At 37.1% G+C, this 144,179-nt stretch overlaps 8 protein-coding genes, 2 long non-coding RNA genes and 1 other non-coding gene across 16 annotated transcripts in view; 4 read left to right on the top strand and 7 right to left on the bottom strand.

Moving 5' to 3' along the window:
* Positions 1-8,055, bottom strand: part of LOC119075505 — a 14,241-nt gene extending 6,186 nt beyond the window's left edge. The window contains exons 1-2 of the long non-coding RNA XR_005087408.1: positions 7,404-8,055; positions 3,055-3,060 (exon numbers count right to left, since the gene is read on the bottom strand). This is a non-coding gene — a long non-coding RNA (uncharacterized LOC119075505). The remainder of the gene's footprint in view (positions 1-3,054; positions 3,061-7,403) is intronic.
* A 2,299-nt stretch (positions 8,056-10,354) lies between these two features.
* Positions 10,355-23,605, bottom strand: LOC119075528. Its single transcript, XR_005087413.1, has 3 exons — positions 23,484-23,605; positions 12,426-12,431; positions 10,355-10,365 (listed from the first exon to the last, which is right to left on the bottom strand). It is a non-coding gene; the product is annotated as an uncharacterized LOC119075528 (long non-coding RNA).
* Positions 19,261-60,515, top strand: LOC119075526 (low-density lipoprotein receptor-related protein 6). Of its 2 annotated transcripts, XR_005087412.1 has the most exons (8): positions 19,261-19,891; positions 53,979-54,382; positions 54,441-56,157; positions 56,222-57,042; positions 57,108-57,283; positions 57,345-57,614; positions 57,675-59,583; positions 59,864-60,515. XR_005087412.1 is itself a non-coding variant. In XM_037181997.1 (7 exons), exons 1-7 carry the CDS (start codon positions 19,795-19,797, stop codon positions 59,077-59,079), a joined length of 4,890 nt encoding a protein of 1,629 aa, XP_037037892.1. In that variant the 5' UTR covers positions 19,261-19,794; the 3' UTR covers positions 59,080-60,515. The 2 variants fall into 2 exon arrangements, 1 of the variants encoding a protein (XP_037037892.1); XM_037181997.1 differs by having other exon boundaries at positions 57,675-60,515.
* Positions 60,516-68,942: 8,427 nt separating this feature from the next.
* On the bottom strand, positions 68,943-69,930 carry LOC119075504. Its single transcript, XM_037181971.1, has 3 exons — positions 69,684-69,930; positions 69,532-69,618; positions 68,943-69,466 (listed from the first exon to the last, which is right to left on the bottom strand). Exons 1-3 carry the CDS (start codon positions 69,827-69,829, stop codon positions 69,199-69,201), a joined length of 501 nt encoding a protein of 166 aa, XP_037037866.1. The 5' UTR covers positions 69,830-69,930; the 3' UTR covers positions 68,943-69,198.
* A 1,660-nt stretch (positions 69,931-71,590) lies between these two features.
* On the bottom strand, positions 71,591-73,080 carry LOC119075502 (putative ankyrin repeat protein RF_0381). 2 transcript variants are annotated; one of them, XM_037181968.1, is made up of 5 exons: positions 72,935-73,080; positions 72,814-72,864; positions 72,278-72,376; positions 72,018-72,215; positions 71,591-71,880 (listed from the first exon to the last, which is right to left on the bottom strand). In XM_037181968.1, the coding sequence occupies exons 1-5, from the start codon at positions 73,002-73,004 to the stop codon at positions 71,678-71,680; spliced, it is 621 nt and encodes a 206-aa protein (XP_037037863.1). In that variant the 5' UTR covers positions 73,005-73,080; the 3' UTR covers positions 71,591-71,677. The 2 variants fall into 2 exon arrangements, with proteins under 2 accessions (XP_037037863.1, XP_037037864.1); XM_037181969.1 differs by having other exon boundaries at positions 72,950-73,072.
* A 1,614-nt stretch (positions 73,081-74,694) lies between these two features.
* Positions 74,695-76,249, top strand: LOC119075503 (putative ankyrin repeat protein RF_0381). The gene is made up of 5 exons (XM_037181970.1): positions 74,695-74,847; positions 75,143-75,187; positions 75,510-75,608; positions 75,671-75,868; positions 76,014-76,249. Exons 1-5 carry the CDS (start codon positions 74,793-74,795, stop codon positions 76,214-76,216), a joined length of 600 nt encoding a protein of 199 aa, XP_037037865.1. The 5' UTR covers positions 74,695-74,792; the 3' UTR covers positions 76,217-76,249.
* A 2,545-nt stretch (positions 76,250-78,794) lies between these two features.
* On the bottom strand, positions 78,795-82,233 carry LOC119075530 (spondin-1). Its single transcript, XM_037182004.1, has 10 exons — positions 82,080-82,233; positions 81,577-81,757; positions 81,098-81,495; positions 80,576-81,037; positions 80,283-80,508; positions 79,995-80,166; positions 79,735-79,937; positions 79,417-79,671; positions 79,188-79,358; positions 78,795-79,124 (listed from the first exon to the last, which is right to left on the bottom strand). The coding sequence occupies exons 2-10, from the start codon at positions 81,755-81,757 to the stop codon at positions 78,892-78,894; spliced, it is 2,301 nt and encodes a 766-aa protein (XP_037037899.1). The 5' UTR covers positions 82,080-82,233; the 3' UTR covers positions 78,795-78,891.
* A 2,514-nt stretch (positions 82,234-84,747) lies between these two features.
* Positions 84,748-94,978, bottom strand: LOC119075523 (uncharacterized protein KIAA0930 homolog). Of its 2 annotated transcripts, XM_037181991.1 has the most exons (8): positions 94,580-94,956; positions 93,732-93,898; positions 93,238-93,660; positions 92,997-93,175; positions 91,718-91,962; positions 87,022-87,918; positions 85,269-85,418; positions 84,748-85,132 (listed from the first exon to the last, which is right to left on the bottom strand). In XM_037181991.1, the coding sequence occupies exons 1-8, from the start codon at positions 94,686-94,688 to the stop codon at positions 85,092-85,094; spliced, it is 2,211 nt and encodes a 736-aa protein (XP_037037886.1). In that variant the 5' UTR covers positions 94,689-94,956; the 3' UTR covers positions 84,748-85,091. The 2 variants fall into 2 exon arrangements, with proteins under 2 accessions (XP_037037886.1, XP_037037887.1); XM_037181992.1 differs by lacking the exon at positions 87,022-87,918 and having other exon boundaries at positions 94,580-94,978.
* Trnar-ccu lies at positions 91,385-91,457 on the top strand. The gene has a single exon. It is a non-coding gene; the product is annotated as a tRNA-Arg (tRNA).
* Positions 94,979-99,326: 4,348 nt separating the features above from the next.
* On the top strand, positions 99,327-100,209 carry LOC119075525 (coiled-coil and C2 domain-containing protein 1-like). Of its 2 annotated transcripts, none has more exons than XM_037181995.1 (2): positions 99,327-99,532; positions 99,634-100,209. In XM_037181995.1, exons 1-2 carry the CDS (start codon positions 99,488-99,490, stop codon positions 100,087-100,089), a joined length of 501 nt encoding a protein of 166 aa, XP_037037890.1. In that variant the 5' UTR covers positions 99,327-99,487; the 3' UTR covers positions 100,090-100,209. The 2 variants fall into 2 exon arrangements, with proteins under 2 accessions (XP_037037890.1, XP_037037891.1); XM_037181996.1 differs by having other exon boundaries at positions 99,329-99,532; positions 99,637-100,209.
* A 4,270-nt stretch (positions 100,210-104,479) lies between these two features.
* LOC119075524 (vascular endothelial growth factor receptor 1) overlaps positions 104,480-144,179 on the bottom strand; it is a 46,663-nt gene continuing 6,963 nt past the window's right edge. The window contains exons 2-17 of one of the 2 annotated variants that reach the window (XM_037181994.1): positions 126,179-126,221; positions 126,008-126,094; positions 118,812-118,894; positions 117,985-118,126; positions 117,771-117,924; positions 117,525-117,706; positions 111,631-111,659; positions 111,400-111,512; positions 111,276-111,330; positions 109,502-109,637; positions 109,247-109,401; positions 109,039-109,175; positions 108,902-108,972; positions 108,688-108,835; positions 108,249-108,460; positions 104,480-106,353 (exon numbers count right to left, since the gene is read on the bottom strand). In XM_037181994.1, coding sequence (XP_037037889.1) covers positions 106,064-106,353; positions 108,249-108,460; positions 108,688-108,835; positions 108,902-108,972; positions 109,039-109,175; positions 109,247-109,401; positions 109,502-109,637; positions 111,276-111,330; positions 111,400-111,512; positions 111,631-111,659; positions 117,525-117,706; positions 117,771-117,924; positions 117,985-118,126; positions 118,812-118,894; positions 126,008-126,094; positions 126,179-126,221 — 2,037 coding nt within the window. In that variant the 3' untranslated portion in view covers positions 104,480-106,063. Of the gene's footprint in view, positions 106,354-108,248; positions 108,461-108,687; positions 108,836-108,901; positions 108,973-109,038; positions 109,176-109,246; positions 109,402-109,501; positions 109,638-111,275; positions 111,331-111,399; positions 111,513-111,582; positions 111,660-117,524; positions 117,707-117,770; positions 117,925-117,984; positions 118,127-118,811; positions 118,895-126,007; positions 126,095-126,178; positions 126,222-144,179 lie in introns of both variants that reach the window. The other variant, XM_037181993.1, reaches the window with a different exon arrangement.

Raw genomic sequence — 144,179 nt, forward strand, 5'->3', positions numbered from 1 at the left:
GGACGGACGGACGGATGGACGGACGGACGGACATTTTTTTTTATTGCGGATTCGTCATCTATGAACACAACCAAATGCTTTGCCCTTACTGTCTGCTTCCAATTCGACGTGTTACAAACGGCATATTAATCTTATAAGCCCCCAGTACTTCGTACGGGGCTAAAAACACTTAGGGCCGAGTAACGACCTTTGAGCCCTCCCAACAAGCTCGCGTTGCATCCTACACAAAAACAGTGTTCAGCAACTTTGTTCTACTCGTCAATACCTTTCATTTGATATATCACAAGCAGCTATTACGTGCGTATTTCGGTAGATATCGTCGAAAGACTGAAAAACACCTATAGGGCCCTAGCTCTGGAAGGGCCGACCCTACCATGCCCATTTTCGAACTTGACCTTACTTTTGTCGATACCAATCGGGGAAAAAAAGAATTTTGAAAAAAGGTTGTGATTTGCTCAAGCTAGAGGGGTCACGGACGGACGGACGGACGGACGGACATTTTTTTTATTGCGGATTCGTCATCTATGAACATAACCAAAAGCTTTGCCCTTACTGTCTGCTTCCAATTCGACGTGTTACAAACGGCATATTAATCTTATAAGCCCCCAGTACTTCGTACGGGGCTAAAAATGTCCGTCCGTCCGTCCGTGACCCCTCTAGCTTGAGTAAATCACAACCTTTTTTCAAAATTCTTTTTTTCCCCGATTGGTATCGACAAAAGTAAGGTCAAGTTCGAAAATGGGCGTGGTAGGGTCGGCCCCTCCAGAGCTAGGGCCCTATAGGTGTTTTTCAGTCTTTCGACGATATCTATCGAAATGCGCACGCAATAGCTGCTTGTGATATATCAAATGAAAGGTATTGACGAGTAGAACAAAGTTGCTGAACATTGTTTTTGGGTAAGATGCAACGTGGGCTTGTTGGGAGGGCTCAAAGGTCGTTACTCGGCCCTAAGTGTTTTTTGCACATAAATCGAGTAAATCTCATCCGATTTTGCTAGTTTTTGTTTCATTTGAGAGATAATTGAATGCCGAATAGAATGATGGCGAAAAAAGTTTCAAATTTGGGCCCTTGGACTAAGGCCGCTACTCGGCCCTAAGTGTTTTTTGCACATAAATCGAGTAAATCTCATCCGATTTTGCTAGATTTAGTTTTTTATGGAAGGTAATTGAACACTGAAAAGAACGTGGCGAAAAAAGTTTCAAATTTGGGCCCTTGGACTAAGGCCGCTACTCGGCCCTAAGTGTTTTTTGCACATAAATCGAGTAAATCTCATCCGATTTTGCTAGTTTTTGTTTCATTTGAGAGGTAATTGAATACCCAATGGAAAGTTGGCAAAAAATTTTGGGTTTCTAAAATAATGTCGTAAATTGTTGGTTTTATTTAAAAGGTACTTCGTACGGGCTTTCGTAATTGCGCTATGCGCAATTTTAAAAATGAACAGTTTCAGTAAATTTGAAAATGCCCAACTTGACTTGCATTTTGGTAACAGACGCATTAGAGGGTTGTAGACGTATTAGGGTTCCGGGCTTATTAGGGCTACGGACGTATTATGGTTGCGGACGAAATAGGATTACGGGTTATACGGGGCTAAGTCGTAGCAAACGCTCCGACTGTTCTGATGCCTTGTTTAGAGTAAAATGTGTAATGATTACACACTCGTAGACTGAAGAGTGTATTACACATTTAACGCAGCTCCAAATTTACTCCTTACTATGTACTTGAAATCACAAATTCAGCGTCGAACGTGGCTTCGCTTTTATCTTTCGTTGCTTTTCACAAAAGGAGCACTCACACAATGCGCTAAGAATCTGTTTGCGAATTGGAACGGCTTGTTCCACTTTTTCGTCTTCGGATGATGATGATTTCTTCGATGTATTGAGCGTCTGGATACTTATTTACTCTTAGATCTACCCAATTGTTCAATTTTCTCTTTATTCTTTCGAAAAGACTTGCAGTAATGTACAGAAAATATTAAAAGAGCGAAGTAAGGTTTGAGTGTCTCATTTGAAATTAAAAAATATTAATTATCAGTTAAATGGATTAAGCTCATAAAGCTTCGTTTGGAATGAAGCCTCAGTTTTTTTTGGCAATAAGTCGATTTTTTACATTTTTTATTAGGCATAGTGTGTAATTTTACACACTTTTACTACTAACAAAAAAGTGTGTAAAATACACACTTTCAAAAAGTTTTTACACACAATGTGTAAAATACACGCTTAAAAAAGCCCGTGGGTGTAGGGTATAGTCGAATATAATCAAATAGTCGAATATACTCGAATATAGTCGAATATACTTCAAAATTTCCTTTTTTTATTCCCTTTGAAAACTGATTACTTCTGCAATCGATAAAAAATTCATCAATCATTATGAGCGATGATATTTTCGTCGATGAAGATGAAAATTATCAATGCTTTCTATTTTCATTGATAATTATTTGTCGACAATTTTAGATGGTATTTTTTCCGGAGTTATTTTGTCGGTGTTATTTTGACCAGGGTTACTTTGTCCAGTGGTTTTTCTGTCCGGAGTTATTTCGTCCAAAGTTATTTTATCCGTGCACCATTTATTTGCTTGCATGCATTTAGATAATTTTATTGCATTGGCGTGAATATATCAACATTAAATGCTATTTTTCGAGGTATTATACCCAACATTATTCCTAGTAGTTAAGCACCTAGGTTAATAATTTTATTATGACCTCTAGGGTAGTAATGAAAATCATCGAATTTTCAGATATAAAAACTCAACCTGACACTCACGATATTTGAACCGGGGAATTCTTGCGTACATCCAAACTACGCTACTAGCTTCTCCATTCAGTCATAATAATGAACAAACGTGCTGCAAAGCATACCCCAAAAAAACCGCTCTTCAGCTCAACTCTTCCGTTCGGTCTTAAAAAGCGACGAGTCACTTTATTATTAGAAATTGTTTGTAATCTTTACAAAATTTTCTAAACAGTCTCAAATTTTCTTCCATGCGAATGCTGAGTTTAATCAAAAAGGTTGCCTACCATATGCTGAAGACATTCGCAGAACGAATATCTCCAAGCACAGACCACTGTTTCGATCCTGGAAGACTTAGTGCAATGCAAATGCTAACGGAGTACAAAAATTGTCAATATTCGCCACGTCCCACCAGGCAGTGGTAAATGTGCATACAATTTTATACGGAATATACATTCTTGTCAACGGAAAGATTTAGAGAATCATTAAAAATATGTTGTCACACATAAAATTGTAACAAAATACAAAAAATGAACACCAGAGAAAAAATGAAATGGAAAATGTTACTTCATGTAACTTCTTCTTTTCTCTGGTGTTCATTTTTTGTATTTTCACATTATGCTTACTGAAAAGCGGTTAGACACTTTTACCTTTCTTACCAGTCTCCTTGACATTAGAATGTTTGTAAATGGGTCATCCTTCGCGTATAAGAACTTTTTTTTGTTCAATCCATAATATTAATAAAACTTAAGATTAATTAATTTTTTGGGCGAAAATCTGACCTTTCCCACCCGCTATTTTCTAGTTTTACCGAATGGTTTCTAAATTACGGATTTTTGGTGTTATACAAAAAAAAATGTTTTACGCGGAAAATGCCCCAATTCCTGTGAAAGAAATAAAAAACATTTTTAATTTTAGTGTAAAACGACAACATGAAAAACATTAAATGCGTGCTTTTGTTGTTGGTCGTTGTTGTCCTGAGTGAGGTCAATGCAAAATCTTTTATTGATGTTTTACATAGAGAAAAGCGTGATAATGCGTGTGGTAGGTTAATGAATTCAAATTTAGAATTGCACAAATTTTTCATTTTGATCCTTTTTGTTTTTGTGTTGGGAAAATAGGTGTCGCGGGTGTGATATGTTCAAATATGCATTGTAGTAAGTACAGCAATTTTTGTTACATTCAAGCGACTGTATTTTATGATTTGTTAGCTCAAGGATTTGGTACATTGATGTGCTCCTCCCCTTCGGGTTCGGGTTGTGTTGCAAACGCTAACTTTAGTTATTGTGGAAAACAATGTGGTAATTTCAATCTTCTGTCTTCACTTTTTCTTTCATTCAATCATAAAATAACATTATTTTCTCTCACTTCAAGCTTGCAATGAACATGGATGCTTTTGTGGTGACAAATGCCGTAAATTACATTAAAATGATAAATAAAAATTACGAAAATACCGACATTTTTATTTTAACAGATTGCGGTTCCAGCGGATGTGCCTGCAATAAATGATCATCAACAAATGGCTATTGGTACCACTTCGCAATGAAAATGCAGCATATTTAGCATTTCGATTGGATTTCAGTACCCAAGTTAAATTGTAGGGTGGATGTACCCATCCTCGGACGATTAACTTTTTTTTCGACTTCAATTTAGTACTATAAAGGCTCAAGCTATTGTTTTGGAAAGATTGTATTTTCCAACAGTCACAAATTTAATTAAGATTCGTTTTATGTACACTAATTAAATCATTTATTTCCGAATTATTTTTAATTAACAATTTCATTCGGCCGAACATGAAAACACAATTGTCGGACACTTTTTTCCGATGCTCGGACACCTCTTCTTCAATGCTCGGACGCTAATTGAATTAAATAATTTCATGGAATTTTTTCAATAAAATAAGAAAAGTCAATTGTTAATCATTCAACTACACTAAAAATGAAGTGAAAACATTAAATTGAATAAATAAAACGATTTAAATTACAATTTACAAAGCATTTTTGAGTCACACTATTTTTGTACCATTTTCGGTGTATTTAACATGGCATATGTTGAATTTGACACTTCATATGTTTTCCATATAGTCCGACTACTGAATCAAGACCAAATATCATGTTTGTATCAACCGGACACCCAAAAAATAGTAGAAATAATTGTTTATAATCGTGTTGGACTGAAAATAATATTATTTTGAACATTAATTAATCTCAAAAACAAAGCCACTGTACAATATAAGTAATTTTCAACTAGAAAAAAGAAGTGTTTTGATCACCTCACAAACTATTTTTCAGGTAGAAAAATAAACTTTTCAGTATGTGGTGCCACTGTTTCAATGATTAAAATTACACAGTGTTCCTAGTGAAACCAATTTTACGATCAATCGATAGTGAAAACTACAAATTACAACTGAAGGATAGTCATCCACAATATTTTCGAGCTAGAAGTAAATTATTTTACACGGAAAAAAAATAAATATTCAATACCAATTTAATGTAAAAAATTGGTATCGAATATATTTATAATTGTGGCAAATGAAAATATATTTGCTACAAATATTTTATCAGAATTAATTCGTCACAAATATATTAAATTATTTGCTACAACTTATTAGCTGTTAATGCAAAATATTGGTTCTTTAGTATTATGTGATTCAAACAGGGATTGCATAATTATTTATAATCACCATGATCATTAACATTGTCCGATGTAATGTAATACAAATTATTCCAAAGGACAAAATATGTAGACCATTTTCGTTGCTTACTGCCAAAGAAAACATGAAGTGTATCTTAGAATCCAATTTTTTTTTTTTAATTCATCGTTATAAATTTACCGTGACTTAATTGTTGTAGGAAATATGTTTTTTTTTATATTACTTGTCAGTTTATATAAAAAATAATTATCTTCGAGTAATACAGAGTACGCATGAAAGTGAGTATCAAACCCTATAGTATCAATATCCTGACAGCAAGAATAAATTTCATTTTCATTGACATACAAAATCTCTACAATTAACGCAAAAATTGGCATATCATCTTTCTTTTTAGCTATGTGAAGTACAGAATTAACGCGTATTGGTTTTTCGTCGATTTCAACCCATTTAGTTGTAGAAACATTATCGAAACTAACTGACAAATTATATTTCAGAAAGTAAGTTAGCTTAGTTTCCTTTTTGATGCCACATTTAATAATTGGCGTTGGTATTTGGTAATTAATTACAAAGTGTGCAAACTGGTATTCCAATTTCTTAGCAAATGTGGTTAATAGATTCTTACGGCATGTTTTTGAATTGGCAACATTTTTAAATTTCTTTCCAACTTTATTACAAATTCGAGCGTAGTGGACCATTATATGATGTTTAGGCTTTAGAGTATCATCGGGAAAACATTGCAAGTAAAGTTCGTGATGTTCTTGGACAAGTATGTTGAGTAATTCAGAAGAACAAATATTAATAGATTTTGACGATAAAACAACAAACATTTCGCGAAGCAAATGTAAAGCAACCATTCTGGTGTGTTGCGGTGCACTTTATGGCCAATAATTGTAGAAAAATGCATTAAAAAAACTTTCATTTCTTCAGCGGAACATCTTATTTTCCGAGCTTTTAAATTTTCTAATGTTATGGAATCAAGGCTTTTATTTTTAACGTAAGGTCCATAATCATGTGAAATAATTAATTTATTTAACTCATCAAGTGTTATATATTGTTTACGAATAAGATTTTCAATAATACCGCAAAGGTCATAATGACAAATTCCTTCCAAAAAGTCGTGCATAACACAAACACTGAAGTTTCTACAAACGTGAAACGATTTTAACTCATGAAAGGCGGATGGCTCCGCTATACCTGTTTGTGTTTGGTTTTCAATGCATACGTCCTCACGATAATTTGTTTCATTTCGGAGGGTTTTGATATTTTCTTGTAGTTGTGTGTGTATTATACTTTTTGCAGTTTTGCAAAAGCGACAGAAGTAGGTCCCATTGAAAGACTTCACAAAACCTAAGATTTTTTTTTTTTTTTTTTTTTTTTTTTTCCTGAATCTGATTTTTCATTTTTGACATAAAAAGCGTTTATAAAATTAAAATTAAACGTCGTTTGATAAAATATAAAAAATTTCATCCAATTGCTTATCGTATTCAAATGTTCCCATGATACGGGCAGCATTTGTCCTTTGTATAGCGAGGCTTATGCGTTGCGTCAAGTATTGCTTTGATCGTGGTTCTCCTGTTGACATTTTAAGAAGATTTCCCAACTTTCCAACGAACTCCAAAGCCTCCGCGCACCATGGTCCCAGTGTTTCACATGCAAAAGGTAAAAAGATGTAGTTGTCTTCAACAATTTTTTTGTAGTCATTACATTTATCTGTTGCTCCTCGTTGCGCCACACTGCCAGTTCTTAACGATGATGAATGTATGTATGAAGGTGCGAGTGTATCTCTTATCGTAGCATCCCATACAAGCATTTTACCATTGTACCATGGGACCAATGTAACGCCATCTGCTCTTTTTCCGCTGTCTCTGAAAATTTGCGGTTCGAGTCTTGCTGGGATATTGGCTGACCGAAGACCTCTGCACAAAATATTGTTCATGTCGCTGTGGCAGGCGTGTCTTCCAGCACTATATTTACAGGACAGATCGTGAATTCCATTCTTGTTCACTTGGGCTCCACATTTGCACCTGTGTGGTATACAAATATCACATCCTAAACGTAATGCAACAGAGATACGAAAAGTATTATTGTCGAGTAAGCTTCCAATTTGTCGTGATGGTAATACAGTTAACCAGGCACTAGATTCCTTTGCAATTGAAGCGTTGTATCGTGCTTTTTGTTCTTCGGTTGATAGCGTTAATGAATTTACGATTTTTTCAATGGAGATGATGTCCCATGTTTTTTGGATCGTTTTGTTTTCTGGCAATTTGTTGTCATATATCGCAGACCACAAGTGTAAGCTGTCCATGTAACTTGCAATGACCGACTCATCCGAAATTTGTGGAAACATCATGTTGACGAGTTCGGCCACCGAATTGACGGAAGCTAGAAATGCTGGTAGTGCGATATCTTTGATTTTTCTGATTCCAAGGCCTCCATTTTGTATTGGAAGAGTTGCAATTGTCCACTGTTCATTATTTAGGCAAGAATTTATTGTTTTTTCCAAAGCGAGCTTAATCATGTTGTCCATGTCATAAAGATGTTCTTCAAAATTGAAACAGCAGCTGGTTCTCAGTAAGTATGTTAGTTTCGGTATCGTGAAGCAGTGTTTCAGGATATAGAAAGCGACGTGATGTTTCAAATTACTGAGACGTTCAATCAATGTCGACAACTCAATTTTCTTTTTCCCCAGGATTCTTTTCGTTGCAGTTTCTGTCAGAGGTGCTCCAAGTAATTCCAGATCTTCAGTTATGATTTTTATTCCTGGTGTTACTTCGTTGAAATTCGCTATTATGGAGTCCTCCGGTGTCGAACAGAAGAACAGTTCGCATTTTGATGGATTCACATTCAGGCCGATTTTTTTGCATTCAATTATGAGTTTTCTGAGGTCTGATAAAACCACTTCTGGTTCTCCACATAAAGTGCCGTCGTCCAGATACCATAAATTCAACTCTGAAGCCATTCCTTCGATGATTGGTTGTATACTCAAACTAAATGCCAACGGACCGCACGGATCTCCTTGCTGAGCGCCTACTTGTGATGTAATGATATCGCTTCCGAAGAACAAGAACGAAGGTTTCGAGTAGCACTGCCACATAAAAGGGTAAATGCTTGGTGTGTGCTTTTTGATTTCATTGAGCATTACGTCTCTTTCTACGGAATTAAAAGCGTTTTCAAAATCGATTTTCAATAAAATCTTACTTGAATTCCTGTTCAATAGCAAATACGTTCTGGTCGCATGTACTGCTGCTTCGCATCCGCCATGAGTATTGACTCCTATTTGTATTGGTCGGAGATAGTCACCACTTTCATTTCGAACAAATTTGCATGCTAATTTCGCAGCCAGTCTACGATAGGCAGATCCAACAGCGATCGGTCTCAGTCCACCACACTTCTTCGATAGTGCACATAATGTTGCTCCGTAAATGATTGGACAAATCGATGAAATAACTTTTCCCGATAGCATCAGATTTTCCAGGTTCGTTATTGATTGTAACAACTTAGGAGCAGCGTCACTGTTGGATGTTGCAACCAAATCTTTCAAATGTTGAGGTCGTATTCCATCTATTCCAGATGCTGAGCCATTTGCAAAAGATTGTATGGAGTCATAAACTTCTATCGTTGTCGTACTTGCTGTTGCAGTGAACGATGTGTCGGGGGGTTCTGGGAAATTTAATTGTCTGCTTGGTGCAGGATGTTTTGCTTGTAGTTGGTGTAAGGTGGAAATGTTTTGTTTTACTAATCCTTCCGTTGATACCAGAAGTTTGACGGCACCTCGAACGTCTCCTTCCGAAATTTTCGACTCGATTCGTTTGGTCAAATCAGCTTGTTTCGTACCATTGGACGCTTGTACTTTGGGCATCTGGAGATCGTTTATATTTTTCTTTACTATCCTGACCAACGAATTCGATTTCAATTTCTTTTCAGGTATTTGAAACGCTGCGTAAGAGAAAAACAAAAGGTCACACCAACTCTTAATGTCGTTATTTTGAACACATTTATCGATGATTTTGGATAAATTATACGCAGCAACAACTCTAGCTCCTTTTGGTATTCGTTTCAAAACCTTAACGTTCTTCTTCATGTAAACGAGCTTATCTATAGCCGACTCGATTGTTATTTCAGATTCGTCATTGTTGATGATACTTGGTGTTGATTTGTCTGGATGGATCTTCGCGCAATGGATTCTCAGACCATTTGGCAGTTTGTATAGTTTTTTCGACAGTTTCGGTGGACAATATGGGCATGAGCCTGTTTGCATTTCAGCTTGGTGTTCCTTTCCATTGCCTTTCGTAAATTCGTATCCTTCAGAGACGAGTCCTAGCTTTTCTGTGTTCTTCGTTTTATCTTGTACAACACTCTCAGCCCTTTCATTAAATTCTGGATAATCAGTTTCAACTATCTTCAAAAATTCAATTAAATCATCCGGTGTACGTTCTGTCTCTGATTTCCCATTCATCGATTTGTTCTTACATTTTCTTGTAAGTCTTTGTCTTGTCCGTTTGCCTGTACTATCTCTAAGACTCGTTTCGTGATCAGTAACATTTCTTTCATTTGGGTTTACGTCTTTACAGAAATAAGAAAAAAAACCTTTCTTGTCGGTTTTCGGTACGTTCGGATGATCTTTAGCTATGTGCCTGTTGCATTGGATTTTCGTTTTCGATAGTACGAGGCAAAATGGACAAGGCCACCTGTCATCATTTGGACATGTATCTTTGTGTCTGTCTTTTAGTTCGTTGAGCAAAACATTTAATTCTGTGATAACAGGGGGATCGGCTAGTTCTTGTGACGAGACATTCATATCCATTCGGCCAATTTATGGCAGTTTTTATTGTATATTTGTATTTTTTTCGGCGGATCAAATTATTTTTGCGACTGTTTCTTTTGAAGCCTAAGATTGTATTGAGACCTAAATTATCTCCAATTACAAGTACCACTATGAATTTGACTGTTTTATAACGTGAATGTGTGACTGATATGCCCTGATTACTTAATTCATTAAGAGCAGCTATAATAGGTGAGAATGTAGCTTTATTGTCACAGTCATCCCTATCACCCGAAAAAAACAATGCCAGGGGTAAGATGTACTGCAATTTTGATACGATATTCTCTGGTAAAAAAGGAAGACCTATATAATTGCCACCTATTTTATACGCCCCTGAATGGGATCCAATTACATTTAAGGGCTCGAAATCGTCAAAATAATAAAGTATTGGCAAAAATAGGATTTTATCATCATGACCTTCGGTTTTTAAAATAGATGTCCACAGTTTACCTTGCATAATATTGGAAATTTCATCTTTGCGACCTTGAAATTGATCAATGTAGTTGAGAATTGATGGTAGCATATCTGGAAGATTTAGTAGTTTTTCTAACATATCTCGAATGCAGAATATTTTTATTACTCGTTTGTCATTTGCATCGTTAAGTGCATTTATAGGCACATCTCTTGATTCAAAATACAATTTTGATTTGATTAATGTTTGTCGCAACTTGTGCTCCGTTTGAATAGAAGAAGTGTCGATTGAAGTAAATATTTAAACGCGTTGGAGTAAAGTATAAAACTTTTTCTTAAAATTTCAAACGATTTTTTTCTTGCAATATTTTCATCCGCTAAAAGTTCTAGAGCATGGTGCAACAAATCAACTTTTAATTTGTTTACGATTTCTGGACATGTAGTGCTCCTCGCAACATCATTTGGCTCTACGTTATAAGTTTGAATACTATTAACAAAATGGTCTTTTGTTGGTACATTAGGCAATGAAAAGTGATCTCTTAATAGATGTTGTCGTAATGAATGTTGAGAAGAATAAAATCTTTTGCAATCTTCGTAAGGACAATAGGGGGGTCCAGAATCGTATGGGAAAATAAAAGTTTCGAGGAAGTTGGCGGACCCCGGGGAAAACGAACCCATATGACCCACTGATAAAAAATATATATGGGGCCGATGCGATCCGAGTTGGTTTATGGGTCGCGCAATGACGAAATATGTGAAAAACCACGAAAATGAGGGTTAAAGAAAAATTGAACGTAACTAACAGATGCTGAGGTCACTTCTTAAGGTGAGTTGGCTTATTTCACTTCAGTATAATTCAAAGAAACCGATTTGATGATTTGTAAGTGCATTCGCAGCTCCCAAGTCAGTCAAAGATTCCCAATCTGTTCACTCAGTCTTTGGGTTCTTCCAAAACATTTATGGGATGTGCATCGGATATATTTATGTCTAACGAGAGCTTATGGCATAAGCTTTCATTGCAAAAAGAAATTTTTTCGAAAACAATTTTTTGAAGCTATATAGAAATTGATTTTGGTGCAAAAATGTCAGGGTCGTGAACTCAGGCAATTTTCAAATGACTGTTACGTCATGACACCAACTTGAAACTTATTGTGTGTGGGCTCGTTAGAAAGCCACTGTCATTACCTTTACAACGACACCTAACACTTAATTTAAAGAGTGACCTCGCCTGACTTTGTATTACTTGGAAATTATCTGTCGATTTTTGTCTATATCAATATTGTTAGGTGTGTCCAGACGATATAAAAATTCCAAAAAAATGAAACCAACGCATTTTTGTTGCTTTTGCATCTAACCTAAGTTGCCTGGACCAAAAAAGTTTCATATTGTCGTTAAAAAAAATTTCTCATACAAAGTAATGGAACAAATGTATGGAAAATTTCAGTGTTTTTTCACACATTTCGTCCTTGAGCGACCCATAAACCAACTCGGATCGCATCGGCCCCATATACAATTTTTATCAGGAGGCCATAAAGGTTTATTTTCCCCGGGGTCCGCCAACTTCCTCGACACTTTTATTTTTTGGACCCCCCTAAAGGACAATAGACGTTATTTGTTGATAAATGCTTATAATCAAGATGAGGAAATAGATCATACGGCGATTCTAAGCCGTCTTTGCACATTTTACAGATTAACATTATGTGCTTGTTATAAATGATAGAAATAAAGAATTCAAATATTGTAAATAACAAAAAAATGAAAATAAGAAAATACTAGGCCCCATCTTTTGGATGGGGCAGATCCCTTGACTGACTGATTACTTTTCTCAAGAAGATTTTTGTAATCCGAGCAAAAAAAATCACTCTAAAAGTATATAAAAGTATACCAGGGTATGCGTACCCTACTTTCGATACAAAACACGTATATGAGAAATTCCAGCACTTGACCATATACTGGCTCATACGTATTTTCAGTACTTAAGAGGCATCGATGATTTGCTGAAAAGTATACATTTGGGTGATTTTTAAATACTGTCTTTTGGTGATATATTTCCACCAAAATTATCATTTTTCAAGTATGTACGACCGCAATAACGACCACGAATATGTACAACATAAAATAGATTTGGTTGTAGCAGTTTGACCAACCCTGAGAAAACTGAGCAGTTTATGAAAATTTCGGTACACTAATCACTTTTTTCAGAACTGGTCAAGTGACTACAACCAAATCTACTTTCTGTTGAAAGCTAATACATTCGTGGTCGTTATTCACGCCGGTAGTGCGGTCGAAATTCAAAATGGAAAGTGCGGAGGTCTTTCTAACGTAGCGTCATTTTCATACAATGAAGCGTTGAAATGTATTTTTCGGTTCACTTTTTCATCGAATCGTTCACTTAAAATTCAAATTTTAGGCACACTTACGGCGTGAATTGCGGTCGTGTGTTTTGAAAAAAGGATTCTGATGAAAAGATACCATCAAAAAGGCAGCACGAGATACAGACCCTGGAAAGAGGCGAATTTCTTGCTTACATATTGAATAAAAATGAAACTCGTGTGATTACTCGAGTTCACACTCGTCCAAACTTTAATTTTTTTCTTATCATCGATATAAAGATATTACACACACAAAATTTTGGAATGAATCCTAGAATATTACTCCAGTATATTCCATTAACGAGCTTAACCCAAAAATGTCTTTCTTAGTGGGATAATTGTCTTTTGTGGACCATTAAGAATTACTCAACTAATAACACGATAATATCACGGGACGATACAAAAATTCTTTTAGGAATATCTCTGAGATCCCCCGACCGTCATAGCCCAACTTTGAACTTATCCTCGGGAATGGAATTCCCCGTTGAATAAAAAAAGTTTTTGAAATCCGTTGAGGATTACGTCAAGCTATCGTGTTATCTCGGAACGAGACAAAAATTCTTTTGGGAATATCTCTAAGATCACCAGCCCGTTACGACCCATCTTCGAACGTAGCCTTCGTAATTTTATTCCCTGTCGATTAAAAAAAAGTTTTTGGAAATCCGTTGAGGATTACGTCAAGTTATCGTGTTATTAAGGAACGAGACAAAAATTCTTTTGGGAATATCTCTAAGATCACCAGCCCGTTACGACCCATCTTCAAACGCAGCCTCAGCAATTTAATTCCCCGTCGATTAAAAAAAAGTTTTTGGAAATTCGTCGAAAACTACTCGAGTTATCGTGGAATCAAGCGACCAGACAAAAATTCTCCTGAGAATATCTCTAAGATCACCCGTCCGTTATAACCCATCTTCGAACTTAACCTGAGGAATTTAATTCCCCGTCAAATAAAAAAAAGTTTTTGGAAATCCGTCGAAAACTACTCGAGTTATCGTGGAATCAAGGGACGAGACAAAAATTCTTTTGGGAATATCTCTAAGAACACCCGACCGTAATAGCCCATCTTCGAACTTAACCTGAGGAATTTAATTCCCCGTCGATTAAAAAAAAGTTTTTGAAAATCCGTTGAAAATTACTCAAGTTATCGTGTTATCAACGAATCATCAAAGTGTGACAAACATTTTCTGTATTTAAGGTTTTTGGTCATACATTCATGCATTTTCAATCATAGTAGTGATCATTGTGTGACAAACATTTTAGGGTGTTTATCATCCGTAAGACCCATGACTTTCAGTCAAGGGAATAAATTGTACGAAAGGCGAATACTGTTGTGTAGAAGATTTATGGAGTTATTTTCTCAATGTCTTGGATAAAGGAAGTGATGGTGGCAATACGTCTGCCATTTATACGAATGTTGAAGACTGTCTCACAAATGAATCTCCAAATATGGGCTGAGTCTGCCGGAAAATTTTGGTTGAAACTCAAAAAAGCTTGCAACAAAACCTCGAAGCCTCGAATTGGATTTGGAATGTGGTACACTTTATCGACAATGCTCAGGAACGCCTCAGGATGAACAAGGTCACCAATCCAACTCAATGTTATGAGGTGTTTTGATGTGATATTCTGTTCGTTCAAATTCTCCTCTTCAGCAGCAGTCTGCAAGGATTGTCGAGAAGAAAGTTGATAACTGTTTCAAAATTCAGCAGATTTTGTTACAAACCTTGTAGTATGGGATGAAACTTTGTGCAACTTCTGATTTGCTTCTTTTTGAGTGTGGATTGGGCATTACATGTGGCAACAGCTTCAATGCAGTCAACTGTTGAAATACTGGGACACTATTCTCGTCCAATATATCTTTTGTTCGCTCGAACTCAGCTAACAGCGACTTTATGGCCAAAGACGGCGCCTTCATCCGCTGAGCGAAAATGAAATTTTTTTTCGATACGTCGGGAAGATACGATGCGAACTTTCCGTGAATTTCGATAGCGTCCAGCACTAACTGGAATAATTGTCGGAATTGAAATTTAAATTAAACAAATTCATCTACAGGTTCAATAATTACCAATTCGTAGCCTATGGGAAGACTTAACATGGAATACTTGCGAAAATATTTGTCGACAGAAAAGTCCACAACTTCCTTTCGTCTTTTAGCACAACTGGACTTCCAAAATGTCACAATTGATTCGAAATTATCGCCAAGATTGATGGTGGGATCTTCTTCATCCGTCTCAGTTTCGCCATCAACTTCTTTTTGAAGAAATTCTAAAATTTTTATTTTGAGTTTCCGTTCAATAAACCAGAAAACAAAACTTACTTCCACTTGGTCGCCCTCTCTTTTTTTTTTCAACCAAATCCGTCGCTCTTAGTTGTGTTTGGTAGTTTGTATACGCGGAGTACAATTTTCCTTGAGCTGGGTGACCGTGACAAGCAGCAGTAAAGTAAGTTCCTTTGACCTCGTTTTTAAAAACTTGGACGATCAGTTCAGCAAGCTTCTCAAAATTACGTTTAGTTAATCTAAAACATTTTTTGAAATTGAAAAATAATTCCGAAAAATTCCGCTATCAGTTTTAATACTCTAAGGATGGAATTCGATGGGCAGAATCTTCTTACATTTGTAAAAAATAATTTGTTATCAACAGTTTTTAAGTGTTTATATATGAAAAGAGCTTCAAATTTTTGTTGATCAACGAGAGAAAATATATTTAAAAGAAAACAGAAATGTAAAATTGACTCATAATTTTGATTGAATTGTGGTAAAATTCTTGAGGTAAAATTCTTACGTTCGTTGCACGTTATTGGTTAACAAGAGTGGCCAATGATTTCTTTTCCAATCACAACGCGATCAATAATATCCATAGGCTTTCCTTGAGTGACGCATTTTGCAATAAAAATTTTTAATTCCAAAGACTTTATATCCAAAATATCCTATAAAACGAACAAACTGACTTCTATAATACACTGGTGAACAAAGTACCATTTTTCCTTAATTGTTTTTTATTTACCTCAGCACTTTTCAAATCAATTTCTTCGTCATCAATCTTCTCAGTTTGGGTGGAAATTTCTGAGAAGGTTGGCAATTCAATGATGGTGCCTAACAACTCGTCCTGAGACGGTTCTAACTGCTGCTCCGAATTATGATTAGTTGGGTCAGTTGAAAAAATGCAATTTTTATCGTTGACGTCTTTCAAAAACTGACGATAAAGATTTTCAAATTGAATTCTCTTGACCAACTGTGGAATCGCTTCTATAATATGGCGATCTTGTAGTGTGAGGAATGTATTGAAGTCAATGCCTAAAACGCGAACGATTGACACAAACTATAGCATAGTGACATAAAATTCAAGAATAGTAATTTGCGTGTCTGTCTTGGCCTGTGGGCCAGAGTATTACAAGAGAAAATGCCTAAAAGCTGACGGCCAAAACAGATGTGCACATTGTTTTTCATATAAAGAGCCGAAAACCCAAGTAAATTTCTGCAAGACCACCGTTTTCGGCCCTCATACATGAAAATAGATACTGTGTAGCATCATCTGCCATTTTGTTTTGCAATGATTGAAAAATTATATTCTTTGCACTTATATGTAGTCTAATCAGAATTTTGAAATTTTATGCTTTTTAAATAATGTTTAATGCTTACCTGCAAAACAATTCATAAACTCTTCACCAAAATAACTCTTTAGATCCATTTTTACGTTTTCACAATTTTTCTTAAAACACAAAACGGCAAATTCGGATTTTAAAGACGAACGCAACCGTGGCTGAAAACGAAATGGCAAATTCGGATTTTAAAGGCGACTATTGAACCCGATTCTATTTAGCGTGATTCCAATTGGTAAATTGAATCACATGATACTAATAAGTTGTAGCAAATAATTTAATATATTTGTGACAAATGAATTCTGATAAAATATTTGTGGCAAATAATTTAATATATTTGTGACAAATGAATTCTGATAAAATATTTGTAGCAAATATATATTAATTTGTCACAGCTATAAATATATTTCTAGCAAACAATTGTTACAAAATTATTTTTTTTCGTGTACTTTTAATGTCAAAGTGTCCGAGCATTGGGTCGTGTCAGAGGACTGGTACGCCTACCCTACTCGTAAATTGAATAAATAATTTAACACGAAAGTACCACGTTCTCAGTTCTCTATTTACTCTGACAATTGAGTTCCAAACAATTTTTTTTTAAATTTTTTATCGATGGAGAACCTTATTACAAGACACTTTGTCTCGTATAATATACCAAAAAAAGTTAAAACTTTTTTTATAAATCATTTTGAAAGTCACTGAAAACACGAAAATTCGAATCGAAATACAAAAATTTTTGATGACATACTGTATTTCTATTCGAATTTTCGTGTTTTCAGTGACTTTCAAAATGATTTATAAAAAAAGCTTTAACTTTTTTTTGTATATTATACGAGACAAAGTGCCTTTTAATAAGGTTCCCATTGATAAAAAAAAAATGTTTGGAAATTGGATTTTTTCCACGTTCTGTAAACTGTAAACTATTTTACGTGTTACGGCATGTTTCATTTTCATTTACATTGCCTAATCACGTAAAGCATTGTACTTACGAGGTTCCAAGTTGTTATTTGACAAGTGGGGAATACAGCCCACTTATCAAATACACAACTTGGAACCTCGGAAGTAATATATATGACTTATGACTTATATTAAAATAAAGTTCCCTGAGGTGTAATGCGCGATGCGGAGGACATGACCGTTGAAATGATTAGAGCTACTCCGCTCTTTAAAATAATTTTGATCCATTTTGCAAATTTTTGAACCATTCCGCCACATCACACTGACAATTGGGACATTTGCCTAGGGCGCAGCGATTTGGCGGTGTAAAATTTTAAAAGAAAAAAAGTTTGGAAGGGAAAAATTTTCGATGGGAATATAAAAGTGTACAACGAACGAAAAATTTATTTATAAAATTTCGCTCACTTCGCTCGCTAGTGAAAGTACTAAAATTTTGATCAGATGGATTTCGGTTAATTTTTTCTTCGATTTCCAATGGAAATTTTCCTACTGAGGCCTTTCTGTTGATTTTTCTTAGATTTCCAATCGAAATTTTCCTACTCCTACTACCTTTCTCTTAATTTTTCCGATTTCCAATCGAAATTTTTCTATTGAGGACTCGCGTCTCAGTATGCAGCCTAGTATACATCATTTATAAATGAGACTACTTATTATTCGATCAGCAAATTTCACACAAAAAGTGCATTTTCACCATTTGTTCTATTGCCAAGTAAGGTGGTAAAGTAAACTTTAACTCACGTTTTTGAGTAATAGTATGTTACGTCACTGTTTGTAAATATTTGTTTAGGCAAGTGTGAGGTTTGCGGAACACGTGCCTAAACAAGCATTTATAAGCAGCGACGTAACACATTTTACATGTTTGTGGATGGTAAGTGCATTTTACCGTGCATAAGCATGTAAACTATGTTTACTCACCAATGCCCCCAGGAAATCATGAAGTCATTACTTCATTGATGTGAGCGTTAAAACTTTTTTCCTAGAGGCTTAGTGATTACAATAGCTTACACAATGTTTCGGAACTTTGTATTTTGTCTTGTGTGCCGTACTATCCTTTTTCAACTGACTTCAATAGCTGTCATTGAGTGTTACATCAAAGATGCCATTGCAGAAATTCGACTTATACTAGGCGATCATTTAAATCCATATCCATGTTTCGATTAATGTAACGTTTAACACACAAGTTTTTTGATCAGTCGTAATCATGACAATCTGATCAAAATCATTCCATCAAATAGGTAATTTCAGCTGTAAAAGCTTTGGGGAAGTCACGCAAATACAGACACGCGGGTGGCGCACTTAAAATGGTGCATTTCATGGGATGTCTCGGGTGTAAACGCATGTGCGTGGTAGTGGTAAAACCATATGAAGACAGTTTATGGTTTGCATGAAACAATCAGCTGAAAAACAGCTGATGCAAATTTAAGTCTAACTTTCATCAACTGTAAAAACTGCGCCAACATTTCTTCATAACCATTGATACTGATGATACTAAGGTAATGACTTTATCTTTGGTAAGTCTTAAACTACGATCAAAATTCACACTTGATAACAAACTTTAAATTATTCGCGCCACCAACTGTTTACCGCCGGTATTTTTCCAGACACTTCCCGCCATCTGTACGAACTGTCAAATGTCAATCCATGGAGCGCACTCATTTCATGAGCACTTTACGCATGTTACCAATAGCACTGGTATTTTAACATTATTTTGTTGTTGATTCGCCATTCAGTCGGTGTAGTGACATTTTCAATCAGATTTTTATCGGGACAAGACGCGTTTCGAAATGTGCCTGCAGTGTTTTATGAACGCGTTAATTCGGTTCGATTCGATTCATAGTTTCAAGTGATTTCTTTGATTTTATTAATTAAAATATTGTTGTCGAGTATCGTGTGTTTGTGTGTGACTGTTCGGCTCGTAACATTTATCCTGTTTTCCCAGAGTTCCATCATTTCGTTGCGTGTTTTTTTTTGTTCCGCTGATTTGTCAGGGTAAATACGGTGAATATCTGTGTAATCAACAAATGTGCGTGAATTTACACAAAAAATAAATTGTGCTCAGGAACGACAACACATTACATTTCCTTGTGGTGCATCTGTGTTTAACTTGTCGGTGTTTACATATTTTTTTTGTCCTAACAAAGCACGGTGAACGATTCCAATTATGTAGAAGTGATTGTGTGTGAACAGGCAATCTTTTGTGATTGAAAAATGAATGAACGCAAAATGATGCAGTTCCTTTAGAAATATTCGCACGAAATGGCCTCAGGGGCTTGTTTTAAGGACATTAAATTTACGGCTGGATATTTGGGATTAATCTGTTTGCTGGTACTACTACAACTGCAGAACGTTTCGTGTAAGTTGACGATTTTTTTTAAACAAAATTTTTCAAAATAAATTTTAACTGGCTGGGTGTCGATTTGAGAGTAGGAAGTTTAGGGATCTACGTCTTTTTTCGTGTGCGTCTTCCAATATTTCTATTTGAATCATGACCGTCCCCAATACTCTCTCCCCATTCTTACAAAATCGTTTAAACTCTTCCTAGTGAGACTTTCCGACTATCCTAAGGTTAACTTGAAAGGTTCGTCGTCCTTAATTTGTTTACCTCCCTCGCAGGACTCGACGACAGATTGTTTCTCGATGCAAAGAAACCTGAAGTCCTCAGCCTGCGAAAGCTCTGAAAACTAAGAAATTGATTTTAGCTTTGCTTTCCATTTGCTAATCTGAACATTGATTTCAGGTGTAGCTTCCGATTTCATGGAAGACTTCCATCATTCGTAGAATTCAGTCAGTTTATCAGTCAGCAAGAAAATATTTCCAATTTACACACATTTCTCGCGTTCAATTATTAATTTTTGGTGTTGCAATCATCACATTGCTGTCAAATGAAACGCTTTCAGGCAAACACACCTTGTTGCAAAGCAATCATTTGAATCATTTATAGGAAAACTAATGAAATTATCATAAACCTGGCCCGTGTAAATTCGTGTGTGAATGAAATACAATTTTCTATTTATTTTTCAATCATACAGCACCAAACCATTCCCTTCAATACCAATTTACTGTCGACATTATATGCGATTAGATTGAAATCACAAGACATGATATCAATAAACCGAACGAATTTCGTTGTTGTTGTTGTTGTTTCAAACGTTGACGAATGTAATCAAAAAAAAAACTATACCTAGCTAGGCTATGTGGTGCGAATTGTAGGTAATATCGAAGATATTGATAAAATTGAACGAAGAAAATTGAGGGTAAATCAGTTTACAACCTTAACTCTCGTCATTTTGTCAATAAAATCGAATGAGATCGTAGCAAATTGCGGCGATTAGACCCGCACGACGTCCTAGGTAAACCTTATGAACCTAGTGTGATTACATATATTCTTAGAGCGAAACGTTTACCCAGATGCGAAATACCTACTGGCGTAACATCTATCCTATAATATCGCGTAACGCTGCTCGACACCTCGCTACTCATAACTCACGTGTAAGTTATGAACCTGAGAACTTTTTAGGTAGACTTTCATCTTCATTGCAAATCCCGAAAAAAACGTCAGTTTAAATATGAGTTACATTGGTGCGAGTAAGACGAAAATATTTGTATCGCTTGCACCAACGTTTAACTCATTTAACGGGAAAAGCTCATGATTCGGACGTCCTAGAATTTTATTTCTCCTTGATATACAATCAGGACGAAAAAGTACCGATGTGTTTTCGAAGTCGCGGCTGATACATAAAAAGACCCAGTCTGAGGTGGAAGGCCGTATCAATTACGATTAAAAATCATATTTTTGTCTGTTAAAATCTCAAAAGGGAGATAGAACTCTAGTAGTCCGAGTCTATGGCCGAGCCTAGTAGCAGGCCTAATCTACACACAATGTGCATTATGTCTTTCTCATGATCCCCGTAAATTGATTCTTGTGTTTCCCTGTTTCAACGTGTAAATTCCATTACATAACTCGGGATAGAAATGAAAAGTCTCGTTTTCGTGCGTTTTTTGACTTTGGCTTCACCTCTCATCAACAAAATTCTTTTTGTCCTAGTGACGTAATATTCATTCTCCTAATTAATGTTAAAATATCGCGACTTCAGTTATTTCCCACGTCGTTCAGGAAAAACGTTCCTTCACATAAATAGGGATAAAAGGTTGAAAACTCGAGTTTTCGCGTGAATTTTGTTGATCCGAGGCGATGTCTAACAATACACGAAAGTGTGATTTTTCACGCATATTCCGAGTTATGTAACGTATTTTATGGAAAGTACGATTTTCGACACATGTACCGCGTAAATGCCTGTGAACTACACTTTTTCGACCACGTACAGTCCGACGTTTTTGACGACATTCTATCGATTCAACCTAAACACCATATTTTTTCGTGGATCTCGTCTCTTTCGTGTCTATTGGCATAGGTGAACCCTTTTCCGTTTTTCTCCACTAGAAGAACAGCATCTGTTCCACAAAACGTAACATTAGGCCTAATAGCCCACAGTACTTTGTACAGGACTAAAAAATTAGGTGAGATACATACATAGACACTCAAATGTACGTACAAGTGTTCTGTACGCAAAACTGTAAAAAATAACATGAACTGCTGTATCATTTAGCGAGGCGTATATGCATTACCAGAGGTTGTTCTACCTACAGTGGTGCTGCAAAGTCACAATAGACGCTTCGTGTTAAAGACTTTGAATTTTTTTTAGTGATCTTATTAAAAAACCGCAAAAACATGAAGAAATTCCATTTAGGGTATCAAGGGTATTAAGTAAAACTACCGTACTTGTAGCGATTTCATTACTAGTTACTAATTGCGTCAGTATCAGTTGGCGTTTAATCTCATTCGTAGTTTCGAGGATGTACCAACCCACCCATTGGGGAATTACTGAAAATTGCTGAAACTTACCAAAAAAAGTCTTTCGATAAATTTCAGTAAATTTTCCGTAAATTTTCGCAATTTTTCTTCCTGAAAGTCCTGATGTATACATTGACGTTTGGAAATTATTGTCTTGAGTGGTATGCCTCCGACTCGGACCATATGCTACCAATAAAAAAAGAAATACGAGACAACAACTCATATACATTATACGTAACATACGTAGCATACAAAAAAGTTCCCATAATATCAGGTCGATACGAAAATGTTTAATTTGTAGAGGCTATCATAAAACAAACTCGTCCCAATTGAAACAACTAACCGATTCAAAATAATAGTTTTAGCTGTTGTTGATTTAACAACAAAACCTTTTAGAACCATTTTTCGCTGAAGAAACAACAAGATAAAACAACAAGTAGGATTAGTCTCAGAAATTAATGTAGGTAACATGGTTTCATGTTAAAAAAAAAAAAAATCCTCTGAACACGCAGATAATCTCATGTGCGATAAAAAATGTTTTAAAAAAAAATCTGGTAAAATAGATGAACCCTATTTTAGCAACGAATCATCAATGTTTGCGTTACAAGAGTGTAAATAACCGAAGGAGAAAAAAATCTGTTTCATGTGTACGATGTGAATAACTTTATTATCTCTACTCTGAATGTCTTGACATTTGTTTACAGAGTGAAGAAAATACGAAATTCCAACAAGAACAAAGTTTTTCGGCGACAGCGGAGCGAGGACCACGATTCGCTAGAGTTGAAATTTCGTGTATTATTTCAGAGGTGAACAGAAAATTATTAACCGATTTTCTCCACGAAAGAAACGTCACTTTGTTACACCGTTTTTTCAAAACAAAAATAAGGGTGACAGTTCGGTGTAGAAAATGTATATTGTCTATCCTATCAAAACAACAGGGTAGAAAATAGACATCTTCTGACCGGAACTGTCATCAGACAAAGTGTTAAAAATAGTTGTTTATGTACGTGATTCGATGTTTGTGTGGCTAATGTGACGATATGATGAAAAACCGAAAGCATGCACTTTTCTTTTGTAAATCGTTCCAGATAACTCTAGGGATAACTTGACTTGGACAGATTTATTTTCGTAATCGTTTTATCGCGTATTAGACTATGACAAGACACTTTGCCCTTATTGTCTTCTTAAAGGATTTGTTTTCAGCTAAATTAGTCTGTGAGTGAGTTCTACTTTTGCATTTAGTCCGTTGCCAATTTGTAACGTAAAAAATACAATATGCATGTCAGTTTCACGGAAATTAGCAAGAAGTTGTATCAGCATTTTGTCCTTGATATAGTGTTTCTGTTCAAGGTGTATTTTTAGAATTATCTTTCTGCGTGAAAGATCAATCGGAGAAAGGACTATCGGGGAAGATGTGGGCAGTTTAAAATAGGGGACACGATGAGTGTACCTTTGAAGTGTAAATGTGAAAGTAGGTTTATTTACTCACAGATCTATACAAACCCGGAAAATGTTGTTATCCAAAAATTTATTTTCTGGATTTTGATATCAACAAACACAGCTTTGAAATATCTTATTTTCTTCGCTCGGTAAACAAATAATGCCTTTCATATCGAGTGCCTTCTTAACCATTGATTGTTCTTCATATTTAACTGAACGAATATGTAAATTGTTTGCCGCAGAAATTTATTATGTGCTGCATTGTTAATGGTTAATGGAATTTAATAAAGCCAAACCCAGTTAACGAAATCATCACGAATATTTATAAAACTCGAAATGTAAATTGCACAAAAAAACCATTAAGGAAAGAAGTGCAGAGAAATTGTTTTTTTTTTTTCCTTCTCATCTCGTTAGCAATGCTCGTTATTGAGAGAGATCTTCGAATAGGTATATGATGGGATATACACCAACGCCGGTGTGTATTATATTGACCTTTTGTTACGTATAGAGGAAGAATAATAATAAAAAAAAAATGAAAATAAATTCAACACAGTCCACAACTTATCTGATATGAATTCTCTTTAACACCAGATTTTGTTTTCATTTTACGTTTGTATATACGTAATGCGCTTATTCAAAAATACCAAGACACTCTACCAACACGACCAACACATACGATTACCTGAGGTTTTTTTTTTCTTCACTTTATTTATTAATCTAGAAACTAACCATACCATAAAAAAAGTGTATTCTAACGTCGACGTGTAGCCCAAAAGAAGATTTTATCCAGTTTATATACAGACCATATACTACCTCACCTGTACATAAATGAATACATTTTTGTGAGTAGTTTTTTCTTGGTCTTTTTATTCTTCGATTTTTTTCCCTACTTCTTTTCCTTTGCCATACGATAATTCGTTTTGATATTTCGTTCTTCTTATTTGGAATGAAATTCTAAAAAAAATAAAATTTCTGGGTCTTTGTTTTCAAACGTCTGTATTTTGAATCGTTCGTATACACTGCATGTAATAACGTACATAAATCGATACATCGCTCTGTGTATTGATTCTGGATATATTCCCGAGAATATAAAACGAAAAATTTGTTTAAATGTTTTATGTACACCACATGCCATGCCTATAGGTACACTTTTACACAAGTGATTTCCAAAAATGAAATCCTCTTTTTAACAATAACAAGGCAGTGATTATCATACAACAACAGCAACAACGAAATAGTTTTTTTTTTCATTTCTGAATTGTTAAAAAGGTTCTGCTCTCGTTGAGACAGTTGAACAGAACTTATTGAATAAGATCCGTCGTAATCCCCCCGTTGCGATTTTCTTCCAGTGGTGAACAGTTAGTGACTTTCGAATTGTCGTTTGATTTTTTGTGGTCATAAAAGCTTGTTTTGTTTGGATCGAATATGAATATGGTCCATTTACTGAGACGGTCTCTGCTGTTTAATTGGAATTAATTTTCCTTCATTGATTTGTTGATAGTATACTTACAACAGGAGACTTACTAGAGCAGTTTCTCTCTCAAGTTGAGTCAAGCAGTAACAAAATTTTTCGGAACTTCCATTTGATTCTGCATGTAGCATCAAAAATTTACAACGTTCTCTGACAGACCTTTATTTAAGAGAAAATTCTTGATAAATCTTAAAATTCTCGAAATGAATTTGGGCCAATTTTCAGGAATTTTCCCAAAAAGACTGACTGCTACCGTGTCACCAAATTCTACATTCAACGGAAAGGGGTGGTTCAATGGTTACGCTACTAACCTTCCACCAAAATGATCCGGGTTCGATTCCCGTGTCAGACAATTGCACATCGAACTTTTCTAGCGATTAAATCGCATTGATAACGCCGTAAAATTCACTCAAGCTTCGTAATTTGGGTAGTTGCATTGTGTTTGGTGCAAATTTTGCACACTGAATGACTCGTATGGCGTTTAACCCACACAGAGAAAAAAGTCGGATTAAATGTTTAATCTTTGGAAAGATTACGAACATTTTAAATTTCTCTAAAGATTTCATTTCAATCTTTTTTCAAAGATTACAAAAATTAAATCTTTCAATAGATTACGTTTTGGGTTAAAATGGCTAAAATTGATAGTAGCAGTGAGAAGTGAAGTTAAATATAGAAATTTTTGCCACGAAATTTTTTTTTTCAAAGAACGTTGTTATGGTACCTAGAGTTTATGATTAGAATCTAGTAGATGGTAAATGTGTAATTTTTTGTCATATGTTAGCGATTCAAAGTAAAACTAAAAACTAGAAATGTTTGAGACTTTTTTTTGCTTTTCTTTAGGAATATTGATTTTTGAGTTGAATCGTTGAAAAATTAAATAAATTCTTCCATGCAAATTGGTCCGTTATACTTCTTAATCAATTGTACAATTAAATATGGGGCGCAAAATATCGTTTTATTATAATATTTTCCTACTTTTCAATACTTTTTCCAGGCCCAACTTCCTTATCGTTGATTATCCAGATTTATGAAATATAATAATTATTTATTAAATAATTAAAAAAATGAAGAAAAAAAAATGTTGCCTTCGATTAGGATTTGAACTCGTTTACTATGATGGTTACCTCAGTTGGTACAAAGGTTTCGTTCAGAAGATTATTTTTTAATCTTTGAAAGATTAAAATCTCCGTAACAACGGTTCGAAATTAATCTTGCTAAGATTAAGAACCCAATAGCTCAATGGTAAAGTACAGGACTGGAGATACGGAGGTACCGAGGTGAAAGAGTTCAAATCCTGATCAAAGTAAGTAAAAAAAAAAACATTTAATTTCAACTAAACAAATAAAATTCCCAATTTCAGAATAAATAAAACAAGTAAATCTGATTCAATATTCAAATAAATGTTGAAAACAAATTTTTAATTTCAAAATAAAAAAAAATTGTAATCTCTTAGAAGATTTCGATCGAATCCATTGACAGATTATTTTCGAAAGATTAAATGCAAGTAATCTTTCGAAAAATTAGATTTCAATCCAAAAATAAATTTGGTCCTATATGTAATCCGAAAAAGTTTTAAATCTAATCCAGGATTTCTCTCTGTGCAAATACGACGAATTTCTGTGCATATGTCTAGCCTACATTTAGGCGAGATATCAAATAAACACCTAACTTTTCTCATAGATTTTCTAGAGAAACGCTACATTCCGCGACGAATTCTTCTTTTTAATTTTCAGCTTCGAATTGGATTTGAAATAAAAATTTTGATGTGCACGGGTGAGACACGAACTTACAACCTTCAACTTGCCGGGCTGATGCTCTAACCCATTGCGCTACCGTAGCTAATCTCATAGATTGTTTGCATATTTCGAGGCGTGATACAGAAGTCACGTAAGGCCTTGCGTTAGACCGATGTACCAGACTGCACTTAGAACTGTGCGCCGGCCACGCCAGCCGATTTTAGGCTCAGCCGGTAGCCGCCGCCGATACATTCTCAGCCGCCATTAGCCGACGTTTGGTCGGCGGCTATATCGGCTGAAATCCTCATCAAAGTTTGTTGAAGAAATGGTCGAAAAACATTCAGGTCATTCAGCCAGACAGACGTAGATCAGAAAATGAGGGCGACCGTGATATTCACTATATCACTTGCTGGTAATTTAAAGGTCGACAATATCCGATTTTTTGGAAGAACTATGCTAAGGAAATGCCGACACTTTTAATGTTGGCAAAAAGAATACTGTCTAATCCGATGACTAGTATCATTGCTGGATTAGTAGAAAGTCGAGCCTTTTGCTAAGCAATGTAAGAAAATCGCTTAAAAAATCCGTTATACGTGCCGGTACCACATCAGTGAACTTATCCACTGTGAAATAGTGAAATCTCCAAACAGGTCAAGTTCAGGTTCGAAGCTGAATTCCATTTAGGTCTAAACATTCCCTTCTACATCACTAAGATGTACAACAAAGAGCAACCTTCTTCTACAAACTACACTTTCTTTGAAATTTCTTTCGACGAACTTCAATAAATTGAGTTTTTGAAAATTTTTGGATCTTTAATTCAGTTATATCGATTTAGCCGCCGCCGCCGAATTTTTTGACGTAGCCGGTTGCCGATACCCACCGGTGTCAAATTAGCCGCCGCTCATCGGCTGAGACCGGCGCATAGTTCTAACTGCACTTGTTATTTGTCCTGAAAAGGCTTTTAGTGAGGTCTCTAAACGAACGAACAAATCAAAATCAATTCAAAAGAAAAAATCAAAAGAAACTTGGGTATCTCAGCAATGCTAGGATAACATTTTGGTTTTTTCTATTTTGATACACTTTCTGTGGTTCGGCACTAAATTTTTGGCGAGCAATTTTATGTCCATTTGTTTGGGAGGCCATTAAAATTGTTCGGCGAAAACTTGCAAGATTTCTGACACATGCATTCCCCGTTGAATGATGTTTTAAAATCATTGATTTCACCATATTACTTTACTTTTCAGGACTGCCGGTTTATGAAAATCTCCTTCTAAGACTTTATTGGGAAATGAAACTACGGGATGTCTCTCAACAGTCACTTTGCTTCTTACCGGAAAACTTCCATTGAGAAAAACCAATTCACAACACTACTGAAATGGGGGACCTTTAGTCTTCAAGTGACTCTAATTATCGTTTGTGTAACCTCTTCAATTCGATTAAAATTTAGATCTACAGCTCAGGACTTATTGACGTCAATTACATTTGGATAAAGCCGAGGATAAAGCTCAGATGATCGATGTCGTTTCACATTGTCAGTACTGGAAAGTAGTAGAGTGGTACAGGCTTCCCCATTAAAGATTCCTTGTTCATCGATATTAACATGAAGGACATACCGCAACTAGTAGTTGCATTTCGTTGCAGCTCAGGACGAACTACATTTGAATATAGTATTTATTCGATATACCTTTCCATTTCCACACATTTCCTGTTAATTTACTACCAATAATTTTAATTGAAAACCACGGCCCAATTCGTATCAACTCGAAATTCTTTTTTGTACTCAACGTTCTCGACTCCACAAACAGAATAACAAACCCACAACATTAAAAACGATTTTTTTTTCTTTCTTTCTCTTTGACTTTGATGTTTTCGGATTTTATTTCATTACATCGAATGGTATAAACTACAACTCGAGATATTTCGACTTTAAGAAGATTTATTGTATGCTTGCCTCTGGCATTTTCTGTGCTCAGTGTTCGACTTTATAGACAAAATATTTTTTTCAAAGAGAGTTTAAAAATAGATTTAATCGTACATCGGGCTCGGGTATACCATAAAATCGTATTTTGTTTAAAATTGCTCGAGCATATTATTACCGTTTATCAATCAAAATATCTAGCAAAAATAATATTCAACAGAAAAACGAAGTTTTTTTTTTGTAAATAGATTAGGTACCGAGCGCGTGAAGTAATTTTTCTTCGTAAATAATGATTGAGTAGCAATCGGACTTTCTCTGAAATAACATCAAAGTGGATGATTTCATTAACTAATTTTACTGCATCGCAAATCTATTACTTCTGTCGATTGAACTATTTCGTGTGTTGGACAAAAAATCTATCTCTTCTGGCTCCGTTGATAAAATCAGCAGCATTTTGCAATAACCATGTTTAAAGACATTTTTTAAATGGTAGAAACTTGGATATTACAAAATGATGGCCAAATTTAGTATTTCATGCATGAGGAGTGATACCAGATGGTGGACTCGTAAGAAGCAATGAATGTACGGCCGATTTTTCTTAAGAGTCATATCGCCAAGACATCAGGCGATTGGGGAACAAGCGGTCTTCGAATTTAATGAGTGACAGCTCGTTTTATTCGTTTTCGAAAAGCGTTCAAAAGTAAAGACATGTCATAACTCAAAAAAAAATTTTTTTAAATTGTTGTAATGTTGTACGAATGTCGGCCTTGGAAAGACCTACAGGTAGAGTATATACACTGCTTGATGGGAGTACATCCACAAGAGTTATGACTAAAAATATAGAGAATGTTCGGAGAGTTCGCCTTCCCTGCAGCTTCGAAGTTTCACGGAACTGAGTATATGGTATTGTAGCTGGCCTCACCCACTAATAGTGGGCCACTATCGTTCCACATATAAATGAGCCCAGTAATTTTGTGCTGTAAGCCTACAGAAGTCTTAGAAAAAAAGTTGGTGCCAAAATGTAGATTTTTTCCTTCTTCTGGCGGCCCAACTGTTGGAACAGCGTCTGGAACGGTGTATCGACAGTCATTTTTTATCGTCTCCTATTTTACCTTATCAATAGAAAAACGCTTCAGAATCACCTGATATGACTCTTAAACGTATTCATTCTTTATGTCAAAATAATATGAAAATGAGTGCATTTGAATCCGTTCTTAAAATAGTTATGTGTAAGGTTATGAGAGAACAGGTTCAGACTAAGGTCAAGGTAGATCACGAAGGTGGTGACATCAAAATTTCTCTGTGGGCCAACTAGGTTTGACAATGTCTGCATGACATTTATTTCTGCTAATTGACTTTTCAGACAATTTGTAATGAGTGCGTTTCACAAATTTTGATTTTGGACTTTGGTTATATGTTCGATCACTATTTGGGGGAGAAGGGATGGAAAACATTTTATTGGGTGTTAGGAAGGAATGCAAACAATCGTCCCATGTGAACGAGCCGAAAGAAGGAGCTTACTGGAAATTTTTATTTTGACAAGTTTGACATTTGCGGAAAACAACCCCGCGGAAATGAGTCTTCGCCGAGTGGCAAATATTCATAGAAAATCCTTTGCAGTCAAAAGTTCTTAATCCTTAAAAAATCTTTCAAAATTTTACCAAAGAAAATCCTCAAATTTATAGAAAATTCTTTAAAAGGCACAAGAGAATCAAATCAAAAGAACAAAATCCTTTGAAAATCCATCCAGAATAAGATAGGGAAATCCTTTACAATCCTCAGAAATCATCAGAGAATTGTCTTTTTGAAAATACTTTAAGAGGTTCCGAGCGTAGGCTGAAATTGTAGCCTACATTTGTGCGTTTCGAAATTTTTGATCGCTGATATCTTTTTACGAGAGCCCTTTTTGAAAAATGTACGACCACATTTTCGAGTAAAAATATGTCAGCTTTGAATAAAAAATAAAATTGTCTGTGAAAGTTTCATGTGCGTTGTGAAAACTGTACCGATGCCCCAAATTTGCATCAAAGGTACACTTTTCTCAAAACACATGGAACTTTCACAGACAATTTTATTTTTTATTCAAAGCTGACATATTTTTACTCGAAAATGTGGTCGTACATTTTTCAAAAAGGGCTCTCGTAAAAAGATATCAGCGATCAAAAATTTCGAAACGCACAAATGTAGGCTACAATTTCAGCCTACGCTCGGAAGCTCTTAACGAAATTTACAAATATCTGCTCCTCGGTTTTAACTTTAGTGTCATTGAAGGAAAATGACTTTCCAAGGGGTGCAGCAAGTAATAGAATATAGTGTGGTGTGTGTCCCGTGTCCAGGGTAATAGGGTAAGCTTACTCTTTGCATTGTATTGGTGAAACTAGATGCTTAACACTCAGATTATCCAAAATTCAAATTGCTAACGTATTCAACTCTGATTCTCTGACTATACTCACACTACAACTGGAGGTAGTGCCTCATGGAAATTCTCGAAATTCTAAGACTTTCTTAAAATTCCCGAAATTCTTGAAAATTCTCTCTTTCGCTCTAGACCGTCACGACAAAGTAAATTTGTACAGCCAATTAACTTCGTCGATTTGACAAATTTGAAGTTTCAATTTGACTACACACACAGGCGATTTAACAACACTATTTCCAGCAGCAGCACCACCATTCGATGCTTAACAAAAAAAAAAAAAAAGATTTTCAATCAAAATTCGAATGCATCAGACGTGTACCATCATTGCCTTAAATATTTACATTTCATACAAACTGACGACAGGAAAGATGTATCAGGTTTCCATTCGTAAACGAAAATACAAGAAAAATTTGTCTTATAGGTACACACAGTGCCATATTAACATGAGATCTTGCACACATTACGGTCTTCCTATTTAAATTTGTGGAATACAGAGAAGACGAAAAAAAAATGCGCTCAATTATACACATCAACCATAAAACGTCTATATAAATGCGTGTTTTCAATGTTTCCATTCCTAACGAGGTACCTACATCATATTTTTTTTATACTACCAAAGTGCTGTATGCTTCAAGTCCAGCCCAAGATTTCAGATTTGTTTGTGTGTTGACTCATTTTTTTGTGTATTTTTTTATGTCTTATGTTTATAGTTTTTCGTGTTTACAGTCAGAAGCTAAATTCGTATTTAAATAATGTGTTTGTGTAGAATGGTACGTACATGTACTACCGAAACGTTGAATGTCAATTTCTTGTTGTATGCAACTCTGTGGTGCATTAAATATTTAGTTTAGAACACGAGTTGAACTCTTGTCTTGGAGCAATGCATTTTACTTTCTGGATAGGATGTGGGGCATTGATTTGAAAAGATTTGGGTAATTCGAACGCAGCCGAAATAAATGCTAGAAATATTGCGTTGCAGTTGAAATGATTAGGCTGATTAGCTTAGTTCCCTTGACTGAAAGTCAGGGTCTAACGGTCGAAAATGGGTAAAAATGAGGGTCCGTAACCCAAAAAACATTTTTTGAAAAAATGAAAATGAGGGTCCGTATGAGGGTATTGTGATGCCTTCCAACTTCCTTTTATTAGTGAAAATTATCATTTTGGTTTCATTTGGATTAATGCTTAACTCGTTTTTATCACACCAGCTAGAGATTTTATTAAGAACCGATTGGAGAACATCGCAGAGCGTAGGAAGAAATTTGCCTTTAAGAACTGTGGCAAGGTCATCTAAAAAACCTTCGGTTCGAACATCACCCTGTGGACTGCCTTTCGTTACCGTAATCAGGATGGTCGATGATCCATACTGAACACGCACTATTCTCCTTCGTAACATGAAGTAGATCCATTCCGCAACACCTAAGTCAATACCAAATTTGTGGCAGGCATCGCAGGCATTTAGAATAGCTCTGAACGTGACATGGTTGAAAGCGCCTGACACGTCTATAAAACAGCCAATAGCAAACTCCTTGTACCGGAGAGCATCCTCGGCACTAGAGACTACGTTATGAAGTGCATTTTCCCAGGATTTGCCTGGTTGATATGCATGTTGTTTGGCATGAATAGGTTTTAAGATGAGCGGTCCATCTCTGACGTATCTATCGATCAGCTTTTCTAACGTTTTGAGACAAAACAATGTTAGGTTGATTGGCCTAAAACTACTAGCTTTAGAATAATCAATTGTACCGGGTTTAGGGGTAAATGCTACCCTAACTCCTCTCCAATTCTTAGTAATATACTTTAGGCTAAGCGAGGCTATGAAAATGACGCGTAGTTTGTTAATAATTAGGGGAATCGCTTTTTGCAGTAGCGCTGGAAATATTCCGTCTGGTCCAGGAGATTTAAATGGCGCAAAAGAATTGATGGCCCAGTTAATTCTGTCGTTCGTTGTAATGCTATTAATAAGGAGCTCATCAATAGGAGCGTCTGTGATTCCGACGTCTAGAGTTGGACTACTATCACCATGAACGATGCAATCTGGGAAGTGGGTAGTAATAAGGTGCTTATATGTCTTATCAAGTGATTCAGTGAAATTGCCTGATGGAAGTTGTAAGGAACCGACTAATTGGGTTGGATCCTTAGAGAGGATTTTATACATTTTTGCCGAGTCTCTTAAGCCGTCAATAGATGAACACTGTTTCTTCCAACCAATTCTATTCTTCTTCTTCAATACGGATTTATACTTCCTTTGAAGGTCATACAAAAAAATTTGGAAGGCAAAAATTATGCTTTTTCATATTGAATGGGCGACTGAAGTTTTGACAAGTTATTTTTAATCGACATAAAACATTATTCCAAACAAAAAATTGTTTCACGGTATGTCTCTAAAATGCACTGATCTTTTTATAAGTTCGTCTAAACTTTAAAACGTACAGAAAATTACAAATTGGCGGCCCTATATTTTTGATTTTACACTGTTTTTAGATATTCTTTTGATCAGAATTCTCGATACCCATGTAAATCTTGCTGCAGAACACTTTCCACATACTTATTTTCATCGAGACTGGAAACGGCTTCCGGGACATTTTAGGCAGCTGACAAAATTGGGTCGATTTTGGGTCGTACTTTGTAAACAAAATTAATTTAATAAAAAAATCTGTGCATTTTAGTGGCATACCGTAGAACAATTTTTTGCTTAGAATAACGTTCTGCGTCGAATTGGTCAAAACTTCAATCCCCCATTCCTCAAAGTAATTTAAAATTATCAAAAATTCTACCGTTTCTAACGTTCCTCCGTACAGCTTTGAACTTAATATGGACATACAAGCAAAAATATTCCTGCACTTTGAAAGATCTTGAAAGACTGCACCGGAGCCCACCAAAAAAATTCGAAAAAATTGGTCTAGGTCCCTAGGTTCACTCACTGAAAATTGCAAAAATTTTTATGTAAGAGAAGAGCCTCAAAGTTCAGTGAGTGGACGCCTAGGACCTTTACTTTTTGTCGTCAATGGTGAACTTTGCTGCACTTTTTCAAAATTTCAAAAATTGACCTCGATTTTGGCCCCGAAGCATTTCTCTCACCTAGACAGCAAACTTGAAGTACTGAAGGTTGAATTTGAGAGGTACCGGACTCAGTACAAAGAGTGTTATTACGAAGACTTGTTCAGGGAATGCGATGATTCCAGGCGCATGTGGAAGAATATAAACGGTCTATTGGGTAGATCGAAACGTAAAAAGCAAACGGTTTCTCTGAGGAGTAATGGATCGGCCATTAGTGAAAGCTTGGTATCTCGATATTTTAACGAGTTTTTCGCGAAGGTGGGTGAAGATTTAGCCGATAGTATTCCGGCGACTGATCAAGATGATCTAAATGAGTTTAACACTTTGACGGATAATCCGTTGTCCATTTTTTTGACCCTGTGACTGACGATGAAATCGTGGCGATTATTGCCAAGATGGAAGTAGACAAGGCTCCAGGACACGATGGGATATCGGTTGGTTCCTTAAAGTGTTGTTCGTCCGCGATTGCACCATTTTTGTGCGATATATTCAATCTCTGTTTATTCTATGGCAAGTATCCTGACGGGCTTAAGGTTGCCTTGGTCGTGCCTGCTTATAAAAAGGGTTTGGAAGATGAAGTAGGAAACTATCGACCAATTTCGCTGCTACCAGCGGTTAATAAGATTTTAGAAATTGTCATTCAACGCGCTCTCACTCGCTTCCTCAAGAGTTGCAACTTTTTCAATGTACGCCAGTATGGATTTAGGGATGGGAGCGGTACGCACACTGCTTTGTTTGAGCTGATCAATGTGATTAATAAGGACATTGATGATAAGAAGGTGGTCTCTGGACTGTTTATAGACCTGTCCAAAGCGTTAGACACAGTTTTCCACAAGCTGCTTCTCATCAAGTTAGAGCGTGCTGGGGTGAGGGGTGTTGCACACGATTTGATCAGAAGCTATCTGACCGATAGAAAGCAGTGCACGGTGTGTAATGGAGTCACTAGTCCGTTGGTTGATGTGACGATCGGTGTTCCGCAAGGTGGCGTCCTGTCACCATTGCTTTTTGTAGTGTTCATTAACGATTTTTTCAAGCTGCCGATCCATTCCACTCCCTTCGGATTTGCCGACGATACGAATATGTTCGTCTCTTCTGCAGTCGTCGCTCAAAACGTTTCCGATCTATCCGAAGACTTGCGGGTTGTTGCTGAGTATTTCCGTTTGAACAAGCTTACTCTCAACCTGAATAAGACGAAGCTGGTTCACTTTCGCAAGCCTCATGTGAAGGTTGACGGTCAGCCAGTTTTAACCTTTAACGGCGTTGAGATTAATGTTTTTTCCTCGGTCAAATGTGTCGGCTTGACTCTTGATCAGTTTGTGAGTTGGGACGATCACATTTCCAATTTGTGTTCGATTGTGTCCAAGCGAATTGGAGTACTTAAGCGTCTTCGCTTCTTGCCTAAAAAGATCCTTCGCCTGATATACTTTTCTACTGTTCATTGCCATTTGACGTATTGTGTTGGCGTGTGGGGTTCTGCCAAAAAGTCATTGATTGAAAGGCTTCACGGTTTGCACAAGAGAGCGCTAAAAGCCACCCACCGATTGCCATTGAGGTACCCAACTGAGCGTCTTTTTGGCGAGCAATTTCCGAATGTATTAACGGTACAGCGTATGTACGAATACGCGGTCTGCAAATTCGTTTTTTGTTGCATCAATGATCTGAAACATCACTCGCTGCAGTTCTCGGACAATCTTAATTGCTACCAAACAAGGTATTCATACTTGCTGAAGAAACCTAAGATTTCGTCGAACTATGGTAAACGTTGCCTGCTTTATTCTGGTCCGACTCTATTTAATGGCCTTCCGCCAACGATCAGAAATTCACTTACCCTCAATCAATTTTGTCGTTCGTTGAAAGCGTATTTACTGACGCGACTCAATTCTAATTAAAGTAAATCAGCTGTAAACGAAAATCACGATCGAATAAAGAGCAAATATCACTTCTATCTGTTTAAGAATTTAATATGAAGATTTAAGATACAACCATCACCTCATGGTACTTTTCGCCTTGCTAGCTGTCCTTGTTGTCTAGATTTATATCAACTTTATTAATTTGATTTTATGTTAAACTGTTGTAGCTCCTTAGAATTGTAACGCATACTGGAGCTACGCTGTGTGTTTAATGTTAGAAGTTTTTTCTTGGAAATAAATGAAATTGAAATTGAAATTGAAATTGAAATTGAAAATAACTATTTCCAAATTCTAATAATTTTTTCCGCATCACTGCCTCTAGCTTCAGAGACACCAGCTTGAGGGATTTGAGCAATAAAATAAAGATGCGGTGACACTTTGGTGGTAATTATTATCAAATTACTGAACCATTCATTGTTATGCCAGTTCTGTGAAAATTTGGTTATGTGTAACAAGTTAGTCAGAAAAAGAAAACTAAAACTTGTCCGAATATGAACGCATTTAATTAAATCATTTAAATTTTAAATAATTTACACAACAGTCAAGGGATCTGACCCACCCATACCGGTGGGACCTAGTGGTTAAAGGTGGTTAAATAAAGGAGCGTTCATAAAGGACGTCAGTATTTTTTCCGCGTTTTTCGATACCACCTCCTTCCAATTTATATACAAATAACTCACTTTTGTATGATGGAGTGTCTCTTTTCATAGACCTGCCCTCTCCGAAGACGTTTTCAACAAAATTAATCATAATCGTAGCCATTTCTCCCTCCAATCAAATGACTAACAAGTTGATCGCCACTCATTTGAGAATAGTTCTAACGTCACGTGGAAAATAACGTTGGTATGTAAATCGCTCTAATGTCGAGAGCTAACAGTCAAATCTCAGTCAGCTGGAAAGCCAAATTGGTGTAAAAACTTAGGCTTACTATCGGTTGAGGTCAACCTGAAACAATCAAGTTGAATCAAGTAAAATCAACATTTTGAACTTATATCAGCGACCCGTGATATGAGTCGTGCAATCAGAGACGTGATAGTTATTTTCGCCCATTTTGTAACATTTATTCATTCAAAATTATTTTAAAATTGGTTCTTTTGACAGTTTTGAAGTGAAACGTTGAGGTCGGGTCAGGTACAAGTCAATTTCCTTGTCAATTGAGCTTGACCTAAACTGTCGTAAGCTTTAGATAAGATTAAGATATTTGTGATTCGACACCACAAATGGAGAATTTCTAAAGTCTGTCGTTCTACTTCTTAGGCACTTCCAACTTGTCAGTCACGGCAATAATTTTATTTTTGATTTTCCCTCCGATCGACCACTTCATAGTCAAAAATATCTTCAATTAACTTCAGTCGCTTTCCCCGTCCATCAGTTTTATCATGCAGAACAGCGTTGCCAGTTTGACGTATCGAAATTGCCAATTATTGTTTGTGAACAGGACTTTTCAGTAAATTTGAGATTTCAAATCCGTGTCGAAGATCAAGGATTTTGCGGTGAGTTCGCGCCGTATCAGTAGTTATTGGTTTTGGCTTCGTACAGTATTCTCCTCCAATCCGAACTTTTCCGCGCAAACGTTATCCAATCGCACATTCTTAGTGCTTCCGGATTCGATTCAATTTCATCCTTCCATCTCACTTTTGGTCTTCCTGGTTTCTGATTACCAATCAGGATTTAGCAGTATCAGGGCAACACGCTGGTGGAAAAACCTACCTTTTTGGCGAGCTAAGCTCGCAGGAAATTTTTTTGAGCCAATGTAAAACAAGCGGAAAGTAATTAGGGTCACTTTTATTCATAAAACCGGGAAGTAATTAGACGAAGCCGAATCTTCGTTTTTGTATCTAATCTATAAACGAGAAGTCAACCCACATTTCAGTATTACGAACATGAACGCAAAGAATATTTTTCCTGTTATCCAAATTCGCTGTACTTCCCGGTAGCCGGTAAAATTTGACAAAATTTCCCGGTGAATCATCAACTTTCCAGCAGATCGACAAGTCCTTTGCAAACTTCCGGGCTTTGGATTTCCCGGAATCTTAGATAACGCAGATAATTATTTTTCGCAACCCTACCGAACCGACCCCTATCACATAATCGTAATCATTGAAGTCATTTTAAATCCAAGCGTTGAAATTCAGCTGAAATTCGTATAACTTGAGTGTTGATTGGGGATGTGACAAAAATATTTTATAAAAGACAAGTTTTACCTCAGCTTTGGTGTCCAAATTTGAAATTTGCTTCAAGTTCGTTCATAATATCCGACCTGTGCTTTTTTGAAGCTTTCAGTAAATACAACTACAATCAAGGTCACAGAGACTTGCAACTATATCAAGACAAGAAATTTCTGTTTCTTGTTGTTGTAAGTAGCGACGACTAGAACCTACTAACTCTTCTACAAATTTTTCATAAATATGAATGTCCGATTGTTGGACTGTTGGACACTTTTTTGTGAAATAACCTCGATTAAGTTACTGAACAAGGGTTATGAACAATAGGCTTCGCACAGAGGCTGTTCTGCGGAATATACGCAAAGTTTAATTTGAGACATTTGTTTGTATCACGTTCACAAAAGCAAGGCATATACATGGTGTTCCCCTGTTCCGATACATTGTAAGAACAACCCCCTAATAGATAAATTGAAACTTTTGACAATTTTCCTACACAAAAATTTCGCCTGTCCGCATCTCCTAATGCTACATGTTCTCTTAGAGCTACCAATGAAAACGTTTACCGCATACAGACTGAAACTCGGCGCGTCTAATGATAGATATCTCTGATATGTGTGAGGTGATACCACAACCGTTACTATTCACTATTGTTAATAGTATTAATTGCTGAAGGAGGTGCATGACACTAGCATGCTGAAGAACTAGATCGTCAGTCGGGCTGTATATGTCCGTCTTATTTCCCGACCAATTTTTTTTATTTATGAAGATTGATATATTTCGACCAAAGCAATGTTCTTATTTTAAACCGTTTAAATCAGGAAATCCTGACTTTATTAACAAGCGGGAAGTTTTCTTAGTTTTTTGGCTCGCGGGAAGAAAAAAGGTTTTTCCACCAGCGGGGCAACACTTTCCTTAGGGGCCATTCACAAAGTGCGCACGCTAAAAATGATGAATTTTAGACCCCCCCTCCCCCCTTGCACGCAAAAATACATGAATTTTTTTTTTGAAAATGTATTGAGCACACGCTTTTGGCTGACTCACCCTCCCCCCTTATGAGCGTGCGTACTTTGTGAATGGCCCCTTAGTCGATTGATTTTGATGAATTTGACTACCACACCACCGACTCTTTGACCACAGACCACAGCTCATGGCTAAACCTTCTTCGACATCCACTTTCACTCCTCCAAATATTGATCGGAGAATTCTCCTTTCAAAACACCAAAAGTGTCTGTTCATGTTCAATGTTCATCTCTTGGGCCATGTATCAAGCTTCTATGTTTCCACTGGTCGTACATACTACTGCTGTGTACACTGTACAATTCACACTTTAACGTTGCGGTTACGGCCCTGTCTATTATAGTTTCACTGTTATTGCGTCATTTTGATTTGATTTGTTCGTTTAAAGACCTCACTCGCAGCCTTTTACGTCCAACAAGTGCAGTCTACGCCTCAAAGTATGGAGGAAAGTTAGATTCTAATTGATATCTCGCCTAAATGTAGGCTAGACATATCCATACATGAATACAAACTAATCGTATTTGGGTTAAGTCATAAGCGGCATTCAGTGTGTACATCTTTGCAGCCACCAAACCCACTGCAACTACTCAAATTATGAAGCTTGAAGCTTGAGCAATGCGATATAATAGCTAGAAAAATTGCATGAGAGCCCGGATCATTTTGAATGAAGGCTAGTACGCAATCACTGAGCCATCCTGTCCACTACAGTACAAGTGTCATCTCACATAAAATGTGCCCAAACAAAAAAAAAAACGAAAAAAAAAACGAAAAAAAAACGAAAAAAAAAACGAAAAAAAAAACGAAAAAAAAAACGAAAAAAAAACGAAAAAATCTTCCAACCAATTTGAGCTTGTTTAATCTCGCGTTTTCATTCAAACGCAAAAAAAATTGTCTGCCACCCAGAAATGACTTTGTTTTCTGCACCATTTCTTTCGCAGAAAAAAGAAGAAAAATTGTGCGTTATCTTTATCGTTTATTGCTTGTTGGTGGTATTACAGTCGTTTTGATATAATATACGATATTAAGAACGCCCAATAAAAACTGTGATGTATACGAAACGAAACGAAAAACAAGAGCAGCACAAAAAAAATGAGCTAAAACGAAAGCAAAATATAAATTACAAAATATCTTATCGACGTTTACATAGTAATAACGTGCAAAGTATCATCTCATATATGAACCGATTTCAGACTTGTTAAAAAGACAAAAAGGTAAGGAAGAGATACACACAACAGCGAACAAAAAAAAAAAATGAATCTAAAATTCTTCATCACTTGCTCCATTATATGAAATATGGTGCAGGATGATGAAAAGTGCACGATGAACACAATATTTCAAACGTACACCTTTCACATATTATAATGCACAATAATGCAAGCGATGCACTAATCTTCGAAACATGTTCAAGTTCGTAAGAAATTATAATTTATAAGTTACAAACGAGGGAACTTTGTTACAACTAATGGGTATAATACGAGGTATGATATATACAACAGCATAACAAGACTTATAATGTATGATTACAACAGAAGAGGAACAACAACAACAACAACGGAGGAAGAAAAAACCTTACTCGGAATAAAAAGTTTCAGATGAAGAATATGGAGAAGGAGAAAAAAAACGACGAATAAATGCTGATACTATATGAATCTCACAAACGATGATCGATTGACTTAACCTTGTGAGAGTTAAACCATAATAAGAAGTGGTCTGTGGTATAATTGTGATCATGTTTTGTGTTTGTGATAAAATGCATAAACAGAAAAAAAACTCTTTTTTTTGAAACATAATTGTCAAGCAGACATTAATGGTTGTGTCGTTCACCAGCAACAAAAACAGAAATTGTGCGTGAGGTCATCAGCGAAGCTTAGAATTTCAGTGAAAACCATATAGGCAAATGGAAGATTTGATTCTGCCGTTCTGTGAAGTGATTTGAACAAATCTTAGTTCAGATATCAAGACAAAGGAACTTTGTCCATATTGCTCCCAGGTCCGACTTGTTGTTTCCAGTAATTTTTCAGTTTTCACCCAACTTTCTATATTTTCTCCATTTTTCTCCACAAAACGTACATGGTCGTGTGGGGTATCATTTGAAAGGTAATTTTATGTGCTTTTGGGCCAAATAGGGTCTTATTCCTATTCGGCTCAATAGTACATGTGATTACCTTTCTAATGACACCCCACACGACCCTGCACGGTTCGTGTAACTGGACAAATTCTCGTAAGAAAAGTGCACGTTTTCGGTTTTTGATCACCTTTCACCAGCCACACAAGCTTCGAAGAATTTTTTTGAAAGTGGTTTTGGCTTCTTTGGTAGAATACCTCTCTAGGCACATATAAAAAAGTCCACCGGAAAATGCATCCGATTTCGGTATGCTGTTTTTCAAAAGAATCCCTTGCTTCAAAATTCCAGAAATTCTTTAAACTTATCGAGGCTCTTCATTCTCCAAATTCTCGAGGTTCTTGAAAACTTGTTGTTTCTATTCATTCTTGAAAATTCTCGAATTGTTATCTCTCGATAACCCAACATATCCAAAGGACTTGAGTTTAAGATGTCAGCTCCAATCGTAGATGAAAGGCGACGAAACAAAAGAAATACTCGCTAAGCTTGTAATCTTTAACATCCCAAGTATGACCCTCAATACGATCGATTCAGTCTCAGGTTTGCTGCGGTTTTGTACTTAATTACGACGTGTCATTATATTTCGTTGCATTTTGGCAATATGTAATGGCCATAGCTACTTAAAATTCCTTGTTGAGCAATTAGTGATTTATACGCCTTCTCATACATTGAAAAACATTTCGTCAACTACGTCCAGTATGTGTGAAATGGCTGGCAGACATATTTCGGCCTTACTTCGGATATTTATATTCCAACGTCTGACATGTATATCGTATATTCATACTCGTGACCAATATTCGTCTGTACAACACAAACCTACAAATCTATTAAAATGTACTAATCTAACGAGACGCGACAATGTTTATCTTCGACACAAACGTGTCTTCATGTTCACATTGTGTTCCGTTATCCGCATAAAATATCTCTTTCAATTACCAGTTTGTCTTCATCTCGAACATACTGCCATTCAATGAGACAATATATTAAGTGATTATTCGCCATCATGGGTTTGGCATTGCTTGCGCTTCAAATTTGACCGAAAAATTTTCCTATAAAAATTCAGCAATTCATACGTTACCCAATGATACGAAACGAGTTTAAAAATGTTTCGGCGATTGTGTGGTTTCTCCATCTCTTCTGGTAAAATGAAGAGGCAACAACGGACAAGTCAAGCAAAACGCATTTAATTGAATTTCACAATTCAAAGAATTCTCGTTACAACGTTAATGAGATAATATACATAATTTGTCTTGTCTTGTGCCATCATTTAGTTTCGCTGCAGATTATGGTATACGAAGAATGGTCTCGCTTTTTATTGAAATGTTTAACTTCATTTATAACACACAGACACATAATGTTGTCGGATATAGTTGGTGAGAGACATTAGCTGTTTAGAAAAATGGCATGAGAACATATGTATGAATGCTGATCGTATCTTTGGGGAATAAAAATGTTTTTTTCTGTGAAAATGAAAAATGGTTAATGTTGTCATTGACGATTAACTTGTCACAGACGGATATTAACAGCTTTACTATCTCATCCATTACTTCATTTGATCGAAGATTTTCAGAGATTTGATTTCAGAAATCTTTTACTTCATTTGTTTTGAACATGCCTTTTGCTATATAAGGCCTCATCAGTCAGAGTTTGACGTTTATTATTGCTGTCGTTGTCGATAACAGATGACAGCCGTCTGTAACAGGTCAAATTGCAATGCAATCGGTCTGTGTTTCACAGGAAATGATTTCAATTCTCTTGCTTCAAACGCCAATTGCTTTAGTGTTCAACAGTAGTTAAAACTTCTCAATTTTCGAGTTTTGAATTTATATTCAAAATATGATTAATGAAATCATTGTTCAAACAACCCCGAACCTCGACTGAAAACGAAAAGATTTTTTTAAAGAGAGAAAAAGACAATGAACAACCGAATCCCATTCAAGTGTGAAAACATGCCCACGGCTTTCAACTCGTTTATCCTGTTTATTGTTTGTACACACATAAGAGGCTATACATGATCGCTAATACGGAAAAAAATTACCGTGAGCGAAATTGCTAATGCAAATTCTATAGATTAATGTGCGAATGAGTTTCGTCGGATTCGCTTCATTTTTCAATCACTAACGAAAGGTCGCGGTGACAATAACATGGAGAAAAAGTTTGCTTTTCTTGCAGGCAAATGTTTAAATATTTATACAGTGAGACTCGAGGGGGAAACTATACGAGCGAACTCTGTCCCACGTACTTCCATTGGTGCATCTATACTATTTCTTTCTATTCGCGTACTATTCACTTCTATTGGCGTGCTGGTGCTATTTACTTCTTTTGGTCACCTTACTGGTTATTTACGAAGTGACTATTTGCACCGAGTGTAATTTGTCGTTCCACACTAAATGGAATGGATTATAGACTATTTGCTTTAAGGACGAGGTAATTTTTCCTTGTACAAATTGGCCTTACTCTCAGCCTTCGGGTCTAGTCTCCTTGCCCCTCGATCAGAAGTGTCGAAAATGTGGAGTGAAGAACTCCTAAAACTTACAAGATCGCAACTAAGGCGTGTAGTACGGCCAATCTCGAACCACTGCACACATTACGATCATTTAAACAGAATAGACCAGTCAGTTGACCCTATCGTGTTCTTGTCTAGCACCCGAGACTGGCATACACATCCTTGGGAATTGTCCGTTTTTTACCAGCCTCAGGCTTCGAATCTTCTAGTATTCTGAACTCCAAGATGAGTATCTTCCGTTGTTAGATGGAAAGCAACTTAACAACTTCTTACTGGAAACTGGAAAATTTCCCTGATTAGGGAAGCAGGGCAAGGGATTTGGAAACAAATGATTTTGGGTCTGGGTTTTTGCTTCTCTTTTGAAGCCTCCAATCTCTATTCTAATCTAATCTACTATTCTCCCACTGGTGCAAATAGTCCAAAATATGCTATTTGCTCCCGAGTGTGTAAGTAATTATTGGTTTGTTAACGCAGGGAAGAAAAGTTGGAAATTGAATTTCTAGGGATTTGTTGCCAGAGCGAGTCACCCGAGAAAATAAAATTTCCAACTTTTTTTCCCCATGTCAACACAACGTTTTTCACTACAAAAATTATCGAAGTTTCAGCTGAGATGAGAAAATGATCATTTTCTCACCTGTGTTGTGAAAAGACAATTACCACCTGGGGGGTAGAAGCCATCAACCTTCAATTTTTGACCCGATGATAGCAAATTACTGTTGAGAGGATACATTAACGAGTCCATGGAACACAACCAGTGATTAAGAAGTAGCACCGGTAAATGGTGTCAATGTGTAGACTTCACAGAGAACGAATCTCTGTAATTATCTTCAGCAATTGCAAGCTTACCAACAAATTGAATCATTGGTTTAGCATAAAAAATCTAAAAATAGAATTTGTTGTCTTCTTCATGCAACATGCAACGTCGGCGTCGTAAGAAATCTGGTTATTATGAACATCCGCGGAATGAAGTGCTAATAATGATTTAAGACCTGAAATTACATCAATAAGATGGCAGAAATTGCTTCTAACCACACACCATAAATAACTTCTTTTCTCCTTCGTCGTCCATCTAACAGCAGTAATGATTCGGTATTATGTTCTCATATATATGTACTTATCAACCCGCGTTGATCGGGTGAATAAAAAAAAGAAAAAAAAGCATCTGAGTCCACATGATGGCAGCATACATTGTTGAGTGTGTGTACATTATAATAGGCGACTATGCAATATCGTGCTCTTTGTTTGCATCGACTAGAAAGCAATAATAAAATCGAAGAAGAAACTTTTCTCGATTAATATATTAGTTGATCGTTGACCATAAAATCACCAGGAATAAATTAGCGAATGTTGAATCTTCCGTAACTGCATGAATCGTCCGTGCATAAATGGCCGTACGGAATGGAATACCATTTTTGTAAATATATTCAAATGACCACAATAAACATTTTGTTTTTTCTTTATTAATGTCGTAAAGTCCAGCAACCGTAAATCACTCAATGTTACTGGAGTAAATGGTTTATTCATTTAAATTAAGCACATTCATACATGCATACGAAATTAGCATGAACAACCTTCTGGCTATTGCAATTGTGTGAATGTAAGTAGGATTTTTTGAAAAAGAAAAGAAAATAAAAATTCTAAAGAATCAGAAAGGTAAAATACCATAAAGAGTGCAGTACAGCGTGTTTTGTCCCGTGCAACACAATTCTGCGAATTCATTTTTCAGGTTATGCCATACGACTTACGACAAAACTAACTACTAGCCTCTGGCTTGTGTTCTTCCATCAAAATGTATTTCAAAACAATTGAAGTAACAGATTTTGTATCAAACACTCGAGAATACTTGAAACACTAGAAAAATAACAGACTGGACTGTGGTACGCTTTTTTGTTTTGAAAAACTTGCGGAAAAGCTGCAAAGAAGTCCGATAAGGCGCAATAGTATTTTACATAACAGAAAAAAGATGAAAAGTAGAATTTTCGTGTGAACATTGTTGATGCGAGGCGAAGCCGAGACATTTCATTTTTTATACCGAGTTATGTAATGGATTTTACATGTTGAAGGCGTCGAAAGAAGTGCTTGAAAAGAACGGTTTTCGACGCATGTAGCATGTAAAAGAACATTACGAAAGGTAACAAGAAAAGAAGAAATGGCAGCGTAAGGAATCTTTTGTTGGAAGTCCTTGGAATTGGTGATATGAAGAATAAAAGGAGTGAAACTTAGCCGAAACTAGTTTCGATCTTCATTGTAAGAGAGTTCCAAACAAAATGAACGAATTTAGATTGATGGAACATTAGCTAGATTGAATGCTTGATTACTATGATTTCCAACACTCCTACCATTAAACCACGTATTCAACTATTCATAGCTTAAATCAATCCTCAATTTCAGGAGATGTGACTTTTCGATTTCTACTTTCGCATTGACTTTCCTCGATATTGTTTTTGACCTTCACCGATTCGACTTTTGATCATAATATTAACCATTGATTTGGCATCATTCCTCGACTCAAATTTAACTCTGGACTTCGATTCTTTAATTTCACAGAACAAGTGCTCTTTAATCCGCAGTGACTTCCAGAAAATATTCTCTGAATTAGATCTCTCATGAAATACCTGACTAACGAAGCAAAGACGTTTCCAGTTTTTAACCTACTTCTCCACGACGTTCACATTTGTTTCGTTTCTCCGTCTGTCATTACTGTTCCTCGACGCACAATTTTCAAATCAGAAATTGGTTACCAAATTTTAGTTCCTTATTCTACTGACTCCTGGGCCCATAACCTGTTGGAAGTCCTTGGAATTCGCGATATGCAGAATGAAAGAAGTGAAACTTAGCCGAAAGTAAACTGGATCTTTAATTGCTGAAACACTTAGTAGAATGAATGCATGATTACAACGTCTAATGCCATCTACTCTACATCTACAAAATGTTGAAGCAGGTGCATCCAGACACTGGTATTTCGAGCAGAGCCATGAGTATCATGAACAGTTTTGCCAATGATATTTTCGAACGAAGCTATCGAAGCATCCCGTTTGGCTCACTACAATAAACGATCGACCATCACCAGTCGGGAAATTCAAACCGCTGTTCGTCTGTTGTTGCCTGGTGAATTTGCCAAGCACGCTGTCGGCAATGGCACAAAAGCCATCACCAAATATACCAGCTCTAAGTAGTAGTTAAATTGATTAAAATGGTTTCACATTGAAATAAACGACGAGCGTACCACAGATCAGTCTGTTATTTTCTCCATATGTTTCAAGTATTTTCGAGTGCTTGAAGCAAAATCTGTTACTTCAATTGTTTTGATATACATTTTGGTATAAAAAAACACAAATCAGAGGTCATGGGTTAGTTTTGTCGTCGATTTCCATAACAGATGGCTACCCATTTCTAAAAATCCATTGCTTAATGGTACTCTTGTGACACAGAGTGCTGTGTTTAAAGATTGGTAAATGAATCGGTCGTGATTCGACTCATATCAAAATGTTCCGTCATCAATGCCAACGGACAACAAATACTTAAAAGTCGATTAGCCATTGATTGTACTCTTAAAAGCAGCCCGACAAATTTGAGTAAACAAATTTATGTGTCGCCTCTTAGTGTCGGCAATCTTATAAAGCTTTTTTGATTCAAAATCACAACGGTAATAATTATTCATTCAACAGATCTTTGGCTTAAGAAATTTATTTGGTTTTTTTGTTTGTTTATCCATCTCTTTCTTTCTGTTTCTTTCGATCGCTTGTGAATCTTTCACTTTCCTCGCGGATCATATGCCGAACATTATGATCGTAAAAAATCATTTTCGTCTTATTTGTGCGAATTAAAAGTCCATTAGCCGGCAAGATTTATTTCTATTCATTCGAAATATTTGGGAAACTTTGCCGATAAATAGCAGCTTATGCGATGATTGGAGAGATTCATTGATGACTGTCCGGCTCTATTATACGGACCGACAAATCGATAGAATTTTATTTAATTATACGAAATGGTTTTATGAATGGGAATCAGCCGGTGTAAATACATTTTCTGTTTGTTTATTTCGACAGATTTTTCGTAATCGCATTGACCGATTTGGGTTTAAGCTTTGCCTCGAGTTTGCCTAACGGAATTTATCTGCAAACATTAACAGAGGCAAATAAGACAAGGTCTTTGATAGAAATACGTTCAGATTACTCCTGTCAATCTGCTTCAAAAGTTATTTCAATTGTACCGCCATATTCTAATCTAATAGCATATGAGTATATGACATAAGTTATTTGTTTACCGAGGGTAGAAAATAGCAAATTAAAGCTATAGGGATGTTTGTGGCCAGAGCGAAGCGAGGTGAACACAAAGTTTTTAATTTGAGCATTTGAGACATTAATCAAAATCAAAGTGACAGTTCAAGTGAGAAAAGATGTATTTTCTCCACAAGAGAGAGAAAGTACTGCAGTTTTCTCGCTAGAAGTATCATTGCATGGCTTATTATTCGGAACTTTTTTTTGGGAATTCTTATGAATTTTAAGAACTTTTTGTAATCTTTAAGAATTTTGCAATTTCAAAAATTTGAAAATTGAAATTCCCATCCTGTTCAATCGTCAACAAAACGCAATTTTCTCATGGAGTGAGGAAAATAAGGTAAATCACCGCACATATGAAATATTTATGTGTTCACTTAGGGGAAAAAAGTTGGAAATTTCATTTCTAGTTGGCTCTGCTACGCTCTGGCCACAAGTCACCAGAGAAAATGAAATTTACTACTTTTTCAGAGTTTCGACTGAGGTGGGAAATTGGGCATATTCTAACCTGCGTTGTTTGCGTCTCCATCGTAATCCCGAGCAAAGTCGGAGTAGCAACAGCTACCACTACTATAAAATGAATTAATAACGTGCATTTAAAGAAGTATGTATACCAGATACAATACATGCATTGAACATATTACTTCATTTGTATAAAGTTTTGGAAACGACTCGACTGTATACCAAGTTGATTGATAACATCTCGTACACGTTTCTGTAACGAAAAACATTTCTAATTCCAAATACTGTTCACGTCGAAGACTTTAAACTTTCATTGAACACTTCCAATGCAAAGTGCAATATCGGATTGCATGGTCAATGTTGACTGACTGGTAATAATATCGAATTTAGTGTACCCTTGTCCGTTCATTTATGTTTCTTTTTTTGTGCAACAAACCGGTTTTTCAAACATCCTTTGCAGCGAAAAACTGTGTAGGGATTTATTGTTACTGTCACCTACAAAAAATGGGTTGTTTTTATTGCTCTTTATGATGATTTAAGTTAAAAAGGATTTAGCAAAGGATATCAAATGTTTACAGAAATGTTGTTTTATCTTTTGTTGGAATCTTATGTAATTTAGAATCGTGGAGACTGCTCTTTAAAAATTTAATTTAAATATTTTTGGTATGCTTGCTTGTATAAAGCGTTAGGTTCTAAGAAGATCCATAGATTACAATTAAATTGCTGTTGGATTAATTTTGAAAATCAGGGGTGTCCCATTAATAGTTCAAGTGGGCTGCTAGGAATTTGGCGCGCGTCATTCACAATAATTGACAAAATGACACATTTTGTATAAGGAAAATGTCACTTTGGGTGTTATTGTGAATGATACGGCGCGAAATTTCTCAACACCAAACTGCTCTCTGTGTTTGATTGAAAATCTTGTACTTCATTGATTTTTAACATTTTTTTCCACATAAACCAGGGTCTCGCTAGTGTTGTATTTTATCGATTGTACTTTTGCTGTTATTTTGTCGCTAACCGTATGCTGATCGTATGTGAATCTTCCTAATCGCACTAGCCTCAGCGACCAGTTCCAAAACAATAAGAAATTTTCTCAATTCAATTTTATCTACTCGAGGACTTCGAATCATGCCTGATTTCGAGATACATTTTCGAAAAAATCTGTGAAAATCGAGAAAATTCGAAAAATTTTCTTCGATTTTCTCAAATTTCAGTAAATTTAAGAAAATTGAAAAATTGGAATGGTTTTCTCAAATTTTCTTCATTTTTTTTGATCTTGAGAAAATTCTCGTGAAAAAATTTCGGAAAATTCGAGAAAATCAACAAAACTCTTCTCCAAGATAGGACGTGGTTTGATTCCCCTGTGTTTTTCTCTAGTGACATTTTTAAGCTCTAAACAAAATAAAATGTCAAACTGAACTAGCAAAGACGTTACCGTTTTGTCATTACAATCAGTTGTTTATTACTTACGACTTTCGTCGACACTCGTTCTATTCTGAACATTACTTTGCATACAAATGTTTTCAAGATTCATTTCATGTCGATCGATGACAGTTACCTGCTTTAATTAAAATTTATGAGATTATTTTAATGGTCCGCTCACTTAACGAACCAATAATATTTCTTTCTATTCAAAAATCTTTCTTCTTTCCGATAACTAGCATTTCGACGGTGCCGTTGACCATAACAAAACCGAAATTGATTTCCCATTTTATAATTGATGAATGTCGATATGAAACGATTTTCGACTTGGCATCTAATTGAAATCAATTTATTTTTAAGCAAAACATTACAAGCTGCAGAGTCTAAATTCCGTTCCATTCGAGATACTTAACGAACAAAAAAAAATATTGAGAACACAAAGTGTAACCATTTATGGCGCAAATTAAAAGCCAGCAGCATGACTGAAAAAATTGTATTTATTTTTCATGATGCGCGAAAAACTTGATTTCTTTATCTATTTTTATGCAAATAAAACAAACAAAAAAATGATTTCAAGAGAGCAGACACCAATTTCGTTTATTCGAAAATTTGACACTTTACCAACAAATTTGGTTAAGATAATGGCGGCATAATATCAAATTATGTAAATTTGAATGATATTTTGATGTTCCGAAGATGTTTCGCTTTGAATAAATAATTACCATTATCTTGTTGGCGGCATTTCGGTTGTATGATATGGCTGGCTGTGTGGTGGATATCCGATAATATAAGTAGGGACGTGGTATAGAATAGCATCTTTAATGTATGCGAAGGTGTGATTTTTAGGAGAGAATTTAGTGTTTGAACACGTTGCGGCTAAAAGTTGATTAAACTTTTATCACGTTGCCGATTAATTAAAACAGAAAACGAGACCCATGACTCAGATGTTAATATCCCACAGAGAACACGTCAACGGCGCTATAGCTAATTATTTAAAAGAAAAATTAATTTGAAATCAATTCAGTCGTAGAACCTCTATGAAACTTGTTTTTAAAGCCTTTGGAAGTAGGTGGAACAATGGTTATCTCGGTAGCACTGAGTACAGAAGCACTTGAGTCAGTACTGGAGCACTTGAGTCGTACGTTAAGGGCCAGAAAAAAAGGAAAATCTACGCGTGAGGTACGCACTTTCATGTAGCTATGTCACTGGTCAATCAGTGGGTTATTACGCCTATCTATCCATAAGGGTTAAAAATAGATCATCGAATTTCAACACATCAGTTCGATGTATGCAAATCATCGTGATGATGATTATGACGAAGAAGGAGAATCAATGACCGTCAGTCGGTTATAAAATTCGATTTTTTTTTAATTTTTCCATCAATTTACATTTTGTTCGTCACTCTTCCATCCATGTTAATAACAGTTGATTGAATATGTTTGCCAAAAAAACATGATTAACTCGTTTTCTCTCTGGTTCCTTTTTTATTAGTCGAATATTTATAGTTTGTTTAGAGCAATGCCAGACGAAAACAGTGTTATGATGCGTCTACTGGCAAAGTAACACAATATAAAAATTTCGGATTTATTTTTTTCGCTCCGTTGTTTCGCTTAAAGCAAACGAGCAATCCATTTAATTAATTAAGTTAAATACAAAAAAAAACAAAAAATTAAAATTGAACACCCACAACCCGTCATTAATTCTTGCATAATAGATACACACTTCCAAAAACATACAAAACAAAAAACTAAATTTTACATAAAATAGCAATTTCATAGACGCCACACGCGGAGGTTATGGCGAACCGCGCGAATAATTTATTGCGAAAAGAATGTTTTGACTCATTCTTATCACGGGTCGCGGAGGAAAAAAGATTTATTCATTTTTTTCCCATCAAGACAAAAAGAGACTTTAAGATTTTTTGGATTTGATTGCTATCTCCAATTAACTCGAGAAAATAAAAATAAAAAAACCGAAAAAAAATCGTTTCGTCGTTTAATGTTTGTTTGTTGTTATGCGGTGTTAATTTGCCACTTCAGTGATTAGGTACGTCTCATTCAATAATCTATTTTGCGACTTTCTTGAATTGCGTTTCGGTAAAAAAACAAAACATCTACGAGTCGATAACAGAATAGTGAGTACCGTGTTGCACAAAATCGATTTTTTGTAGCACCAGTCCTATCTTTCCATTTATAGCTACACAAAAAACAACTTGTCCAACGAGATTTTGCGATTGACAACTATAATAGCATGGTGGGGTTGAACAAATCTTAAATAGAGTCGCGATATCACCTCTGATTTTTCTTTGTGTTCTTATTGAGGGACTGGAGTACTATAGGGAACCACATTCAGTTCGCAGATCCATCCAGCCGTTTCGGAGAACCGACACTGATGGCTGAGCGGGACCGACGAGTCAATTTGAATACAGATTGTTATCGCAACGGATAGAGGGACTAATTCGAAGCTAATTCGTGTTGAAATGGCTTCACTCGACAACCTGACCACGTAGCCACAGCCAGCTAAAGTCGCAATTTCGACATTTTTTAATCGTGATACGTCCAAGATGAATAGAGTCTGAAACTCTTTGAAAAGCTTAGACTGCAGGCTGATCAGGCATTATTGTTTTGTTGCAAGAAGGGTCTACCTGTGTATCACAGAGGAGTTCAAGTTTCGCCACAAATGATGAAAATAAACTTTTTCAAAAATTGTACAATTCAGAAAAATTTTGTACAAATTTGTACAGCTTCAGCTGGCTGTGGCTACGTGGTCAGGTTGTCGAGTGAAGCCATTTCAACACGAATTAGCTTCGAATTAGTCCCTCTATCCGTTGCGATAACAATTTGTGTTCAAATTGACCCGTCGGTCCCGCGCGGCCATGAGTGCCGGTTCTCCGAAACGGCTGGATAAGTGCGGAAAAGGATCGGATGTCAAATAAATTGGTGTTGAAACTAGCAAAAACTGTTCGAAAAAATCTCACTTGTCGATAGCAAAAATATTTTTTTTAACTTGCGATGTGATCAACCTTATTTTCTCCCCTTAATGTTTACGTACCTGTGGTGGACAAGCGGCAAGCGAAAGTGCCTAAAAAAACCGTCCACCACAGATACAACTTTTCATACTGAAGGCCTGAATTACGGGAAAAATTCTGAAATTTATGCCCAAGATATGAAAATTAGATTTTTAGTTAACGAGTCTCTCCATTTACTCATTCACTCTCGAAATAATTCACTTATTTACCCGCATAACTCGTATAATTCACTTATCCATCCCGCACTGCTTACTAAGAGATACTTTCGTTTATGTTTCATTACATGGAGTTTTTGTTACCGAGGGGAGAAAGAAGGAAATTGCAATTTACATGTGTGCATGGCGTGATTAACCGTTTTTCTCCAAGAAACAACGCTAGTCAGATGAAATGAAAATCGGTCGTTTCTTGCCAAGTCACGTCTTCAAAGATTCAACAAATATGCGAGATTTCGATTGCCTGCCATGATGTCAATAACAAGTGCTTCAGTACTGACTCAAGTGCTTCAGTACTGACTCAAGTGCTTCAGTACTGACTGATTTTAGTCGAAAATTACCTAGCACCCAAGTTGTACACACAATAAAAACTCGCTCCCAAAGAGTCCATCCTCAATTAATTTTCCCTATTCAATTTTCCAGGTGCCAGTACCTCTCAACAATCGCCCGCATCTCTACTCTTCACCACATACAATGACATACGACTAGCGAATGTTTACCAGCAAAATGGTCCACCTTCCATTGAAGTTCTGGTCAAAGATTTGTCCGAAGGATCGGCGCTCGATTTCTACTACGAAAAGCAGCTCGTTTGTTGGACCGACCAAGGATTGGAAACCATTGAATGCATGAAACTGGGCAACGGCACAACGACGGGGAAAAAGTACAGTGTCGTGTCGTCCGGGCTGGATAAGCCCGAAGGATTGGCCATCGACTGGTATACGGACAAGATATATTGGACCGATGGCGAAACTGATCGAATTGAAGTGGCATCGCTGAATGGGAAGTACCAAAAAGTTTTGTTTTGGTCGGATTTGGATCAGCCGAGGGTGAGTTGGTCATTCTGTAAATGCGTTGTTGCTCGATTGACTTGTCTCTTTTATGTAGGCGATCGCATTAGTTCCTGGCAAAAAATTGATGATTTGGAGCGACTGGGGTGAAAACCCGAAAATTGAACGGGCTAGCATGGACGGAGATCCATCAACGCGAATTGTTCTGGTTAAGGAGAATATTTTCTGGCCGAACGGATTGACGATCGACATGGAAAATAATTTAATTTATTGGGTGGACGGACATCACCAATTTCTGGATGTGATGAATTTGGATGGAAGTAACAGAAGGTCGGTATTGACGGGTGTCACATATCCGTACAGCGTGACGCTGCTACAGAATCGCCTGTTCTGGACGGATTGGCATGTGGGGTCGATACACACGTACGATTTGATAACGAACGAAACGAAAGAACTGATCGATACGCCAGAAGTGCCATTAGCCGTCCATGCTTGGGATCATCGACTGCAACCAGCTGGAGACAATCCTTGTAAATACAACAACGGAAATTGTTCCCATTTGTGCCTTCTATCCACGAACTCGTTGGGTTACAGTTGCGCGTGTCCAACGGGTGTTAAATTGGAAACATCAACGAGATGTGCCGATGGACCGCAAGATATGTTGTTTTTAGTTCAGCGAACCCAAATCAGTCGAATATCACTGGACACACCGGATCACACCAGTTTCCCGTTGCTGTTGGAGAAGGTGAAATACGCCATTGCCATTGACTACGACCCAGTTGACGGATATGTGTATTGGTCCGACGAGGATGCGCACGCGATTCGACGAGCTCGACAAGATGGATCCGACCAAGTGGATATCGTTTCGCTGGAAGTGTCGCATCCGGACGGCATAGCAATCGATTGGTATGCACGGAATTTGTATTGGACGGATACCGGCACCGATCGCATTGAAGTGTGTCGACTTGATGGCACCTCGCGTAAGGCCATCATTAACGAACATCTCGATGAACCGCGAGCGATTGCATTAGCACCGCCACTCGGGTGGATGTTTTGGTCGGATTGGAATGCAAAAAATCCGAAAGTCGAACGAGCTTCATTAGATGGTTCGGAACGAATAGTTCTCGTGTCGGATGGGTTAGGTTGGCCGAATGGTATTGCCGTTGATGTTGAGGCAAAGAAGTTTTACTGGTGCGATGCGAAAACGGATAAGATTGAAGTGGCCAACATGGATGGATCGGATCGTCGAGTTCTGTTGAATCATAATTTGCCGCACGTTTTCGGATTGAGTCTGCTTGGGGACTACATATACTGGACGGATTGGCAGCGACGGTCCATTGATCGGGCACATAAAATTACCGGCAACGATCGGATTGTCGTGGTCGATCAATTTCCCGATTTGATGGGACTGAAAGTGACTCGAACGAAAGAGATTCAGGGAGCCAGTCCGTGTGCTGTGAGGAATGGCGATTGCTCGCATTTATGTTTGAAACGGCCCAAGGACTACGTGTGCACATGTCCGATTTACTATGAATTGGCCAAGGATCGTAAGACGTGTTTCATACCGACTGCGTTTCTGATTTTCTCTAAATTGGACAGCATTGGCAAAATATCGATTGAATTCAACGAAGGCACCCACAACGACTACAAGATACCGTTCAAGGATTTGCGAGACGCGCACCGACAATTGGATGTTGATGTGGAAGACCGTCGTATCTACTTTACTGACATGAAGTCTCGGTCAATTTCGCGTGCTTTCATCAATGGTTCCGATGTCCAGAAAATCGTCGATTCCGGACTGATTCGACCGGAAGGTGAGTTCATATCCGACGGTTGTGTCAATGCAACGCTCAATCAATTTTCGTTTCGTTTTCACAGGCATCGCTGTTGACTGGTTGGGACACAATATTTACTGGGCGGACTCTGAAGCCCGACGAATCGAAGTTGCACGACTGGACGGCACCAGTCGCAAAGTTTTGTTATTCAAAGGTATCGACGAGCCGAAATGCTTGGTGTTGGAACCGCGAAAAGGTTACATGTATTGGTCAGAATGGCCAACCAATTCCATCCGTCGGGCTGCGCTAGACGGAACAGACGTAACGACAATGATCTCACCGGCAAATCATCCGTCCGGCCTAACGCAAGACCCGGAAACTAGACGTCTCTATTGGGCATCGCAAAGTCATCCGAAAGCGATTGAATCAGCTGACTGGGACGGTAAAAATCGACAAGTTCTGGTGAGGAATGATAAAGAGGAACCGTATGCTGTCACGCTGTATCAGGACCATGTTTATTGGAGTGACTGGTCAACGGGCGACATCGAACGAGTGAATAAATACACCGGCGAAAATCGAACGCTGGTGCACAGTGACTTAGCGTACACAAGCTCGTTGCTGGTGTTCCATTCGGCTCGGCAAACCGGTGACAATTTGTGTCGCAACAACAACGGAGGCTGTTCGCATTTGTGTCTTGCATTGCCGGCTAAGCGAGGCGGTATGACGTGTGCCTGTCCGACACACTATGCATTAAGGGAGGACGGCTCATGCGTCCCACCGAAAAATTATCTCGTCTTCAGTCAGAAGAATTCGTTCGGTCGATTGATGCCGAACACAAGCGATGCACCCGACGCTCCATTCTCGGTGAACGGGAAGAATATTCGTGCGGTGGAATTTGATCCGATCGATCATTACTTCTATTGGGTTCGTTGTCGCTAGCCAGTTCGATGGACGGACGAGGTTTATTGAAATTTCCGAATTGTTTTCAGATCGAGGGTGGCAAGGGACACACTATCAGAAAAGCGCCAGACAATGGAACTCGTGCTAGTGAGGTGGTTGTTCCTGCTAGTATTGGCGTGTCACAGCCATTCGATATTGCCGTTGACTTTGTTGGACGATTGTTGTTCTGGTCTTGCTCGCACATGAATAGCATCAATGTGACCAGGTAAGCCACTTAGTTCTCAGTGTAAATGAAGACTCTTTTAACCTTCCATCGCAAATCGTAGCTTAAATGGCGATCCGGTTGGGCATGTGGAAATTGGCGATTCTGAGAAACCTCGCAGTGTCGCCATTCATCCGATGAAACGGTTGATATTTTGGACGGATGTTGGTAGCAAACAGGCCATATTCCGGGCCAGGATCGATGGTGCTGAACGAATCACATTGGCCGAAAAGTTGGACGGTGTATCGGCGATGACGATCGATGCGCAACAGGATCTGGTGTTTTTCGCGCACGGAAAGATCATCGACATGATGAAGATTGATGGGCAGAATAAGTTAGTCGGAAAGACCATCTTCCGTCACCGTGATTGCTGATTTCTTTGATTTCGTTTCAGAAAAACTCTGGTTTCCACCGACATCAGTCAAGTGATTTCCATAGCGGCTCTGCAGGGTTACATCTACTGGCTGGACGAAAAAACCGAAAAAACGGGAGTGGAACGCATAGCTATTAGTGGCGACGGACGTAAGCCAGAGATTCAACGTTTGCGCAACATAACAGACATCGTGGCCGTATGGACACCGAATGCAACAACCCTGAAGAATCACACCTGCTCCCAGGGCAAGTCGAAATGTTCCCACTTCTGTGTTGCATCGAACTACGGCAAAACGACGGAAGTGTGTTCCTGTCCACCCGGCTTGATGTTAGTTGACCAAGTGAACTGTGGAGCGTTGCCACTCTGTGGTCCGGACCATTTCACGTGCGCATCGCCCGACAACAAGGATTGCATTCCAGTTTCTTGGCGCTGTGACGGACAAAACGACTGTCCCGATAAGTCTGACGAAATGGGTTGTCCGAAGTGTCGACCGGAACAATTCAAATGCCAATCTGGAGAGTGCATCGACCGTAGTTTAGTGTGTGACGGTACAACTAACTGTGTTGATGGCTTTGACGAAGCCGATTGTTGTGCTAGCATCGAAGATTTCCAGTGTCCCATCAATAAGGTGTGCATATCACAGTCGCTACTGTGTGACGGCTGGGAACAGTGTGCTGATGGAGCCGACGAATCGCCGGAAAACTGTAACATTGCCATCAATCGTCGCACATCGCCGACATCCGACAAGGAGATTTTCATCTACGCCAGTGTGGGGATAATGATAGTCATCTTCGTCGGTGTGTACGTTTACAATGCACGACGATCGAAAATTTGCCGATCAAAATTATCGAGCAATTCGAACGAACCGAAAGACGACCAGTCAGCCGATCCACTCTCGCCGAACCTTCACAAGAACATCCGAGTTTTAAAAATTGCATCCGATGCTGTCCGAATGTCAACATTAAACAGTCGTACCAGTGCGAACAGCTACGATCGCAATCACATCACCGGCGCGTCTAGTTCAACAACGAACGGCAGCAGTCTGATCGGCTATCCACCGATCAATCCACCACCTAGTCCAGCCACAACGGCCACATCGACCCGATGCAACAGTTACCGTCCATACCGTCACTACAAAGTCATCAATCAACCGCCACCGCCGACACCGTGCACATCCGATCTGACCGATGTGTGCGACGAAAGTGACTCCAATTACACGCCGAAAAGTAATGGCAAAAGTCGGTATCGCTACGAACGCGAACCGTATCCGCCACCGCCAACGCCCGGTTCACATTATCATAGTGATATCGGCAATATATTGCCGGAAAGTTGTCCGCCCAGTCCTAGTTCGCGAAGTTCAACGTATTTTTCGCCACTACCACCACCTCCATCACCAGTGCCAACATCATCCCGATGCTATTCGTAGTCTTCCACCGACGGCAATGTCATCTAATGTTTCTATCTGTTGTCGACAGAAAATGAATAGCCTTGCACTGTCGTGATATTGCACTTGATACACGATTAAACCAAATGAAGTAATAGATTTTGTGCGACAATATGATGGTGAAGGGATTCGATGACATACTGACCGTCTGTGAAAGAACAACGACCTGTAATCTCGCAGCAAAATGAATGAAATAAGTGCGAGCGAGGATACAATTTTAGTGTAAGTTTACTCCCTGTTGTTGATTTGATCCAACTGTTGCCATTTTTAACTTTTCAACGAATTTTTTTGGGAAGCGGTGAAGCCAGAGGTCAGAAATCTTGCAAGTATTCTCCCTTGCACATGAAATTGGTTTCCAAATATTTGTGTTACATCAAATTTAGTGCTGTCAAATAAAAAGTGTTGTCCCAAAAGTTGGAAAAATCCAAGAATGTCTCCTAGCATTTATAGGCTGCCATGCAAGATTTCTTACCCATGGATGAAATGGTCAGGCATTTATCTCTGATAAGCTCTGACTTGTAAATTGTTTTACGCAGTGCCTGTAATTTTCGCCAATTTCCACGATTTTTTACGATCTCTGGCGAATTTTAACGAAATTCGAAAATCTCGAAAATTCATGAAAATTCGCGAAGGATCGCGAAAAATCAAAAAATTGACGAAAAATGTTGAAAATTGACCGGATAAGGCGATACATTCAACAAAATAAGTATAGGAAATCGAATGAAAATGTCGCCATATTTCGAAGGTTAACAGACACATTTCGAAGAGAGGTGCGGGAAAATAGAAAAAGTAAGAAAATATGCAGTTTTACGTGCTTTCTCGCTAATAGCTACTTTTGTACAAACTTAATTTTCCAAAAATTTAAAATTCGAATAACTACCTTTCATTTGACATATCACACACGATTTTGAAAGGCAAAACTCGATTTTCCATGTGCCACAAATCTAAGAATGTTTGTAATATCCTCAGACCTTTAACGCGTACGTCACTACAGTCATGAAACGCTCTTTGAGAGAAATACTTTTCATTCCATCGCCTTATCATGCTAAAAAACTGAAAAACTTATAACGAACAGCACCAGCATGAGTCACAAGTCGTTAATCAACAACAATCAGAAATGTTTCGTATTATGTTCTGACACAATCACCCTCTTCTACAAACATTTTGCAGTGGAAGCATCTCTCTCTTCTTCAAATACTTTGTACAGTGAAGCATCACTATATTTCACAAGCGATGCGTAAAAGGAAGCATTACTGTCTTCTTCACAGTGCTTGTAAAAGATGTGATGCTTCCGTTTACAAAATGTTTGTAGTAGAGGGCGATACTTCCTTTCAAAACATAATGCGTTGGCTTTATAAATAAAAAGTGCGAATAGCCAAATAAAGACCTTTTTAGCCCCGTACGAAGTACAAAGGGGCTCATAGGAATTGATGGAATTCGATGCATACAGTGAGGGCAAAGTGTTTGTTCATAGATGACGAATCCACAATAAAAATTTTGTCTGTCCATCTGTCTGTCACGTCGATATATTGAGTAAATCAAATCCGATTTCAATTTTTTTTCCCCTGAAAGAAAGTCGAAATAGTGAGGCTAAGTTCGAAGATGGGCATTGGGCATATTCGGGTCCACCCTTCGTGATTTAAGGTCTTTTGGTGATATCTATGGCAAAACAAATGACGGATCATTTGATAGGTATTGTCAATACCAATCCAGGAAAAAAAAGTTTCTTAAAATCGGGTGAGTGGACCGTGAGTTAGGGCCTTAGAAGTGAAAGGCTACTCGGTGACAGCCGCACTAAGGTCACGTACTCAATAGATATACGGGTTTGTACGGGGCTCAGTCGCAGCAAACGCTCCAACTGTTCTGATGGCTCGCTTCAATAGTTTTTCCAGAATTTCTCTGGATGTTTTTGCTCAAAAATCGTGTGCGATACATCAAATGAAAGGTATTGACGCGACGAATCAAAATATTTAAAAATCGGGTTTGTACAACAGAAACTATTGGTGCGAAAACAAGACATACTGCCTATTTTCCTAATTTTCCTATTTTCCCGCACCCTCAATTTTTTATTTGATGAGTGCGAGCCCACAAAATTTTAACTATTAAAATTTAAGAATTTTTTATTTTCGTCTTTGTTAATTTGAAACAGCAAACTGATCAAAAGTTAATATTTAAAATGCATCTACTAGATAACATATATATTGTATAGACTTGATGAGCACGAAAATTAAAAAGAAATAATGAACAAAACACACAAAACGGTTGCAATAATAATTAAGAGTTTACCTGCTGTAATAAGTTGAAGAACGAGAAAAAGAAGAAAAATATATTTTTATGAATAAAAAACAAACAAAAATTTTAGATAGAGAAATTGTTGTCGTCGATGATGGATGAAATGAAGATATAGATATAAAACGAATTTATTATTGTGCTCAGAGAAGACTGATTGTATAAAACATTTTTAATTGTAGCGGCAAAGAATGAAGCGCAAAAATAGTTTTATCTTTTTTATTGTACAGTTTTTATCGAATTTAGATGGAATTACAATTTATATATATATTTGGAAGGAGTAAAATTTACTCCGTGAACAAATTGAATAAATTTTATGTTTAATAAAAAAACAAACAAAACAAAACGAAATTGTTCCATTTTGTCATCTGTGTACGGTGTACCCATAATAGATGAATGGATTTGTGGCTGACAGCCCATATTTTTAGGGTGTAGCGGTTTTTACAAAATGTCTTCGTTCTTTTAGGGCTTAGCCGGAAATCCACTCAGCTGGTCCATCTAATCATGGCCCTACGTTTGTGAAGGGCCGTGACGCAAGTCCGTTCACACTGAAAAATTTGTCAAAATTTTTTTCCGGAGGACTAAGGAACATATATACACAACTTTTTTGACTTTCCCCCCTCCGCTCCTACTACCCACTTATTTTATTCGTAATCTGGGCGTCCATACGAGTTCAACGAGCTATCACACGCCTCATAAAGTTCAAATTTGGCCGAGATATTAATTTTCAAACTTTGGAAAATCGTATGAAGAAATTCATTTTCATACATTTTGAAATTGATGAATTTTACCAACCTTTGTTACTCTGTTACTTTGTTATGGCGAAACTTTTTAATTTACCGGTGGATTTGGCTGATGTTGAGGAAGAAAATTTTTTATAATTGTGAAATATATTCCTTTAAAGAATGGAATTCAAACGGAAGAAAGCCGAATCATCTGCCACTTTTTGACGCAAATTTTTTTTTGGTTTAATTTTCTTCCTAAAATTTTTCTGGTAAGATTTTTGTTGATAAAACTTTCGTGTACTTTCCTCATCAGCTGCCATTTGTGACACATACCTTTTTACATGTCGAATCTGTAAGCGTCACCTACACCGATATCAGTTCTTTTGTAAGTGGATAACAGGACTTGCGTCACACCTTCACTGTAAGTGGTTTTGGGCGATAATTTTATGGAAGAAATTTTTTTAGATTTAATCTTGTGCTGCCGCCAGATCAATTTTTGAAAATTTCGTCGTTTTCGGTCCGCGTCACATATATCGATTTTTTACGGTGGGCTCCAGTGTACATAAAAGTTGGGTCCGTGTCCGTGTGGTAATCTAATCTCCAGACTTCATAGATTATTTTACAAAAAAGATCAAGTAGAAAAAATATTTTTTGAGTTTGTGACTGATTGTCAAAGTTCTTCGAAAATGTAAATTAAACCTTAAACAACAAAAGTATAACTGTAATGTTATTAGGGATAGGAAAAATTGACAAAGTTTCACAATGACAAAAAGGTTTATAAATATTAGGCCTGTATTCTAATGAAAAACGGCCTACCGAAATCGGATGCTTTTTCCATTGTAATTTAGATGATAACATCGTTTGAAAATTGATTACCCAGGTCGATAACATCGTCTTAAATCAAGTATATGCAGTAAGGCAGTGAAATGAAATTTTGACAGAAAATGTATGGGCCATCTGTCAAAATTTTCAGCTGGAAAAATGTATGAGAATTTCAAAATTGTGTACGCAATATAGCCCAAAAATCACTTAAAATGGAGGTGTGACTCAAGTCCCTTTATCCAATTAATAAAAAAAATTGATATCGGTGGGGGTATTCGGTCAAAATAACCCCACCAAAATAACGAATTGTAGTAATAACTAATGTCAAAAAAATTATTGGAAAAATGACGAGATGACCAGTATATCGACAAAATTCGAGGATATCGACAGAATTCGAGGATATCGACTGTATTCGAGTCTATCGATAGTATTCGAGTCTATCGATTATATTCGAGGATATCGACTATATTCGAGGATATGACTATATTCTAGTGTATCGACAGAATTCGAGGATATCGACTATATTCGAGTATATCGACTATATTCGAGGATATCGACTATATTCGAGGATATCGACTATATTCGAGGATATCGACTATATTCGAGGATATCGACTTTATTCGAGGATATCGACTATATTCGAGGATATCGACTATATTCGAGGATATCGACTATATTCGAGGATATCGACTATATTCGAGGATATCGACTAAATTCGAGGATATCGACTATATTCGAGGATATCGACTATATTCGAGGATATCGACTATATTCAAGTATATCGACTATATTCGAGTATATCTACTATGAGATGACCAGTATATCGACAAAATTCGATTATATCGACATAATTCGAGGATATCGACTATATTCGAGGATATGACTATATTCTAGTGTATCGACAGAATTCGAGGATAACGACTATATTCGAGGATATCGACTATATTCGAGTATATCGACTATATTCGAGGATATTAACTATATTCGAGGATATCGACCATATTCGATTATATCGACTATATTCGAGGATATCGACTATATTCGAGGATATCGACTATATTCGAGGATATCGACTATATTCGAGGATATCGACTATATTCGAGGATATCGACTATATTCGAGGATATCGACTATATTCGAGGATATCGACTATATTCGAGGATATCGACTATATTCGAGGATATCGACTATATTCGAGGATATCGACTATATTCGAGGATATCGACTATATATTCGAGGATATCGACTATATTCGAGGATATCGACTATATTCGAGGATATCGACTATATTCGAGGATATCGACTATATTCGAGGATATCGACTATATTCGAGGATATCGACTATATTCGAGGATATCGACTATATTCGAGGATATCGACTATATTCGAGGATATCGACTATATTCGAGGATATCGACTATATTCGAGTATATCTACTATGAGATGACCAGTATATCGACAAAATTCGAGTATATCGACAGAATTCGAGTCTATCGACTATATTTGAGTCTACCGATAGTATTCGAGTCTATCGACTATATTCGAGGATATCGACTATATTCTAGTGTATCGACAGAATTCGAGGATAACGACTACATTCGAGGATATCGACTATATTCGAGGATATTGACTATATTCGAGGATATCGACTATATTCAATTATATCGACTATATTCGAGGATATCGACTATATTCGAGGATATCGACTATATTCGAGGATATCGACTATATTCGAGGATATCGACTATATTCGAGGATATCGCCTATATTCGAGGATATCGACTATATTCGAGGATATCGACTATATTCGAGGATATCGACTATATTCGAGGATATCGACTATATTCGAAGATATCGACTATATTCGAGTATATCTACTATATACGAGTTCGACTGTAATTGGAAGATATAAAAATTGTGGCTAGAACTTGCCCAGAATTCAATAAGTACAACATCGCAAATGCAAATACAATTATTATTTTTAGGGAAGTTAGCGCCGCAGGCCGTGAAGAAATAAAAAAAATAAAAAAGCAGGGTCGAGGGGCGGCAGCCCCCGCATAGGGGGTCAAGGGGGAATATCCCCCTTGCGGGGTCTAAGGGGCGGAGCCCCTAGCGGGGTTTGGGGCAGAGCCCCATTAACGTCTGCAAAGTATGAAAAAGCTCGCCGCTTTTAAATTATAAGAAAACGAGTTCGAGACTGACCCTAAATATTAGGGGTAATCAGTGTTTTGTCCTCTTTTTTTTCACCGGGGTTATTTTGGTAGTAGTTATTTTGTCTCGTCGATATTTTATTGGAGTAATTTTAACCTAGAGCCATCGGTGGGTATGACGCTTAAAGTTTCGACACGCAACAGGAAATACGTCACAAATATGATTTTGGAGTCATAGCAATAATGACATTGTATCATATCACTGCTTCGTAGATGTAAGCGTCACCTCCACCTTCCCTCTTCTTCCGATCGAATTTCCATTAAAAATTAAAACTCTTAAACTCAGCCGAAAGACAAGGGCAAAACACTTAAAACGATCATAACTCCCAAATGAGCGACATATTTGAAAAATCCTAAAACTCGTGTCGACATTGTCGACTCGACAAGACACCCTATAAACTTTGAGGGTTCTTTTGAAAAAGTACTTACAATACTCTCTCGGTGTGTTTGGGACTAAGCCTGTCTTGCCCATTTCTTTTCTCTATACTTATTGAAGAGTATAACCTGAAGTGAATCATAATCCGCCGATCCGTGAAGCAGTCGTCTCTTATTCTATAAAGCAATCGCCTTCTTCTCGTCGTTTCTACCTCTTAACACATTCATTCCTGAACCCAATACCATATCTGTATATAGAAATACAGTTAAAACAATGCTCCGATACATCTCGCAATAAGATTGGTTCTTGGTACTTATCAATAATTGGAAGCATTTTCCAGCTGACCTTTTATATGTGCCCTGAAAGGTATTGGTCATTAGAACCCAAAACTACCACCAAAAAAAATTCCTTAATATTTGTGTGCGAGATGATCAAAAACCGAAAACATTTCAGATACACTGAAGGTACGTAGTTCTTTCCTGTTGGAAAGGTAATTGTGAGTACTTTCGGGGCAGACAGTGTCTTATTGGCTTTAAAACTCACTTAAACTGGATATGAACTTGTAAAGGTAGCCTCTGTAATCGAAAACCAATATAAACACCAAGAAACTGTTATACCTGATCATTGCTAGTGGCCTCAAACAGGCTTTGGTAGTGATGCGATGAATGTTCCTTTGAAGAGTAAATTTGGGAGTAAGTTCTTCTACTCGAAGATCTAAACAAACACGGAAAATTTTTCATTAAAAAATATTGTTTCTGGAGCATGTAAGGCTGTAAGACTTACATTTTCGATATCGATACACAAACCTCAGTGTAAAATAATAATGAAAAGAAGTTCTCTTTGTTTTTCGAACGAACTTTCTAGCTGCCATATTTTCTAGCAGCTCAATAGCTTAAAAAGTTCCGAAATCATTAACTTCTATGAAAAATCTTGGAATAACGTCCTTCACCTACCCTGACAATTTCAGCCAAATCCATCGAGCAGTTTAAAAGTTTCCAAGGAACTAACTGACTGAGGAACAAAGTCTTTGAGATTACAACAGAAAAATCGTTATTTGTTCAACGAGTGAAGAAAAGTTGGAAATTGCATTTCGAGGGTGTTGCCTCACCCGAGAAAATGCAATTTCCAACTTTTCTTCCCTAGTTAAACACAACGTTTTTCACAACAAAGGCTTCCGAAGTGTCAGTGGAGGGAAGAAAATTACTATTTTCTCGCCTGCGTTGTGAAAATGTATTGGAAATCGTGTCAACTACATATAAGTCACAAATCCGAAAAGTTCACATATTTCCTTACTAATTGCTGATTTAATTATCGCGAACGGAATGAGTAGTCAGACAACGATTATTAGTATATTATGATACCGGGGAATATTGCCAGCGTTATACACTCGTGTAAATTACAGAAAACACGAGTGCGGAATGAAATTCAAGAGTGGCTGTGTAATTCCCTTGACTGAAAGTCAGGGTCTTATGAAAGAAAATACCCTTAAATGTCCGTAACGCTAAGTTCACTTTGATATTTTGAAAATGTTCTACATTGGCAAAAAACGTTAAATACAGAAAACTTCCGTACACTTGTGGACTCGATAGCTCGAGTAATTCTCTACCGGTTTGCAAAATTTTGGTTTTAATCGACGGAGAATGAAAATCATGAGGTTAAGTTCGTAGATGGACAATATTGGAGTAATGAGATGGGAGTAATTCTCAAGAGATTTTTTTACTTGTTACCGCGATAACTTCCATAATTCTTATCCGATTTTCAAAGATTTTGTCTTAATCGACGAAGATTGAAAATCTTAGGGCTGAGTTTGCAGATGGATAATGTTCGAACCACGAGATGGGAGAAATTCTACACAGACGCTTTCCCTTGTTACCGCGCGATAACTTGAGTAATTTTTACCCGATTTTCAAATTTTTTGTTTTAATTGACAGAGAATGATATTGGATTAGTGAGTTTGGAGTAATTGTAAACATAACTTGTTTACCACGACATTTTTGCAACGGATTTCCAGAAAAATTTCTTATTTGACGAGTAGTGAAATTCTGGATTTCTGGTCTAACAATTAAGAAGTACTTCCCAAAAGAGTTTTTGCTTACTTGAGAAACCGATAGCTCGAGTAATTCTCAGAGGCTTCAAAAATTAATTTCGACCAGTAGCGTAATTCATGTGGTTAAACTCGAACATTGGAATTTAATTGGACTAGTAATCTGGGATATACGACAATTTTTTTCGTTCCTAAAATGTTTGAACGAGTGTGAACTTTGTGGCCAGAGCGAAGCGAGGGCCGTAATTCACACGAGTTATATTTTTTCAAGAGGTAGGCAGGAAATACGCCAAATTATACTCAGACGCTTTTCCTTGCTATCGTGATAACTTAAGTAATTTTTACCCGATTTTAAGTTCGTAGATGGATAATATTGGAGTAGTGAGGTTGGAGTATAATTGTAAACACAACTTGTTACCGCGACATTTTTGCAACGGATTTCCAGAAAAAAAATTATTCGACGAGTAAGTGAATCTGGATTTCTGGTCGAACAATCTAGAAGTCTAGAACAATCTTGCTTGCTTGATAACACGATAACTCGAGTAATTCTCAGAGGCTTCGAAAATCGCAGATTTGAAAATATTAAGTGTTTTCGACCAGTATCGTAATTCATGTGGTTAAATTCGAACATTGGACTTTATTGGACTGGTAATCTGCGATATACGACAATTTTTGCGTGAAATCGCGTTCTTAAAAGAAATTTTTCGTTCCTAAAATGTTTGCACGAGTGTGAATTTTGCCAGAGCCGTAATTCACATGAGTTTTTTTTTTCAAGAGGTAAGCAAGAAATGCGCCACCTGTTCAGCGCTTTTAGTAGACTATATAGGAGACTCAACTTAGGAGTAAGACATCGCTCGCTGGACCTTCAATATGAGTAAAATGAAGCATGTGATGACTGCTGTTTTCTGAATAAAAGAGACATCACCTTTTCATGTGACTTTAATTTTGTGATCTCAAACACACCACCTCATTTAAAAATGGTTAGAAAACTAAGGCTGGAATTATAGAAAAAAAATAGCCAGTCAAGGGACCTGACCCACCCAAGAGGCGGGGCCTAGTATATGCAAGTTAGTATTTCTCGTACTAAATATTCTCTGGTATCATATAATGTTGTATTGTAGTGGTGGAAACGACCAGCTTATCGACATAATAATGTAGACTTATGAACTCTAGGTAAATAATAATGACGTCACGCATAGCACAAAGTACGGTATAACTAATGTTCGATATAATACTCCGAAAAACAGTATTTAATGTCGATATTCACCGCAATACAATAACATTATTAGGCATACAGATGACGTCAGTGAAAATTGAATAAAAATTTGTGTCAGCTGTTTTTCAGCTGGTTTCACTTTCCTTCACTTTCGAACGCAAACTTTTCGTGAAAATATTTTTATTCTTTTTCAAAAATTCACATTGTATTCGAGTGTGTGTAGTCATTTTTCCACATCAAAAATAATGAATTTTTCCGTTGCGCCAATCAATGTAAACCAAATTATCACAGAATACCAAAAATAAAAAAATAAAAAGAAAATTTCGAATGAATTCTAATCAACAGCTTGAATGTATCATAACACACTCAGCTTCAATGCGTTAGAAATGATATGAAAAATGGTTTGTGATTCACGTAAATTACGAATATCCAGCTGGTGGGTATGGTGCAGTCGGCATTTGTTTAACATTTATTCCAGGACCGACGTGAGGATCCGCTAAGTATGGATTATAAGCTGGTGGATTGACGGAATCGGCATAAAATTGGTTCGGATTAGGATTGTGCGGATAGACTGTAGTGGTAGTCATGCCCATTGGTTGTTGATTCCATGCTGGCGTATTTGTTGTGACTACTGTTTGTGGCAAATACTGATTGTGCGGTCGACGGAAATTATTCCACCGTAAGTGTCTGTGGTCAGAAAAATGCTTGTTGGGTTCCGCAGCTATGACTAGGTAAAACAAAATTATTTTTACCTTCGACACAGCCATCCAATACCAATTAGCAATGCGCAAAGTGCCAGAAAAACACCAAGCATCACCAGACCCACCTTGGGACCAGACCTAAAAGCAACAGTTCGATCAACATTTTGTTTATTTAAACGAAAGAAAGCTCTGTTCCAACTTACAGCGTACACCCAAACGTTAAATCACATGATGTTAAGCCGGAACAGTCCCTATCCGAAGTGCATACTTCGTTGTTCCAAAAGTTTGTTTTTGCAAGTGCACTGCGATACAATATTCCAAACAACAATATTACTACAAAGCGACCCATAATGTCGACTAACTTGATCAATTACATCATCGTCACTGAAATAGCGAATATACAAAATATCCGAGACGATGGTTCAGTCAAGGTTAATTCGCCGTACATTTCACGAACAGTGTGTTTCGCGCAAAATGAGTAAAGAAAAAAATGAATTCGGAAACCAATTCAATTTCATTTATATGTGATACGATGCCAGTCGGCCAGACTTATATACTCTCAGCTGAGTATAACAGCAATATATGTCGATACAGCGAATTATAGACGGACGCCGTTTTTAATGTTTCTGGGAATTCGTCGCATGTTGATAGTGTGTGCGGTTAGTTTATTCGGAGTAGGAGGTGTGGCTTCGATCGATTTCAGGAACATTACCACAGTAAACATAATACAAGGGACATTTGACGTGACACAAAAAATTATTACGTAAGCCAACAATGACAATTTTCACCCACCCACCCCACATTACAACAATATCCACCGCAAACAATTCTTTTGTTCTCTTGAACCCAATCAGGCGATTACGTAATCCGATGTGGACGCTTGTTTTGATGGTCCTTGATGTCCCTTGGTTTGTGGATGCCTTAGTCCACGAGCTTGCGTAATTTAGCTCTCGTTTAGGTTTTAATATGAAGTTTTTGTTGTAGGTTGTCGGTGAAACGAAACTATGAAACCTCTTAGGAAATATAAAAGCGGTTTTCCTCCCGGAAAAGCCATATACATGAAAAACTTAGAAGTCGAGTGTCTAATAGGATCGAAGACATTTATTGTTATCTAATCAAGTAATAGATCTAAAGCTAAGATCATCTGAAAGTCGTTTTTTCTTAGGAACTGACCTACTGTTACCTTTATTGTTACTACAGTCCAGAAGGCAACCAAGGAACCCAGCTAAGTTCGTAGTGGTTCCAAAGTTCTAGAACAGGAAAGACAGTAGACCATGATGATATCACGTATTTCTAAGAACTTACATCTTATGTGACTATTCGTAAGGTAACTCATTCAAAATAGGCTCTTACACTTGCGATCCTACATCTTCCTCTTTCTAGATACTTGGCATTTTACACGTTTCTGCCTATTTTTTCGATTTACTTCTGGAATTCTGACTTGTTTGAGGTTGCCAGGTGATAGTTCACAGAAATACGTAGAGTCAATATGGTCCACTGTCTTCCGCTTTCTAGAACTTTGGAACCACAACGATCTTAGCTGGGCTGCTGGGCTCCTTGTTTCTTTCTGGACTTTAGTAGTAATAAATTAAATAGCAGGTCAGTTCCTCAGAAAAAACGATTTTTTGATGATCTTGAATTTAGATCTATTACCTGGAGTATGCACTGCCTTACTGTTTAATGTTTCTGTTGCGACTGTAATTATTTATGAAGTACTTTTGTTTAGATAGTTGAAACAGCTTTATGATTGGTCGTGTATTTTGTCTGATTAGCAAAACTAGGTTCTTATGCGCGTTAGGACACTTGATAAAAGTTTTGACGATTGGATGTGCTAGAGGGGTCAAAGTTGTGGAACTATTTTATTGATATGGGGCTTTTTTCAGAGATTGAGACTAACACTCTCAGATCTAGCCAACTGAAACTATGGAAACCTACGTAGTTTTTCATACAAAAGACAAATACACCATGAGCAGGCCATGTCTCTGAGGATGAAATTTGACAGTGATTTTTGTGCGGCGTACAGATGTACGAAGACAGTCAGTCATTTATTAGATTGACTTTGGACAAGTCTTTCAACATTGTGATAAGACATTTCATTGGAAGGCAGTGATGCAGTTTAGTTTCAAGATTTATTGATTGCGTCTACATTACTCGATCCGCAAGTAAACGTTTTATGTTCTTTACATGAAATTTATAATCATTCGACGTAACTTTGAAGGCGTCGCAAAAACGTGTTGTTTTCGTTGATTGTGTCCACGGATTTTTGATACCCACCCACGCCACTCGTGCTGCGTTCATTGTAATAGTCAATGATAGAATGCAAATGTTCAGTCGCATACTTTAAAGCGTAGTCAGCGTCTGCACCTTTCCGCAAAAGGGCGCGGACTGCTCTGTCACGACCTGCGAAAGTACATTCAGTTGAGATAGGCTGTTCGTACTTTTTCTCTAAATTAAGCTTTAAATGATGGAAGGATTGCACACACACCCAAAATGAATGATTTAGAGAATTTCATCAAAATCGTCTGTAAGAGAATTACCATCATAAGCGGCATAAATTAACGTCGACCATCCACTATTGTCCGTTGCATTGATATTGGCTCCATTGTCAACCAGAAGTCTTACGATCTTGGAATTATCGAAAGCAGCAGCAAACATTAAGGGGGTTTTGCCATTGGTGTCCTTTGCATTGACATCAGCTTCGTTGTCAATCAGAAATTTCACAGTTTCATAGCGCCCTAACCCAAAAGAAAATCTGGAATGATGTCACTTTCATAACACATTTGAATACTCAAATTACCGTTATTAGAAGCCTTCATTAATGCCGTTTTGCCATCTTCGTCTGTAGCATTGATATTAGCACCTTCCTTAAGCAGAAACTTCACCAGATCAGGGGTATCTGCATGTAAAATAACAAGCCCTTTAAATGACTCAACTCAAAACAGATTTTGACTTGTTGGATTATGATCCGCGCCTTCGTCTTAAGTACAGTTTCCACTTAAAAAGAGCACTCCGTTTAGCCTCCGTCTACATGACAGTTGTAAAATAGAACAATAAATTCAATTTCCACTCCGTTTGCGTGACAGTTCTTTTGTTCTATTTTACAACTTTAAGTGGAAACTATACTTTAGGATCACAATCACCAACTCGTCAAAATAAAACATTTGGACAGAGGTGTTTGGACAAAGAATTTGTATGGGAAAAATAAGAAAAATGAAGAAAAATGACAGCCTCAGGGTGGGCTAAGCCCACATGCGCTCGTATCTAAATTCGGCCATGTCCCTTGTTTATCTCGGCACATTTTAGACAGAGGCGCATATTCTACTATCAACTTACCATCCAAAGCAGCCTGGATGAAATCCGAATCTGTCTCTTGGTCTCCATGGACTGAAGGAAAATATATTGTGTGAATTTACAATAACATATCGAATCACCTCTCGAAAACAAAGCTAAGCACGTTTTGAAATCTCACCATTAATCGCAAATGCTAGACAAACACTCAGAGAAATCAACAAAAAATTATCCATTTTTCAAAAACGGAATGATGACCAACAATTAGTATTGCAAACCGGTTAATTGTTGAGCCAAGAACAGCCGAATACTACCATACAAAATAAATTTCAGTTTCGGAGCAGAGCCGTAGCTGGACCAAAATTTCAGTGCGGGTGTGCGGCGCCAAGTCCTTCAAGTTGTTGAAGATTAGTTTAACAACATCATACAACTATTTCAAATGCGAACATACTTTGCACATTACTGTCAATTCCCGATATTCCGAAAAGTGTAGGCCTGGCCTGTGCCACACCTGGCTACTGCTCTGTTTCCTTGCAACTTACTTTTCGTGGTTTTCGTTCGTTTCTTTCGTTTTATTTGTTCCACACCTATTCCACCACATAGAAGTAGCGCTTGTCTTTAAGTTTCCTCAATTCCACATGTGCGTATGAGTGCAACGATTTCTTTTGAAATTCTTTTGTGTGAACGTTTAACATCTCCCGCAAGTTCTTTTTCCTCAATGAGGAATCTTCATTCCTTTTTGTTTACTGCCATGCAATTAATATAAGTTTCTTATTTCTCCAACTTCACTTATTTCTCAATAACGAGTATATGGAGAAAGGAGAGAAGTAAGCAAAATGAGAGAAATAAGAAATTTATAATAATGACGGTACGTACTTCTAAATGTGCATGGCTGTTAATAGTTCGTTTGATCAAATAAAGTTTTTTCATACTTCCAATGATAAAGTTCGTGCTTAGGCACATCAATTATATATTGCGTTTTGTTGCCGCCTATTTATTCATTCTCTCTCAAAATCATCTACCTTCCCGCATAATTCACTTAGCCACCCGCATAATTCACGTACATTCTGGAACTGGTTACTGAGAGAGAACGTTTACAAGTTGTGTTCACCTCGCTTCGCTCTGGCCGCAAACATCGATCTGGATTTTCCTAATAATTTCTTCTCAGTACGATTTTTGCGGGGAAACACGTGAATTACGGGTGACTAAGTGAGTTAAGCTTGGATCGCACCCCATTTTGTTTAAGAATCGGTTTATCCGTTTACACGACAATTAAACAAAATCCTGTGTCAAACAAAATCAAAATAAATTTTGGAGAGAAAACTGTGTACTAAGGTGATAAAATTGAATCGTGTTGAAGTAAAACAGAATGAAAACGGAGAACTTCTTTGTAAACGGAGCTCATGTCATTCGTGCTTAAGATGAATTTGAGAGAGAATGAATAAATGAAGAAAGGCATCAACAAAACACAATATTTACACCGCATTTGAGGTGTCTAAATACGAGTTTTATCATTGGAAGTATGAAAAAACTTTATTTGATTAAACGAACTGTTCAAAAAAAAAAATTATGTCGAAACGTAATGATTAAACGAAATAATTATCGCCAGGACCTTTTGTTGAACTCTTTATCACAAAAAGTAATTGCTGTTAGGGTAGCCATACCTATAGATTACTATGAGTGTGTCTTATACGTGATTATATTGTCATAAGCGCGTGGTAGTGATAACATCCCATAAAGACGTAAATATGCAGTGTGTTTTGTAAGATTGGGCCAGCTGAAAAACAGCTGCAGCAAATTGCATCACCTACATGAATGGGTTCAGCTGTAACCAAACATTGGCGCAACTACCCTACGATATCGTAGGGTCAAAACTTCAACAAAATGCTATATACTGGCATTACGTTCTATAATTTCATAATTCACGAAGCGATTCCTCCAAAACGACATTCATTTTGTAGCGAAATATTCGACTGATCTGACCGGTTTGCAATATCAATTGTTGGTCATTCTGTTTTTGAAAAATGAATAATTTCTTGTTGATATCGCTAATTGTTTGTCTAGCATTAGCGATTAATGGTGAGATTTTAAAACGTGCTTACAAGGCAGAGTAAAAGTAAACCTGGCAGGAGCGGTTCATTATTGAAACGTCAAATGAGGGACCTAATACACTGTATGAAAATGAACTCAAATGAACACTGACATAAGTTGAAAAATTTAATTCGCAAAAAACATAGGGCTACTAGATTATTCAGGTCCCTAGTCAAACAAGCGCTCCTGCCTGGGTTACTTTTACTCTGCCGTGGTGCTTAGCTTTGTTTTCGAGAGGTGATTCGATATTTTACAGTTCAAACAATTTTTTGTTTTCCTTCAGTCCATGGAGACACAGATTTGGAATTCAGTCGTGCCGCTTTGGATGGTAAGTTATAATAATGGATTACGGCCTTGTTTGGAACTTTCTATTTCGCCAAATGTGGCGTTTGCATCCGAAGGGGCGAAATCGCATGGAATGCAGCCACAAACGGCAAACAAAGTTCCTAACAATTGCGTAAGTTATCCTCTTCACTAAGCACCGGAAATAGTACATTATGACTTGGTCCACTTGGTCGCACATTTCTTGCTGAGACCGGTAAACCTCGCGATAGGAAATTCGCATTCACGCATATTACTCTCCTAGCACTCAATTTTTAATAATCTTTTTCGAGTCGAGTTACTTAAAACGCTGGTTATTTTACATACAGAAACGCCTGATCGTGTGAAGGATCTGCTTGAGAAAGGTGCTAACATCAATGCTAGAGACGAAGACGGCGACACGGCATTAATGAACGCTTCCAATAACGGTAATTTGAGTATTCAAATGTGTTATGAAAGTGACATCATTCCAGATTTTCTTTTGGGTTAGGGCGCTATGAAACTGTGAAATTTCTGATTGAAAACGGAGCTGATGTCAATGCAACAGACACAAATGGCAAAACCCCCTTAATGTTTGCTTCTGCTTTCGATAATTCCAGGATCATAAAACTTCTGGTTGACAATGGAGCCAATATCAATGCAACGGACAATAGTGGATGGTCGGCGTTAATTTATGCCGCTTTTGATGGTAATTTTCTCACGGACGACTTGAATGAAATTCTCTAAATCATTCATTTTGGGTGTGTGTGCAATCCTTCCATCATTTAAAGCTTAATTTACACCCAACACGATACCAACAGCCTATCACATATCAACTGAATGTACTTTCGCAGGTCGTGAAAGATCAGTCCGCGCCCTGTTGCGGAAAGGTGCAGACGCTGACTATGCTTTAAAGTATGCGACTGAACACATGCACTCCGTCAGTGACTATTACGAGAGACGCAGCACGAGCGGCGAAGGAGGGTATCAAAAAGCCATAGATATAATCAACAAAAATAACACTTTTTGGCGTAATCTTCAAAGTTACATCGAATGATCATAAGTAGACGCAATATCAATAAATCTTGAAACTAAACTACAAAACTGCTTCACAATGAAATTTCTTACCACAACATTGAAGGTATTGTCCAATGTCCAAAGCGTCCAAAGTCAACCCTAATAAATGATTGACTGTATTTGTACATCTATATGTCAATTGCACTGAAAAAGACACGAGAAACGACGACTTTCTGAAGAAACTACGAGTTCCTGAAAAAGTGGTGAGTATTCGACGACTTTTTCTTAACTTTTTCTTTAGAAAGTCGTCCTTTCTTCTCGCCTTTTTATTGGATATTGAATCTTCTACAAAATGTTAAAAACCGGCGATTTCCTGGAGAAAATGGGAGTTCTTGAACTCATCGTTTCTTCAGAAAGTCGTCGTTTCTCGTGTCGTCGGAACGGAAAAGTCACTGTCAAATTTCATTATCGGAGACATAGCCTGTTCACGCAGATCAATTATATCCAGTACAAAATATGGAGAAAAAAAAATTGGAAAAGCGATTTTCCTGTCATAAAAGCCATTTATTTGAAAAACCTAAGAGTCGACTATCTCCCAAACAGCACTGCTACTAGCATGAACACTAAATTGACAAGTGTCAAATTTGGAAGCTTTAGTGATAAGAGCTACCCCTTACGACTGTTTGTATTGTATGTTCTAACTCGCACATCGAAGTCATCTATCTATACAAAAGAAACGCGGACCTACTGTGATTTCATCAGCCTCCAAATATTTTTTATGTTCATGCTAGTAGGAGGGTTGTGCCCAAACTAAAGAATCTTTTCGAGACTTTTTTCTCTTCTTGGAAGTATTGTCCAGCGGTATACCATGTAAAGTGGTGTAACTTTAGGAACTAACATAATATAACCTCAACAATCCCAAAAGTCCAGAAGGTAGCCCAATAAAACCTCAGATATCCTTCATAATACTTACGTTCTAGAGCTGGGAACATATTGTGCATGTACAGTGACAAAATTTTTAGGAACTGACCCACCTCAACAGTTCAATAAATCCAAAAAAAAACTCAGAGATCCTTCAAAATCCTTAAATTCTAGAACAGGGAGCATGTTTCCGTGAAAATATGAAACTCGATTACGCCTTGAGTTACTAAAATTTACAGAAAATATAACTTTAGGTCGATTGTGATGGAAATACGTGTGATTATTTACTCTAAATAAATAATAATTTCGATGTATTTTTACATGAAGAACATGTGGTGACTTCACTGTTACGGACATATCGCCGGAACGAGCTGCACGATTTCAATAAAGAAAAAAACAAAAACGTAGCTCTTTAAATTCTCTATAAACCCTTTGAAGAAAATTTTTGCGAATTTACAGTCTTTCTATCGGTTTCAGAGATTTTCTTTAAAAAAAAAATATTTTTCGACCTTGACCAAGTTTTTCCGCCATTTTGGATTCAAATGTCAAAAAATAAATTGCACCAAATTTTTTTTTTTGATTTTTCTCTATAACTGATTCTTTGGAAGTGGATTGATATCACTTCTCGCTTACGAATGAAAAATCATAGAAAAAAGGGAAATAACGGCGGCTTACCAGATAACCATAGAATCAGGAATAGATACGGAACAACCTACAATCATCGTTATAACGATTTTCTAAGATGCACGATTTTTTGCCTAAGTAGGTCCACTAAGAAAATAGAGAACAGAAAAAGTCCTTTTCCAAAGAATTTGCACTAAAGCGAAGATTTTTATATCAGTTATTTTTCATGTTTCGGAAGCTTAACAACGGAAAATAAAATTAAAAATATATTGAAAAAATTGTCAGTCAAGGGTCCTGACCCGCCCAAAAGGTGGGTTGCTATAGGTGCTGCGATTACAACCATAAATCGAACATATGCAGAAACGAAAAGGCCTGTCTGCAGTGTGGTGGAGATCATGAAATTAAAGATTGCATAGTGACGAGAAGTGTGTGCATCAATTGTAAAATAGTCGTGCAGAAACATAAAATGGATTTGGATTTAAACCACCCTGCCTGGAGTAAAATTTGTCCGGTATTGAAAAGAAACCTAGCTGAGGAAATGCGAATTGCCTACACAACATCAAATGTGGACATATAAACTACTGCAGCGAAACGACGTAAGCCCAATGACTGCTGGAACCCAAACAAAGGAAAACAGAGAGCGAAAAATTATGCGTGAAGTAAAGTAAAATATGAATTCATTAATAGTGAATTGAAACAAATTTTTGTATGGAGACATGGAAAAACCATTCTGAGAGAGTGCGAGAGAGAAATTAGAATGAAATGTTACTGAATGAGGGAAATTTATGTAAACTGATTTTTAAAATAGCAAGAAGCTAAATAAATAGCTTTCAGATGCTCCGTACATAGGTTTGGTAACACAACGTTGTATGACTCCTGGACCGCTGGACTATACTTTCAAGAACAGAAATAGAATCTCGAAAAAAAATCTTTAGTTTGGGTTTTTCAAATAAATAGCTTTTCCGGCAGGAAAATTTCTTTTCCATTTCACAGAAAAATATTTTTGTTTAATAGTTTCGTATCTCCATCTGGTAGGACAAAAAATTTCCAAATAAATAAGAAACTCACCAAAACTCCTTTCGACTTAATTCGACAATTTTATTGAACCGGATGTGCTTCGCGTACAACGTTCAGTTTGATTTTACTATAAATTGGGGAAAGACACTACAATCAACACTGCTGGAAGCAACGTTTACGTTTGGATAATTTTTTCGGGCATGCAACACCTCCGTTTCTCGCTTCGGTAATGATACGGCGATACTTTTCAGTTGTTCCATTGCCACACGATACGGAACATGGTGACCATTCACCCCATTCACTGACTACACAATCAGTCACGTCTGCTAAATTATGTCCTCGTCCTCTGTTCACCGGCACTGCTGGCGATTGGGTCGTAGGCGCATCTGTTAGATTAGAAATGGAAAGTTAATCGGAGAGGATTCAGTATCAAGATCGTTCCGATTAACCTTGACCGCGAATGCACAAGTCTTGACACTCTTGTAAGGTTAAGAAATTGTTCTGATTGCCACGACAACCTCCATACACGAATGGAACGCACGCAGACCTGTCTCTGTCGTACGAGTAACGATTATAGGCTCCTCTGCAAGGTCCAACATCCTGCACTTGGGCACAGATATCTGCGAATTTACGAAATTGAAATCCGGAATCATTTTAGCGAATTGATTCGCAGAGTACCTAGAGCTTCTTGTTGATCGAAGAAGCATGTCGGTCGATTTGAGCAGACCTCTTGTTGATTCAATTCCAAGCGTCCGTTGCATGTCTCAGTCATCGACGAATCGGCTAACAGAAGTCTTGTCCTGATTCGGATTCCATTTCCACAGGTTTTGCTGCAAGGACTCCATTCACTCCAGACCGTGACTGGACACAAAGGATCTGGCAATTCAATTTGCTCGAAAGAACATTCCGGCTTCATGCACTTCTCCTTTTCGACTGTAAAACGAACGATTCTTGGTGGTAGAGTTACTTCTCTCTACCGCTAAAGCGGAAACCTACCAACAGATACATGAGGACACTTTTTCCTGCCGGCATGGTCTATGAACGTTCGTGTTCTCATCGATATTCCAATTCCACATGTAGCCGAACATGGTGACATCTCTGACCATTTCGTTGTCTTGCAAACACCGACACCTTCACCAGCATCGTCAACGTTGGCCTGACTTCTAGCCAGATTCTCTTCCGGTTCGTCGACGTTGTTTCTGTAATTTGAGTGCAATTTTTGTCGATCGATTCGAATCGATTGATGTAGAACTTACTCGCACTCCGGCACATCGGCTACGCACATTTCCTTATTGACCAATTGTCGATTGCATTGCGATTCAGCCGCCAAAGTGGGATTCGTATACTCACGGCTACGCATTCGGATTCCTTTGCCGCAGGTAACGGAACACGGGGTCCATTGCGTGAATTGAGTGGTTGAGCATTGAGCTGAAATTTGGTTTTAAATGATTTGGAGGCTAAGATAAACGATCGGAAAATTGTGTGTTGGTTGGAGGTCTTTCGAAGATGAAACAACACAGTCATAAACTACAGACTTTACTCACGTCGTGATTCACCCTCTTCAGTGTTCTCGGACACATCCAATATTTGTGACTGCAGGAAACTATCGTCACAGTTTCTGGAAAAGACTCGTTCTCGACGAATATACAATTTTGCCAACGGCGTCATCTTATCGCTGTTCGGATTATAGAATGGTTGTCTCGGATCTTCTGGGTACATTGTCGTAATTCTGTACATTCTCTCTCGCGGCTGAGTTTCCGCGTTAGGTGACTAGCGAAGGGACAAAGTTTTCAATTTCATTCCACAAATCGCTTCGATTTACCGAAGCTGTATTTACCATGTACGTGATGCCATTATCTGTGCCCGAATCCCATGGATACAAATCGATATCAATGCTGTCCTTCCACGTGCAGTCCGCTTCACATAAATTCAAACCACTGACGCCAACCACCCAATCCGGTGATGGACCGAACATTGAAACCAACGATAGTTTGTGGTGATCACGATCGACCCGGAATTGAGACGAAGTGTTCTGATTCACATTCGGATACCACAATCCAGCTGCTTTGATGAGTGTCCTCAATCTCGGCCCTTTGGCCCTCAGTTCCGTTTCTAATGCTCGCGGCGATCCCCATTCGGCTAACGACCGGAATCCATCGGTTGCGATATGATTTTCTCCCCAGAACGAAAAGTTTGAGTCGTGTGAAGCACCAATCACATCCGAAAAATGGGTTAGCCAAACGGCGAACGGATAGTCTCGGGGATGTGTTTCGTTCGACCAAATTCCTTCGAAGACAAACTGAAAAACCAGCGGAATTTATGTTTTGATTCCGAAGTTAATTGACTGCATAGACCTTACACTGTATTTCGCTTCGTCACAGGCGCAACATTCTGCCGTACGCTTTTCCGTATTCTCGCAAATAATCTTCGTTAGTTGATCATCATCGGAATACCAACTTTTCGATTCTTCATACACCATTGCTCGTAGTGCCACACAACCGGATCCGGCTGCCGGAGCTACCCACATAACTTGAATCTCAGTTTTCGGGAAATCGTCTGCTTCGGACACAGTATTCACGCAATCTTCGTTGAATTTACTCAACGCATCGCTGAACAATTGGAAGCGTCCCACTTTTCTCGGACTTGCCATACGATAAACAGCTGTGTCTGGTGACGACGTGGAAGCGGTCTGGGCGTTTAACGTGAAATGCGTGAATTGCTGAATATTGCCATGTGTTCGCGATCCCAATAGGAACACTGTCAACAGTTTTGCATGAATTTAGATACAAAAAACTAGAATTCGATTTTTAAAAAAAACGAGAAATTTTGGTTCGTTACAATTGTAAATCTTTCCCGGCTCATAACCGGATGGTTCATCGCCAACTATTATTCGATAACCGTTATCTCCGCGTCCTTTACGTCCATGTGGTGCTTGTGGAACTCTTGAACAACAAGATATGCCTTCCAGGAGTAGCAACAAAGCGCAGACCGTTGTTAGCACTGTGGCCAGTGAGGTCATCTATGGAATAAAATTTTTTGATCGAAAAGCTCTTCAGAATAAATTCAAATTATTCGAAAAAAAAAATCCGCATAACGAGCGGAAGAACGCTTTAGATATCAATACATCATCTGTTATCGACAATGACGTCAAAATTAATAACAATCTCCAGCTGACGTTGTCTTATAAGCAAATAAATGTTAAAACCAGTGAAGGACAAGATTTTATTTCAATCTTTTGGGATCTGAGACAAATAAAGTAAAAGATTCGAAAATTGAACTAGTGTGAAATAGACGAATTGCTTAGTAGTACAAAACCAGGCAAAATGAAAACATTCTCGTACCTTTCTTATCGTGAAACGATCTTAGTCCTCACAATAATGTTCCAACGGCGATGAGAATACCAATTTTTTAACTTCCAAACTTCGGGATTCAATTTTTCATCGTCTGAATCAAGCCAAGATTTACACGAGAACTGAACATATTTCAGCTTATTCCAAGTTATCGCTAGATAAATGTACGACCTACGACCCATCATTTTATTGAAATGCTGATAAAGCAAGCAATTAGAAGCCAACACACAATATAAAGTGAAGAACATTATCATGTGTGTATTTACTGACATATAATCGCGCATGGTTCGTCATGTTGTGTCGTGAAGTTTTGATTCAAATTAATTAATCTCATACGGAACGATGGTCGATTTGTTAGATTGACGGTCGGATTTATGTATGCTAGTTGTATACAATGCTACGTTTAGTGTGTCATACACAGATCGCGATAAAAGTAATTGACCTGATGTTTGTAAACAGCTTTGGAACAACGTATAGTTAGGCTAGAAAATTGAGAGACAAACATTTTAGTTTCATCTTTCAAGTCGAAGAATTTATCAGTTTTTCCTGACATAATGTTGTAAATAATGTCAGTTAGGAATAGTAAAATGCAAAAAGGGGACGTATAGAACTAGCGAATTATAAAAATTATAATTTTTTTTTTACTAATTTCGGCAGAAGTTACAGCATTCTTTTTGAATTTTGATTAATAATCTCAAGATGGATTCTTTTCAAAGCCGACTTCCCAAAATGTGACCAGTCGACTTCCCAAAATCTGACCCATCATTGTGGGTCATCACATATGCCTGGAAAGATCTTAAAAATTAAGATGTTTTTAATGTCTCTACGGCTTAACTGAGAGTAAAGTGTTCACACACCTAAGCCGTTTAGCTCTCCGATTACGAACGAGCAATGGAAGCTCCTCCCACCTCTTATTGTTTAAAAGTAAATTACTGGATATTGGATATTCAGTACCACAGTGATCTCAATACTACGGTAGAAGAACTACCACATATAGCTACTATAGCCCTCTTAATATACAGACAAGTGTGTTATTTTAATTGCGTTTTTGTTTTAAGTCGTAGAGTCATCACAAACTCGACTGATCATACCAGAAAACAGACGATGCATTGAGAATATGTTTCGATGAAATTTTTCATTGTTTTAATTTCGTTAAGCGTCAAAAGTGACATTATAACAATGAAGAATTTGATCGATCATCAATGCTTCGTCTGTTTTCAACATGATGCACCGTCACAAAAAACATTTTTTTGTAACCGAACGAACACGTGGTATCACACGATACCTTTCAAAAACGTATCTTCGGGGTCTAGACCGATAGAACTTGAAATGGTTGAATGCCGACATTTCATCGCGTATGCATCCAAACCCCATAAAACCCAAAAGCACATAAAATTACCTTTTAAATGACACCCCACACGACCATGTACGTTTTGTGTACCTCGAGAAATTTCTGTAAGAACAGTGTAATGCTGAAAACAAACGAGACATTGAAAACGTGTTTTGGTCCTAGTTTTCATTGACAAATGCAGCAATCGTAATTTTCGTTGGAGAAATTTCTAACTTTATTTGACAGTTGCGACAATTTCGTCATGAAAACAAGGACCAAAACATGTTTTGAATGCCTCGTTTGTTTTCAGCATAAGTCTTCGGTTGAAAACTTTTAGTGCACATTTTCAGTGTGGATGAATTTTAAAGACAATAAGTCCCTTTTTGGGTAATAGTGCATGTGATTACCTTTCTAATGACATTCCACACGAGTACGACTCGTGTAACTGGCGAAATTTTTGTAAGAAAAGTGCTAATTTTCGGGTTTTGATCACCTTTCACCAGCGACACAGGCTTCGAAGAATTTTTTTGAAAGTGGTTTTGGTTTCTGGGGTCGAATACCTTTCTAGGTACATATCAAAAAGTCCACTGGAAAATGCTACCGATTTCGAAGGGTGTTTTTCAAAAGAATCCCTCCTACTTTTTGCGAAATTTCGATGAGCCTAGGATTGCGCAAAATGTCTTCAAATTTCTTTAAGTGTCATAAAATTCGTTAAATGTCACAAAATTCGTTAAATGTCACAAAATTCGTCAAATTTCAACAATTTTGTTAAATTTCACAAATTTCGTTAAATGTCACAAATTTCCGAGGGAAAAACAACACGAGCGAATGGTGGGACAGTGTTAAGCGAATAATGAACGAAAAAAGGTGAATAATGAGCGAATGAAGGGCGAATAATGGGGAAATAATTGGCGAATGGACAAGATTTTCCATTGTTGTTTCCCACTCGCAAATTTCGTACAATTTCACAAATAATTGGCCCAGTTGTTCTTCATTTGGTCCACTCATACACACAAAACTTCTTATCCATCTTATACGAGTGGAATAGTTACACGTATGCAAGGGGTAGTGGCAGAGACGTATAAAGAAAAGACGGATAACCAGTTTTGTTTATATATGAGTGAATCAGCTGAATCAATTTCCTACACAAATATTACTCACGTCCACTGTAAATTGAAACCTTATTTTTCAAGAGACTTACCTTACTCCCCAACATGTGCAAATATCACTGTACTTTACCTACTATATTGCGTTGTATGAGTATTGGGTCCACCAGTCTGTCGTCCAGGCTTAAAAGGCGAAATAATTCCTCGGTACAAAATTTGGTTTTTTCTTTCAACTTTTTTTTTATTTTATTTTTCTCAAATAAAAAAGTTTAAATTTTTGGCTTTGACTACAAGAAAAGTAAAATTTGTTCACAACATAAAAGGAACGTTCAAGTTAACGAAATTTGAATTGAATTTATCACAGAAACTTAAACCAGTAAATCGTTCGGAATTGTCTGCGCTTTATAACTGTTTTTAACTTTAAATTGTCTGTTGTCTATTACTTCCTCTAAAAAAAATGTTCAAAAAATTGCAAGAAAACGTTCAAAAAAGCCGCCAAAAAAATGTTTGTCGTTTGATGTGTATCGGATTATAAGTACAAGCAAAGTTGAGTTAAGTGGATGTTGACTAAAATGTTAATATCGGTGTTTCGCGATGATCTAGCAGATCTGAAAGGAACAAATAAAAAAATTAAAATTTCAACCTGGAAAATTCAATTAAACCTAAGATTTGCTCATGAAATTTACAGAAACTGGACAATGAATGGATTCTCAACACAGAACACAGATCAATAGGATCACTCACCTTTAGCAATGCTCCACCAAGGCAATGTTACATAAGTTAAAAATGCATTCAGCGGCGTCGATTGTTGCCTTCTGTGCTCCTTCCAAAAATGGAATGTCTGAGTAAATCCTCGAGTAGCCCACAGTGGATTGTATGCACCGTCGTCGAGCTCTGCAATGAGAATTACAACAGGTTAATTATGATACACAACACTACACATTTTGAGACTTTAAAATTGATTTTATCACATCAGCGCAGGGGTAGGTGGTGTTTGCTGTGGTGAACATGATTCTACCTTCCGTAGCAAAATCTTTATTTTGGCCTTTAAAGTACTTTACAATCACTAGTACCCTCTCACGTTTGAGCGTGAGGTACTTTACGTTACTAGTGAGGTAATGTGGCTGTTCCCTCACCTGGATACGACATATCAAATTACTTCACTTATATAGTAATGTACTATTACAATCAATAGGACCACCAACCGTAAAGTACTTTACCACCTACCCTATGCGAAAGTTGACCATTACATAGCAATTGAACTCCTGCGAAAATGCTTCGTTACATGCGGACTATTTTCGGATCAGTTTTTTTCAACTTTTTTCCTATGTCAAAGCAGGTACTAAACCAAAATACGTTGGATGCTGTTATTTAATTCATACCTAAAGATAATATGATAAAATGTGGTACCTACAAACTTGGTCACTTAAGTGAGTCAAATGCACTTGTTTAAATGTGTGCGCTCGTACTCACGCACTCATTCAAACTTGTGCAATTATGACTCACTTACTAAACCAAGTATGTAACATACTATTATGTGTACTCATCAATACAAATACGTCGACTAACATTGTTCTTGTCATGCAAAAGCTTCGTACATTTTAAGGAGCTAAGGAAAGCACACTGATTTTTCCTCTTAAAAAATATATCCTAGGCCTAGTAGCGCGGTCATTACACCATACAGAGAATTTTTGTATGAAAAATGCCAAGAATATAATGAACTCACAGCATTTCGCTACATTAAATTCAAAGTAAGAAATTTTCAATCGATCTTCGCAATACCATTCATGCACTTACCAGCACTTATCAAAAAGCTTTATTCAATATTTCTTGATACGCACACAGCAAGTGCACTCATTCATTCACTTTTATTGGAGATGAAAAAATCGGTTCGACTGTCAAAAGCCAGTCATTAACCTGTCACATTCATCTGTTATCGATAACGACGACAAAAATAATGACAAGCTCTGGGTAATGTGGTTCTTCATATAGTAAAATGCATGTTAAAACAATTGACGTACAAGATTTGAAATCAATAGATTAGAAATACTTGGATCAATGGAAGTAAAAGACCCGATAATAATACTGATCAAATGCTTACCGTATGCAGCAGGTTAGAAGACCCTAGTTTTGACAATTTTTGTTCATTAAATGTAACAAAAAGTGTCACGACTTCTGCGAAAGTTGCACAAGGAATTGTGACATTTTTCTTCGAATATCTTGCGAAATTCACGAATTTCTCTCAGAATTTCACGAATTTGTTTCCGAATTCCACGAATTTTCAAGATTTTTATGTGAAATTCGTGAATTTTTCGTGATAGAAATTCCTTAAGGCTGCCCTACCCTCAACACTCGTCTAAATTAAAATTTCAAAACTTTATAACTCAGATATAAAAGAACGAATTTCAGAGCTTAACAAGTTTTTAGCAGCCGCAGCCGGTGGAGCCACTACAACCTACACAATAAAACAAATAAACAAAAGAAAAATTGGTTTAACCTTTTTGCATTTTCTTGGGCACGTCACACCAATAGTAAATGTTCGTACCATCTGGGGTCGTTCGCATCGGTACTTTACGCAACGGTCTCATCGCATTAGGCACATTCTGTTTGTTTTTCATTTTCGGAAGCGTGGAATAGGTGCGATTCAGCCGATCGAATCTGCTACCATCATTGCCATTGTAATCGTCAGTCAGTGCCTCATCATTTTTCGGCTTTTTGCTTGTCGTCTCCGCACATCGATCGTCGTTCGACGTGCTCGTATTGTCAACGAGATTATCTAAAATTCTGTTAGAATCTAATGGATGGCTGTTGCTACAGTTATCGACGGAAGAATATTTATTCAAATTCACATTGTTCAGTCCACTAGCGTCTGTATTTGTTCGGGTATTCGTCGTCTGTGTAGCTGGAAGTTCCTCTTTGCCCTGGACCCGAATCATTATTTTCGATTCGAATTCGTTTAAAACGCCCATCTTAACAATATCAACCGATAGATCATCGTCGAATGCGGTCGCCAGCTGGGCTAATTCATATTCTTCCACTTTCTTATTGTTATTCTTGCCGTTCAGGCAATTTTCTTTGACATTTTTTCGATTTTCGTGATTTTTCTCCCTTACCGACAATTTGCGCTCTTTTTTCGGCTCTTTAACATTCGGTATCTCTAGCTCACTCTCAATGGTCAACAGATTTCTATGCTTCGGTTTACCGCGCTTTGGTGTAATATTGGCTAGACAGGCCGGCGAGTCAAAGTCAATGTCATCGTCACAAGTGCGACAGTAAACATCAGACATTTGGCCAGATGCTGAATCGCTCCAACGTTTTTTCGGTCCGAAACAATTACAGCAAGTGGTTGTTTTCGTTGCCAATTTGGTATCCGATGCTGAGGAAGCAGGACGATCTATAACAGATCAAACACATTTTTTTGACTTTAGAAATTGTTGCAAAATGAAGTCGTTCGTTTGGGAAAGGATTTTCTTTTGGTTTTTAGTTAGGTTTTTTCAAATGTATAATGAGAGGAATGCTCTGTCGGGGTTATCTCTAATGTGAAGCGTTTTTTCTGTATCAAATGGAATCATTTCAATAATTGTATAAATTGTCCTGCTTCTCAGTTTGTTTAAAAAAATAACCTTTTGGCTCTGGTAACATTTTTCCTTAATTTTTTTTTTTCGAATCTTTGAAATGTGAATCAGGTGGGTGGGTTTCGTTATTATTTTACAAAAAGAAATTTTTGAGATGTTTGAGATCTATTGCATAACATTTCAGCACGACTAGCACACACTGCCAGACAACAGAAATAAGCGAAAGATTGTGTTGTTCATAAGAGTAATCATTACTACGCAATTTACCATTGCAATAGGTCAATGAATGTAAATATCCAGGTATGGCCGATTCTTCACAATTGATCGATCATGCAATAAGTGCAATGTTCATTACGGACATTCGCTATAGCAAAATCTACCTAAGCTAGTAAAAACCACTTTACCCACCGTTACAGTCGACGTCGAATTTAGATATGAATTTGCTTCAGCTGTTTATCACCCGGACCACTCTTACAAACAAAACTGTTCATAAGTCTTTATACAGTTTAGCTGTAAGTAGACACATTACGCAACTTTTGCTTGTATTCAGTACCAGCTGGCTGAAAAACAGCTGAAGCGAATTCATGTCTAAATTTCACTGATGTCGACTGTACAGGTTTTAGTCGACACTATTAGTGATTGAACCTGAAATCTCTTATTCAGGTTCAGGCAAAGATCAGGTTCAGGAAAACCCGAAATAAATCAGGTTTTCCTGATCAATCTGAACGGAGCCTTAGAAATTAACATAAAAGTGAACTGGTAGCTTTACTTATCTTCTGTTGAAAGTGTAAAACCAACAACGTAAAGACAATATATTATTTCAACAGCTCTGACAATCGCTTTCTCGAAAAATAATATTTTTTGAACCCCTTCCATCATCAAGTTTCTTTGTCAACCTAACTTTTCATAATTCGAACACTTCGACCGTCGAAGATCGACGCATGTAACATTCTAAAAGTGACGTTTACATGTATTAATTGATGTCACATGGAAACGACAATTTTTCGATTTCTATCCCTAGTCTTATATGCACATGACGGCAGTTTACTAAAACTTTCATAAAACAGTGCGTAGGGTACTGAACTTATGATTCACGTTCTTTCGGGAACTCCCCTTTGTCCCTTAAGAGCATGCGTAATTTTTGAATGGCCTCCAAAAGTTTAGGATTGTTTTTGGTTGATTTTAATTTAAAAACGAGCCGTCAGAACAGTCGGAGCGTTTGCTGCGACTGAGCCCCATACAAACCCGTCCATCTATTGCGTACGTGATCCTAGTTCGCCCGTCGCCCTACTCTTACCGTAAGCCTACTGCGCCCGTAAACGTCGGTAAAGTAAAATTCTTATGAAATGTGTACGTCTTAAAAATTGCGCATAGCGCAATTACGAAGCCCCGTACGACGTTCCTTTCAAATGTAACACAAATTTCGAATTGACCTAAAATTAAGTAAGTATCATTTTCACCGATTTATATTGATTTTACAAAAATCCAAAATGGCGGCCGACGGCCATTTTGTTAGGAGGTGGAAAGTAGTACGGCTGCTTTACACTCGTTAGTACCTTTCAAACAAAAAAAATTGAAATTCGGTCAAAGTTTACTCAAGATATTAACAAAAAACACCACCTTCACTGTACGGCCGAGTAGCCACATATAAGCTCACTCCAAGACACCTAGCTCACGCTCCGGTGAATCGAATTTCATAAACTTTTTTTTCCCTGATTGGTACGGTCTAATAAAGCAAAATCCATCTAAATACGTTCAAATTTGGCCAACCTACAAGCAAAAACGGCTTGCCGCCCTGTACCTAGTTCACACCAAGGGGTCTTTTTGTCGATCGGTATTGTAAATACCTTTCATTTGACGTATCACTTACAAGTGTAGTGCTTAAATGTCTGGAGATATCGTCGAAAAACAGTTAGGCACTTATTGGGCCCCAGCTCCGGAAGGGTCGACCCAAAATCGCCCATCTTCGAACTTAGCCTCACTATTTTGACTATCTTTCAGGGAAAAAAAAAATTTGAAATCGGATTTGATTTATTCAAGATATCGACGTGACAGACGAACGGACAGACGGACGGACGGACGGACAAAATTTTTATTGCGGATTCGTTATCTATGAACATAGGCAAACACTTTGCCCTTACCGTATGCTTCGAATTCCATCAATTACACACGGCAGCGTAATCCTATAAGCCCCTTCGTACTTCGTACAGGGCTAAAAATATTGAGAGCCATGCCTGAGAATTGGGATATTCATTCACAACTTCAAGAAGTTAGTGACATATTTTTGGCCGAGACATTCTTCAAATGATTTGTCTTACAATGAAGCCATGATGAGACAAAAATAAGAAATTCTGCAGCCATAGCTTCATGGTAAAGAATAGATTTGAAAAATGTCTCGGCCAAAAATATATGTCATCACGTTCTACGGGTCTTTCCAACTTTTAACTCCTGAAAATTCTCCGAATAAAAATGAGAAACTTTTGTAATTTTTCTATTTTTCTTAATCCTAATCTATCCAGTGAACTAGCTTATTTGTCTGCTCTCTTGTACGCGGGCATTGAAGATGGAATTAATTAGGTAGAACCTCCGAAAAATGTATGGACCGGGAAGTCAGTGTTACCATTTTGGTTACCGGGAAGACCCGCTTGTACATGTACATACACGAGCCTTGGCTCACGAGGTGAATTCTGTATTCAATCGTCAATCGTCAATCGTCTTTGCCAGTTATAAAAAAAATCGCATTTTGTCTTGATGTCAGTGTAACAAACGACTAGCAATAAAAAGGTTTCATCGGCAAAGAAGCCGTGATCCACAATAAAAGACGAGCAACAAAAATAGATTTCGGTTAACCTGTGTTGATTGAAGACTGATGAGTAGAGGAAGAAACCGTCAATGAAAGCTCAACCTTTTCCTTACTGAGATTCCGTAGAGACTTATATCGTAATTGCCTTTAAATAAAAATATTTTTGGCTGTCAAATTCCGACAAAAAGAAAAACATAAACAAAACCGTCATACACTGTCTTTCATAAACAATTCCATTGTGAACGAATCTCAACACAACACACTACTCAACACAAAACTCTTTCACATTAATCTCTTTGTGTGTGTCGAACCATTCTCTCAGAGAACACAATCAATGAATTCTTGTATATCAGCTGGTTGCAAACGACGTAGAATGAATGGAGAGAAAATGGTAATGTATTCACATCAACGAAATGTCATGCGTATATAGTCGCTGCTCGGTGTTATTATATTTATACGAATTTAGCGAACAATAAGTGACAGCCCCAGTGGCCTAATGGATAAGGCATCGCCCTCCTAAGGCGGTGATTGTGGGTTCGAGTCCCACCTGGGGTACTCGATTTTTTTTTTTTTTTTCATTTCACAATATTGATTAACAATATTTGTATTGCTCAACCCAGGCCATTGGTTTGGTCGGTAGATCGAAAATCGGTAAATTCACACAACGAAGATAACATCAAAAAAATTTAGTTTTAGACAGGAAAGAAGGTTGTGTAGAACATGCAATTCGGTTATATGAAGTTAAAATACAGAGAGATAGAACGAGTAATTGAGGACAAAACGAATTTAAAATTGTAGTAAACCAGTTCACTCACCATCTCTTAGATCGCCGCCTTCAATTTCCGATACTTCACTAGCTAAGCTATCAAGTCCCTCGTTTTCGGATCGGGCTTTTGCTCCAACAGAATTATTGTCAGCCGTTGAACTTTTTGATTTCCATCCATAGCGACTAAAATTGTTTAAATTGGCACTTGGATCACTCAATCGTCGTTGATGCCGCGTATTGTAGTAATCATCAGGATCCTCGTCCCATTCGTCCCACATGTCCGTTGCACAGAAACTGCGAAAGGAATGGAAATTATGGGTATCAAAAATCGATCATTGATGAAGAGTGTATGGTGGCGTCGGTCTATGGCAACGTTTGTACAACATCTTTGGTGACTGGGGACCAATTGTGACCATGTCATGAGCGTCGAATATTCAGGTTTTGAGTTAAATAAAAACGCCCGAGCGGCGGAAACTGAATTAAATCTTAACGTAACAGATCAGTTGTGAGCGACAATATGTCTATTAAAGGTACAAACTACAATGAAACTAGAGTCACTGCCTTTCACCGGACAATATTAAATTCAAGTAATTTGAACAATAAAAATCTGTCCAGAGTCTTTCGGGTGAGATTTGAGTCGGGTTTCAAAAATTCATTTCGGGTTGTTGGACCGGGTTCGGCTGGGTTTTCGAAGTTAGATTCCGAATCAATCAAAATTCACAATTCGTACACATTTGTGTAGAGAGATAGAGAGTTGACATGACCAATGTTTCTGTTTGAAGACTAATGATGTGATTGGAGATGAAGAATCAGATGATATCAAGGCCGCACTGGCTACAAAAAATCCCGAAAAATACAAAAATTGAAAAAGCCCACCGTTCGAGGCGCTTGTATTTTGCAGGGCGAATTTCAAGACAAACTGAAATGTTGCAAGGAAACTTAGTTGCGATTACCCGTCAATTCAAGCATGAGGTAAGCCAACGAGACGGTAGGACTATAAAGGGAATAATTGATTAAAGCTAAAGAGAAAAAAAATCTGGCCCATCGGTGAATCGAACTCACGACCTTCGCGTTTCTAATTTTTATTAACTGAGCTAATAGGTCGCATGTGAAACGGCAGAAGTTTGGGAAATCGAACAGCAAAATAGCAATTTGTTGCTGATGAAAACTATATTTTAAAAAATGGGAAGCACACTGCTGAACGTGTACAGCGCCTGAAAAATATTCAGTTTTGTATTGACGCGCTACGAACTTCGGGAATCGTCTTCAGTAAATCGCTTTTCTTGCACGAACTCGATAAATGTTCCCGGATTTTTTTGAAAACTCACCCCGGTTCACTGGTAGGTGTCTCAACTCCAGATCCCTTTGGTTTCGTCACCGCCATTTCAGCGTGACCCTTGCCTTGCGGTCCCTTCATCCGAACAAATTCACATCGAGTCTGTGGTCCGGGTGAATTGAAAAATCCGAATGTCATTCTTTGTGCTACCTTGGAACTGAGACTCGATTGCTATCGGAAAACCAGAGGGCATAAATTTCTAAAAACAAAAATGTCGATTCTCTTTCGCTTACCCTTGCATCGTACACCTTCTTCAGAGCGTCGTAACGAATGGATCCGAGGAATATCACACCCTGCACACTGCCATCTCTGTCATTTGCCACCAGCTCCACGCAGACCATTTCGCCATCACGAACCATTATATCACTGAACACTTCGTCGAAATTGTCGACCATAAAACAAATGTGCGGATAGGTCATCTCTTCGCCGTCGCCTTTAGTGTCCATTTTCCTGCGACTCGGCGACGCATAAACTCTCTGCGAATGGCGACGCAACACTTGTAATTCTTTCGGTGATGTTCGCGTACAGATAGCTAGCGTTAGCGTGTAGTTGAATTGATGGATGATTAGGTTCAGATAAACGGTTTCCTCCCAGTCAACGTCTGGATCGCCAATCGGCAGTTTACGTGAATCCTTACGGAACACATTAACCTCGGTCTACAAAAATTGAATTCCATTAAATTGACTTCTATCTCGCTACTTGCAGCACTTCAACCGATTTGACTTACATCGTACTTGGGCATCTGTCGAGATGTACCTTTGACATGTTTCTTTCGCACGAAGAACAGTAAATCGTCCGAGTCTATACTGTGATCCGGTTCGGATTGGAATAGAAAGTGACGTACGAACAGATCCGTCCAGTATGTTGTACCTTGTAAGACGACAAAGCCACCGTCTGAAAATGAAAAAGTTCTTGAACTCATACTCTTGACCAAGACATTCATAGGATAAGGCTTGGACTGATCAGACTGGGCTAACGTGCATCGCCCGAACGTCCGCTGTCATTTTTCAAAAATCAATTTTACGAGCCGCTTCACAGAATTGCTCGAGCGGTTGTTGGGAGGCCAGTCCGGCTCTGAGTATACCAAGGACACTGCGGTAAGACAAATTATTTCATGGAGGGACACAGTTCGGGAGGGAAAGGGTATTCAGAGCTTAGTTCAGCCGTGGAGGCTGTAGGCCGAGTGCCAGAGACACAGTAGACATGAAAGCACAACAGTTCAGCCAAAAGATCAGTTGAATAACAAGAGGCCTCGGATATTTTCACGGTTTGAAGTCCAATTTACCAGTTGCGGGGATTTTTATTTTGTTTGCGGCTGACTCATTTCGTTAAAATAAATTGTCGTTAGCGTGTGTACACATGCACGACCGCATCAATTCCGTATAATTGTTGTTGGTAATATAACATAATCTCCAACAGAACAATCAATTGCGTATGCGATACGTAGATGTTTGTATCTCATACCTACGTGTATATAGTGTCTGATTGCTCATCATTCAGACGAAAAATCGATATAACATGAAATGGACCTGTGCATTTACGGACAGCTAATCAGCAATCATAATCTCCACTCACCGTCTTTGAGCAGTTGTCGCATTTCTTTCGTACGTTGAAAATTAATTTCCTCTAACAATTGCTGCAAAGCAGACGTCTGCGACTTCAGTAACGTTGTTCCCAACGCCATTTTTTCAGTCCTTTTCGTTTCACCCGAATCCTTTGGCTATTTAAGGGGTATCTCCAGCGAATATTCAATTCCTTTAGTCGCTTGAACCGCACGTTTAACAGAATATAAATTTGTCCGTTTCACTAATGTGCCATTGTCCGTTCGAATTTAAGCCGAAACAAAGCCGTTCTGAGTGCTTGCCTGAGTTTTGTAATTGTGATGAAATGAAAAGTGTTTTCGAGAATGAAATCGATGATGCAGTTGTCAACATACAAAGTTGTGTTTTGTTTTGATTCTGCGCTGAATTGTAATGAAATGTCAAATTGATAGAGAGCGAGAGGGAGAGAGATTATCAATGAAATGGAGAAATGTTAGTGAGTGAGTTCATCGGAAACTCTCTCGCCATGTGCGATTTTTTGTAATGGTGAGTTCAGACCATCTATAGTTTCATTGCGGTGTTGGTTGGGCTCTAGGACTAAATAGCCCCGGACAAAATAACTCCGGACAAAATTACCCGGACAAAATAACTCCCGGACAAAATATCCCCTGCAAAGTTGATGATGACCTGCAAGGGGGATACTCCCCCCTTGACCCCCCTTAGCGGGGGCTGCCGTCCCTCGACCCCGCTTTTTTATTTTTCCTTATTCTTCACGGCCTGCGGCGCTGACACTTTTGTCAAAATCATGATCGTATTCGCATCTGCGATTTTGTTATGTGTATCGACTAAATTCCAGTACGATCTGAGTCAATTACAGTCGATCTGAATTTGCTCGATATAGTCAATATACTCGAGTATAGTCAATACACTCGTATATAGTCGAGAAATACTCGAATATAGTCGAGATATGCTATAATATAGTGAAGATATACTCGATAAACTCGAATATAGTCGAGATATGCTGTAATATAGTCAACATATACTCGAAGGTAGAAGATATTTATGTCCTCAAATATAGTCGATGTCCTCAAATATAGTCGAAAAGTCCTCGAACATAGTCGATGTCGTCGAATATAATCGATGTCCTCGCATATAGTCGATGTCTTCGAAGGTAGAAGATATGTCATCGAATATAGTCGATGTCCTCGACTATAGTTGATGTCCTCGACTATAGTTGATGTCCTCGAATATAGTCGATGTACTTGAATATAGTCGATGTCATCGAATATAGTCGATGTACTCGAATATAGTCGATGTCATCGAATATAGTCGATGTTCTCGAATATAGTCGATGCCCTAAAAAATAGTCGATATCATCAAAAATAGTCGATGTCCTTGAATATAGTCGATGTTCTCGAATATAGTCGATGCCCTAAAATATAGTCGATGTCATCAAATATAGTCGATGTCCTTGAATATAGTCGATGTCCTTGAATATAGTCGATGTCATCGAATATAGTCGATGTCCTCGAATATAGTCGATGTCCTCGAATATAGTCGATGTCCTCGAATATAGTCGATGTCCTCGAATATAGTCGATGTCCTCGAATATAGTCGATGTCCTCAAATTTAGTCGATGTCATCGAATATAGTCGATGTCCTCGAATATAGTCGATGTCCTCGAATATAGTCGATGTCCTCGAATATAGTCGATGTCCTCAAATATAGTCGATGTCCTCATATATAGTCAATGTCATCGAATATAGTCGACATCCTCGAATATAGTCGATGTCCTCGAATATAGTCGATGTCCTCGAATATAGTCGATGTCCTCGAATATAGTCGATGTACTCGAATATAGTCGATGTCCTCAAATATAGTACAATTTACTCGAATATAATCGAGATATACTCGTATGTCGATATCCTCGAATATAATATTCTTCGGCTCTATTTATATTCACAATTTTTTTTTTTTAAATGTGATTGGTAGTTATTTTGTCCGGGGTTATTTTGTCCAGGGTTATTTTGTCCGGGGTTATTTTGTCCGGAAGTTATTTTGTCCGATCACCGTTGGTTGTTATGGACGGCTAACATTCTGTTGATGACAAATAAACAACAAGCTCTGAGTAATGCAAGGCTGTAAGCTCATTCCCGAGAAGAACCTCCAAACTATATTTTCCCCAACACATTGAAGTTAATTGCGGCTTGTCAACTTTCGGCACCCTGGACTTTACTTAAATCGTCGAGGAATGCCTCCAAATAAATTTCTAAAAATCTAGAATTCCGTTTTGGATTTTTACAAATTTATTTGGAGCCATTCCTCGACGATTTAAGTAAAGTCCAGGGTGCCGAAAGTTGACAAGCCGCAATAAACTTCAACGTGAAGTGAGATGTTCCTCTATGAATGGCTTCTTTTTAGATTTTAAAAAAATAATTTGGTTGATGATCCGGGATTTTCGCCGAAATTTCATAGCTTTCGTGACTTTTTCTTGACTATTCGTGATTTACCGTGACTTCACAGTAATTTCCATGATTTTCCGATACTTTTCGTGACTTTCCGGGACTTTTTGTGACACTCCGTGGCTTTTTTTGAGTTTGTGACTAAAGAGGATGACAAAAAATTCACATTACCTGCGTCAGATAATATGTCCAATAAGATTAACTTCTGATTGTAATGTTAAGAAAAGTTAGCTGACAAGTCATTACTTGCCCCAAAGCTTCCTGTAAGCACATAATCTGTGATCGGTAATGTTAAAGTTTCTGAAAGAACAGGTTAAGACAACCCTGACTTGATCACAAAAGCGGTGATACACAAATTGCGCCAACGACTGCGAAGTTTATATGAAAAATGCAACTTAACAAAAACAAAATTCTGAATTTTCCAAGAAAATATTTTCTTCAAGCTCAAACCACACTGTAGTGACTGCGTTTATAAAGTTTGGTGTTACCCGCCTTCGTGGTTGTCTTAACCTGTTCTTTCAGAACTTTGTAATGTTAAGCTTATATTCACTATAAGGCAAATGAAAGTCATGAACTGAGTGGTGACAAAGCGCCAGACTCATGATCGGGAGGTCTACGGATCGAGCCTGGCGAATACAATATTTTTTTGTTTTTGTTTCAAACATTACCTGTCACATCTAATTGTCAAAAAATTACATGCCACAGATGTATTGAATAGTATATTACTTCCGAGGTTCCAAGTTGTGTATTTCATAAGTGGGTTGTTACAGCCCGACCCGAAGGGGAGGGCTGTATTCCCCACTTGTCAAATAACAACTTGGAACCTCGTAAGTACAATGCTTTACGTGATTAGGCAATGTAAATGAAAATGAAACATGCCGTAACACGTAAAACACATTACCTGGGGACGCACATTACCTGGGGACGCACGTTACCTGTTACAGCTGTTCAATTTTCTGTGAGAGCTTTTTGAATTATGAAAAGTCAAAAAGTCAAGTAAAGTCACAAAAAGCCATAGAACGTCACGCCACGAATGTACAGGAAAGTCGCGGAAGTCACGGAAAGTCATGAAAAGGTCTGGAAAATTACTGTAAAATTACGAAAAGTCAGGAAAAAGTCACAAATTCATGAAAATTCGGTGATATCCGGAAAATACCGGATCTATTCTGAAAGTCGAAGGATTCCAAAAAAGTAACGGAAAGTCAAAGTCCTAACCGCCGTTTTTCGAAGCAGTTTCCCGCTCGGTAATATCACCATACTTATACGTACCGTCTGTAATAGGTAACATACCTAATCAATTGCTAAGAGCGACGTGACTGCATAATAATTTAACGTTTTCAACTGCCACCTAAAAAGCGATATAGACTGTAAACTTAAGGAATGGAATGGCATATCACATCCCCAAATTCAATTTCGTGAAATAATGACCCTTGAAGGGGTAATTTTTTCTATATTTAACATTGAGATTTTTACGTATCAAGATGTCTTAGTGCAAGTAGTAGTGCTAGCTCAGGTCCGAATAGTACATGTGGTAATGGCCTAGAAACATAGTTATGCAAGTAACAATTTCACGATGACACTGTTATTACGAGGAAATAAACAAGAAGCAACACTTTTTGTTTATTATATAACATGAAGAAACATATTTGATAAATGTTTACTGTAGTAAAACGCAACGTAAATGTAATATGTGAATTGCACTTCCATGTAAATGGTGTACAATTGAATGATATAAAAGACTATGTTAAACCAGTGTATTTAGTTCTTAAGAGTCGTCGGAGTAATAAAGACCTATTGCTTGGAAGTTTGTTCTTTCCTTTACCTGATGACACCTTCTGTAACTCCACATACATTACGTCCTTGTTTGGAGATTTTTATTTTGCCGAGAGGAAGGTTTGTAGCCTGAGCCGAAGGCAGGATCTTTGAGTGCAATAGAGTCGATATAATCCAATAAAAAACCTACACTGCTCACAGACAATTCGCATATCACCTTACCATCATAACCGTCGAATCTTTGACTTTCTATGATCTGAATTCAACAAAACTTCATAAACGACTGCAAAAGGACACCTTCTTACTTCATTTTGATTAGTTTTTTTTTATAGAAGCAACGATGACTATCTGTACGTTTGGCATCCCACCATTCAATTCTATTCACATTCAATTGAGTTGGAATTGCAACTCGTTCAAACAAGAAATTTTCATAAAATGCGTCCATCAATATCAGTGTTGGTTGTTCGTATATTATGGACTACTTTCATCATTGTGAATGGATGGTTTTTTTACGTCTTTTTCATTGTGACAGAAACTATTTGAAAACTAAATTGATTATAACAGTGTAGTATATGTATGTCACGATAGTAAACACCCATCCATACGAGTTGTTATTAAACATAAAAAAGTCAATTGTATAAAGGGATCCGAGTAATTAACCCACTTAAGTTTAAAAAATCAGCGACCGATTGACTGTCCCTGAAACAATGTCTGGTGAACAATCGAATGAACAGGGTCTTGATCTAACTAAGGTAAAATATTTCGCTGACAAATTATTTGTAGGAGAGATGACATCATCTCACCATAATTGAACATAAAAGTTTGAGAATGAAAAAAATCATCGAAATTTCAGCAGCATGATCGTAAAGACGATGGATGTAATAATGTAGAACAAAAACCCAAGCTTAAACCCCAAATTTCACTGGTCGAATTGGATCGAATGGTCGCCGATAGTCTAAAGGACATCGAAGTGTACGATGACGACGGTGACGATGATGATCCTGCGTTATTGAACGAATTGTCGCAAATTATCGAACCACATGAAGTTCGAGATGCGGTGCCTGCTGATACAACTAATTCAGATGGTGTTGTGCCGAGATTGTTGCAGCAACGAATCGAAATGTACAAAACTGCTGAAGCGAATGCTATCTCAGCGAATGAAAGTAGTAGGGCCAGACGATTCGGTCGAGGATTGTCGACATTGGAGGCAATGCTGAAAGACTCTCTAGCAGGGATAGCAATTAACGAGGAAGATATTCCGCCGGAGGTTATAATTGCAGCAAAGGATAAAGCAACGACAGAGAAATAAAAATGGAAATTGTGACTGTTGTGGGTAGGCATCATCAAAGTTGTCGGTGGTAAATCGTTGAGAGAATTGTTACGAATTGATTAAATATGGAAATAAAGTACTTGGTGCTTATGTTGCAAACGCAGTTTTTATTAAACGAAGGAATGACGGAGTTTTGAATCAGCCGAGGATGTTTAACCAAGCTGTTGTAATTTACTGAATCCGCCGTGGCTCATCGAGTAGAATAAGCCAATTTTTTGATAACAGATTTTTCGGCGATCAACAACGACGACGACAAGAAGATAAGCTATGGCAAGTGTTCTTTTAAATATAAACTTATTGAAGAGATAGACTTTTGTTAGAGGTTTTTTTTAACAAATAAAGTAACAGATTTAATGATATTTCAACTTCACTCAATAGGCTATCAGTAAATTGAGTTTTGTTGACGACTCTCTCCATTTATTCATTCATCTATCTTCCAGCCTAATTCACTTTTATAGGCGACGTGTCTGACATCTACCATCCACAGCTGACACTTATTTCATGCTGACGGCCTAAATTATGAGAAAAATTCATGCCCACGGCACGAAAAACGTTGTCTTCACCTTTGAGAGTAATAGTAAATTCCTACTCGAGCAAAATTGCTGTCAGTGCGAAAACATTTCCTATTTTTTCCACTCGGTAACCAAATAACTATTGTTGCGATACGCTTGCCGTTTCTGAGAGATTAAGAAAATAGCAATTGAAATCGATATGTCGGTACAGCAATTGAGATCCAATATTATCGTCTGTTACGGTTGCGACGACAGAAACAGGTGCATAGGCTTTTAGTGTTCAAAAGTGGCTAATTGAATAGATTGACTGGTTGATTGGACTGTATGCATTGACTAATTCAATGTATACTTCGTATACTTTGTTGTGGTCGGGTCAGTAGTTGACAGCATGTTGTAAATTTACGATGTTAAAACTGTTGAAGTAATAGATTTTTACCATTAATATGAAGATGCTGAAACCAACAAACCAACAGAAATGACAGACTCGATTGCGCCGATCAAATTTGCTTTATGAGTGTTGTAGATCTTGATGAGGGCATCCTGACCAGCAAGCAAAAGTAATTGGCAAAAGTAATTGGTCACACACGGCTATTCATATGTTATCGATAACAACGACAAAAATAATGACAAGCTATGTGTAAATACAATTTACAAAAAATGGTCCTTTATATAGTAAATCGCATGTTAAAAAAATTGAAGTACAAGATTTTAAATCAACAGATTAAAGATACTTTAATCGTGGAAGTAATATATCCGATAATAATACTGGTCATATGCTTGCCGTCTGTAACAGGTTAAGTTGTTATTGACATCGTCGCACGGGTAAACAGCAGAAAATTGAAATTTGTGTTTTTAGCTGGTTTTTTATCCCTTCAATAATACATACAGCGTTTTAACGATAAAAACGGCTTTGCAAACTGTTTATCAAAATTACAGTCATCCCTACCAAGTGCCTGTTCATGCTATTTTTCCAGGCCCGAACTTGCCATACGTACAATCGCCAATTTGGGCGATTTGCGAAGCCTTTAATGATTTTTGGATAATTTTTTTTAGACTTTTAACAAATGAGTTGTGTTTTGTGTAGTCCCCCAGCCAGTTCGACCCTGTATATTTCGCTAATCTCATGCTTTGAATGAAAAGTCACGTTTGATTCATAATAATTGAATTTAATTGTTTCAATATTGTTACAATAAAATTGTTTTACCATTACATTTAAAGTCCAAGCGTTTTCAATGTGGAAACATTTATTGAAATTTTACGATCAAAAACTTTGGTATCACAGCAATTAATTAATATTAGATTTTGTAGAATAAATTCGTAATTTTCTGCACAGGCATATAAAGGATTACCTTTACGTTACGTACCTGCGGTATAATTTGCTTACTCATGAGGGGAATTTTCCAGAGCCGAAGGCGAGGGATATAATCCCCAAAGTGAGAAAACAAAATTTTCCCGCAGGTACATACGTACTGTATTTTACATGCTAGCGTCCGGTATTCGCACTTAAGCACTTTTTCATAGTCGCAAACAGTGATGAAAAGTGCACTTTACCGCGTGCTGGTATGTGAATCAAATTGAAATGATCGATTCTGAGGATTTTGTGGGTATTGTGATTCAAAAACAAGTATCAGACTTACGTAGCTTGATGACACTGAATAAACATAGTGAAAGTCTAGTGAATGCGATGCAGTTAAATTGCAGCATAAATTTGCTTCAGCTGTTTTTCAGCTGATCCACACAAACAATGAAAACTGTATGTATGCAGCTCCAACCGTATAAACAGTTTTGATTGCATCTGTACATCAGCTGAAAAACATCTGAAATTTCACTGAAAGTAATAAAAACAGTTCAATTGTTCGCTATGGAAGTCTGATATGCTTTCGAATCACAATACCCGCAAAATCCTCGGAACCGTTCAGTTTAATTGGATTTTCCCTTAATTTATAATAAAAACATTGAACTTTTACATCAAGAATTCTTAGCTCTAACATATACGATTTAACTATAATATACTCACCATACGTTTACACATTAATGGACCTAAACATTAATTTTCCTTTCAATTGCTTGACAATGGAGTGCCGGAATAATTAATTTAAGCGCTGATATTGACGGAAACATTTTTCGACAGAAATACAATTATAGCATTTACAGGCGTTACATAATTGCTTGCTCACATAGTAATGGGAACGAATGATGGAAATGTCATTGTTGCGTCGACCTGAAAGACGAGGCAATTTCTATCATTTTTAGTCCCATTGATATGTGCTTAAAATTTTCTCACACAAGTTTGTGTTGCCTTGTCTACCTTGGACAAAAAATGTCGAATATCGAATTTGGTTTGTGTGACCTTGTCGTGTAGGAAAACCCCTTTAACCTGAATATGTGTCAAAACTTTTTTTATTCTTATGGATCCAACTTCACTCTGATTAATATACATGAAATGTCACAGCAGTGAAGTTGGTTCTTAGCAGATATTTCTTAGACTGAACTGAAATGCTGTTTCAATCTAAAGATCAAATATAATAGATTTTTGTATAATTCTAGTACATTCCGTCATAACGTTACTGATGTCAGCGCTGTACGTTTTTTGCGAACCAACTTCACTGCTATGACAATTCATGGAGTTTCACCAGATTGAAGCTATTTCACCAGAGCGAAGAGAATGGAGGACGTGAAAAAAAAATTGTGGCGCCTTTACAGGCATACAGGACATATGTGAAGGACGTAACTGATTCAGTGTTGCCAGACAGACCTGTGACTCAAAACTATGTCCCCTTCCTGCCGTACGAATGGAAGTTTCACGTACATCAATTTTATTCCTCTAGACTCAGAGCTGACAAAAAAAAAGTGGAAGAACAATAGTTATTTACGTCAGAAGGACATATCATTTTCGCGTGACGTATTTAGTTTTTTATGCTTCATACGAGAGCCGAAAGTGAAGAAATAATGTCAGTTTACTTTCGCCCCTCAAAATTGACATTTCTACTCTCGGCTCTGGTATGAAGCATGAAATAGTTATTTTCATGTGTCGGGGCCGAAAATGAGGGAGTTTCGAGATTTTTCTCGGATTTTCGACCCCTTACATGAAAAATTTTTTGAGTATCTGTTTTGGACGTTTGATTTTAGACACTTTTGCATGTAGCCCTCACTTCGTTCGGGCTACAACTCGCGAAATTGCCTAAAATCAAACGTCCAAAACAGATACACAAATAACTATTACGTATCGATTGAGTAGGCCGAAAGAGTTACGTATTAAGTTTTGTTTGCTTGCTAAGAGGACCGAAAGTAAAGAAATGTCAATTCAAGGGGCGAAAGCGAAAGCTTTCGCCCCGCGAATTGGCAGCTTTACGTTCGGTCCTCTTAGCAAGCATACAAACATTTTTGGTATGAGATTGTGTAACAAAGTGGTATAGGGGTGCCGCACTTCTTCCGACTAAATGGAATAAATTGAATTAAATCGAATTGGTATTTTATGGGACTAAAACAGTACTAAATGGAATGAATCGTATGGTACTAAATAGGCATAGCCCCACTCAGGGATGCCTAGTTTTAATTTAGTTTATTTAATTCTCTTAATACTAAATGATTTAAAGCAATCTTAGCCCCACTTAGACCCATTTATTCCGATTCCGCATATTCAGTCCAAGAAGTGCGGCACCCATTGATTAAAACGAACAAAATAAAAGACAATGGAGGGATCATATTGCAGTAAGTGCTCGTATTTGCTAGTTTTACCCTAGATTGTATAAAACCGTAATATTTTTAGGTAGTGACATGCATGTGGGTGGGTTCTTGACTATAACAATGAAGATGTTATACATTTGTATCTATAAAATTTTTGGGGCTTAGACCTCTTTTTGCGTTTTCTTCGTCATTTCCATCATTTTCCGAGAAATTTATACACAAATAAATGCAACACCCACATATACCGCTGAGATTGTCCAGTTCAGTTTTTATACCTTGATGACGTTACAATCAGAAATTTTATCATGCCACACCAAACACGATTTTTATTCCTAAGCCATTAAAAACATAAGAGAAATATTAGAATTGCAAATCGAAGACCACCATTCCCTTCCTTGTTTTGTTCAAAAATATCTCGGAGCAAAGTAGGAATAAACAGTTCGCAGAAAAGCCAAGGTCTTCCACGTGATTTACTTTTTTACTTGTTTGTTAACAAAAAAAAGAAGAAAATCCGCACGTCTTCATAGCGAAATGAATACGCGGAAAAAGTTTGTTAGTCCCGTACGGAATACTAGTGGCTAATAGCTTTAATGTGCTGGTTGTAACAGTTAGCACACCAAGTGATGAGTAAGGGAAAAACTGTCTATGACTAGATTCTGAATTCGGTGGTAGGTATGCGTTTCGAAGTATATGCTTCAGACAGGTGTACGTATTCGTACGGGGATAACATCTCAGCGGCAATATCCTACATTCTCGACAGTTTCTTCTACCTAACTTCATCGATTGATTTTTTCGCTTCATATCACCTTTCAATAATATTTTATTCTCAACTTTATTAGACAGGATGATTAAAGTCGACTTGCGGTTCATCCCAAATAGTTATTGTGCACAGTAGTGCGATCAAGGTAGTGCATGAATTGAGTGAAGTTTCATATACCGATTTGCGCACTAGTGCGTAATAGTAACGTTTGTAAGAAATGCGGATCCCATTCACATGTGCATATAATCTGGTTGATAACTTATGCTAAACTGGAATTTCGAGCATATACGATGTGTTTTAAGCCTCGGCTTCGCCAGTGTTGACGATTTTCACATCTATTGAGAAAAATTTCCATTTAAGCATATGTGTTTAAAATAGCTTTTTATCCGAATGGTCGGAACGGTCCGACCTTAAACCTAGACTGTTTTCAACCCTATTTTCCAAAAAGGTAAATCTTTTCCAATCCGAAGCATTTTCTGGTAAAAAAGTGACCTTTGACGACATAGGCTTTAACCAAAATAATCAAGAAAGAGTTGATTTCCGTCCCAGATGTGCGAAAAAAAGTTAGAATGAGAACCGATGTGCGTATGGTAATTTTTCTAGAAGTCGAAAAGTGAAAGAGAATTTTCCACAGGGATTTGATTTCTAATTTATTAACCAGACACACACAAGTCACGTCACACCCACACGATGTATATATACCACACAAAGAAAAATGCTTCCGTGAACACAATTAAAATATTTTATCGTATTTAACACTGAGTAAATGCTCAAATATTTCACCCCCAGATTGTATGTTTAACATTATCATACAACCGCATTTAATATGAGTCAATGAAGTTTAGTGAAAAATCAAATTCTGGAAAAAAAAGTAAAGAAAAACCAAAATCCAATTGGCTACGCTAATTAATAATCCAAACAAACCGCATCCGCAATCATCCACCTTAATTCGATTCAACGTAACAAATTACAAAAAAAAATCGTTTTAAATTTCTCAATGCCTCAGGCCATTACTCATTTTGTGGTTTTGTATCTGTTCCTTTGTGGGAGGAAACACATAATCTGAACTTAATTCGCTAAAATCAACATAATACGTCCGCTCATGTAGATCCAATCTGGCAAGAATGTTGTTAAAATCGGGACGATCATCCGTATTCGCCGCCCAACAATCCATCATTAGTTCGTACAAATAATCGGAACAATTTTCTGGCTTCTCTAACCGATTACCAGCAGATAAATATGGCAACAGGTCGTAGTTGTGAACGGCAGGATAGGGATAACCACCTTTAAAATCATCAATTTATTTGTTAAAATCCGTTTAAGCTGTTGAAACCAGAACGCGAAGAAGCGAGAGGCAGATAATTGGATATTTTTTGTGCAAAAGAAAATTCTCAAAAGATTTTTTATCAGATAATTCTCAAAGGATTTTCTAAGAGAAAATCCTCAAAGGATTTTCGAAGATAGAATCCTGACAGGATTTTCGAAGATAGAATCCTCGAAGAATTTTCTAAGAGAAAATTCGCAAAAGAATTTTCGAAGATAGAATCTCGAAGGATTTTCGAAGATAGAATCCTCGAAGGATTTTCGAAGATAGAATCCTCGAAGGATTTTCTAATAGAAAATCCACAAAAGAATTTTCGAATATACAATCCTCGAATGATTTTCGAAGAAAGAATCATCGAAGGATTTTCTAAGCGAAAACCCACAAAAGAATTTTCGAAGATAGAATCCTCGAAGGATTTTCGAAGATAGAATCATCGAAGGATTTTCTAAGAGAAAATCCACAAAAGAATTTTCGAATATAGAATCCTCGAAGGATTTTCGAAGAAAGAATCATCGAAGGATTTTCTAAGCGAAAACCCACAAAAGAATTTTCGAAGATAGAATCCTCGAAGGATTTTCGAAGATAGAATCCTCGAATGATTTTCTAAGAGAAAATCCACAATAGAATTTTCGAATATAGAATCCTCGAAGGATTTTCGAAGAAAGAATCATCGAAGGATTTTCTAAGCGAAAACCCACAAAAGAATTTTCGAAGATAGAATCCTCGAAGGATTTTCTAAGAGAAAATCCACAAAAGAATTTTCGAATATAGAATCCTCGAAGGATTTTCGAAGAAAGAATCATCGAAGGATTTTCTAAGCGAAAACCCACAAAAGAATTTTCGAAGATAGAATCCTCGAAGGATTTTGGAAGATAGAATACTCGAATGATTTTCTAAGAGAAAATCCACAATAGAATTTTCGAATATAGAATACTCGAAGAATTTTCTAAGAGAAAATTCGCAAAAGAATTTTCGAAGATAGAATCCTCGAAGGATTTTCGAAGATAGAATCCTCAAAGGATTTTCGAAAATAGAATCCTCGAAGGATTTTCGAAGATAGAATCATCGAAGGATTTTCTAAGCGAAAACCCACAAAAGAATTTTCGAAGATAGAACCCTCGAAGAATTTTCGAAGATAGAACCCTTGAAGGATTTTCGAAGATAGAATCCTCGAAGGATTTTCGAAGATAGAATTCTCAAAGGATTTTCGAAGATAGAATCCTCAAAGAATTTTCGGAAATAGAATCCTCGAAGGATTTTCTAAGAGAAAATCCTCAAAAGAACTTTCGAAGATAGAATTCTCGAAGGATTTTCGAAGATAGAATCCTCGCAGTATTTTCTAAGAGAAAATCGACAAAAGAATTTTCGAAGATAGAATTATCGAAGTATTTTCGAAGATATCATCGAAGGATTTTCTAAGAGAAAATCCACAAAAGAATTTTCGAAGATAGAATCATCGAAGGATTTTCGAAGATAGAATTCTCAAAGTATTTTCGAAGATAGAATCCTCGAAGGATTTTCTAAGAGAAAATCCCCAAAAAAACTTTCGAAGATAGAATTCTCGAAGGATTTTCGAAGATGGAATCCTCAAAGGATTTTCGAAGATAGAATCATCGAAGGATATTCGAAGACAAAATCCTCAAGGGTTTTTAGGATTCGACAGGATTATTTTGTCAAATTAAAACGATTTTTCATCATTTTTACACGATTTTCAAGAGTTTTTCTAAAATTGAACGAATTTGAGGATTTTTGTGACAAAAGATTTTCTTTTGATTGCCAAAGGTATTTTTTATGAATTACCCTTCGTGAAGAAGTAAAACAGTTTTGCGATATTCTCGCATTGCAAGGCACTTACCGAGCGCTCCGATTTCCCACAATACAACGCCGAAAGCCCAAACATCACTCTTGGACGAATAAAAATTGTCTCGTATTGCTTCGATAGAGAGCCACCGTAACGGTACCGCTTTATTTTTGGGATTTACGTAAATTCCACTTCTCGATAAACCGAAATCGGATATTTTCAAAGTTCGGTGTTCATCAATGAGAATGTTGCGAGCCGCCAAGTCTCTGTGGAAAATTTACATTTTATCAGGGTACATTTTTGTGAAAAGTATTTTCCGACCTTTTTTATCGAATTTTCCGACATTTTCCCAAATTTTACCAAAAGAAATATTCGAGAAAATGTCGGAAAATTCGAGAAAATATCGGAAATTTCGAAAAATATTTTCCCAAAAATAGTCAGACCAAATCGACCACCGAACGACAACGACAATTCAGTTCGACTTCAATTTTACCTGTGAGTTATTTTCATGTCATGCAAATGTTTCATCCCTTCGGCTATTTGCTTGGCAAAATTGTACAATTCTTTGTGATCTAAAACGTACTCCAATGAATTGCTTATTGATGTTATGTCATCGTTATTGCTTAACGTTGTGTACATGGCTGTCCGGGGGAAATACACATTCGACATGTTAATTTTACATTTTACACAAATTTGAAATCTCATACTTTCGGTAACAGATGGTCGAACATTGGGACCCTCGTCTGTTGCATGCGATGAATCTGATGTACTACTCGCACTGATGAATCAAGATATTGTAAAATAATATTGGCAACGACGGACACTTCAGCGTTAAATTACTTACGATGAATTCATCAAGTCTAAATATCTCCCGGATGGAGGCGCAAGCAGCGGCTGATTGTGTTCACACGGATTAACTGTGACCCTGTTTTTTCCGTATCGTTCTTCGTGTCTGGCTCTCAATTTCTGAAGATACGCCCTCTGTGAAAATGTCACATTCACAATACATGTGAGAGACTGGATCCAGTTACCGCAATATATAAAGTACTTACCAGGTCTCCACAACCCACATACTCCATAACAATTTGCAGTGGCTCCTTTTCCTTACAGAAACCGAGTAGTGCCACGACATTGGAATGTCGCGGAACTTTTTTCATCATTTCGATTTCGCCGAAAAATTCGTCTCTCTGTTCATCAGTTGGTCGCTCTAAGAAATAACATTAGGTCAGAGGTATCGACATCAGACTTTCTAAGTTCGATCGACATTCGTCAATCAATTTAAAGTTGGGTTTGTCAAAGAAACTTACTCTTTAACTGCTTAACAGCTACAATTTGGAAGCCTGGTTTACCGAAGATTATTCTGCGTCTAGCAATGTACACAGTGCCGAATGCCCCTTCTCCAATTTTTTTGATTAATGTGAGATCCGCATGGTCGATTTCTGACTATAAGTCAACAGTAAAATTAAATTCGTTTGGTCAGTTGTTTCTTAGCCTTAGAAGCAACATTAAGATTTCAAGCAAGCGTGTCCCTTAGATCCACAGACCATATCGAAAAACTAATGCGTTTTGTCTTCCGTTTGTAACAGTTGGAACTCGAAAATACGAGTGCCGGAGCCGGATTGAAGAAAGCAAAGAAAACTGAAATCGGTCGAGGTGAGGATGGAAAGACGTTTCATTGATGTTCCCTTTGCATGTCTAAGTGGCATCGGGGAATCTGGCACACGCGATCATAGCATGAGCCCTTTTACTACATGAAACGAAAAGTCATGACCGTGCCAGACTCGCTTCTTAGAATTAAATCGCTGTCTAAGCCTAATTAATTGGAGATTGAGGTTGAACAAGTTTTCAAACATGATGTGGAGGGTGCCAGTGTTGAGTACGAAGCTTCAAAGATTTTTTTTAAAGAATTGGTTTAAGCTTCTTGAGTCGAATACATTTCTAGGCTCATATGACAAACTCCTTTAGAAAATGCGTCCGATTTCAGTTGGCTGTTTTTGAAAAGAATCACTCATCACAAGAGAACATCGGTGCGGCAGACCCATATATTCACGGCAGAGTAAAATAAACCAGGCAGGAGCGGTTCATTTTCGAAACGTCAAAGAAGGGACCTAATACACTGTATGAAAATGAACTCAAATGAACACTGACACTGAAAAATTTTATTCGCAAAATATGTAGGGCTACTAGATTATTCACGTCCCTAGTCAAACAAGCGCTCCTGCCTGGTTAACTTTACTCTGTCGTAATATATTGTGTTCACTTGTATAAAGAACCCGAAATTGCTTGCTATGTCACAGCACTGCTTCTAGCATATTCAGAGGCTGATGAAATCACAGTAGGCACTGCGTGTGCTTTGTAAAGATAGATGCCTTGTTATTGTCCTAAGCTCTTATCTCCAAAGCCTCCAAATTTAACACTTGTCGATTAAGTGTTCATACTAACGATTAAAAGTGAACGCAGTCACTCAATTTGTACTATGTAGATTATACATGCGGAAGTGAATTTAGTTGTAAAAACGCAATAGGTTTGTTTGAAGTAACTGTAAACACGAATTTTCACTGGCCCAACGAACACGATTTCATCCATTGAGATCGGTTTTCATATAAATATTGATGAGGTTTTATCTCTATGGATGAAATTTGACAATTCGTATGGCCTTGGACCAACTATCATTCAGTTATAAGTGTCTCTTTGTGATTTACAATGTAAATCAGATCAGATATACGTATCGAGTATCGAACCAAAAGGTGACTTACGCCTTATCGCAATAAATTCGTACGAGTAGTCAGCATTCTACGAGACAATATTTTCTATTCTCTTCAGTCTTGAACCTTTCGTTGGAACGCAAAAAAAACTTTTTAGGGTAGCGCGTGTTGTTTCTAATAAGCAAAAATATTGAATGTGGACGTTTAGGTACGAAAGAACATGAAATGGACTGGAATTCTCGCCAGAATTCTAAGTATTTAAATAAAGTTTTTCGTTGCCTGTCTCAAATAATTAATTTCGTTTTCTATCCTCGAATTGTCTCATCACCAACGCTAAGCTTTTCATATACAACAACAAACAATTTTCGCTACTCACCGGAATATCAGATGGAACGTATCCTTCATTTAATCCAACTATTCCGCAGAAAAAACTGTTAACAGATCGTTTGTGTGAAAAACAAAATTCCGAAAAGATTATTCCAAAAAACTCATAATTATACCCCGGTTTCCCTTTGCTCGGATGTTGTTTGTCTTTCACTTTGGTCTTGTATATTAACCACGCAATAAGAGTGAGCAGGACGAATGTAGCGGCCGCAACTACGAACCATTTTATCTGTGTGCCAGCATAATTATTATGAAAATTATATGTTTGCGGAGATAGATGGATGGGTATGTTATATCACCTCGTTATACACGTGCAGAAAAGATTCAGTGACGATTGTTTGACTTACCGGATATTTAATGGGTGGCTTTCTATAAGCTGAAAAAAGGGAATATGAAAGTTCAAAAAAATCAATTTAAAAATTAAATTAAGCCTCGAGGGATCCTTTTGAAAACCAGCCTATCGAAATCGGACGAGTATAGAGTTTTCTATATGTGAAAAAATCCTGGGTTCTTATAGGCCAAAAGCAATACTCTCTCTAGCGAACAATATTTTTTAAGGTGGTAAAGACGTTTGTGAAACTCTGCTACTCGTTAACGATTCATGAGTCTGTTCACTTTAAGTCTTATGAAGAAGCAGAGTTTCTCAAATTGATTTTAGACCTTAATTCGATTCTTTCAATGAGTTTGTTTGCTAGAGAGAGTATTGCCTAAACCATTTTTTTTAAATCCTCGACCTAGCCACAAAAGCTAGTGGGAGGTGATCAAAGCCGAAAACTTGCACTTTTCTTATCGAAATTTCTTCATGTACACCTATAAAAAAAAATATTTGCGTATGGTAACTCTGCTGTTCATTTTACAACATAGCTGAACATTAGTTTTCAGCATATCTGTATATTCTACGTAATTGTTGAATGTTGAACGGAATGACAGTACTATGTACAGCTAAGATGTACTACTGCACTGTTAAGTTACCAAATGTACTTGTCGCGAATTTGTACAGCAGAGCAGTACATGATTTGTGACAGATCCAAAGTACTATTGAGATGTAAAATGTACAATATAGCTGAACGAATGACAGTTTGAATGTAAGTCGTGGTAGCTGAACGAATGACAGTTTGAATAATTCAAATTGAATGTAGGTCGTGGAAACTTCCATAATATCAAGACTAAAAACTGCATGACATTTCAACACAATTCTAGATTTATTCGTAATTCATAAATTCAGTGGTGAATAAATGAACTGGAATAATGAAAGATTTTTTTAGTGTAATTGACGGTAAAAGCTGTCGTTGTAGATAGCAGATTTTCTGATGCCTCTACTCGCATCTTTTATCCTTCCGGATATCAATGCTTTAATTTCATATTCCTTATGCGATGGAATCTTTGATGAAATCACATCAAAAAAATTTATGACTAACTATTTTCAGGGTCGGTAAAATTTCTATTAAAGTACGCTAAATGTAGAAACCAGATTTTATGTAAATAAGACGGATTATGTGCAACTGACGTTTTATTAACGCACCGAGTTATACATAAATAACTATTTTCGTAAACAAATTATAGATTTGCAACGGTTTCGCCGAACAAAATGATCCAAGCACGAACCGACTATTATTCAAACGTAACCTCACTTAAGTTTCGTTAAATGTTTCGTTCATTCATTCATGTGTATGAAATTTTTTTAACGTGGATGGCCAACGCACTGCTCCTAGCATGAACACTACTTTGACAAATATCCAATTTGGAGGCTTTTGTGATGACAGCTACCGCTTAAGATTGATTGTATTGTGTGTTTTAACTCATACAACGAAAACAAGTCATCTATCTTTATCTTTACGAAAGAAACGCAGTGCCTACTGTGACTTCATTAGCCTCCAAATATTTCTTATGTTCATGCTAGGAGCAGTGCGTTGGGATGGCATTTCTTGACGTGGATGACATTTCAATCGGCTATGAAGATGATCTATATATAAACATAACCTAAGTATTGTGTTACTACTGACATTTTCATTCTTAGTAATATTGAGGTTATAGTCTTACGGGCGATAATAAATTATTTTAGTGGTACTTCTCGCTCAGTGATTTGTGTCCACCACTAAATACGTCGAAAATTAAGCCGACGAAAGTCCTGTTTTCTTGTTGATCAATAAAATAATTGTAAATGACGATAAATTCTATTTTGGATATCAACAACTTAATACAATCCGTTTTCTCAAGAGGTAAAAGGCTTTAAAAGTTGTTGTGAGGAATTCTTTTGAAAATCCACCTATCCAAATCGGACCCATTTCGTCTATGATTGATATATACATGGTTTTAAATGTTGCCCTTAGATCTCAAAGCAGGCTTCAGATAGTCTCTAGTCACTTTTGGTTGATAGTGGCTGACCTTAGAAGGTCGAAAAAGGATGTTTTTCGGACTCATTTTACGGCTGCTAAATGTGCGCTCGTTGGAAAGCTGAAGTCAAGTACTTTCAGGGCATGCCTAGTTTGGACTAAGTTCGGACAATCAGTTTCAATAAATGAAAACTACTAATTGAAAAAACACATTTTTCGAAAAAAAAAACAAAGTTTCCATGGTTCTGGATAAATAGAGTAGGGTAATTTTTGTTAAGAATAGGAGTGGCTTCTTGGTGGAATTTGTGTCATGTACAGGTACAAATTTAGGATTAATTTTAACGAAATCTACTAAAAAAAAATAAAAACGAGCCATCAGAACAGTCGGAGCGTTTGCTGCGACTGAGCCCCGTACAAACCCGTATATCTATTGCGTACGTGACCCTATTGCGTCTGTCACCCTACTTTGACCGTAAACCTATTGCGCCGGTTAATGTAGTTAAAGTAAAATTATTATGGAATGTGTACATCTTAGAAATTGCGCATAGCGCAATTACGAAGCCCCGTACGACGTTCCTTTCAAATGAAACAAAAATTTCAAATAGCCCTAAAATTTTAATTTATTGAATATAAATACACATAGGGCCCTAGTACCGGCCTTAGTCCGAGGACCCAAATTTATTTTTATTTTCAACAACATTCTATTCGGCCTTTGATTACCCTCCAAATGAAACAAAAAATACGAAAAACGGATGAAATTTGCTCGAGTTCTATGTAAAATACACATAGGGCCCTAGTAGCGGCCTTAGTCCGAGGACCCAAATTTATTTTTTTTCAACAACATTCTATTCGGCCTTTGATTACCTTCCAAATGAAACAAAAATTACGAAAAACGGATGAAATTTGCTCGAGTTATATGTAAAATACGCATAGGGCCCTAGTAGCGGCCTTAGTCCGAGGACCCAAATTTAATTTTTTTTTTCAACAACATTCTATTCGGCCTTTGATTACCTTCCAAATGACACAAAAATTACGAAAAACGATTGAAATTTACTCGAGTTCAATGTAAAATACACATAGGGCCCTGGTAGCGGCCTTAGTCCGAGGACCCAAATTTAATTTTTTTTCAACAACATTCTATTCGGCTTTTGATTACCTTCCAAATGACACAAAAATTACGAAAAACGAATGAAATTTACTTGAGTTCTATGTAAAATACACATAGGGCCCTAGTAGCGGCCTTAGTCCGAGGACCCAAATTTAATTTTTTTTTTCAACAACATTCTATTCGGCTTTTGATTACCTTCCAAATGACACAAAAATTACGAAAAACGAATGAAATTTACTTGAGTTCTATGTAAAATACACATAGGGCCCTAGTAGCTTTTCACTTCTAAGGCCCTAACTCACGGTCCACTCACCCGATTTTAAAAAACTTTTTTTTCCTCGATTGGTATTGACAATACCTATCATTTGCCGTGTCATTTACATTTCCATCGTTTATTTTGCCATAAATATCACCAAAAGACCTTAAATCACTTAGGTGGCCCTAACTCACGAAGGGCCGACCCGAATATGCCCATCTTCGAACTTAGCCTCACTATTTTGACTATCTTTCAGGGAAAAAAAAAATTTTTGAAATCGGATTTGATTTACTCAAGATATCGACGTGACGGACAGACGGACAGACGGACAGACGGCCCAAATTTTTATTGCGGATTCGTCATCTATGAACATAGGCAAACACTTTGCCCTTACCGTCTGCTTCGAATTCCATCAATTACACACGGCATCGTAATCCTATAAGCCCCTTCGTACTTCGTACGGGGCTAAAAATTTCTAGTATTTCTCAATTATTTTCGATATTTTGACATTTTACATTACAGCACAGCAGTATAAGAATATGAGAACTTTTGAAGTTCAATTTCACAATACTGCTCAGCTGAACATTAATGTTCAGAAAAACAGTACTATGGAGACGTACGATATTATAAGATCTCTTTGACATATCGTTTACCAAACACAAGTTCTGAGTTGGCGCATGAGTAAGGTGGTGGACTAGAGTGTGGGAGGTTATGGGTTTCTAGCCGCAGTTAGCGCCATTTTTTTTTCAATTTAGTTAATATAATTTAACGTACTAAATAATATAACAATGAAAAATGGTGGATTTTGACTATATTTTCTGTACAATTTTTAATTTTGGATCAGGGAATCAACGTTCGCTTAACTGTACATTTATACAGCTGTGCTGTAAATATTACTGCTACGTTAACATAATGTACTTGTCGCGAATTTGTACAGTACATTCGTACAAAGACTACAGCTAAGCTGGGCAAGATTTTTTTAGGTGTACGTGAAACGAAAGAGGTCGTGTGTGGTGTCATTAGAAAGGTAATTGCATGTATTTCGGGGTAGATAGGGTCTAATTTGGTTTAAAATTCATCTACACTGAGATATGAGAAGTTGAAGAGATGGATAGAAATGTGACTAATCAGTTAACTTCTAGTGGTTCAGCAGTAGTGCATTGAATTTTTCGAATAGAGGAACTGAGTCTCAAATTTACATTATATATATATATAGATATATTCGTCGTGACACTACCAGCGCATATTGGGTGTCATTACTAAGCGGACCAGTATTGAATATTTTTTTTTACCGAGGGAAGAAAATAGGAAACGCAAGCCAAGTTTATGGCCTGAGGTGAGCACAAAGTTGTACACAACGCAGACGAGAAAACAGTCATTTTCTGCCCTCCGCTGAAACTTAGGTTGTGAAAAACAATGTGTTTGACTCGGCAACAAGTTAGAAATTGCATTTTCTCGGGTAAAAACAACACCCTAGAAATGCAATTTCCAACTTTTCTTCCCTCGTTGAACAAGTAACTATTTCATAAGAGTAAGGTGAGATTTACCTTTTTTCTCAACGAAGCGAAAACCATCAAACTACATAGTTTTAGAAGTGACAGTACAATTGAGAAAAGCTCGATTTTCTCCGCATGCGAGAGAAAGTGCTGCACTATGCTCACTAGAAATGTCATCAGACTAAGCGTCAACAAAATGTCATTTTCTCATGACCTTTTAAGTATAGAAAATAAGATTAATAAGATTTCGTCGCGTTTCGGATGCAAAGAGTCGTATTTTACATGTGATGACTTTTCTGATGACACCACAAACGACCGTTTACGTTTCACGTACTTGGAGAAATTTTCATATGTTTTCAGTTTTCGATCATCTCCCACGAGCCACACAAACGGCGAGGATTTTTTTAAAAAAAATGGTTCTGGCTTCTAGCGACCACCACCATTCTAGGCACATAACAAACATCCACTGGAAAAAGCGTCCAATTGTGGTAGGCTGTCTTTGAAAAAAAAACCCTTCTAATCATCAAAGGAAATGTTAAATTGAACATAATAGAACGTTAGAAGTTTGTGTCGCTTCTAACGTTCTATTATGCTATGTGAGTTTTGATGCTAAAAGCTTTCAATTTCAACGATTTCAGTATCGAAATAATTAATGGATTTTCGCTGTGCGAATATCGGTTAATAGATAGTTTGTATATTTGTGCTTGTACGGTTACCACAGCGACAGTACGGTGCAAAGGCTGTTAATAAATATTGGATGATAGAGTCAAACGTGATTTTGTAACTCCAAATTCATGATGAAACAAATGAAGATTTTGTATCAGCATTTTGTATGAAGATTATTTCCCCGAAAGAAGTGTGAAAAATAAGCTACAGACTCTGCAGAGCGGGTTCTTGTGTACTCTCGAACACAAGCAATGACCATTGCTCATTTTTGTCGTCAACCTAGGTAACTGATGTTCAGACTCAACATTTATAGAGTAGCACTAGCACATACAGATAACAACCGACGTTCTCGTGCAAAAATTCTTTACCAGCTATCACATACCTTTAGCTAAATAAGGTGGAAACCCATTGCAGTTATGACTGTCGAAGACAAAAGTGCGGGTCAAATAATTAGCACTACTGGAAGGAACCATCCATTCGAATTCGCCCGACTGTTGCTTCGGATCGGACAATGTGTGGTTGAATACTTTCAATTTAGTTCCGATATCATTGATGTCGGTAACTCTAAAAAAAATAATTTCAATGGAACATCCTCTCCATGTCAAAACTGTTACGGTTTAAATATTACATCACTACAATGTACACTGAAATGTCGCTAGGAATGCTGTAGTTGCCGTTTATCTGCCATCGTATGGTCATCCATTCAGAATCGATTACTGCGCTACTGTTAACAGCCGGTAGATCCAGTTCATGCTGGCATGAGTATACAGAACCAACACGATCTAAATGCCATCAATACCTCAGATTCAAGAAAATTTTACGAGACTAGAGGGGTCACTTACCCGGAACCGTATAATTAACTTTACTTTCCAGCTCACCATCTTCTATGGTAATAGTGTAATTGCAGCCGGGATCGATTCGGCATTGAGGGTGACTAGTTTCTGGATTTGTTGGTTTCGTTGGAACGAAAAGGGTTGCGTTATACTGCGGACAATTTTTAACAAATTAAAATTCGATTTAAAATAGGCTTTCGTTTCGTGCTTTTACTCAACAACGGAAGGTAAGTTACACTTTACAGGTGTCAGACTTTACATGGTGACGAGAACAGAAGTTGTCATAACTCAAGGACGCCGTTCAGTGCATTCAGTAGATATGTAAAGTTGCTCGAGAAGAAAATGAAAAGTCATTTTTTGGTGTGTCTGCCTTGACCTTGACTCCGGATTCGCCTCAGATCAATAAATTTCACACGGAACTTAACCGTTGTCGAGATCGATAATAATTTGGAAACCTGACATTTCATTTCTGTCCCAAGCGAGCACTCGAGCAGAGAAATCATACGTAGCTGACATTGCGTCGGCTCCGACACAACGCCATCTAGGTATTTATTCTCTAATTTAGAGTTAGGCAATCCGCTATAGAGGAGTTTAGTGCACATCTACTTTACCTATCCCACTTAGTATGAATTTTTGTTTATGTCGTGCTACCACGGCGCGGCAGATAAACATTTTGAGTAAAATTACTTATTTGATAATTGGCAAAATGATGAAAGTGGCTTCTTGTGTGTTGTACTCTTTCACACAAGAAGTACCATTTCCGTCATTTGACCCATTCATTGGTAAGTAGTAACTAGGACGGGCAACACACAGAATACGAAAAAAAAATTTCTTACCGTGGTTAATCCACTCTGGTCGCAAAAATCGTGATGGCACAGTCCTCCTCCGATTGGACTTACAACAACGCGAAAACTTGAATCTGTTTTTGGATAATTTAGATAGTTTTAGCATTAAGTAGTCATACGATTTCACTGATCTCTTACTCAAAAACATGAGCTAAAGTGGACTTTACTACACGGCGGCGGAATCGAGTTTGAATGTACTTGGCGATGGGACAAATGATGGAAATGGTGCTTCTTGTGTGTTTACCGACCTCGGCTACGCCTCAATTTCCATCATTCCTCCCATTGGTAAGTAATTTACCATTACCCGCGAAGACCACCGAAAAGTATTGTAAACACTGTAGGTAATGCAATTAGGCATTTGCGCAGTTACGCTCGAATCCCTACTTCAAGGTAAATTTAGTTTTGTCATGTTGCCCACATACTACAACTATTGGTGAGGTGAATTCGATTCAGAAAAATATTAAGTTCGTACACATGAGGCGAGATAGAAGCCACATGTGAATGACAGCTGGCACCTATGGAAGAGAGTTCATTTACTGTCGTTATACGCATAAGACCTTGAGGCCTTTTAATTTAAGTTCGTATTTGATTCTCTCGCATTCTATCCCATAGGTGCCAGCTGCCATTCACATGTCATTCAATATCGCCGCATGTGTACCAACTTAACATTTCTCTGATTCAATTCCATACAAACTTACCAGGTGCAACAAAATTAGTCACTAGAAGATATTATGTCGATGGCAACATTACAAAAATAAATTCACATGGCTTGGGGTTTGCACAGAGAAATGTTAAGTTGGTACTACTGTGGCGAGATAGAAGGAACATGTGAATGACAGTTCTCTGCCATAGGAGTCAACTGTCATTCATATGTTGCTTCTATCTCGCCACAGGCGCACCAACTTATCATTTCTCTTGTTTTGCATTACCTTCAGTGTTTATATGTTTTGGATGCGGCGAGTAAAAGTAGATTTTTCTGTAGCAAATACAGTGACAGCAGCTATATTAAAGCATGTGCACGTATTAGGCAATTTTAATGTAAAATGCAATGACATAATAGTGTAATAGACAGGAATTACGTAGACGAAATCGTGAAGCAAAAGTAAACTCAGTGTAATATACATTTGATACACACACACTTACACATTCAAATTAATTTTGACAATTTCATTAAATCGTTGCTGACTTTTCGAAATGAACTTTTACCACTTTAAAGGAAAATTCTACTATCAATTACACATAAACAGTTCACTACCTAATTACACACATTTTCTAACCAATTTTCTTAAACATTTTTTAATTTTGACGATGCGATGTTAACACTTTTATTATAAACTATATATGCGTGACTACTGAACGTGAAAGTTTGTAAATTCAGCCAACTGATTGAATTCTCCGATCGTCGAAATTTCTTTCGATCGAAAAGGAAAAAATCACAAAATTAGTTCAATATTGGGGACAATGAGAGATTGTTTATATGAAATATAAATTTCAGTTCGATAAATATTTAATTGAACACAAAAGAAATCCTTTAAACCAATTTCGAAGAAAAAGTGAAAATGCAAATTTTCTTCGCGCCTACATTTCAAAATAAGTACGAAAATACGTAAGTACCATAAATTTAAGGTACTCACACACACAATTGAATATTTCGTATTTGTTTTTGCTTCACCTCTTGAACAAAATATTTACATAGAAGGCCTATCTATCCCACTATTATATCATTGGTAAAATGTCTAAAAATCAATGCGCACTACACATCGGAAATTGTTCTTTCATTCATTTTATCCCAATCGATTTGTATTCTGTAATATTCGGGAAATATCTACTGAACCAAATACTGTCTGCAGCCCTATTCTTTATACAGTCCTAAAATAAGGGTAATGTGCAGACAACAGCTGGTTTTTCTTTAATTGAAATGTAAATTCTTGCTATTGACACCACTGGAAATACAACTCATAAATTAATGTTTGTTGATTTTCTGTTTTTCTTATTCCCAAACGAACCACACGTTTCATATGTTAGTATGATTCCCGTTATGCTCGGATTTACTGCTTACATTGCTGAGTATTAATTGCTCACGTCGTTTCTAAGTTCAAAATCATCCAACTTGAAAATAATGGTGCAAGACCACCAAAAATACGACCAACTACTGTAATACAAGGGCTCTATAGATTAAGGTTAGCTCATTTAGTATGTGTTACGTAGGTAGAAGCACAGGTTTTCAGGGTGTATACCGATGCATGCATGCCAACTTGTACAAATAAAAAATCAAAACCCACTGCTGACCGGTGGCGACTCAATTGACGAACGAATAATGAGAGAACAAATTCCTTACTCTATTGTCTTTTGTTTTATTTGCTCGAACGAACAATGATAATGATAGATAATAGAGGGCTCGTATAACAGTACGTGATTGTATTTGGTGGTCTTACCCTATTTTCTTTTGTCCGGCTAACCAAATTTAACCAAACATAAAAGAGATAGAGAGAGAAAGAGATAGAGAGAGCGGAATCCTCTTTTTACGAAACGAATTACTTTATCGGCGGAAAAAATCCATGAAATATTCCTTATCAGTGGGCCAAGGGAAAAATGTGAATCACATAAAATGAGATGAAAGAAATACTTTGAATAAATTTTGTCATAAAAATTTATTCAGACGGTTCTTCTCCAAAATACCATGTCACCATTCACATCATCGTTACGGATTACAGATTAGCAAAATCAAAAATGTTATTTTATGCTGGCAACACATTCTTTTGTGTATTTTTTTCCCATATACCTATTCCAATGAAAATCACGAAAGAAAATAAAAACTCGAGGAAAATAGACGGAAATGTTAAGTTAAGGGTCTTACGTCTTTATCATAGTGAACGATTGTTGTGAAATGTATGAAATTTCAGTAAAAAAGAATGGAAAATACAGAAATCTGTGTAACTCTTGGTGGAATTCTGAACTGATTTTCAAAATTCTGGTTTTAATCGACGAGGATTAAAATTCATGAGGTCAATTTCGGAAATGGCCAATATCGGACTAATTATCTAGGATTTATTCCCAAAAGAGTTTCTTTCTGTTTTTTTTAAAGCAGGGCCAGCTAAGCAGGCAATACCCTCTCTAGCAAACAAACTTCGTTTTGACGCTGTCAAAATGCCACCTTATTCATTTGTTTATAGAATTATACATAGAATCATCTCAGAGTTATTTCTAAAAGAATTTTTGCCTATTTTCAAGTTGAGGCGATGACTTGGGTAGTGCTGAACCGATTTTCAAAATTTTTGGAATTAAAAGTTTCCGAACTAATTTTTTTTTGGTCTCATGAACCGGTAAAAACCAATTTAAACTTAAAACTCCAATATCTGGGTCAAATCTGAATATATTTTTTTTTGATGATCTCAACGAATTATGAAAGGTTGATTGAATACCTGAAAACTTCAGACCTTAATACCTCAAAAACCTTTAGGAGTTATCGAATTCTAGGAACCAACCTTTAGAACTCTCCACAATTCCAGAAGTTTCAAAGAGACTTAAAAAAACCTGAAGAAGTCATTCTCATCCTAGAGTTCTAGCACTGGGAAGATGATGGACCTTTTGGAGTCCAATTCTAGGAATCTCTAGACATCTCAATCTTTCTTCGAATCCAGAGGAAAATGAAATAAACTGATGGAAATGCTTGTTATGCTTGAGTTTTGGGATGCATAGCATATGGAAAGACTCATGAAAGGTCATACAGCTGCAGATCATTCAAATGCACCATGGTCTCGTGATTTTTTGAGTGAAAACAAAGGCTCTATACCTGTATTGTAATCGACCAATCGTACAAAACTTTATTGTAATCGAAGGCACGACGTAACGTTTCTGTATAAATTTGTCGACGATTTGGCTGGTGCGTTGGATCCGAAATTATTCACGTACATAGAAGATTCAATTACAGGGAAAATTAAAGGTCTCCGAGTGGAACGTAGTGAAGAGTCAGCCGAAGGCTCAATAACGTTTTTGGACACGATGATGATTAAGGATCGTGACAATGGAATTCTAACGAGATGGTGGCAAAAAGAATGCAGTGCGCGGCAAATACTGAATTTTCATTCGTCACATCCGAAAGCTTTAAAAGTTAACGTCGTACGGGAATTTGTAAGGCATGCGTTAGCGGTCACATTTTCGGCTCTGTTTGGTATAACCGTAAAGAATTTGAGGAAGGTTTTGAGGAGAAGCTCGTATCCGTTCGGGTTTATTCAGGATATTTTGAAAGAAGTGTTAACGTCGATTGGTAATGTGTCAGAAGTCTCATCGGTTGGAAATGTGGACAATGGGTTTGATTTTGAAATGGAAATAGCAATCAGATCACAGATACAATCGGACAAGAGGACGCAAAATTCAACAAAATCAAAGGTGAAACGGTGTGGATACAGAAGGTTTGTATCATTTCCGTTCGATAACAGTAGAATATACAAGAAAACCGAGAAAATAATCAAGAAACACAAGGTTGAATGTAAGTTAGCACCGGCAGCAATGAAACAAAACAGGAAGTGGATATATTCAAGACTAAAGGACAAGACTAAACTTGCTGACATAAAATATGGGATTTTTAGCGTGGTTTGTGAAGATTGTGATTTTCAGAAATTTTACAGGACCGAAAATCTGGATTTGAAAAGAACGTTCGAACATGTAACGTTGAACGAAAAGTCAACAGTAAGAATTCATGTGAAAAAGTTTCCCGATCACAGTATTTCAGAATATCCTGGTGAGGTGAAGCGGTACAGGAACGCGACGGATTTAATGTTCGCTTACGGAAGAATTTTGAAATGATGAATAATAAAATGAATTTTGTCAGAGGTTTTTTGGCCTTGGTTTGATTTTAGTTTTTTCCGAGTTTTCCAGCTTCCGGCTTCCGGGTGTGTTTAGGTGCGATGAAATAGTGATCAGTTTTGTCGTGTTCGAATGAGGTTTTAGAATTGCTAAGTGGCCTGAGAATTTAGAATTGCCTAGTGCTCTGCTGGTGAAGTAATTTGAATTGTCAAAGAGTGAAAAGAAGGACGAATTAAAAGGAGGAAAGTGGCTCTTCGTAACGAAAGCAAGGTGAAATATGGAAGATCGAACGGGAAATCGAATGGAAAGTCAAACGGAAGATCGAACAGGAAAGCGGAATGGCGAGCGGTGATGGAAATTTTAGGCTTGGCGCGCAGAGTGTGTATAAGGTAAATGATTGAGGACGTTCAAGAGTTTTGATTTTTTCGAGAGTCTTTATTTAGGAAAAGTTTTTAAGGTCAAGTGGTTGAGTGGTTTTTTCGGGTTGTTCTTCTGCTTTTTTCTGCTTTATTTTTGATTTTGATTTTGTTTTGATTTTGTTTAACTTTATTTCGATTGACTCCGTTCTGCTGCGTATGAGGGATGTTTTTCGAAGCAGCCTTCCGAAAATTGTTTCCGTATTTCCATCGTAAGGTGGCACGAAATTCATTGAACAAACTTTAATACACTAGTTCAAGCGTAAAGTTTGCGGCTGTATCGTGTAACGGACCAGTGGAAGCGACGGAAGATGGTTAGACCACGCTAACCTCTGACCGCCACTGGATCCGGAGGTCGAAACGGCAATTTGTCTCCACATTCGCTTCACGCGTACCATGGGAAAGGGAAGAGTGATTCTGCTCTGTTTGTTTAGCTGTCTTCGATTGAACTTTACTTGATCTGAGCTCAGGCTCCTTTTGTGAGAAAATTTTTTTTGTTGCATGTTAGATAACGCCACCCCTGGAATTAGTCTGGCTTCCAGGTAAAATAAAGTTTTGTACCACCGGTCGATTACAATTACTCTGTTTGTTTTGGTGATTGTTCTGCATATTAGATAACGCCGACCCTGGAGTTAGTCTGGCTTCCAGGTAAAATAAAGTTTTGTACCATTGGTCGATTACAATTTACTGCTGTCTCGTGTAACGGACCAGTGGAAACGACTGAAGATGGTTAGACCACGCTAACCTCTGACCGCCGCTGGTTCCGGAGGTCGAAACAGCATTTTATCTCCACTTTCGCTTCACGCGATCCATTGGGAAAGGGAAGAGTAATTATGCTCTGTTTGTTTTGGTGATTGTTCTGCATATTAGATAACGCCACCCCTGGAGTTAGTCTGGCTTCCAGGTAAAATAAAGTTTTGTACCATTGGTCGATTACAAATTCTGCATGTTAGATAACGCCACCCCTGAAGTTAGTCTGGCTTCCAGGTAAAATAAAGTTTTGCACCATTGGTCGATTACAATGGGTATAGAGCCTTTGGTGAAAATGATGAAAATAGGTAGAAACGCTCATTATTTCTCTAATCCCTGATCCTTTGACATGTCAAAGCTCGGCCAGCTATCGTTGACAGGGTATGAGAATACCTTTCCAGAAAACTCCTACTCATCAGAATTGATTAGGAAATGGGCAGGGAAATGAGGCTCAAAGCTAGCAGTTTTTTCAGAACACTTTTCCGGGGAAAAAACGATGAGTTCTATGAGGTATTGAATTAACCTTTCCGAATCCGTCGAGATCATCAAAAAATATTTAGAGTTGACGGAGATATTGTTGGAGTTTTAAGTCTTACAGAAATACCGGGTTTTACTGTCATGAACCGTCATGATGCCCCAAAAAAATTAGTTCGGAAACTTTGAACTCCCAATGCTATCCAATAGTCAAATACGTTAAAAATATCTAGCGAACGAGCTGAAATTTTTAAACATATCAGCATATCATAAAGGTGTAGTCTGACCTTCGATTTTATTGTTTCTTTTTACAGTCGTTTCTAACTTATTGCAGCTCGCTTAGCCTTATGCATTATCTGGTCCTAATTTGGCAAACGCAGTTAGAAATTAATAGTATATTACTTCCGAGGTTCCAAGTTGTGTATTTGATAAGTGAGGTGTTACAGCCCGACCCGAAGGGGAGGGCTGTATTCCCCACTTGTCAAATAACAACTTGGAACCTCGTAAGTACAATGCTTTACGTGATTAGGCAATGTAAATGAAAATGAAACATGCCGTAACACGTAAAATAAAATAATGTTTCAACGTATTTTGATATGTTCATCAGTCAAAGGAGATCGCCCACCCATAAGGTGGGACCTAGTTGTTACAAATATTCAAATGTAAACGAATGGATGGAATATTCGACATGTTGGTCGTATTTCAAAGGAAAAATTTGTTTGTCTATCGATACACACTCACCATTATGAGTAATCGCTGGGTTCCAGGTGATCTTTAAGATTAGTGTCCTTTGAATTTCAGAATAAACTACCGCTTCTACATTTAAATCTATTTTAAATAAAAAAAAATAAAAATTTGCTTTGAATTAATAACGCGGTAAAGACATCAATGTCTCGAGTATTATATACAAACCGTCAAATTTGGCCTTTTCAGTCGATGGATATTTCGAACCATTCTGGGGAATAAAAAAGGAAATTGTGTTTACTGAGGTGTTCAAAAACAAACTGGAAATAGATGTAAACTCAAATATATCTACGTTTTGGTTTATTTTGTTAATTCTTTTTTTTCTTGTAGAAAATTTCGGGAATGTTTTGAATTTAACCGACAGATTCACATTATCATAATTTTCCGTTTCTATTTTTAGAAACGAAATTCCGAATTGGTTTTTTTGGAGTTCATTTTATAATTATTTAAATGTTGTAAGTGTAAATGTAAGTGTTGTGGTCGGTATTCATCCAGTATTGCTTTCGCTCTGTGTTGATTTTGCGAATAAAGGGAGGGATTCTTTTAAAAACTGATGTATGTCAGCGATGCATATGTTGTTACTTTTACCAAATATTTTGCATTGAAAGATTCTGTGGATTTACATAGAAATCTGAAAGTGACAGATAATAGTAGATTATTCACCCCTGTCCACATGTTTATTTAGACACTTGGGGAGTTATTGCGTGAGCCGAAGGCGAATGGTATAACCCCAAGTGTCTAAATAAACATTTGGACAGAGGTGAATACGCTATTTTATCTACCGACACTTTTTCACTGCTATTATTTCACCTAGGTAGATAAAAAGATTTTACGTGTTACGGCATGTTTCATTTTCATTTACATTGCCTAATCACGTAAAGCATTGTACTTACGAGGTTCCAAGTTGTTATTTGACAAGTGGGGAATACAGCCCTCTCCTTCGGGTCGGGCTGTAACGCCCCACTTATCAAATACACAACTTGGAACCTCGGAAGTAATATACTATTACATGCTACATGCGTCGAAAACCGTACTTTGCATGCTTGAAGCAAGTCTTTCGACGCTCTCAGCATGTAAAATCCATTACATAACTCTGGATAAAAGTGAAAAGTATCGTTTTCATGTGTTTATTGACCTCGGCTTCGCCTCGGATCAACAAAATTTACACTAAAACTCTACTTTTCATATTTTTATCCCTATTCATCATGGCCCTACGTTAGTGAAGGGCCGTGACGCAAGTCCGTTCACACTGAAAAATTTGCCAAAAATTTTTTTCCGCAGGACTGAGGAACATATATACACGAACTTTTTAACTTTTCCCCCTTTGCTCCTACTACCCCCAAAGTATTTTATTCGTAATCTGGGCGTCCATACGAGTTCAACGAGCTATCACACGCCTCATAAGGTTAAAATTTGGCCGAGATATTAAATTTCAAAACTTGGAAATTTGCAGAAATTTGTATGAAGAAATTCATTTTCATACATTTTGAAATTGATGAATTTTACCAACCTTTGTCACTTTGTTACTTTGTCACTTTGTTACGGCGAAACTTTTTTATCTTCCATGTGTGACTATTTCATACATTACTCGTTTCTGTATATAAACTCTAAGCCATACGTTATTCTGGTTGTCTAGGGATATAATTTTATTACTCTTCTAGGGTAAATTTTATTTCCGTTTTTTATTTTGAAGAAAAAAACCAATGACCCGACGGAGATTCGAACTCCGAACCTCCTGCATATCAACAAACTACGCTAACCATTACACCACCGAGTCTTCTAATATACCAGATATGCATACTCTAATGTTGCAGCGTGGGACTCAATTTATAAAGTACATAAGCAACATGTACTACAAAATTTCGTGTGTGTGTGTGTGTGTGTGTCGACGCCATGTGTTTTTTTTTCGTTTAGAACGAAAAAAAAAATCAAATTTTGACTAAACGGATTCTCTTCATTCAAAACTTCATTGTTTTGTGTTTTACCGAAGGATGTCTTTCGTAATTAGTTTTTCAATTGGACAAATATCTGCTGAGAAATATGCCATTGCATACGTGGTGTATCAATATGTAAAAAAGCGTAAGGTCTCAGTGCGCAGCAGATATTCGTTCGATTGGAAGTTTACTTACGATAAAGAGATCAGAATACTTTCTTTGCAATTTATTTTGATAAAACAAAAACAAAAAAAAAAAAACAAAAAATGTTTGTTGCGGGAAGAGAACTCACGATCTTATGCATAAAAAGTTAACGCTCTAGCCGATTCGGCCATTGAGACTCATGATTACATTTGATTTTGTTGTCATGAAACCCCGCATGTATGTAGAACATAAGCAATGACCATATATGTGTTAGTGACGCTGTCGCAGGTAGTCTGAACATTTTAAAAAGTACCTAAGTACATGCACGACAAAATGTCGCGAGTGTATGTGTGACTCGCATAATTTATTTAGAACGAAAAATAATCAAATTTTGACTAAATGGATTCTTGTTATTCAAAATTACGTTGTGTAGTGTTTTATCTCAGGATTTCGGTAACGCAATTAGTTATTCGATTGGACAAATATCTGCCGAGAAATGTGTCATTGCAAATATGGTGTAATCAATATGACAAAAAGGCTAAGGCCTCGGTGCCCAGCAGATATTTCTTCGATTAAAAATCTAGCTACTATACTGGAGATCAGTTTATTTACTATTTTTTGTGATAGAAAATGAAAAAAAAATGGAAAAAAATGTTTGTTATGAGGATAGAACTCACGATCATATGCATAAAACTGACGCGCTCTAGCCGATTCGGCCACCGAGATTCACGATGATGTTTCGATTTGTTGCCATGATTTTGTTTAATTGTCACACATGATGCTTTTGTATACACATAAGCCAAACCTTTCAGTGGTGTTTGTATGTCTTCGACTTTATATACAGAAACGCTGAATGTATGAAATAGTCACACATGGAAGATAAAATATCGTATTGCTATGTGAGAAAAATCTCGAATCACTTCTTATGTACATATTGTATACACACGCGTTCGCTTCGCTCACTTGTTATATACAATATGTACATACGAAGTAATTCTCGATTTTGTCTCACATAGCAATAAAATACTATAATTTACCGGTGGATTTGGCTGAAATTTTCAGGGTATGTTAAGGACGTAATTCTAAGAAACTAATTTGAAGGAATTTTTATAAAAGCTTATAATTTCGGAGCTTCGAGCGTTTTGAGCCATTGAGCTATAGGACCCATAACTCAGAAAATATGGCAGATAGAAAGTTCGTTTAAAGGACAATTTTATAGAGTTTCACATTCTAGTCGACACGTGTTTCATGGTTTTCCTAAAAAGTCGCGTATTTGGAAGCTATGAGCGTTTTAAGTGCGAGCTATGTCAGCCATAACTCGGAAAATAAGGCAGATAGAAACCTCGTGTAAAAGACAAAGTTATAGAGTTTTAGATTCTAGTCGATATGTGTTTCATGGTTTTTCTAAAAAGTCGCGTATTTGGAAGCTATGAGCGTTTTAAGTGCGAGCTATGTCAGCCATAACTCGGAAAATACGGCAGATGGAAACCTCGTGTAAAAGACAAAGTTATAGAGTTTTAGATTCTAGTCGATAGATGTTTCATGGTTTTCCTAAAAAGTCGACTATTTGGTAGCTATGAGCGTTTTAAGTGCAAGCTATGTCAGCTATAACTCGGAAAATAAGGCAGATAGAAACCTCGTGTAAAAGACAAAGTTATAGAGTTTTAGATTCTAGTCGATATGTGTTTCATGGTTTTTCTAAAAAGTCGCGTATTTGGAAGCTATGAGCGTTTTAAGTGCGAGCTATGTCAGCCATAACTCGGAAAATACGGCAGATGGAAACTTCGTGTAAAAGACAAAGTTATAGAGTTTTAGATTCTAGTCGATACGTGTTTCATGGTTTTCCTAAAAAGTCGCGTATTTAGGATCTATGAGCGTTTTAAGTGCGAGCTATGTCAGCTATAACTCGGAAAATAAGGCAGATAGAAACCTCGTGTAAAAGACAAAGTTATATAGTTTTAGAATCTAGTCGATACGTGTTTCATGGTTTTCCTAAAAAGTCGCGTATTTGGGATCTATGAGCGTTTTAAGTGCGAGCTATGTCAGCCATAACTCGGAAAATATGGCAGATGGAAGCCTCGTGTAAAAGACAAATTTATAGAGTTTCACATTCTCGTCGACACGTGTTTCATGGTTTTACTAAAGAGTCGACTATTTGGGAGCTATGAGCGTTTTAAGCGCGTCAAATTTTCGATTTTATTCAAATTTTCGATTTTTATCAAAGTTTTGATTTTCGTCAAATTTTCAAATTCCGTCAAAATTTTCGAATTTTGTCATATTTTAGATTTTCGTCAAATGAAAGCTGGAAGGTTCAAATCAAAGAGAAAGTTATACAGTTTTGTAAGAAGAATATTTTCGTTAAAACTGCACAATATGATTGTCTATTATCTGCGACCAAATTCTAAAAAATCACAACTTACAAAAGAGCTGATATCGCCCAAAACCACTTAAAGTGGAGGTGTGACGCAAGTCCTGTTATCCACTTACAAAAGAACTGATATTGGTGTAGGTGACGCTAACAGATTCTACACGCAAAAAGGTATGCGTCACAAATGGCAGCTGATGAGGAAAGTACGCGAAAGTTTTATCAACAAAAATCTTACCAGAAAAATTTTAGGAAGAAAATTATAATAAAAAAGTTTGCGTCACAAGTGGCAGATGTTGAGGAAGGAAAATTTTTAAAATTGTGAAATATATTCTTTTAAAGAATGGAATTCAAACAGAAGAAAGCCGAATCAACATCTCAAAATCTGCCACTTGTGACGTAAACTTTTTCATTATAATTTTCTTCCTAAAATTTTTCTGGTAAGATTTTTGTTGATAAAACTTTCGCGTACTTTCCTCATCAGCTGCCATTTGTGACGCATACTTTTTTGTGTGTAGAATCTGTTAGCGTCACCTACACCGATATCAGTTCTTTTGTAAGTGGATAACAGGACTTGCGCCACACCTCCATTGTAAGTGGTTTTCGGCGATGTAAAATACTATTTCTTTTGTTCTTTGACTTTTGAACAATAGAAAAACATCTGTCACTTTTACATCGCTATGTAAATCTAGCTAAAGAGTGGAGACCGTAGTTGATTATAACACCTTAGTTTACAGCTATCATGGTACCTATAGGTTTCTTCCATCGTACGGTAAAAACAAATTTTGACAGGCCGAAAACAACCGACCGTCATCCACAGAAGCAAACATATCCGCAACTTAAACGAATTTGTTCGTTAAAACTTCAAAGTGAGGTTGTGTTGGCTTCTCAGTGGATGACGATTGACATTTCGAACGGCCTTGGAAGAAACCTATTGGCGATTTGCAATTGAAACAAAAGGTGCGACATGTAGCGGCACAACATATCGTCACTAAGAAGTACAAATTGCACATAGCGACATCTGTTGATCGTGAAAATCGCCAATAACAGAGCCATTTTGCACGAAACACGAAAATTAAACTATCTAAGCTAAAAATTGTCGATACCATAATGCGTTGTGAATGCAAGCGGAGCGAAAAAAGTAGATCCTAAAATACTCGAGCACTTGAGCCATCGTTAAATTGTCGTAGCTGTTCTCCTAAATCTTTAATCTCTAAGAGTCAAACAACATCGAAATTTTTTGTCAAGAAGTGGAAGTGACACTTTTGACTTTGACATTTTTGACGTTGTCATTTTTGACATCTGAAAAATTTCGTCATAACCTCAATTGAAAACGTGAACTGAACACAATACTTGTCTTTAACTAATTAATTTTGAATAATATTACAGTATTATCATGTCCGGAGCGATAGTGGGGGACTTGACGCAGTCTAATTTCCAAAAAAAGAACGAAGAAATTTTTTTGAGACGCGGCAACTATATATAGGCGAGAATTTAAGTTTCTTTCCTTTGGCCTGTATCACCACAAATCGTATTCTATCTTATTCGCGCTTCAAATCCGAGCAAAACGAGCTATCACTCGACTATGTAACTTTAAAATTGCCGGAGATACATCGTTTTGAAGTTGGTCATTTTGATAGAAAATGCACCAAATTAACGTTTTCCAAACAATCAAAATCTTTCAACTTACTCTGTATGTTTCTATCTATCTGTCTATCTATCTGTCTATCTATCGACGGTCGATCTCGGAAACTAGTCAGCCAATCTCCATGAAATTTTGCAGGAACCTCAGGGTGGGCATAAAAATGAAAATGTGATACGCCATTACCCCAGGAAAAACCAGAATTTTGTTTTATTGACCTCGAAGTGGTTTCTGAGTGTGGTTTTCGAGGGTCGGGAACGCGTTTTCGGCTGTAGCTTAGCTGTATTGAAACCTACAGAGGCGTGCGACCCATCAAATGAAAGATATTCGTAACACGATTCGAACAAAAAAATAATTAAAAAAATCGGGTCAGATTCGTTTGAGCTAGAGTGATTAGAGTGACCAAATTTTGAGCTACTCGAGCGTAGGATGAAAGGACTAGTATTTTTTTGGGTTATGAGAGATAGAGAATTACTTTCTTCGGCAAAGTCTCAGAGTTTTACGAGTAGAACAGAGGGGCATATGTGAAAAATGTCGAAAGTTGGAAATGGGTGGGTCAATTATGTTTTTAGAGGTATTTCTTGAATGGTGACAGATAGAGAGTTACTTTCTTCGGCAAAGTCTCAGAGTTTTACGAGTAGAACAGAGTGGCATATGTGAAAAATGTCGAAAGTTGGAAATGGGTGGGTCAATTAGGGTTTTAGAGATATTTCTTGAATGGTGGCAGATAGAGAATTACTTTCGTCAAATTTTCGATTTTCGTCAAATTTTCTGAATTTCGTCAAATTTTCGATTTTCGTCAAATTTTCGAATTTCGTCAAATTTCGTCAAATTTTCCAATTTCATTAAATTTCGTCAAATTTTCAAATTTCGTCAAATTTCGACAAATTTTCGAATTTCGTCAAATTTTCGAATTTCGTCAAATTTTCGAATTTCGTCAAATTTCGTCAAATTTTCCAATTTAATCAAATTTCTACAAATTTTCCAATTTAATCAAATTTCTACAAATTTTCGAATTTCAAATTTTCAAATTTTGTCAAATTTCCGATTTTCGTTAAATTTTCGATTTTCGACAAATTTTCGAATTTCGTCCAATTTTCGAATTTCGTCAAATTTCCGAATTTCGTCAAATTATCGATTTTCATCAAATTTTCGAATTTCGTCAAATTATCGATTTTCATCAAATTTTCAAATTTCGTCAAATTTTTGAATTAAAACTGTAAACTGTTATAAAAAGCAGTGTTGACTACACTTCTAAAACGACTGATATCTCAACAAAAATCTCTTAGAGAAAAGTGTGACGCAGTCTTTGAAATACGATTTCTAAAATGAATCATATCGCTAAAGATGACGCTTTCAGCTTCGTTACACACAAATTAAATTTTACACCCAATTAGTTGGCTTACGTTTTCTCATCATCTGCCAAATCATGTCCGGAGCGTGAGCGGAGGACTTGACGCAGTCTGACTTCCAAAAAAAGAACGAAGAAATTTTTTGAGACGCGGCAACTATATATAGGCGAGAATTTAAGTTTCTTTCCTTTGGCCTGTATCACCACAAATCCTATTCTATCTTATTCGCGCTTCAAATACGAGCAAAACGAGCTATCACTCGACTATGTAGCTTTAAAATTACCGGAGATACATCGTTTTGAAATTGGCACTTTTCATAGAAAATACACCAAATTGACTTTTCCCAAACAATCAAAATCTTTCAACTTACTCTGTATGTTTCTATCTGTCTATCTGTCTATCTGTCTATCTATCTATCGACGGTCGATCTCGGAAACTAGTCAGCCAATCTCCATGAAATTTTGCAGGTACCTCAGGGTGGGCATAAAAATGAAAATGTGAGACGCCATTACCCCAGGAAAAACCAGAATTTTGTTTTATTGGCCTCGAAGTGGTTTCTGAGTGTGGTTTTCGAGGGTCGGGAACGCGTTTTCGGCTGTAGCTTAGCTGTATTGAAACCTACAGAGGTGTGCGACCCATCAAATGAAAGGTATTCGTAACACGATTCGAACAAAAAAATAATTACAAAAATCGGGGCAGGTCCGTTTGAGTTAGAGTGATTAGAGTGACCAAATTTTGAGCTACTCGAGCGTAGGATGAAAGCACTAATATTTTTTTGGGTTATGAGAGATAGAGAATTACTTTCTTCGGCAAAGTCTCAGAGTTTTACGAGTAGAACAGAGGGGCATATGTGAAAAATGTCGAAAGTTGGAAATGGGTGGGTCAATTATGTTTTTAGAGTTATTTTGTGAATGGTGGCAGATAGAGAGTTACTTTCTTCGGCAAAGTCTCAGAGTTTTACGAGTAGAAAAGAAGGGCATTTGTGAAAAATGACAAAAGTTGGAAAAGCTGTTCTAAGAAACAGCTCAGGGGATTTTGCTAAAACTTGTTTACTTGAGTAACACTTCCCTCCCCCAACTCACTTACGAAAAAACCCGGGATGTTAACTTTTATTTAAAGTTCGTTCAGCCCTACCGTGAGACATGACTAGAAAATTCTCGCACTTATGCGAAGGCTATTTTACCGCGTTTTTTTCTGCTTTGTCTGTTTTTGTCGTTCTTGTCTTTCACTAGGTCTACTAAACTCAACAATGGTGATGTGACTCCAAATACTATATTCATCAGTCGCTTGTCTTTTTGTTTGTTTACATAAATCGTTTCCATGTAATCAATTTTATATCTATCGCTATATGGCTTTAGAAGTGAAAGATTGTCTTCGTCGATTTCATGGTTGTTTTTCAACAGGTGTGCCGCAACTGCTGACCCGTTTACGTCATCATTTATCCAGTCAGCCATATGTTCTTTGAACCTAACTACTGGTCTTCTTAACGTCCTTCCTATATACCGATAATTACATCCTTCCTGGCAATCAACTTGGTAAATGCCTGATTTTTGTAATTCTGGTACGTTGTCCTTTGCCGATCCAAGATGTTGGCGTATACTATTTCCACTTCGGTGGACTAATTCTACTCCATTGTTTCTATAGGCCGGTCTTAATGCATTTGTTACTTTTGGACCATAAACCATGTTAACACGGGTGGGCTCCTCTTCCATTGTTTTCTTGGATTGGCTGTGAAATGTCGACCACTCTAATAGACGTTTTTTCCATTCATGTTATCTATTCGGTCAACTGTTCCAGAATTCAATCAATAAAACAATCAAAAGGCTTAAAAGTGAGTGGCAACACGACGAAAACAGTGCAACATAGCAAGAAGCTTGAGGAAAAAACCCATTGTGGAAAACAAAATCATTTTGAAGCATTTTAAATGATTGCACCGCTGCTCGAAACCACCTCGCTTACGTCGTTTACGTTGTTTGCGTTGTATAAAGTTATAAGATTGAGCTCATTTCCGCCATTGAATTTCATAAAGTGCAATTTCCCCGTGAAAGTTTACTTTCAAAATGGAAAGGAAATATAACAAAGAAGAGTCTAATGAACTTTATGCACCTGCTGATATTGATATTGTCTTGGAAATTGTCTTGAATTTTTCGAATAAGTGGCAACACTTTCCTTTATGAAAACTATACTGCACAAACTTGCATGCAAACACCACAATTTGTATAAGAAAAAACAAGGAGATTTCATGGTTCAATGGAATTATATTTGTGCACCGGGCAACTGAAATACTACATATTCTTTACGATTTATCGTGCGAGAACGGTTTTGAATGAATTTTTCCATGACTATATGATTGAATAAATTTAATATGGTGAATGTGAAGTTTGAATTTTTTCAAGTAAATTGATGTGTTTTGTCTATTTCAGCTGTCCGGTGCACGAAACGTTGTTGGTACCTCGACAGGAAATGGATTTTTTCAACACACGTCCTAATTTTAGAACTTACGACTGGTGCTGAAAAAATCGTATTTTCCTGACTTGGTACGAAAAATACTATTGCAGTGCAATGTGATCGATCACTTTTCAGGCGTTTTTTTTACGAAGAAAGTTATATTTTCTTTGCTTTTGTCCGTAAAGTTGCAGTCAATCCTTTTAACTATGTCAATTACCGGTTTGCAGAAATCAAAACTTTTTCAAATGTTATTTTGTCGATTCAACGCACTTCAAGCAAAAGTGCTTCGAGTGACAGCTGCGACAGCTGCCAAATATAGTACTATTTTGTATGAAAAATGTTTACAGATTTTTTTACAGTGCAAAACTTTGTTCAATGCTCTGTCCCGTTTCAGTACCCTATTTTGAGTACCACTCATGCTTGAAGAACGTTGGACGAGCACTTTTTATGTTTTTAGAGCAGGTTAAGACACTCACGATGGCGGGTGACTACCAAACTTTGATAAATAGATGCTTTTTGTTGAACACACGCATTACAGATTGTTTGGAATGTCAACTTGAAAAAAAAGAAGTTTTTATCAAGTTGACATTTTAAACAATCTGTAATGAGTGTGTTCAACAATAGTATTTTGCATAACTTGCCTGCGGCGCGGGCTGCAAACTTCACACGTTTGAATTTTTTTACTTTTGCCCCGAGTGATGCATACTATTTTTTATGCCAAATACTGCGGATGATTTGTATTTTCGGTCCGAAACAAAACATAATTTTAATTAAACTGTTGAGTTATCAACAAAATTTGCTGTAGAAACACTAAAATGCCGAAAAGCGCGGGGGTCTAGGGGGCGGCAGCCCCATGGTATAAAAATAAAAACAATTTAACAAATGAAATTACTGTAAACATACATTCACTTGCTCACAAAACATTTGGCTATCGTCAACACAACACTACACTCAATGCGTACTTTCAATCAAGTGAACATGTGTTTTCGAGACATATGAGGACCGAAAGTAAAATGATGACAGTGACATTTACTTTCGGCCCGCAAATACGCAAGCCCACGGGGAGAAAGTAAAATGATGACGGGAGTGACATTTACTTTCGGCCCAAGGCCTGAATTTTTTTACTTTCGGTCACCATTTGAGGACCGAAAATACAAACTTTCGCAGTATTTGGCATAAAAAAAGCTTTTATTTGTCAATATTTGTGTGTCACCGCCTTCGTGATCAAAGCAGAAGTGTCTCAACCTGTTTTTTCAGACCCTCTAAGCATTAATAGCTATTTTCCTAACTAGTTAGTCAATGGGGCTGTTTTTCGCGCTAGCTAGATGTAAATGTGCTGGGCGGTCTGAATGGCATAACCTCCAAAACTATATCTGCCTTGTGTGAATCAAAATCAACTGGAGCCAAAAATTTATGAACTTTAACGCTGTGTGTTTAGGAAAAACGGAACTGCTGCAAGGAGATAGTTATAGTTCAAGTTGCACCTATAGAAAGTAGGAAGCATTTCTCATCGAAATGTACGTTTCACGGTGTGTGTCGAAACAAAGTTTATTCCGTTTTGGTTCATATTGTAATTGGAAGTGCAGTGTTTGTTGGTTCATGAAATAAATGAGAGCTGAAAACTTTATAATTACATTCGAAAACCGATACCAAACGAACATTGGAAATTTGCGGGAGAAATCATTACCTATCGAATAACGTCATAACTTAATTAAGATAAATCTACCAGGAAGCCAGCCCCGAGGCTACAATAAATTTCATCTGGATAAATTTAAATGTTTAATTTATTTACTGTGGAAACTGCTGCTGCAATGAAAATCAAACATGAAACTACCAAACTACATTAGCACTGGTAATTTCAAACAACCTCTCAGATTATTGGCGATTTACGGCAAAGGATGCGTCGCATAGCGGATAAAAATGTTGTCACTAAGAAGTGCAAGTTGCACATAGAGCGTGGCGACAAAAACGTGTAGCGGAAATAGTATCGTTACTAAGAACTAGAAATTTTCCTATACTGGGGAAGGAAAATGGACTTTCCGTCCCTAGGGAAAAGTCTTTCCCTGCTGCTATTTTGTGGAATCAAATTATTAAATTATTGTAAAAATTCACAAAAATGAAAAATGCAAGAAATTTGATAAGAAGTAAGGTAAGGAGTTGGCTCGAGGATAATAACAAAAACTGAGAAAGTCATCAAACGAACGCGGATAATTCGATAATCGATCTTGGGACTCCTAAGTTTGATAAAAATCATGTCCGGAGCGATAGCGGAGGACTTGATGCAGTCTAACTTCCAAAAAAAGAACGAAGAAAATTTTTTGAGACGCGTCCGGAGCGATAGCGGAGGACTTGACGCAGTCTAACTTCCAAAAAAAGAACGAAGAAAATTTTTTGAGACGCGGCAACTATATATAGCCGAACATTTCAGTTTCTACCCTTTGGTTTATATCACCACAAAACATATTCATATTCTCGCTTCAAATACGAGCAAAACGAGCTATCACTCGAATATGTAGGTTTAAAATTGCCGGAGATACATCGTTTTGAAATTGGTCACTTTTCATACAAAATACACCAAATTGACTTTTCCCAAACAATCAAAATCTTTCAACTTATCTATCTATCTATCTATCTATCTATTTTTGAATTTTTTTTTTTAATTTCAATATTTTGCATTTTACAATAAATTTTACAATAGAACACTACAGGATTAAACGACTAAAATCACATAAAAATATCACAATTGTTATCAATTCCAAAGGTGTCCCGAATACAGGTGGCGTTTCTTCGTTGAATGGAAATAGAAATTTTTTGTAACAGAAAATCTAGCGACCTTGGTTCGCCGGAATTTCTGGCCATAAGTTTACCGAGTTTTTGCAGGAAAATTGAAGTTTCTGGACCAACACAACCAAAGGATTCGAAAGCCAGTGGCGTGAAGATATATTGATTTTTGAGGTCAGTGTAGTTGTTGTGCTTATCACGTTCTGCATTGTCAGCCACCGATCCACTACGTACCGAACTCCATCTCACATAGCTTGGGGCAACTGTATCAACCACTGTTACGTCCCACACCAATGATTTGCCATGACTCCACGGATAATAAGTAAGTCCGTCAGGGCGTTTTCCATCACGACGAGAAAGTCCAGGCGGCTCTAGCTTACCGGGAAAACCAGCTGATGCGAATGCCGATAGGAAAATTCTGTTGAGAGCTAGGTGTCCGGAGTACTTCCCTTTGGATAGATGACACGACAGAGCATGATGGCCGTCTATCTATCTATCTATCTATCTATCTATCTATCTATCTATCTATCTATCTATCTATCTATCGACGGTCGATCTCGGAAACCGGTCAGCCAATCTCCATGAAATTTTACAGGAGTCTCAGGGTGGGCATAAAAATGAATATGTGAAAAACCCCAGGAAAAACCAGAATTTTGTTTTATTGGCCTCGAAGTGGTTTCTGAGTGTGGTTTTCGAGGGTCGGGAACGCGTTTTCGGCTGTAGCTGAGCTGTATTGAAACCTACAGAAGCGTGCGACCCATCAAATGAAAGGTATTCGTAACACGATTCGAACAAAAAATTAATTTAAAAAATCGGGGCAGATTCGTTTGAGCTAGAGTGATTAGAGTGACAAAATTTTGAGCTACTCGAGCGTAGGATGAATTTAGTCAAATTTTTGATTTTCGTCAAATTTTCGATTTTCGGCAAATTTTCGAATTTCGTCAAATTTTCGAATTTCGTCAAATTTTCGAATTTCGTCAAATTTTCGATTTTCGTCAAATTTTCGATTTTCGTCAAATTTTCGAATTTCGTCAAATTTTCGATTTTCGTCAAATTTTCGATTTTTGTTAAATTTTCAATTTTCGTCAAATTTTCGAATTTCATCAAATTTCGAATTTCGTCAAATTTTCGAATTTCGTCAAATTTTCGAATTTCGTCAAATTTTCAAATTTCTGTAATAAACTGTTATAAAAAGCAGTGTTCTAAAACTTCTAAAACGACTGATATCCCAACAAAAATCTCTTCGAGAAAAGGGTGACGCAGTCTTTGAAGTACAATTTCTAAAATGAATGATATCGCTAGAGTTGACGCTTTCAGCTTCGTTACGCAAAAATTAAATTTTACACCCAATTTTAGTTCAAACAAGCTGGCTTAGTTTTTCTCATTATCTGCCAAATAATATTTAACAAAAAAAAATTGACTGGAAACAACCAAAATTTTACCAAAAAAATCTGCGTCGCAAAGTGGCAAATGTTCAGGAACAGACCAGCAAGAAAATTTATCTGCCACATGCGACTAGGCATGGGCGATAATGAAAATGATTATCGATAATTATCAATTATCGATAATCGATAATTATCGACTTTTTTTTATCGAGAATTATCAAAAAAATATCGATAATCGATAATTATTGATATTTTGATAATTATCAAGATATCGATAATTCGATATATCGATATTTCGGTCCGAAAATCCGATATTTATCGATATATTCCGATATATCGGTATATTATCATGAATTTTCAGATAAATATCAAAATATCGATATTTTGATAATTATCGAATTTCGATATTTTGATAATTATCGATAATTATTAAATTATCGATAACGATATGATTAATCGATTATCGATAATTTCTTTTTATTGATATTATCGATAATTTTGAACGCCTCACATCCCTACATGCGACGCAGATTTTTAGCCCCGTACGAAGTACGAAGGGGCTTATAGGATTACGATGCCGTGTGTAATTGATGGAATTCGAAGCAGACGGTGAGGGCAAAGTGTTTGCCTATGTTCATAGATGACGAATCCGCAATAAAAATTTGGGCCGTCTGTCCGTCTGTCCGTCACGTCGATATCTTGAGTAAATCAAATCCGATTTCAAAATTTTTTTTTCCCTGAAAGATAGTCAAAATAGTGAGGCTGAGTTCGAAGATGGGCATATTCGGGTCGGCCCTTCGTGAGTTAGGGCCACCTAAGTGATTTAAGGTCTTTTGGTGATATTTATGGCAAAATAAACGATGGAAATGTAAATGACACGGCAAATGATAGGTATTGTCAATACCAATCCAGGAAAAAAAAGTTTTTTAAAATTGGGTGAGTGGACCGTGAGTTAGGGCCTTAGAAGTGAAAAGCTACTAGGGCCCTATGTGTATTTTACATAGAACTCGAGTAAATTTCATTCGTTTTTCGTAATTTTTGTGTCATTTGGAAGGTAATCGAAAGCCGAATAGAATGTTGTTGAAAAAAAAATTAAATTTGGGTCCTCGGACTAAGGCCGCTACTAGGGCCCTATGCGTATTTTACATACAACTCGAGTAAATTTCATCCGTTTTTCGTAATTTTTGTTTCATTTGAAAGATAATCGAACACCGAATAGAATGTTGTTGAAAAAAAAATTAAATTTGGGTCCTTGGACTAAGGCCGCTACTAGGGCCCTATGTGTATTTTACATATAACTCGAGCAAATTTCATCCGTTTTTCGTAATTTTTGTTTCATTTGGAAGGTAATCAAAGGCCGAATAGAATGTTGTTGAAAAAAAATTAAATTTGGGTCCTCGGACTAAGGCCGCTACTAGGGCCCTATGCGTATTTTACATACAACTCGAGTAAATTTCATCCGTTTTTCGTAATTTTTGCTTCATTTGAAAGATAATCGAACACCGAATAGAATGTTGTTGAAAAAAATAATTAAATTTGGGTCCTCGGACTAAGGCCGCTACTAGGGCCCTATGTGTATTTTACATATAACTCGAGCATATTCCATCCGTTTGCCGTATTTTTTGTTTCATTTGGAAGGTAATCAAAGGCCGAATAGAATGTAGTTGAAAAAAAAATAAATTTGGATCCTCGGACTGAGGCCGATACTAGGCCCTATGTGTATTTATACTCAATAAATTAAAATTTTAGGGCTATTTGAAAATTTTTTTTTATTTGAGAGGAACGTCGTACGGGGCTTCGTAATTGCGCTATGCGCAATTTCTAAGATGTACACATTACATAATAATTTTACTTTAACTACTTTAACCGGCGCATAGGCTTACGGTCAAAGTAGGGTGACAGACGCACTAGGGTCACGTACGCAATAGATATACGGGTTTGTACGGGGCTCAGTCGCAGCAAACGCTCCGACTGTTCTGATGGCTCGTTTTGGTAAAATTTTGGTTGTTTCCAGTCAAATTTTTGTTGGTAAAAATTATTTGGCAGATAATGAGAAAAACTAAGCCAGCTTGTTTGAACTAAAATTGGGTGTAAAATTTAATTTTTGCGTAACGAAGCTGAAAGCGTCAACTCTAGCGATATCATTCATTTTAGAAATTGTACTTCAAAGACTGCGTCACCCTTTTCTCGAAGAGATTTTTGTTGGGATTTAAATTTAAATCTAAGAATTCAATTCCCTTAAAATAGAACCTGCTTGCGGGACGTGTCAAAATTTGTATGGAAATATTCAATGACAATCGTTCTAATCGGTGCCACCTTTACATTTTTAGCGCCAAGGACAATTTTTAAATTTGCGCTACAAATATTCTTCCTCGGCGCCAAATAATCATTCTGGCCATTAAATGACTTAGTTGACTCAAAACACATATAATTTTCTTACATTTTTGGTACCCTGCATGTAAGCGTGTCAGCGTGTAAACACAGTAAATTTCGAGTTAGAGCAAGGGCGACCAGAATTATCGCCCAGGGAATTATGGCCCAGACAGATTTTTTCAAAAATTAATTGGTATTATCACCCGGGGAATTATCGCCCAGGAACTATCACCCAGCTCGATGGGAATTATCACCCGGGGAATTTTCGCCCAGGAATTATCACCCAGCTCGATAGGAATTATCACCCAGGGAACTATCACCCAGGAATTATCACCCAGACTAACTGTGAACTTTCACCCGGGGAATTATCGCCCAGGAATTATCACCCAGCTATCTGGTAATTATTCCCCAGCTAGTTAAAGCTGAGGAATTACGGCCCAGTAAATTTAGAATTATCACCCAGCTATTAGAAATTGAGGAATTATCGCCCAGTGAATTTGGAATTATCACCCAGCTATCTGAGATTGAGGAATTATCGCCCAGTGAACTTGAAATTATCACACAGCTAACTGAAATTGAGGAATTATCGCCCAGAAATTTGTGTTCAAAGTATTACCGAGTCAGCAGTAACTTTTCAACTATGTTAAAAGATTTATCACATTTTCGATATACACATCTTTTACTCCTATTAATTTGGTAAAACATTATCTATAGTAGAGAAAGATAACTTCCTCTGTGTGTAAACTTTAATGCGAATTTACGTCTGATCTAATCAATTGTGCACCTTCTTGTGTTAATCTCATTCGACCTAATCGATTGTGCATCGTCTTAGGGGAATGCACATTTGATTCAATCGATTCACCTAAGACGATGCACAATCGATTGAATGAAACATCTAGGTTAACTAATTGTGCATCAACTTAGAAGCACCTACAATTAGTCTAGCAAATTGTGCATCATCTTAAATGGATGCACATTTAGCATAACTAATTGTGCATCAACTTAGAGGCATCTACAATTAGTCTAGCGTGCATCATCTTAAATGGATGCACATTTAGTCTAACTAATTGTGCATCAACATAGAGTCATCTACAATTAGTCTAGCAAATTGTGCATCATCTTAAATGGATGCACATTTAGCATAACTAATTGTGCATCAACTTAGAGGCATCTACAATTAGTCTAGCAAATTGTGCATCATCTTAAATGGATGCACATTTAGTTTAACTAATTGTGCATCAACTTAGAAGCACCTACAATTAGTCTAGCAAATTGTGCATCATCTTAAATGGATGCACATTTAGCATAATTAATTGTGCATCAACTTAGAAGCACCTACAACTAGTCTAGCAAATTGTGCATCATCTTAAATGGATGCACATTTAGCATAATTAATTGTGCATCAACTTAGAGGCATCTACAATTAGTCTAGCAAATTGTGCATCATCTTAAATGGATGCACATTTAGTTTACCTAATTGTGCATCAACTTAGAAGCACCTACAATTAGTCTAATTAATTGTGCATCATCTTAAATGGATGCACATTTAGTTTAACTAGACTTGCTAGACTAATTGTAGGTGCTTCTAAGTTGATGCACAATTAGTTAAACTAAATGTGCATCCATTTAAGATGATGCACAATTTGCCAGACTAATTGTAGATGCCTCTAAGTTGATGCACAATTTGCTAGACTAATTGTAGGTGCTTCTAAGTTAATGCACAATTAGTTAAACTAAATGTGCAT

The sequence above is a fragment of the Bradysia coprophila genome, unplaced genomic scaffold (genome assembly GCF_014529535.1).
Source record: "Bradysia coprophila strain Holo2 unplaced genomic scaffold, BU_Bcop_v1 contig_219, whole genome shotgun sequence".
Taxonomy (NCBI): domain Eukaryota; kingdom Metazoa; phylum Arthropoda; class Insecta; order Diptera; family Sciaridae; genus Bradysia; species Bradysia coprophila.

What these genes read in the sequence shown, in the direction of transcription:
- LOC119075526 (XM_037181997.1), top strand. Translation starts at nt 19,795, where the DNA reads ATGGCCTCAGGGGCTTGTTTTAAGGACATTAAATTTACGGCTGGATAT. An exon ending in CGGATTTGGATCAGCCGAGG is followed by an intron (nt 54,383 to 54,440) that starts GTGAGTTGGTCA and finishes TCTTTTATGTAG; the next exon opens with GCGATCGCATTAGTTCCTGG. An exon ending in AAGATTGATGGGCAGAATAA is followed by an intron (nt 57,615 to 57,674) that starts GTTAGTCGGAAA and finishes ATTTCGTTTCAG; the next exon opens with AAAAACTCTGGTTTCCACCG.
- LOC119075504 (XM_037181971.1), bottom strand. Translation starts at nt 69,829, where the DNA reads ATGGGTCGCTTTGTAGTAATATTGTTGTTTGGAATATTGTATCGCAGT. An exon ending in TTAACGTTTGGGTGTACGCT is followed by an intron (nt 69,619 to 69,683) that starts GTAAGTTGGAAC and finishes TGTTGCTTTTAG; the next exon opens with GTCTGGTCCCAAGGTGGGTC. An exon ending in ATTGGATGGCTGTGTCGAAG is followed by an intron (nt 69,467 to 69,531) that starts GTAAAAATAATT and finishes TTCTGACCACAG; the next exon opens with ACACTTACGGTGGAATAATT.
- LOC119075502 (XM_037181968.1), bottom strand. Translation starts at nt 73,004, where the DNA reads ATGGATAATTTTTTGTTGATTTCTCTGAGTGTTTGTCTAGCATTTGCG. An exon ending in CATCCAGGCTGCTTTGGATG is followed by an intron (nt 72,377 to 72,813) that starts GTAAGTTGATAG and finishes TTTTACATGCAG; the next exon opens with ATACCCCTGATCTGGTGAAG. An exon ending in AATGAAGGCTTCTAATAACG is followed by an intron (nt 72,216 to 72,277) that starts GTAATTTGAGTA and finishes CTTTTGGGTTAG; the next exon opens with GGCGCTATGAAACTGTGAAA.
- LOC119075503 (XM_037181970.1), top strand. Translation starts at nt 74,793, where the DNA reads ATGAATAATTTCTTGTTGATATCGCTAATTGTTTGTCTAGCATTAGCG. An exon ending in AATGAACGCTTCCAATAACG is followed by an intron (nt 75,609 to 75,670) that starts GTAATTTGAGTA and finishes CTTTTGGGTTAG; the next exon opens with GGCGCTATGAAACTGTGAAA. An exon ending in AATTTATGCCGCTTTTGATG is followed by an intron (nt 75,869 to 76,013) that starts GTAATTTTCTCA and finishes GTACTTTCGCAG; the next exon opens with GTCGTGAAAGATCAGTCCGC.
- LOC119075530 (XM_037182004.1), bottom strand. Translation starts at nt 81,757, where the DNA reads ATGACCTCACTGGCCACAGTGCTAACAACGGTCTGCGCTTTGTTGCTA. An exon ending in GTGACGAAGCGAAATACAGT is followed by an intron (nt 81,038 to 81,097) that starts GTAAGGTCTATG and finishes CTGGTTTTTCAG; the next exon opens with TTTGTCTTCGAAGGAATTTG. An exon ending in TGAAGAGGGTGAATCACGAC is followed by an intron (nt 80,167 to 80,282) that starts GTGAGTAAAGTC and finishes ACCAAATTTCAG; the next exon opens with CTCAATGCTCAACCACTCAA.
- LOC119075523 (XM_037181991.1), bottom strand. Translation starts at nt 94,688, where the DNA reads ATGGCGTTGGGAACAACGTTACTGAAGTCGCAGACGTCTGCTTTGCAG. An exon ending in AGGCGGCGATCTAAGAGATG is followed by an intron (nt 87,919 to 91,717) that starts GTGAGTGAACTG and finishes GATCTGTTATAG; the next exon opens with ATCGTCCTGCTTCCTCAGCA. An exon ending in GCCCAAGAAAATGCAAAAAG is followed by an intron (nt 85,419 to 87,021) that starts GTTAAACCAATT and finishes TTCTCATTGCAG; the next exon opens with AGCTCGACGACGGTGCATAC.
- LOC119075525 (XM_037181995.1), top strand. Translation starts at nt 99,488, where the DNA reads ATGTCTGGTGAACAATCGAATGAACAGGGTCTTGATCTAACTAAG. An exon ending in AGGGTCTTGATCTAACTAAG is followed by an intron (nt 99,533 to 99,633) that starts GTAAAATATTTC and finishes TCGAAATTTCAG; the next exon opens with CAGCATGATCGTAAAGACGA.